At 36.7% G+C, this 144,179-nt stretch overlaps 7 protein-coding genes, 1 long non-coding RNA gene and 1 pseudogene across 13 annotated transcripts; 5 read left to right on the top strand and 4 right to left on the bottom strand.

Annotated features, from left to right (window-relative positions):
- Positions 1 to 24,681: 24,681 nt before the first annotated feature.
- Positions 24,682 to 25,158, bottom strand: LOC147502143 (uncharacterized). The gene has a single exon (XM_086604453.1). The coding sequence runs from the start codon at positions 25,156 to 25,158 to the stop codon at positions 24,682 to 24,684; it is 477 nt and encodes a 158-aa protein (XP_086460579.1).
- A 2,513-nt stretch (positions 25,159 to 27,671) lies between these two features.
- On the bottom strand, positions 27,672 to 31,858 carry TBL12 (trichome birefringence-like protein (DUF828)). Of its 2 annotated transcripts, none has more exons than XM_086607096.1 (4): positions 31,054 to 31,858; positions 29,080 to 29,220; positions 28,524 to 28,773; positions 27,672 to 28,423 (listed from the first exon to the last, which is right to left on the bottom strand). In XM_086607096.1, the coding sequence occupies exons 1-4, from the start codon at positions 31,581 to 31,583 to the stop codon at positions 28,142 to 28,144; spliced, it is 1,203 nt and encodes a 400-aa protein (XP_086463222.1). In that variant the 5' UTR covers positions 31,584 to 31,858; the 3' UTR covers positions 27,672 to 28,141. The 2 variants fall into 2 exon arrangements, with proteins under 2 accessions (XP_086463222.1, XP_086463223.1); XM_086607097.1 differs by lacking the exon at positions 31,054 to 31,858 and adding an exon at positions 30,033 to 30,315 and having other exon boundaries at positions 29,080 to 29,213.
- A 3,619-nt stretch (positions 31,859 to 35,477) lies between these two features.
- On the bottom strand, positions 35,478 to 40,633 carry IAA9 (indole-3-acetic acid inducible 9). 4 transcript variants are annotated; one of them, XM_086607094.1, is made up of 7 exons: positions 40,528 to 40,633; positions 40,178 to 40,251; positions 39,321 to 40,006; positions 39,005 to 39,231; positions 38,727 to 38,868; positions 36,399 to 36,460; positions 35,478 to 35,873 (listed from the first exon to the last, which is right to left on the bottom strand). In XM_086607094.1, the coding sequence occupies exons 3-7, from the start codon at positions 39,983 to 39,985 to the stop codon at positions 35,836 to 35,838; spliced, it is 1,134 nt and encodes a 377-aa protein (XP_086463220.1). In that variant the 5' UTR covers positions 39,986 to 40,006; positions 40,178 to 40,251; positions 40,528 to 40,633; the 3' UTR covers positions 35,478 to 35,835. The 4 variants fall into 4 exon arrangements, with proteins under 4 accessions (XP_086463220.1, XP_086463218.1, XP_086463217.1 ...); XM_086607092.1 differs by lacking the exons at positions 40,178 to 40,251; positions 40,528 to 40,633 and adding an exon at positions 40,252 to 40,493; XM_086607091.1 differs by lacking the exon at positions 40,528 to 40,633 and having other exon boundaries at positions 40,200 to 40,402.
- A 29,669-nt stretch (positions 40,634 to 70,302) lies between these two features.
- LOC147502140 (hydroxyproline-rich glycoprotein family protein) lies at positions 70,303 to 71,195 on the top strand. The gene is made up of 2 exons (XM_086607090.1): positions 70,303 to 70,668; positions 70,792 to 71,195. The coding sequence occupies exons 1-2, from the start codon at positions 70,432 to 70,434 to the stop codon at positions 71,017 to 71,019; spliced, it is 465 nt and encodes a 154-aa protein (XP_086463216.1). The 5' UTR covers positions 70,303 to 70,431; the 3' UTR covers positions 71,020 to 71,195.
- A 15,597-nt stretch (positions 71,196 to 86,792) lies between these two features.
- On the bottom strand, positions 86,793 to 87,630 carry LOC147502139 (squamosa promoter-binding-like protein 17; annotated as a pseudogene).
- A 9,925-nt stretch (positions 87,631 to 97,555) lies between these two features.
- Positions 97,556 to 98,188, top strand: LOC147502138 (uncharacterized). Its single transcript, XM_086604452.1, has one exon. It carries the CDS (start codon positions 97,556 to 97,558, stop codon positions 98,186 to 98,188), a length of 633 nt encoding a protein of 210 aa, XP_086460578.1.
- Positions 98,189 to 99,702: 1,514 nt separating this feature from the next.
- Positions 99,703 to 100,218, top strand: LOC147502137 (uncharacterized). Its single transcript, XM_086604451.1, has one exon. It carries the CDS (start codon positions 99,703 to 99,705, stop codon positions 100,216 to 100,218), a length of 516 nt encoding a protein of 171 aa, XP_086460577.1.
- Positions 100,219 to 130,722: 30,504 nt separating this feature from the next.
- On the top strand, positions 130,723 to 133,744 carry LOC147502136 (uncharacterized). Of its 2 annotated transcripts, XR_015221607.1 has the most exons (3): positions 130,727 to 131,399; positions 132,969 to 133,020; positions 133,304 to 133,744. It is a non-coding gene; the product is annotated as an uncharacterized LOC147502136 (long non-coding RNA). The 2 variants fall into 2 exon arrangements; XR_015221606.1 differs by lacking the exon at positions 133,304 to 133,744 and having other exon boundaries at positions 130,723 to 131,399; positions 132,969 to 133,108.
- Positions 133,745 to 138,904: 5,160 nt separating this feature from the next.
- Positions 138,905 to 139,957, top strand: LOC147502135 (uncharacterized). The gene has a single exon (XM_086604450.1). It carries the CDS (start codon positions 138,905 to 138,907, stop codon positions 139,955 to 139,957), a length of 1,053 nt encoding a protein of 350 aa, XP_086460576.1.
- The last annotated feature ends 4,222 nt before the right edge of the window (positions 139,958 to 144,179 follow it).

The raw sequence follows: 144,179 nt of genomic DNA, 5'->3' as shown, positions 1-144,179 counted from the left end.
TTTGAACCAACTTCCCTTGTAGTGAAATAGATGACATGCACCCACACTATTTTTTCATTATATGCCAGTTCTGTGGTGTTGCGCTTTTTGGCCCTGCGTTGCCTGTATTCCATGAATGCTCTAGAGTACTTGCCTGAATACTCATAAGAACCGACCCAGTTCTACATTAACGTAGGTGAATTTCCATTAGGTGTACACTACACCAGAAAAGACGTTTACTAACGGTTATATCCGTTACTTATATTTTTACTAACGGTTATATCCGTTAGCTCTGGGGCGTCACTCTCACTTAGGCCAAAATTAGTAACGGATATAACCGTTACTGATAATAATTTTAGTAACGGTTATATCCGTTACTAAAATTCTTTGTAACGGATAACTAACGGTTGATGACCCGATTAAATTTGTCATTTCTAACGGATATATCCGTTAGTAATGGATGTGCTGCTATTTACTAACAATTGTTTGTAATGGATATATCCATTAGTAAATTGTAGCCACTAAAATAAAATAAAAAAAAAAATCCTAGGTCAAATAATATTATTTAGCCCATTTTGTTTTGGGCTACTGTTGGCTGAACTTTGCACTAGCACACCATAATAAAAAAAAAATGAACTCCACATTTAAACTGACTGATCTGCCATTTCAAACAAATAGTGCACCACTCAATCATTCAAGTCACAAAACACACGAATGTCATTGATTATAAATATCAAGCAGTCTTGACCAAAAAAAAAAAATACCGACAAAATCAACCACATATACATATCTAATTCACTACAATTACATCTAATATGTCGAATCCAAAACTTCATCTTTTTCTCTTATATGTTTCTACATGCGAGGCTTGCTTCACAACACCTGCAAATTAGCAAATGGTATCAAAAGAAAGAGAAAGTTATTACAATTGACACTACCACTATATATTAAAAATAAGTTTAGTTATACTAGAAAAAGAAAAAACCAATAAAAATAAGTCGATCTGCTAGAAAAAGAAAAACCAAAATAGAAACGGTGTGTATATAGGGTAGCAACTACATTCCTACATGCAATATATATAATATGCAAAGTATACCTAAAAAAACAGGTCGATCTCCTAACTCAAGTACAAAGCTTTGATTTGTAGATAATAGCTTCTTGTAGTTTTGTAATGGAAGTAGGTCGCAGAAGTGACAATCGAAGAAACCCTTTATCGATAAACAAAATGCACAATAAAACTTACATATTATATGAAAATCTAAAGCTATTCAGTTCAACTTGATTAATTTTATAATATTAGAGGTACCACACCAGAGGTACCACACCATGGCGGAACATTTCTAACATATTTTTAGTGTAAGGTGCGTAAAATCTAAAAAGTGTATCAAAGAAATGTATAAAGTCTATATGTATATTGTATCTTATGCCATGCAAGCCCACTTGTCTCATTAAACTCACATACTATGTATGAACGTTCACACATAAAGAATACGATTCACATACCTGTGTTAGGCCTAGCTCCTTGCTGAACCACTTTGGTTAATCTACATCGATTGGAATCGGGTTAGCATTTGATGGAATTGACAATGAAGGACATAGAAAAAGTTCAAAAACTTAGCACAAGGACACTACCATCAGCTAAAAATCTACCTCGGCATTGATGCACAACCATACAAATCTGAAACTTATGGACAACAAAACTATAGATACATGGCTTTTACTGAACCCACAAAAGTCCAACCAGATATATATAACCTAGCTTGCAAGCACTTCAAACCTACCTAATCCAACAAAACATACTAAGAAAATTGAGGAGTATGACAAATTTTTGTTGTAGTAAGTTTTAAATGAGTTTTAACTAACCAGATAGTTTAGGCTAATAGGGCATCTGTTTTCCAGTTGCGAAATTTGCCTTCACTTTTCCCTTTCTTTCACCAATTATCTGGCTAGTAAGAACTATATCTCAATTTTTCACTTCAATGTCCAACCACGTATCCCAAGCTAAAGTTAGCAAACACAATTAAATTTGTCTGTTTGCATTGAAGTTATGTTTGTAGCACTAGGAAGCAAAATAATTTATCATATGATGATGCATGGTATTCAGGGATTTTAATACGCTATAACTAATAAAAGAAAACCAAGATAAGCATTTAAAATGAATCTCTGCTTCATATTAAGTAAGCATGCCTGTTTTGCAACGAACTCCATGACTTGAGCTGCACTTAGATTGCTACCAAGTTTTCTCACAACAAATGCCATGGGAATCTACCCTACTTCTTCATCAGGGTACCTGTCATAGTGATGCAAAAGAGTGAATCAGAAAATTATGAACAGCCTTCAGGTCAACAACACGGAAAATCAATTAGCACGAACGCACGACTGCAACTCGTAATTAGTAAATTTTACAATGGCAAATTTTTCTGGAAAAGGACCATGAGGTTAGATTTAGATCTTGCAGTACACTAGAGTTCCAAGCTTCTTTTTAAATCAAAGAAATCGAGTGAAATTATTCATATAAAGTTAACCATTAATAGGGGACTACTGGTGACAAGATATTAGATTCTCCACCAGACTAAAATAGAATTCTATTCAATATTAGGTTTTCTATGTCATATTTATTAATCTGTATCGAAAGACAACAAAAACAAAATACAAAATTGTTTGATAGTCCAAAATCTTCAGATTTTCTACAGAGCTAGTTTCCACGTGTACACTATTAAGGAAAATGTAGTGTGATCATCAAATTCATTTACTTATAGGTATATTTTGTCTTCTGTGCATGTTAACTGTTATTTTCTTACAAGGTTGTCCAACATTTTAACATATGTAAGAAGAAGAAGTATAGCAAAGTTAAATTTGTCAAACACATACAGGATTAGAGCAACATCAGCAATTTCTGGGTGGGACTGAAGCAAATGTTCCAACTCAGCTGGAGGGACCTGTAAATTGTCTCACAATATTGGTTATGATGTGATAAACCAATAGATACTAACTTAATGTGATCAATCTAAACAGTTAAATGGTTTTGGTATGCCTTATATTTTATTAATTCCTTTAGTCTATCAACAATGTAGAGGAAGCTATCGGAATCTATATAGCACAAGTCACCGTCTTTAACCATCCATCTGAATCCATCGTAGAAGTAGTTGCCCTTATCATCTCCAACATAACCTGCAAATACAAGCATTATGTTAATGAAACAAGATGAACAAAGATTTTTTTTTTTAAGTGCAGTAACTTTGAAAACACATCCTCATGACCCCAAATAATCAATAACATGTATCTAAAATTTTGTGTGTGTGTGTGTGTGTGTATGTGTATGTGTGTGTGCTGCCAGATTGAATATAATTTAAGAGTCAAGTAAAGATCTGTTCAAGTAGTTCACGATTCGGTGACAACATATTATCGGAGATATTGATAAGTGGATACTTCTCGGTATTTGAAGACTCGTCTTCTCCTCAACCTCGGCTAGCTCACCCTTTGATCTGCGTAAAGATTGTGTTACCCGAACAATAGCGGACTCAATTTCCTGCTTGGAGACATAGCTAGTCCGAGACAGGGGAAAGCTTGTACCTCACTCTCTTTCACATTTTCAAGTTCCTTTAGAAGAAATTCTAATCCTTCCAATTCGGTTTCCAGCTCGATATTCTATTAGTCTTCTTTAATTTTGCCAAATCACGCGGCCGTTGACCTGTTTTTCCTTTATAGCTGCCTTCCTTGCAATTTCTTCTTCGGAAGGTCGCTCTTCCGTGGGAGGTGGGATCCATAGGAGATGCAAAGCACCTAGCCTTTTGTTTAACCGTTTCCCCTCTCTATAATAACTATTGTATTACTTGTACATTATTTCTCATTTCAGTGCTCTTGAATTGAGGTAGATGGAATAACTGCAAATCCAAACAAAGAAAACATCAAACACTGGGCTACATATAAACAAAATAATATTGCAATCAAGTTAAATAAAAACATCAAAAACCAACGCGTCTTAAAGCGTCTTAGATTGACGCATAACCAAACAAACTTTCCCACTTTCCTTGTGCTAAAGTAGCTTGACAGTTCCCAGACCTCTTTCCTTCCTTTGATTTCCTTCTTTATTGAACCGATAAAGTTTTACTGTCCTACAAAATATAAATATGACAATCGAGCTATAAAAAGATCAACTTTTTTTTTTCTATTACAGCACAAACAATTAACAACAAGAGACATGGACAATTAACAACACGTATATATATATATGTATATAGAAGAAGTTGTAAAGTGGCTTACAGATCTAGAAGAACATTTTTGTGTTCTTCACCAGTAGTGACAGCTACTTCTTCGAGCTTGATAATAGGAGTGATCTGGGCACCAGTGTCTTCTTCCTCATTCGTTGTTGTTGTTTCTTCCTCTTTCTCAATTCTTTGGATATGTTGTTCCCCGAACTTGCCATATTTTATTATTTTGGAGATCGCATCTTGTGTACCTTTGTTCTTTAGAAAAGACGAGCCTTTCTTCTTCTTCGAGTGATAGATCAGGATGGTAAACATGGTTCGGCCTCATTAAACCTAGGTTTCATATTCGAGATTGAGAGAAGCTTTTGGGTTTTGTTTTATTTTCTTTTTTTCTCGGTAAAACATGTTAAAAGCTGAGTCAAAAAAATAAATTGGGATATATACTAACGAAAAACTTGATAAGTAACGGATATATTCGTAAGAAAGTTGGTAACAGATATATCCGTTAGAAATGAAAAAAGTGGTATGTTAGGAATTGACCATTTTGGTGTAGTGATACATTGCAATTTAAATACACCACCTCATTAAAATATGGGTTATGGAATCCAATAAGAGTTAAAGAACCTATCTTTACTCACTGCAATTCTAGTTATACAAAGTATACTATAGTACCATCTCGTCATAGGGTGGGACGTCTCATAAAACTAAGACAATAGTATTGCAAGACGACAAAGTGACTTATTTTTCCCTTTGAACCTACTTCATGGGATCTCCAATCACATAGGTAAGGTTGCCATCAGTGTCGCCCTATATACGGGCATAAGTCCCATCCCCCTCGATGTATAACCACTTGCCTCCAAATAAGTGGTGTGGTCACACATGTGGCCAAACTAAGTCTGACCTAATATAATCTCTAGCAGCTTGATTAATTAAGTTATATCTCAAACTTATATGTATACATTTCTCATTGCACATATTTCTTTATGTCTAAACTATATTGCAATGAGACAGTTGCAAAACATATACACATAAGGAGACTATTTAGAGCCAATTGGAAGATTTGCCAAGAGGTTGCTAACCCACCCAGCATCATCACATGCCTTTTCTAAGGCAATTAGCTTGGATGATATCCAAGATACTTAATTTTCACCAAAGGTAAACACATAAACATTACTGGATCCAGTTTATAATATATTACCCTTCCAACAATGATGGAAATCAACTAAATATAAGTCCATAATCAATGGCTCCGCTATAGTACTTGGATAATCTGACAATATACATCAATGTTCCTTATAAGGACAATGGGTTATCAGCTCAGTATGCCATTAATGTAGACATTATATATATATATATATATATATATATATATATATATATATATATATATATATATATATATATATATATGTCATATCTCACATATATAATCCATCAAGTACAATAAGCTACCAATGATATTGACATATTTTAGTATAAAAAACATAAGTAGATTACTTTTCATAAGATGGATATCTGCCACAAGAAGTGTTGACACAGACTTACTAACGTAATACCCATACTTTTCAATGAAAATATTTCTAAATAACATAATGAGACCAACATGAGTTATAATTCCTATATTCACCAGTTATGCAAGTCTGTAGTGCCCGAAATTCTCCTATACCATCCGGCTGGTCTGGTTTAAGGTATGTTGTGGGCTTCAACCATATTCAAACGTCAACATCTTGACAACTAAATATAGCAGTTACAAAAATGAGTTTAACAACATAATGAACTATATCATTTCCGATGACGGTCTATTATGTGTTTCAAATAGAAATTTTTCTGTCTCATACACATTCTCAATGCTAGCACTCATGATATTAAATCATCTAGACAAAGAGAGATTAACACATATGTTTTGCTTTATTCTAAATAAAGTACACATCTTTATCAACAACGGTACTTTGACATCCATACGACACCAATATGTTGTTGAATTGCTCATGCCATTTGTAGGCGCTTGAATCAACTCATACAAATATTTAACTAAATTGTATACCTTAAGCTCATCACCTGGTACTACTTGGTATTGTAGTTCCTCACAACTACTCAACTAGAGTCTTTAGAATTCTGAAGAAGAAATTCTAGTTTTATGAGCAAGGTTCCAAAATAGTATAAATCTTTTCTCTGAGTGAAACCCCTTGGCTATTATTATTAGCCTTGTATTTTGCAATACAACTATCATGTTTTAGTTTTCTCTTGAAGATCCAATTCAATCTATAGATCCCCCAATAGGTAGATTAACTACCTCCCCTTAATGATTTGTGTAAATCAAGAGTCCAGTTTAGAGGAGTTGTATCCTTAAAAAATAACACTTTTCATAGACAGACAACTTCCTTATAGGTTAATAAATCTGCCTCAAGAAACATATAAACGTTATCACCGTGAATGGTGAATATACTCACTGATAGTCTTCCAAATTTCTTGTTCAGAAATTATGGGATTTTCTTATGTAGTTCATTATGAACATTCAACAACTCTATGCCAATTTCACAAAAACACAACCTCAAATAAAATTAGCATATAAGATATTCAATAATAGTGTGGTATCTACAAGATTGTTATCACTCATGACAACTAAAAACAAGCATAACTATTATGAATTCAACCAATGAACATCTACTAGATAGTTCTAGGTCTCAAAAATATTTCTTTTAGATTCATTCACAATAGCTTTGGCAAGACACCCCCCACATTTTGAAGCATTTTTGGATAGGCCCAAGACATTTCCATACTTTGTAGTTCAGTGTCTTTCTAATTATTTTGTGAGGTAAACTATAGTAAAATAGTGTCATGCATATGGGTCACAACCCCCCACAGTTTAATGGTTATCCAACCTAATCAAACTTACATGCAAAACACATTATACCGCTACAAACACTAAAAGAAACAACAACAATAATATGCACTCTTATCACAAGAATATACTTTACTCAAGTCTATGATTATAGATCATATTAAACATAGTTATATTATGTTCATGCTATCTATATGAAAGGAAATCGACAAATGATTCTAATGAATTTTAGAGAATAGAAGAATTAGATGAAATAAGTTTTACCCAAGATAATATCGATCATTTTCATTCTTCTTTTCATCATTCAACATTGCAACTTACATAGTGAGACAATTTATGCACTTGTACATCATCTTGGCTATTTATTCATAGTCATAGGAGGATAATGTCTAATAAGACAATTTACAAGCGTTACATCTCTTTGTCTAAAATAGTCACTGAAAGATATTGTCTAAGAAGACAATTCATAACATTATATCTCCTTGACTAAATTAGGTTTAGGAGGATATTGATTGTTTCCCATATTATTTCCTCTCATAGACAATGACATTCATTACTTAATAATATATGACATTGTTAAACTTCATGCTAATGTAAAATAATGCATTCATGTCAAACATGGTTAATATCATATCATAGGTTCAGGAAAAGTAAATTTTAATTGTACCCCTCACAACAAAAGGTATATGATATTAAGCAAATCTACCTACTGAATATGCAAAACAACTAAGGACTCCACCTCCTCTTCTTACATAAGCTCAAGTAAGATAGAATACCCTATCAACAAGACCTCAAGTACAACCACAACATCTAATGACTTAACTCTTTAGTGTTTTCAACTAGAAAAATAAATTACTAATAAACTATCATCAAGTTTAAAGTAAATCTACGGTGATTAATATCCAAAGCTAGCATGCATGCTATAAAACCTTAACATATGTTGTGTTAAATTAGTTGTATGAAAACAGAATGATAATAGCAAATTTACATTAACTAACTATCTATGCGTAAACATAAATAATCAATTAACTAAATAAGTGTTTATCTCAATATTTCTACTATCAATTCATTATACAATATAGAGAGTCAAGATTCGTTCCACTCTTAATCTATTAAGACTAAACGAATTCAATTAATCAAACACAAGGAAACAATGGTGAGAACAATGAGAGTAGTGTTGTAATTTATTTAAACTAAAACTAATTATAAATTTAACTAAGCAATTAAAAAGTGAATTTAATGAATAGGAAGAACATAGAGGAAGGATTAATCCATCTATGTGAAGCTATGATTATTCTAACTAGTTTATCTTGTTTTAATCTTAACTTTTATTAATCTACACAAGGTAAAACAACAAAAGTCACAATTTATTATTGATCCCTAACTAATCCTAGCAATCTCTGTACTAATATATGATTAGCATAAGAGAAATTCTCCTCCACAAATCTCTTTGTGGAGTTTCCTTTCTCTAGTTCAACTTCTATAATCTATATCTTTAGACAACTATAAAACTTGAACTTGAAGCACATAAGACAATAAAAAAAAACTAAAGAAGAACAATCATAACCCTCACATAGACTTCATAAAACTCCTCTAATGGAGTTTTTAGCCTAGTTTCATTGGGTTCATTAATAATAAATAATAATAGTAATAAGACATAATTAAATTAAACTAAACTTTATTAAAATAACTTGAATTTGAATTTGAAGATTAAAATATAAACTAAGTATTTTATTCTAAGATTCAAAACTTATTCTAACAACTAATAGAATTGACAACTAACTAAATTAATATATATAAACTAATTTAATGAATTAAAACTAACTATTTTATCTAGACTAAGTATTTTATTCTAAGATTCAAAACTTATTCTAACAACTAATAGAATTGACAACTAACTAGATTAATCTATATAAACTAATTTAATGAATTAAAACTAACTATTTGATCTAGACTAAGTAAAGCTAAGTAAAAGCAAACTATTCCATTATTGACTAACTAAAAACTAAGTATATAATTAACTTTTTTTTTATCTAGATCTAGCTATCCTTAAGAGCTAAGTTTTTGTTTGTTAAATGGAGGAGACTAGATCCACAAAATCGTATATGGGCTGAGGAGCCTGTTTTGGGCCGAAAAATCGAGCCCGAAACCTCAATACTTCAGTCCAGAAAGGACTTTTCAGTTGGATTTGACTTCAACAGCCTTTTGTCCACTTCTGCTCCTCTGATTGGATCAAGGCTAGGACCATTGGAAATCTCTTACCAAGCCGGTGTTGTTTTTTTGACACTTTAAGGTAAAAAGGCCCAATTCAACCAACAACTCCTTTATATGGAAGTCCAAAGAAATACATAAGAACGATCTCGATTAGTTTAACTCGACTTTTTCACATGTGTGATATTTTTGGGTTAAAACTACAGTTTTGCTCTTATCAAAGAACACATGATTCGTAAAATGGTTAGATGAGCGGGTTTTGCAACTAATCTTAAGAAAAGACTTCCTTATAAAGAAAAAATGTTGTCTTCTCCTCACATGATTCAATGGTTACAAAAGGCAGGTTTTGCACTAATCAGACTTCCTTATAAAATGGTGTAATAACTCTCTCTGGCAGCTGATAGTAAGAAGAGAAGGAGAAGTTTGGGTTTTGTTTGTGCGAGATCTATTTCTGTCAGTATATTTGATTTAGACGCACAATCCTGGTTATATAGAAAGTCATAGTCGGTTTCCAGAAATAGAATAGGAAACCTACTGGAAACATAAATCCGAAACATGCTCCAAAAGCAAAACAAGTTTAGGCAATAGCCAAGCCACTATCCACTAACAAGGTTAGTGGTGGCTAGACAATTCAAGTGAGTGGATTGTCTCACTATGTAAGCTGGAATGTTGAATGATGAAGAGAAGAATGATAATGATATTATCTTGGGTAAAACCCTTTTCATCTAATTCTTCTATTATTTAAAATTCATTAAAATCATTTATGGATTTTCTTTTATATAGATAGCATGAACATAATATAACTATGTTTAATATGATCTATAATCGTAGACTTGAGTAAAATATATTCTTGTCATAAGAGTACATATTATTGTTGTTGTTTCTTTTAATGTTTGTAGTGGTATAATGTATTTTGCATGTAAGTTTACTTAGGTTGAGTAACCATTGAACTGTGGGGGGTTGTGACCCATATGCCTGACACTGTTTTACCATAGTTTATCTCACAAGATAACTGGAAAGACACTGAACTACAAAGTATGGAAATGTCTTGGGCCTATCCAAAAATGTTTCAAAATGTAGGGGTGTCTTGCCAAGGCTATTGTGAATGAATTTAAAAGAAGTTTTTTTGAGACTTAGAACTATCTAGTAGATGTTCATTGGTGAAACTCATAATAGTGATGTTTGTTTTCAGTTGCCATGAGTGATAACAATCTTATAAATACCACACTATTATTGAATGTCTTATATGTTAATTTTATTTTAGGTTTTGCTTTCTATGAAATTAGCATAGAGTGGTTGGATGTTCATAATGAACTACATAAAAGAATCCCATAATTTTTAACAAGAAATTTGGAAGACTTTCAGTGAGTATATCTACCATTCATGGTGATGACATTCATATATTTCTAGAGAAATATTCATTAACCTATAAGGAAGTTGTCTGTCTATGAGAAGTGTCCTTTTTGAAGGATACAACTCCTTTAAAATGGACTCTTGATTTAAACAAATAATTAAGGGGAGGTAATTAATCTACTTATTGGGGGAATATATAGGTTGAATTGGATATTCAAGAGAAAACTAAAACGTGATAGTTGTATTGTAAAATACAAGACTAATAATAATAGCTAAGGGGTTTCACTCAAAGAAAAGATTTATACTATTTTGGACCCTTGCTCATGTAACTAGAATTTCTTCTAGTTTAGTAGTTGTAAGGAACTACATCAGTTTTAAAACTCATTTATATTACAAAATGTACCAAGTATGTACAAGTCCCGGTGATGAGCTTTAAAACCTCACTAAAATTATACAATTTAGTTAAATATTTTGTATGAGTTAGATTAAAGAAGAAACATAATAGTTTTGGTTAAATGGTTAAACTATTTGAGATTCAAACAATTCAATTCAACATATTGGTGTCAAGTGATGGATGTCAAAGTATTTTTTTAGACAAAGGGGTTTTTTGGTTTCTATGTTACAAATGTCCGCTCAGATTTTGCCTTAATGGTGTGGAAGGGTAGATAAAAATGTATGGACTTTCTATTTAGAATAAAGTCTTATTTTTATTAAAGCTCAAAACACAAGTTTTTGTTAATAAAACTCTTTATTTATATGATTTTAATGAAAATATTTCATGAGTGCTAGTATTGAAAATGTGTATGAAAGAGGGCTTGGTTAGGGAGAAATTCCTATGTTTTGAAAAACACATAATAGACCTTCATTGAAAATGATAGTTCATTATGTGGTTAAACTCATTTCAATTTAGTTAAATCGCTATATTCAATTCAACAACATATTGTTGTCAAGATGTTGACGTTTGAATATGGTTAAAAGCAAAACATGTGTTAATCTATCTTTATTTATATGATTTAATATCATGAGTGCTAGTATTGAAAACTTTAAACCTATTTGAAAACACGACCTTCGGATGGTATAGGGGAATTTCGGGTACTACAAAATTGAATGATTGGTGAATATAGGAATTATAACTCATGTTGGTCTCACCATGTTGTTTTAACACTTAGTAGAAATATTTTCATTGAAAAGTTTGAGTATTACGTTAGTAAGACTGTGTCAACACTTCTTGTGGCAGATATCCATCTTATGAAAAATAATCTACTTGCGTTTTCTCATACTGAATATGTCAATATCATTGGTAGCCTATTGTACTTTATGGATTATATATGTGAGACATGAGATTGCCTACATTAATGGCTTACTGAGTTGATAACCCATTGTTCTTATAAGGATCATTGGATGTATATTGTCAGATTATCCAAGTACTATAATGGAGCCATTGATTATAGACTTATGTTTAGTAGATTTCCATCATTGGGTTATAAACTGGATCCAGTAGTGTTTATGTGTTTATCCTTGGTGAAAATTGAGTGCCTTGGATATCATTCAAGCTAATCGCCTTAAAGCAAGTCCAATGGAGAGTTGCTAAATTGGGCTGTTAAAAGGTGCCACATTGGCTTTTTAGATTGCCCAGCCAAATTTGGCACCCCAAAATAAAAAAACCAATCCAATCGCGTTTTCTGTTTTAAAGTGCTAAATGATACGGACGACATAATTTTTGCCGTCTGTCCATTATTTTGTAACTTACGTTGAATTTTTTTTGAACGGACAACACAGTTTCTGCCGTCCATGAAATTTAACACACAGACGGCAGAAACTATGTCATCCGTCTCCCGAACTTATTATACAGTTGCTAGTGAAGGTCTTAACTTTGGCTGGGTTTTGGACTCTTTCCAAATTTAAGACCCTTTTAGCAACCCCATTGGAATGACATTTTTGTGGTTGGAGTGCTATATTTGCCTTTAACAGCCCATATAACCCCCCATTGGACTTGCTCTTAGAAAAGGCATGTGATGATGCTAAGAAAGTTAGCAACCTCTTGGCAAATCTTCCCTTTGGCTCTAAACAGCTTCCTGATATGTATATGTTTTCCAACTGTCTCATCGCAATAGCTAAAACATAAAGAAATATGTGTATTGGGAAAAGTATTCATATAAGTTTGAGATATAACTTACTAGAGATTATGTTAGGTCGGACTTAGTTTGGCCACATGTCGTCTGACCGCACAACTTGTTTTGAGGCAAGTGGTTATACGTCGAGGGGGTTAGGACTTATGCCTATATATAGGGAGACACTGACGGCAACCCTACCTATGTAATTGGAGATCCCATGAAATAGGTTCAAAGGGAAAAAAAAATCACTTCGTCGTCTTGCAGTACTATTGTCTTATTTATTTATAAGACGTCCTACCCTATAGCTAGATGGTACTATAGTATACATTGTATAACAAGAATTGCAGTGAGTAAGGATGAGTTCTTTAACTCTTATTGGATTCCATAGCCCATATTTTAATGAGGTGGTGTATTTAAATTGCAATGTACACCTGATGGAAATCCATCTACATAAATGTAGAACTGGGTCGGTTCTTATGAGTATTCGGGCAACTACTCTAGAGCATTCATGGAACATAGGCAGCGCAGGGCCAAAAAGCGTAACACCGCAGAACTGGCATATAATGGAAAAGCAATGTGGGTGCATGTCATCTATTTCACTATAAGGGAAGTTGGTTCAAAGATTTTTTAATCTACCACTTTCACGCGAGAAAAGACATGTTACCCTATGACTGGTTCAAGCTTGAAAGATACCAGTATCTTAGGCATTGCAATTTCGTTTCTCTCTAGCATTTCATAAACCCTTTCTTTTGTAATATCCTATTCCAAAATAGTAAGGAACTATAAGAATTTTGAAATAGTGGGGGATTGTTTGAATCTCTTTGTTGTATTTCAATCTACTTAAGAGTAAGCAAAGTGGAGGCGGAGAACATTGAGTGTTCTCTCCACTTTTATGCTTGGAAGATAGTCCCATATTGCCTAAACTTGTTTTGCTTTCGGAGCAAGTTTCGGATTTCTGTTTCCAGTAGGTTTCCTATTCTATTTTTGGAAACCGACTGTGACTCTCTCTATAATCAGGACTATGTTAACCACATCACATATACTTACATAAACAGATCTCGCACAAACCAAACCTTAGCTTCTCCTTCTCTTCTTATTGTCAGCCGCCAAAGAGAGTTATTTTACCGTTCTATAGAGCAGTCTGATTAGTGCAGAACAAGCCTTCTGTAACCATTGAATCTTGTGAGGAGAAGACGTCATTGTAGCCTTTCTGCACCAGTGGAAGGGGCGAAATCTTTCCTTAAGGACAGCTTATTATCGCCTTGGTTGTTCACTGTTTGTCTACTGTTCCTTCTGTTATACTCTAGTTAATGTTATCATATAAATATTCTAACAATCTTAAGGTCACTGGAGGATATTGTCTAAGAAGACGATCCATAACCTTACATCTCCTTGACTAAATTAGGTTTATGAGGATATTGATTGTTTTCTATATTGTTTCGTCTCGTAGACAACGATGCTCATTACTTAATAATATATGACATGGTTAAGCTTTATGTCAATGTTAAATAATGCATTCATGCCAAACATGGTTAATATCATATCATAGGTTCAGGAAAAATAAACTTTAACTTAACCCCTCACAACAAAAGATATATGATATTAAGCAAATCTTGCGACTGAATATGCAACACAACTAAGGACTCCATCTCCTCTTCTTACATAAGCTCAAGTAAGATAGAATACCCTATCAACAAGACCTCAATACAACCACAACATCTAATGGCTCAACCCATTAATATCTTCAACTAGAAAAAAAATTTAAAAATAAACTATCATCAAGTTCAAAGTAATATCCAAAGCTAGCATGCTACAAAACCTTTACATATGCTAGATTAGATATAAGCTATAAGTTACTTCATCTAACATGTATTTTCACAACATTACAATTATAACCATCGTCTAACAACACGTACACTCAATTGAGATAAGCAATTATGCATTGAATACATTATAATTACTACCCAAGATTTGAGTGTGGTTGATATTAACTATCTTAAGGTCTCTCTTAGACCATCTACATATATCTACATATGTACAAAGAAAATTAATATCAAACTACTTCTAGTCAAACTAATTAATATTTTAGTGATAAACACGTATAATTTGTGGACTAGGTTATTAAATAAGTTTTAGCTTAGGGATTTTCCTCCTAAGAATAAAAACTAGCATGCAACTGAAGGCTAGAATATCATCACATACTCAAACCAAAAGAATTGCAAAGAGTAAAAGAATACAATACCTAACCGATTGAAAAACCGGATTACCATATTTTCTTCCTTCTATAAAAACAGTTCAAAAGAACTGTAATACTAAAATAGCTCAAGATGAATTGGGTATCAAGCCTTATACCACTTAAAAGCTCTTTGAATCAGCTATTCAACACAAGAAGTGGATTGCAAAACTGAGCTCTGAGCTAAACGTTATAGCAATTTCCGTAACGAGTGATGGAGCTATAAAAAAGACGAACTTTGACATTTTTCTTGATAGAAATCTTAGATTTAATTCCCACAAACGTAGGAGAAAGGTCCAACCCATATAGGGTTTGATAAACCACAAAAGATCAATAAAGATTTAATCTTTAATTGGTTTCCCTAACAAAAATGAAATTGTTAGAAAATTTCTAAAGACATAACCTAATAACACAAACAATAACTCAAAGTAAAAGACTTATCTTTTGATTGTCGTATTAAAGCACTCTCCTTTGTTCTACTAAGAAATTCTTTCCTTAAGATTGTTAAAATATTTGTATGATAACAGCAATTAGAGTAGAACAAAAAGAACAGTAGATGAATAGTGAACAACCAAGGCATCGATAAGACTGTCCTTAAGAAAAGATTTCGCCCCTTCCACTGGTGCAAAAATGTTACAATGGCATCTTCTCCTCACAGGATTCAATGGTTACAGAAGGCTAGTTTTGCACTAATTAGACTTCTCTCTTGAACGGTGTAATAACTCTCTCTGGCGGCTTATAGTAAGAAGAGAAGAAAAGCTTGGGTTTTGTTTGTGCGAGATTTGTTTCTGTCAGTATATTTAATCTAGACGCACAGTCTTAGTTATATAGAGAGTCACAGTCGGATTCCAGAAATATAATAGGAAACCTACTGGAAATAAAAATCCAAAACTTGCTCCAAAAGCAAAACAAGTTTAGGCAATAGCCAAACCACTACCCACTAACCTTCCCACTAACAAGGTTAGTGGTGGCTAGGCAATGTGGGACTATCTTCCAAGCACAAAAGTGGAGAGAACACTCAAAGTTATCCACCTCTACTTTGCTCACTCTTATGTAGATTGAAATACAACAAAGAGATTCCAACAAGTTGTGATATCAAAGGAGCAATATTCAGCCTCGTCACTAGAACGAGACACGATAGATTGCTTCATGGAAAACAAATAAATTTGAAGAAATGTGGAGAAAGGAGCAATATTCAGCCTCGACACTAGAACGAGACACAATAGATTGCTTCATAGAAAACAAACAAATTTGAAGAAATGTGGAGAAAATAATGGCAAAAAAATAAATCCACCTAGTGATTTTTGCTTGTGTTAAAATCAAGTTTCAATGATGAGTTTTCATATTTTCGTTGATTAGACTTATACATATCTATGGTAAGTCTTACCAGTGTTCATTATTTCGGACGAAATATCGAAATTTTGTCTAATATTTTGGTTTTTCAAAAAATCAGAAAAAACAATTAATATAGAGTCGAAATATTAATAATTCTGATATTTATTGAAATTCCGATTATAGCATGGGTCGAAATATTGTAAATTTCAATTTTTAGATTTGTTGGAATTTTGAAATCCCGAACTATGAGTCTTACATATCAATGCCAAGATTCAAACTTTAATTTGATCTCTAACCAACCTTACATATCTCTATGACAAGTCTAACTAGCAAGAGAAAATACTATAATTAATCATACTAATTCCTAGATCAATTATAGTATTTTATATTTTTATATCTATACTAAAATTAAACTTGTAACCCTTGGAAATGAAAAACATGATAAAACAACAAGTTTTCTTCACTTAGGCTTCATTATCACTCCACCAAAGGAGTGATTTAGCCCTTGATAATTAGACTACTTAATATAAAAAGAAATAAAGCAGAATTTGAATTTTTTATTAATGGTGACTAGCCTTAAATTATAATCCTAGATCTAAAACATAAGGATAGATTGTGAGTGAAGAATCTATACATATCTTTTATATGTATGATATTTATAAAAATACCCCTAATGACTTTACCTAATCATTAATGAACAATTTGTGGGCCAAAACCCTAACAGTTTGGGCTTTTGAGTTTTTTTTTCTTGATTCACTTTTTTCCTTTGACTTTTTGACTTTGAAAGGGCTATTATTGGACACACATATCATGATATCCATCGATATTTCAGCAAGAGATACATAAATATCGCGATATGTTTATAGATATATAAGACTGTAAATATCGATGATATTTATATGATATTGGCGATATTATGAGATATATGACAATATTTAGAGATATTTGATAATATTTTGTGTAGATAACAATTTTATTTAATATTTATCATTATATTTTAAGTAAATTTAAATGATATATCAAAAAATATCCATAATATTTGTCGATATTTTAGACATATCCACAATATGTGTATATTAAACAATGAAAAATATCTCTAATGAGAGAAATGTCAACTGAAAAAAAAAAAAAAAAAAAAAAAAAAAAATTGCCATTTCTCGATTGAGAATAATTTTGTGGACATACAACTATTTGTTGTCCACAAAACCTCATGTGATTGGTGGAAAGACTATCCAGAAAAACTATTTAGCTGTTGAAAAACTGTTTATCTAGCCCAGAAAGTGTTCGGAACAATCAGAAGCTGGTGTTTGTGGATGCCGTGAAGAATTGAACCCAAACCCAATTAATTTGACACTCCCAATTAATTTGACACTCTAAAACTATTGGAGTAGGTATACCTCCTCACGTGCTATCAAATTACTTTGTTAGGGAAAAATCAACCTTAGGTTTCAACGCCTTCTTATGTTTAGCAGAACTTGTAAATTAAGCTAAGTTTGCCTGCTAAACTTATAGCTGACCTTTCACAGTTTTAGACTTTAAGCTAGCTAGCTAAACGTGGGACCTACAATTGCTCCGTTCAAAATAGTACCTTCCCGAAAAAAACATCACGGAAGGGTGGTGATTTTGACAGTAATCAACTGAGAGTCAATTAATTCCGACACTCACGTGCAGTCTTTCTCTAGGCCTAATCTGTAACGCCCCCGCGTTAACAATATTTGCTTACGTCCTTTTTTTTCGTAAACTGTGAGTGATCAGTGATGTGATGCTGTCAAATCTTTTTGTAATTATCATAATTGTTATATAATAATCGGCTAAGGCATCACCAACTCGTTATTATATCCTATTTCTGATATGAGAAATGAAAATGATTTTGGCAATTTAGACCGCAAAAACACAATTTGTATAACAATTGTTAAATTCCAAACTAAATTTGTGAAAAAAATATAAATGAGCAGCATGAGACAAATTGTCCTGTCCTACATTGGGGCAGAATTTTTTTATTTTTTGTAATTAAAAAATTAAAACGGCTCTATTTTGGATTTGGGGCCCAAGAAATTGGAATAGAACAAATTTTGCCGTCTAGAACTTTTTTAATTTTTTGTTTAATAAAAAATTAAAACAACTATATTTTTGGGCTCAAACGACTGGAACTGAATAACTATTCTCGTCTGAAATAGAAATCCCAAATTTTGTCCAAATGCGTTGGTACTTGACATATTTTTAGCAATTTGGATCGACAAAAAACACTGATGTGTTACAAATTTTTTTAGTAGTAGGTTGATGATGCTCTAATAAATACATTTAAAAAACATTTTTGTTTGGAATGAGGTTTTTCTTTTTTGAAATAATGATATTTTTATGCATTTCAATTTTCGAAAACAAAATTTCTTACGAAAACATAAGCCTATGTCCAGCCAGTGTTCATGATTCCGAACGAAATCTTAGAATTCCACCCAATATTTTGGTTTTTCAAAAAATTGAAATTTGAAATATAGAGTTGAAATATTGATTATTCTGAAATCAATTGAAATTCCAAATATAATAAAAATCGAAATTTAATGAATTTCAGTTTTTGAATTTATCGGAATTCTGAGAATTCAAAAATCCCAAACTATGTGTCCAGCTAAGCTAATAGAAGCCTACTAGATTACCCATGTTCCTCTTCTAAAACAGTGTTTGTGTTGGATGCTAGTGCAAATGAGCAACTCTAATGGAATGAAAAAGACGGTAGTAACAGTACAGTGATTTTAGCTTTTCCAGAACCTTCTAAATAAACAAATTCAAAGATGAAATGGAAATAATTTAATTATTAAATGATTCGGTCTTGGGTCTGAAACCTGACAATCATACACGAGATTCCATAATGCAGCGAATTCAAACATTTTAGAGTGGGAGCTACTTGATAAAACCTAGTGATTGGCTTCCTGGGCCCAAAGATACCACAAATAGGACCACTCAACAGTCAAGTGTTTGTGGACATCAGAACCCTTTAATCTCGAGAAAATGTATAACTTAGCCAAATTCTATGAACGGCTGTTCAAAGTGGTTAATAAGCCCAAAAGATCGGATTGTATATATATTTGTATGTAGTTTCATCATAAGAGGTCTTTATGTGACCAAAACCCTACCACCCCTTTGACCCGAAGAGAATAGAAAATTGTCATGGCATATATTATACTTAAAGCACTTGGGAGATATCCCAATAAACGTGAGTTAGACTTCATAAGTGCCCACACAGCACATGACATAATTGGACACACCATATGGAAGATCCGTATGATTTATTTTTCAAAACCAACTTGAGTATCATTACTTAGGCAAATTGATTCACGAACAAATTGTACAAAAGAAACCATGTGTGGACTGTACTGTGAGAAGCTCCATAAAAGGAGGAAGCACGTTTCCTCCATGTAGAACTCCTGGAGGTTTGCTTAGATTAGTGCAAGAGGTTAATAATTTATTTAAAAATCAGAGGTTTCTTTCATAGAGAATCCGAATCATTAGATTGCTTAGGTGATGGTTGTATATTTGATTACTGAGATTTGGTAATATTCGCTTTAGAATAAAGACATTCCCTCCTTCTAACGACCTGGTGATGAGAGTGATAGTAAGTGACAATTATATCTTCGTTGCAATTCCGAAAAAGGATTCCGCAAGGTAATCTTCGTGAAGCTGGTGTCACCGGAGTTTAAAGTCGTGAAAGATGACTTTTTGCGAAAATTATATAACGGTAACACATAAACTAACTTGTCTCGTTTTTCCTTTCACGACTTAAAATCACGCCTATTTCACGAGGATATACATCCTTGCGGGTTAGAAATATATCTCAAAAGATTTTATTATAATACTAAATTGAGCTCATCAATGTGTGACTAATTGAAAATTAAGTTGTTATCAACGGTTCAGCAGTCATCAGTAGGTGAAGTCACATGGGCAAGTAGAGAGAACGAGTTACTCTCATACCCTTTAAACAGGAAGCATTATCAATGTATTAGAAAATGAAAGCTCCACATTAGTATAGTGGTTGAGATGTTGACATTATTGATGCTGCATGCCATAAACCAATAACTGCTTGATATCAATAGAGAAAGGAGGAGATATCGTTTATATGAAAATGAAAAATGATCATCATTGTCCTACCAGCTAATTGAATATTCATCAGCATTAATGTACATTACTGTTATTGTCACACCACATGTATTTGATTAAGGAAAATAGTTTGTACCATCCCCATATGGGCAGTAGTGAGATATGCTGTTAATAATGGAAGCCTATGCTACAGCCTACAGTGTTAGCACTAGGGTTTTCAATGGATCGGTTTGGGTTGGATTTTGAAAAATTCAAATCTGAAACGGAACCGATAAGATAATTAGGTACCCAAAATTGAGATAATTAGGTACCCAAAATCAAACCAACTAATAATATTATATTTTATCTGAAAACAAATCGAACTTAACCGATATATTACAAATTAAAACTGAATCGATCCGAACCAAAAACTATAAAATCAATTAAATTCTAAATCAAATCAATTAATTTTAGATACAAATTTAATAAAATTTAATAAAATTAATCATAAATATTACTAAAATACCATCTTATCGGTTTGGTAGAGGACAAATCCAAAACTAAACCAATATCTTATCAGTTCGGTTGAAGCCAAACTAAATTTCCAAAACTCAAACCGTTTTTTATTGGTTTAGTTCGGGTCGGTTATCGGGTTATCAAAACCCATTGATATCCGTAAGTGTTAGACCATCTTTATTAGCTAATAACTAAGATGAGCTTGTGTAAGGGTGGAATTCAAGCTAATCAAGCCGAACTTCACTATGCTCAAGCTCGACCTGTTTATTAAGCGAGCTTTGAAAAAAGCTCAAGCTTGGTTCATATAATATATGAACGAGCCCGAGTTGAGCCCTAATAGCTCGATTATTTTACACTATGGTGTTGCTAGCTATTTGAGCTTATCGAGCCGAGCTTCATCAAACTCGTTTATTACACGAACTATAATATAAGCTCAAGCTCGGCTCATTTATTAAATGAACAAATTCAATCCCGAGCCTAAGTCGCTTGGCTCAAATTCCACCCTTAATTTTATAGTTGGTACAAGGGATCCAAGTTTAATTTCTACTTAAGAATTGAGGTAAGTCACCAATGAAGTTTGTTTCATACTTCGTAGTTCTCATGAGGACAAAATCAATAACCAAGATCCGTTACGCAGTTTCTAAGCTCTTTCAAAAAAAAAAAAAAAAAGGCAATGAGAATTCTAGGTCCCACAAATCAATAATCCAACACAAATATCTTAGTCAATAATCACTAAACTTGCCAACAAATGTGATTAGTCACTACAAGAAATTGGTCCCAAGGCCCATTTGTGAGTTAAAATCACTCGCATAACCAGTGTTTTTTTTAAATCACTCTTAAAGACAAATTTTGGGTGTAAATAACCCTGAAAACCAATTTTCGAGTGAAAATAACTCGTAAGGAGAAATAGCCCAGATTTGAAATAAATATTTTCCAATTTTACCCTTTCAGTCGTTTTGCTATAAACAATAACTGTTCATACATTATGTTGATGTATGAACATTGATTGTTCATACCCAAATAGGTTAACGTATCTCATGCAATATGTTGAGATATGAACAATGATTATTCATAACTCATGTTGAGGTATAAACAATGATTGTTCATACTCCAATACGTGTTTTTACTAATCATACATTATGTTGATGTATAAACATTGATTGTTCATACCCCAAATAAGTATGAACAATGATTGTTCATAGTTCATGTTAGTATGAACAGTGATTGTTCATACCCCAAAAAAGTATGAACAATGATTGTCCATATTCCAATAGGTGTTTTTACTGATCATACATTACGTTGAAGTGTGAACAGTGATTGTTCATACTCCAATAAGTGTTCTTACTGATCATGCATTATGTTAATGTATAAAGAGTATGAACAATGATTGTTCATTGTTCATACTCTAATAAATATTCTTACTGATCATACATTATATTGAAGTATGAACATTAATTGTTCATACCCCAAATAGGTATGAACAATGAGTGTTCATAGCTCATATTGAGGTATGAATAGTGATTGTTCATACCCCAAATAGATATGAACAATGAGTGTTCATATTCATATGAACAATGAATGCTCATGTTAAAATATTAACAATAGGTATGAATAATTAATTATACTCTAATAAGTGTTTTAATGATCATATATTATCTTGAGGCATGAACATTGATTGTTCAAACCCCAAATAGATATGAACATTGTTCATATGATTGTTAATAGCTCATGATGAGGTATGAACAATGATTATTCATACATTAAATAGGTACAAACAATCATTGTTCATACTATATACATTGGGTTATTTTGGTTGGGCCGAGCCGCTTATTATTTTGCATTAGGGGTATACTTGACATTTCATCTATCTGAACCGTTTTTAATTTCACGTAAAATATACTTGACTTTTCATTTACCCGGCATTTGTGAGTGATTAAAAAACAAAAATGTCCTTACGAGTTATTTTTTCTCCCAATCTGTCCCGGAGAGTTTCTTCCTGTTATTCACTAACCATAGTACCTAAAAGTTGACGTCTTTATTAGTGGGAACTGGTCTCATTCAATGTTTCAAACTTTCATATTGTAATCATAGTAACAAAGTTCGGATTCGGTATTAATGCGGAAGTAAATTCGGATAATTTTGTTTAAGAAAAAAAAAATGAGTTGTAAAAAATGTATAGAAATATCACAAAATGTGTTATAAACATGTTAAATGTCGGTTATTTTGTTAGTGACGCTAATTGGTGAGTAAATTCGGCACACAGCCACACCTAATTCACGTTGGTGACTTTTTAAAAAAATCGGAGAATTTTGTCACTATGATTGTAAGAGCTTTCCAGTGACTCCAGAAAAATGGTAGGATCATTTTCTGTGCCAACAATTTATACTAGTGGGGCGAGGCGAATTTCTCTCATAAACTCATATTCTCTAGTACTTGGGATTAAATTTTAGTAGGACGGATTTAGGTCCCATGACCAACTGGAATCATAAATCAAGAGTGTGACTCTGCACTTGTTAGATTTTTCGAAATTATCAATCACAAGAGGTCTGTATAAATATACGTGGAACAACATAAGGAAGACAATCAATAGATCAATGAGTTCAATCAAAACCTGAATAATTTGATGTCCTTGGTCCTACTGAGTAACGAAGGTACGTTATAGAATCCAGAAGCATTTTGATCCAAGCAAACATGCCAAATGATAGCGTAAGCCGTTGCGAAAACGCCACTGTTATGCCATATATTTCCAAGTTTAACTTGAGATGCTTTCGTATGTACCAACTTCATATCAATGTCGACCTGTTCTGTACTAGTGAGTACAGTGCTCAACTTATTTCCCGCTGTATGAATGCGACTCTTCAAGACGCTTCCAAGAAAATGAGCAGCATTGTACGTTGAGAAGAGTAATCAATTGTTATACTGCGTGAAATACTGAAATCAACGTGGTTATTGGGCAGTGCTGTGCTAGTTGTTGGCAAACCATGCCAAAGTCAATTGAGTTGTATGATTGTATCCCATAGATATCCCTGACGCTACTGAGGTAGTTGTCTTTGATTTCTATGAAGGAGGTGCTTTTCAATTCTGCCCTCCCTCGAGAAGAATAGTTTTTACATGAGCTTTTCTCTGACTAAATAATACACATATATATCAAGTTTAGTCATTACAAGATCAAACCTAGTTTCACTTGAGAACAACTTATTCTAACTATGTTCTTCTTTCCTTCTGCTTATTATTCTGACATTACCATGCACATTTCAGTTGGCAGTGCTCAACATCACTTTGAGGTGAGCGTCAGCTACACGGCCACAATCCAAATGAACTATGGTGTTAGTAACGTGTTAGTGTTAGACAGACTAGGGAAGTTGACAAAGTAGGAGGGTGAACCTAAATTCCCTCTCCCTCCCCTCCAATGTCCAAACTAACCAACCACCCATTAGATGCCATCATAAACTAAACTAGTATTAGCAAAACTTAACTGAGCCAATAATTCATTCTCAATTATTGGCTCACAACCTAGTATTTTAGCACAATGAGTACAAAGTCTTGCAATAGTAAACCTTTTCACAGGAATCATTCTCAATTATTGTTAGATTGAGTAGCTACCAAATACCAATGCATGAATGCAAAGATCCTTGCTGAAAAACAGCACCACATTTCCACTTCCAGATATACCAATCTTCATTATTATTATACCAGGTTTAGTGAAGTCAAGAAATTTGCATAGAACAAAAGTAAAAAAAAACCAAACATTCTATAATGAAATATAACACCACTAAACTAATCCAGCATTATCTTTAAAATAACAACATTAACACAATCAAACTATTCCCAAAACCCAATCATCTTCTTTATACTATCAAGATTAAAAGAAGTAGAAGAAACAGTAGATGGGTCTTCTTTTTCTTCAACTAAACATTCATCCACCATTTCTAAAACAGACTTTGAAGACAAAGGATGAAAAGCTTCACCCCAGTCATTAACAAAACCTTTAGCCCAAACCATTTTCTCAATGCCATCCATTTTCCCCCACTTGTCTTTCACAACCTCTGTTTCTAGCCCAAGATACTTGCAAAACTCATTTAATAAAATCTCTTTACTCTTTTTCATGGCTTCTTCTTTTTGGACTAGTTGGGTTTTTATTTTTGCCATTTCTGCTGCTAATTCTGCATCACTTATGCTGTTGTCATTTTTGCAAGATAGCTTGAAATTGAAATTTACTGAAAAGGGTCTGGAGGGGAAAGAGTGGGTTTGAGATTTTGGGATGAAATTAGGTGAAAATAAAGGTGCCCTTAATGCCATTTTGGATTTTGAGATTTTTGTATTCAAGAAAGGAAACGTTAGGGTTTCATGTCAGGACTCAGGAGGAGTTGAACATATACCGCGAAGAAAGTTTAACATATATCGACATGCCGACATTAAAGTTCCTACATATTTCGATATTTGTATAGATTTATATTATTAAAATTTTAAAATAAAAAACCTATGTCTAGAATTATGTACCACTTCCTTTGGTTGGGATTGGGGATGATTTTCCCTTGCATGGATTACACGGAAGAAACGTGAGTAAATCTATAACAGTAGCACTAGCACTGGAGAGAAAAAAACAACCCACTGGGACTGGTGCCATAATTGCGTACAGTTAACCAAAAAGGATCTGCCCGAGGCATTAGTGCCTCACCCAAGCAAAAACAAGGAGATGCCTGATTCTCCCGTACCTACATCTACTAATTGGGAGGGGGTGGGGGTGGGGTGTCGGTCGTACTCTGTTTACTGAAGGTTTCCGGACCCCTTTTGTTAGAGCACAGAACGAGACATTTCTTGTGATCCAAAGTCACAAGAAAGAATATAACCTGGCATCCTTTTGGTAATTAGCCTGGCCACTCTTCCAAATCTTATCCTTCCCTATAAACCCCTCAAGGTCTCTGTCCTTCCCCACTTATCGTTTGGAAGGTTGGCATAGTCTTAAAGACTTGAACCAATGAAGCTATGAATTGGATCAAAGGTAAATGCCTTAACCTAACTAGTAGTGATTATGTGTATGCGCTATCATTTAGGAGTTAGGACCCTGTCAACTTACTGAAAGCAATAAGACTAGGAATTAAAATGGACCACCGAGATAGCACCAGATCTGGTTTTGCATTAGCTGAAGGACCATACGGGGTTAACATCATCAACACCACTATCAAGCACAGGCGACCTTCCAAGAGTACCAGGCTTCCTGTATCTAGCTTTCCAAGTAGCCTGAAACCATGTCATTTTCGATATCAAGAAGCTCTTTGCTGCTGAAAACAGACTGCTGGGACTGTCTGTTTACACATAATTGTAGGCAGAGAATACATTGGAAACAGAAAACCACTCCTACCAGATTTCATGGTCCAGTCCTAAAATGGCAGAATCGCTTTACATTAAAATCTTGGTATTAACTTGGTTGTCAGCCTAGACTCTAGATTGGTTGCACCTATGTTCTAGTAGGAGCAACTTAGTGGACCCAGTTTTGTGGTACACTGAGTTAAATCCACTCCACGTTTCTTGAGACACCATATATTCTTGTAAGGTCCAGCCACCTTCTAGCTATTAAACTTTTGCCACAGTAGGGATTGAGAGAATTTTAGATAGGAGCAACAAGTACTATTGATACCTAATAGTCTAATACTAAATGTAAGTGTGAAGAAGATAAACTGCAACCATAATAACCAAGTAATTAAGGCTTCACCCACAAAGTTTTAGAACCCTGTAGCGATTAACGATTGATCACAAGCTACTCGTGCTAAAAATTTAGTGAACTCATTCCAAGAGCTGGCTTGGGAAAAATCTGATGGTCGTGTCTTGAGAGTTCAGACGTGGCTTGATTGGATTTTCAAAGATCGGTTTGTTAGTAAGCAAAGATACGTGGACAGTTGGAACAAGTCAACAGACATCATGCAATTTGATCTTATATTGACTTTAATCACTTACCAGTTACCACATTCAAATGTAGGTATTGATATCAACGACACCACCAGAAACAGTAACTCCCTAGGGGTGTCACATCTGCTCCACAAAGAGGGGTGTTTGGAACAAAAGGTGATCCCTTGATAGAGACAAACGCCAACATCCCAAGTTCCTAACTTTATAAGATTAAACCCAAAGGACCAAAGCACTATGGATGATAAAGTTTACACAAATAATCAAATTGGGCCATTAACAGTTGCATCAAGAATTTAATTGGAATTATCTAGTCAATTGATCATGATGAAGCAGGCACTGAATAATGCAACGAACACTAAGATAACATAATATAAGACCAACAACATTTCAAAGGGAAAAACATCAGCCAGCCCGAAACTCTGAAAGTAGTCAAAAGGTGCAATCATGAATTGTATAGATATATGGTAGCACTCAAATCCAACAAATATATAAGGAATGAAGTGAGGAACCTAGGTGGAATGCTGTAGAACTGCCCCATGTTGGGTGGTATGTAATTCAGTGGTCAAGATAGTACATAAGTGAATTGAGCAGGTACAGTGGGTCATGCTTATCCGAGTGAAGAAAGTGGAATGGAAACTCATCAACTAAGAATCCACTTTAGATGAGAAACCTAAAGTATTTTATGCAGTGTTAAAAAAATATTTGAACAGCAGTGAAACATGAACATACCAACTTAATGTGCAATCCAAAGCGTCCTCACGGTTCAGGAAGCTGATGTGTAATGTTTTCACCTGGAAAGAAAAAAAAGGGACAGAAAAACAGAGGATTTTGCTTCTCAATCTAGTTAGCCACTTAGCCCTCTTTCCATGCAGCAATAAGCTAGTATACTGACTGACAACAAGCCCTCAACAAATGTGTTCCATGAATGTATATATATATCTAGAAATATGGTTCATTCCAACAAATAAAAAACAATGTAGTAGCTTCTAGAAAAGAAAAAAAGGAGGCTGTATAGATCGGAATTCGCGTTCATATAATTAATCAGTAAAAAAAGAATGTAAAAATTAATCAGTACAAACTTGGTCCATACTCCATACGATCCTGGATTCTCCACAAGTAAGGAAGGCCTTATCCCACCTCCCACACTAGAGATAAACGCAAATACGGAAACAGCTAACGAGCAGATGGTTTCCCTGATGTACCCCTTCTTTATACTCGTGCCAAAATAAACAAAGTTTGCTCATGCAGATCTGTCTATAGCAAGCATGGCTCAACAGCTCATTCTCTTGATGTCGTCTGCACCTGAGAAGAACCAACTTTGCAAGTCGCCTTAATCTGGGAGTTTCAAAGCAATCCCACAACCTTTGACCTTTTATTACCCACTTTCCAAGTTATACTGGATTGAAGCTGACAAGATGTCTACCCATGTGTCTGGAACCCCAGGGAGGCACCAGTGCAGGCAGTCCTGGCCCCAGATTGCAACTGCATCTTTCTTTCCTAACCAAATTGCTGGATGGGCATCTGCTCTGAACTCACTCAAATGAGTTAGATCTAGCAACTGAATATCTGTGTCTCGTAATGCTTCTTTAATAAGACCATTAACTTGTCTTGCATCTTTGTTTACACCTCCATTGCTGGGATCAAACCATGTGTCAAGCTGTCCAGTTATCAGTTTAGACTCATCTTACTAACACAAAATGATAATGAAAATACACTCATAGAGCTAAAAGAGGCATTAGGTCTATGATCAGTTCTACCTGTCCTTCTGCAAGAGGTTCATTGTACATGCAACTTCCGTTTCGATTCCATTCCCCACCATAAAAATGTCTAGGTGATTGCATTCGCCAAAACTTGAGAGTCTCATGAGGAACTTTCCTTTCAATATAGGAAATCATGTTCTCAAGAACAACTTTAAGACCGTCTAACAATCCGGGCGGGGGAAGTATTGGTTGTCCTTTCTTATAGAAGACAAGTGGTTTCTCCTTGGGAAACTTATCAATGCCCCACCTAATTCAAACAAAAAAATGGAATGTTACTTCTTAACTTCATTTGTTACCATGTAACTGAAACAGAACAAATGCTAGTACCAAAAACAAAAATGCCAAAATCAAAAGATGATCACTATCAGATTAAGCTGCGCAGATTCATTCCAAGACTATAGTATACACAATAACAAACATGATCTCCAAATGTCTAGTAATAAGTGCAGAGATGGGTTACAGAACACACAAGATCTTCAACATATAGAAGAAGGTAACAAGACAGGAGTATTTGGATTAATGGTTTTTACAAACAGATAAGAAAATTCATTACCAGTGCCCAGTATTAAACACAAGGACATTGTAGAATTTGGCAGCCTCAACCCAATCATCTGCTGGAATATCAACATCTACGCGGTACACTCCCTTCAGTTCATCGTTGCCTGAGAGGTTTAAAGCTTTTGCAGGCTGCCACCTTTTCATAATCAGTAAGAGTAGGTAAGATATTGCATATATACTTAAGATAGAACTAGTAGTAAATCAAATGACATCTGGAACTAATCATTTGCTATAGAATGGCAAAATTAAAACTTAGTAAAAACTAACACCACTCAACCACATTAACAGAGTAAGCTCCGATGTTAAAAAGATGTACAGACATCAAGTTATAATTCGTAAAGATTTACATTGTCACTAGCAGATGCATGGATATTTCATTCTTGAATGAAAAATTACGCCCGGCACATAAAGATTCTTTTAGCAAATAAAATGAAGTACAAGGAACTAACAAAAGTGCTTATTTCATATTTTACAGTCACCTTAAACTATATTCCTTCTAGAATGGTCTGACAACCAAAAATTCTTGTAATAGTTTGCAAAAGATCAACCTATTTTGAACAGAAGCCACATAATGAATGGAATTGAAAACTCTAGCATAGATACATAAAAAGTATGATTCTGGCTCTTAGACATCAGTCCGGACTGAGAAAATTCTTCTAATTTTCCTTGCTTTTCTTAACGCTTATGTAGATATTTGTTATAACATGACAATTTTCTATTAATATGTTGACTTTCCATTCGTACAAACAAATAAAGGAAGCAGTATCCTAGTGCTTTAATTTCTGTTGGGAGTTACTCAATTAAAAAGAATTAGTCTATTAGGCAGTGTTATGTCTCTTCAATCTGTTCCATTTGGTAGCTCTTTCTCAATAGATTGCTTCGATCTAAATAAATACAAGTTTATATAACAAAACAGAATGGGTTTCTGGGAAAAAAACAAAATCTTACTTGAAGCTTAATCAATGGCTTGGAGGGGGTTGAGGCATTCTCGATTTCAATTATTACTTCATGATGTTGCCAGATTGCGTTAAGATGTATCACCTGGTGAAGACCATGACAAAAGAGGTAAAGGAGTACAGTGCTCATGTGTAGGAGGGAAAAGGTGACATAATGGAGTTAGAATTTTTTTCAAACATATTGAATTTTGACATTCGTAATGTCACAATATTTAATGTGCAAGCCAGTTTTCGACAAAACTTAATTTTTGAATGCACTCAACGAGGCATTGTAAAAGACAGGCGATGAACACCAAATTACAAAAAAGAAATCACTTTTTGTGCTTCATGGGCGTCCTGAAGGAATCACCCTAGTGAGAGTGCCAAAGGCCTGCCACATTGTCATGAGTCTTCACAGACGTGCCTGCTAAATCAGTAAAATCACGAGCGGTCCAAGTTCCAAAAAAAAAACCTATCTTTCCCTTCCGACCAATAATCCAGATAGGCTGGCTCTCAAACATTTTCCACATCTTTCCCAAATGTTACTAACCAATTTGGCCCGAAAGCTATATCACACGTAACCTATTCAGAACATTAAACAATAATAACTTTCTTTTAAAAAGTGTAGTTCTTCATCACCAGAAGAAGACATTTCTTCAAGTTTGTAGGCATTGCATGCCTAAAAGTGTTTAAAAATAGCTATATCACTCGATGTGCTTTCGATTTCATACCATTTTAATCATATTCCTACTCAAATGTATCTACGCTACAATTTCAATCATCGTTCACTGTCCAACAACTCAACAACAACACACAAATTTCACCCCCTCATTCAAAACGGAATCACATTACGAATTCCTTAAGCATTTCCAGTAATCCCATACCTTAAACTCAATGCCAAAGTAGGTCCTATACCGCCACGCAAACTTCACATTCTATTCAGTAACACTACAACGACTAATATAAAACTACAAATACATTTCACATTCATCAAACTTAAACAATGTACTATAACTCAAAGACAATACACTTACTCGTATTTCGCAAGCAAAACCGCCCGATGATACGCAACGGTAACATTAAACTTAGGAAAATATCCACCTCTCCAAGCACCCTTTCTCTTCCACTTCTTCCCACTCCCATCCGCCAAATGAAGTACACATAAAAAAGAAACCAAGAAATTCTCATTCAAAGAATCACCAACAAACCCAATACTCTTATCCCTCATAAACTCCAAAAACTTAACAGGATCCACTTGTTCTAACCCACAATCATTTTCAGGCATCCATTTCCATGAATTAATATTTACCATGTTTTCTCTTTGGTTTTTAATACAGTTCCATGAGTTTCTATGAAATGGGCATGCTTCATTATAAAGGGGCTTTTTTTTAAAGTCTAGAATCCAATGTCCTTTGAAGAAGTTGCAGTGTTTGGGTTTGAAAGAGAGATTTGAAGGTTTGGGTGTTGGAGTGTATAAGGGAAGAATTGAGGAGTACAAGTAGACAAGTAAACACGTTAGTAATATGAGCCATATCAAAATTGTTGAAGACAGCTTTGACGCCATTGTTTTCTCTTTCGTGGAAAAATGGTTTTGTGCAGTGCAAAGTTTCGTGAAATGTCACGATATTTTTGGTGACGATAATTTGAGAATAAACACTGGAATATAAAATACCAGAATCCAAATCTACCATAGTGATGCGCGGTGACCATATAATTCAACTTCGACCTTTGATTTTTATTTTCGTAAGAATGACATTTGTTTGTTGGTTTGCATATTCTGATTATTGGACAGTGAATTAAACTAGTATAACACTTAGCAGTGGGGAATGAGCGGAGAGGAAGACTATGACAGTCACCAACAGAAACCAACGAAATAACATTTTGAGCCACATACTCCTCTTAGTTCGATCCGTTCACTTGATTAGCAACATCTATTTACATTTGGATAGTTGTTTTGCTAATAAGAGCAAGTCTAATGGAGAGCTGCTAAATTAGGCTGTTAAAAGTGTCATAAGAGAGACTGATGACAGACAGAAACCAACAAACAATATTTTTGACTATATACCCCCTCTTAGAAATAAAATTAGTGGTCCACTATGGAATAGAATGGAATGGAAAAAAAATAATCATATTTTTGACTATATACCCCTTCTTAGTATGTGTTTGGTAAAGTGGTGAAAGAAAAGTAAAAACTGGATAAAGGAATAATCATATTTGTTTGCAAAAACTATGAAAATAAATAATTGTATTGTTGGGTCATGGGTATATTAGTAGAAGTGCCTATCAATCTATTTCCTTTCCTTTCCACAAAATTTTAAAGGACACAAAACTTTTTCCATTTCCATGATTTTGTTTCCATATGGAAAAACTCATTTTCTTCCATAGGTAAACAAACGCCTTAAAAACTATAGAAAAGGTGGACCATTCTTATTTTTATTTCCTTTCCATAGTGTTTCCATCATAACAAACACACCCTTAGTTCGCTCTACTCACTTGATTAACAACATCTATTTACTTTGGGGAGTTGTTTTGCTAAGGAATTGTTGGACTGCAATGGAGTCTTTATATCTCTACACTATATGATAGCCGGGTCATTCGGAAGCCTCCTTAACTCTCGAGTAGGCAAATTTAAATCTCTTTATTTAATTAATTTAGAAATACCTCCCTCACTAAATTTAGAATAAATCATATTTTTATTAATATAATTTGAATAAGGTCTATTTTTATTTATTAATAATTTAGAAACACTTCTCTAATGTCACTTAAATTAAATAATTACCCCATTTTCCACATTGAAATTAAACACAAGCTCTATTTTATTATTGATAATTTAAAATAATCTTCCTAATCTCACTCAAATAACATAATTATCTCTCATTTTGTTTAAAAAAATAAAATAAATGAGTCTCTCCTATATAATTACAATTACTATTTACAATTAGAATCCAAATAAACCATGCTAACTATTGATCTCGACGGACAGGTTTCAAGACTTAAAAAAACCAATGCGTAGTAAGGTTTGCATACTTGTGTCCTATATATGCAAATGCCAAACTTTTTACGCTAAACAAAACAATCTTCACTATGAACGACATAACGAGTAAAACACAATAACAATAGAAACACAGTGAAGTCCCCACGACGAGTTTTCCATCGATAACAAATTTGTTAAGCTATGGGGCAAAGTCAAACAGCACATAGCTTAATATTCCAACACAGGCTGACAGCGAGCAAACACAACAACATACATTCTTACGTGCCCAAAAAATTTATGGGTAATTTTGACTTAAAATTTAAAGCGGTTTGACTAAACCCCCATTTTAAAATCATTTGAGTTTGCCCCCACTCCGTCAATTTAGAGGGCGTTGGTATTTTAGCTATTGACCATTTTACCCTTATGAAATATTGCCCCCACATTAAATTAAACCTAATTTTGCGAAAACCCCCAAACATTGCCATTATTTACCCCTTGTATATAGAAAATTTACCCCTACCACTAACACGTAAATTTTTATTTTGTCGTTTATCGCCTTCTATGTGAACAACAACAAACTTTCTTCTAGCATTGGTCACTTTAATATATTTAAATTTTTACCCCGTCTTTACCGTGTATGAACTACTTTCTTCTAGCATTGGGTTACGCCATCTTCTTCTCCAACCATGGTAGATTAAGGAACTTTGCAATTTAGATAAAAGCATCCCTATTAGAACTCTAAAAGTTCTTAATAAACCAAACAAATAATCTTGTACATAGTGGTATCATCTTAACATTCATTCATGAAAGACATATGATGAATTCTATGATGCTAGTTCTTACTTGTATATAATATAATGAACAATTAAAATGAGAAAACAATTACAAGATTGCATCCATACATCAATATCAATCTTTTATCACCAATCAATTTATCTCAAATGATGTTTAACACAAAGTTTTTCCAGTTCACACAATAAGCATGCCTATTGACAATTATTTCCCCAAGATTCACACTTTGAAATAATACACGAAAATCACATTGTGGTGAAATTGTTTTCAACAACAACCTTGCTGTTCCTTCTTGCCCAACCATTGCTCCTTCCTTCTCCACCAAAACCCCAGCCACAATTTTAAAAAACCTCCACCAATGCTATATATATAGCCACCAAGCTTGTTTGGACCTAAACTAGGATTATAGCCGACTTGTGTACAATCCTTTTATACCTTATGAATCCAAATGCCAAACATCCACGCTAAACAAAATCCCAATATCATTTCATTACAATAAATACCATTTGAACATTGTTGATTCAACTAGTCCATTATCATGTGGTTCCAAAACATTCTTTTCAAGAAGATCATCCGGACCAAAATAGGAAAAACATATTGGTTTAAATTCTCCACTTCTTCTTCACATAATCGATAATAATGGCAACGCTTTGGGGGGTTTTCAAAAAGCTAGGTTTAACGTGTTAATGTGGGGGCAATATTTCATAAGGGTAAAATGGTCAATAGCTAAAATTCCAACGTCAGGCTGACACAAAAGCGAGTGGGGGCAAACTCAAACAAAATGGGGGTTTTCAAACCGTGCCCTGTGGGGGTTAAAAAATTACCCAAAATTTATTGGTTTTTTTAGCAAGGTACGGAATGTATCATCAAAATGTGATAGATAGTGCTCTATCTTGATTCCACGCCCCTTTGAGACCTCCAAAAATGGGCAAAATAAGTGGATTCTCCACTTTTTTATGAATTGCATCTCTGGATGAAACACGCTAGTACGAGTGTACGACACACAGCTATCCTCATAGGAATCTCTAGAATATTTTCACTAACAGATTCAACAAGAAGTTACAAATAAAAGAAAACAACAAAGTAAATCCAAACATATTCAATCTGACACTAGTTGGCTGCTAGTTTGCCTGTCCTCTAACATTGGAGCACCAAATGCATAGCACAATCAAGCAGTGTAAGCGAGAAATAATGAATTGATAGGGAACAGCATATGATACATTAAGAAGCGAAAAAACGAAGACAATGTCCCAGTCATCGGACCCAACCTACCACCAATAATATACATGCTGAACAATTTGTCAAACATTTTTGCCGGCAATACTTTATTTAGAAAGGGAAATATTGCATAATACAAAATAGAATCCAGCAAAGATAATGAAATCAACAAGAAGAGACACCAAGTTGAACGTTTTTTTTCTCCCATTACAATTTTCATCCTAGAAAAGTATTTCAATAGCATTAGCTATGACATTGTTAGTTTATCTCATATTTCTCTGCAGATTAAAACTTTAAGGGCACTTTCTCCCATTACAATTTTCATCCTAGAAAAGTATTTCAATAGCATTAGCTCTGACATTGTTAGTTTATCTCATATTTCTCTGCAGATTAAAACTTTAAGGGCACAAGTATTACGAGGGAATAAAACAGTGCCTAATTTCCTAATCACACAACCACAAAGATTGCTGCCAATAAAGAAGAAAACATATTTTTTAAGCTCATATATGTCAAACAGACACGTCCATCATACCTAACACAACACACTTCACAGGCTATAGAGTCCCTGTAGGAAACAAGGACTTGCCAAACAGTAATAATAAGATAACTTGCGAAGAACTTCCAAATATTTGTTCTTAGAAGTACATGATAAAAACATACTCACGATAAATCAAAACACAAGCTTCTAACAAATCTGATATGAGAGACGCTACCCATGGTCTGCATTCTGACCAGCCCATCTCACTGCAGACTATATAAACCTTTGCATGCTTTCCACATGGTCTTCCTTTTGACTGCCGGCCAGAAAGCAATTACCATGTCCAGACACTAGCTAGTTCCTGTTCCGAGATTTTTCCATGGCCCTTGGAGCTGCAAAGAAAACAAATGCTCCCATGAGGAGTAAAACTACGAGATTCTCACTTAAATTTGTCGTTGTACTTATAGAGTATTCATTTACCATTTGGTTGACACTTCAACTTGGCTTATACCCCTATGGACGTGAAGGAAACAGTGAACATGTTTGCAAAAATGTGAAAGACAAAGTAAAGAATCTGGACAAATGCAGGTTGCTAAACCCAAGTAGAACTTTTGGGTGTGAATAATGGCCCCTACACTACACAAATTATGACCTTCTGCGGATTTATTCTCCGACCAATTCAATAAAATCATATAATTGCTCGGAAGTCAAGATCATCAGATAAGATAATAATGTATCCCCCCCATCTTTGGCCCGAAGTTTATATGATTAAATATTAAATTAGTTATATGTACAACAACTGGTGGAGTGGATGTAATTATCAAGTTTGCTATGACATGATACTAGAACCAAGGTAATGCGCATCTAAGCATATAAATGCTTGGCCCACATGATCAGTAAATGGAAAAGAAACGAACCTAGTCCAATGGCATCAGAGCCCTTCATGATCCTCATCCTTTTGCAGGAATCAATAAACATTCTGCCACAGTTAAAAAACAAAGTTTATTCAGAGAATTAGGGTGAGCAATAAGATATTCTAAACTTCATTTACTTCAACAAAGAAAGTATAGAAGAATAACTCAACAAGATACCACCATTGTAAGACTGTCGCAGTTCAGTAGTAATCTATATGCATGTAGGTGGGTAGATCCATTGTGCTACCCAACTAAAAAATTCTAGAGGAAAGTCATGAATACATGCGCTACTTAAATTATGGTCATCTTGGCTCAGACTCATAGTTATAGATTGCCAACAATAAAGCCATCATGTTATGACAGAAATCAAACTCGGGTTCCTTTTGATAGACAACTGAAATAGCATACAAACACATTCTACCTATTGTGAGAGTAGGGTTTTTATTTTTATTTTATTTTTCCAATAAATCTGTCATCACTTATCAGCCTGTCCTATGAGAGTCTAAGATTTGTTCACTCCCCGTTACTTCTCAATTATCCCCAATTTATGATGTAAAAATAATCTCTTAGACATAAGAGGATCCTACATCACTGCATCTAGATTATGGCCTCTCAAACTTACTGAACTGAATAAGCAATTATGTGACAAACTCCCTCCCCAACTCTATCTGATTCTACTAACACTAATTATCCACACGGGAAGAAAAAAAATCTTATGCTAGGGATCCTATCAACACATCCCCCCCCTGCGCTTTCCCTCTCCCTCTGCTTCTTATCCCTCTGCACAGCTCATCAGGTTAGCCTCTCAAACTTACTGAACTGAATAAGCAATTATGTGACAAACTCCCTCCCCAACTCTATCTAATTCTACTAACACTAATTATCCACACGGAAAGAAAAAAAAAAATCTTACGCTATGGATCCTATCAACACCCCCCTGCGCTTTCCCTCTCCCTCTGCTTCTTATCCCTCGGCACAGCTCATCAGGTTAGCCTCCTATGCAATATCCATTTTATAAGAGCAGGATGCCTGTTCTGAGCCTATTCTATTGGATTCTCAGATCTGGCCATCCTTCCCTGATCTATATTATGGTGGAGAATTAAACTGAATCACCAAATTACACCACACATCATTAAAGTCCCTCCACATCTCTTTTCAAGGACAAGTTGCGCAAGACCCCTTTTCATCAGAGCATGAATGCAATTTAATTATTTGATTTGCAATTTATTTTACATTCTAAGTTATTTTTTTTCTTTCTTTTCCCTTTTAGTATTTGGAACTTTTGTATTTTCGTTTCAAGTTTATATTAATAGTGATTATCAAAGTGCAAAAGACCACAACTAAGTTGTTCAGTATGATCATGTTGCCACTTGTAAGTGAAGGATTTCTCCAAATTGAAACTACTTCTTTGACCTCATGCACAGAAGTGTGTGTTTGACTATACTACAAGGGCTCTTCAAGTATGGTGGACACCTGTGTTGTATACATGTCAAACTACAAGGCAGAGACTCTACAATGACGCTTCTTTTTTTCCCCATTTCAAAATGGCAAGATAACGGATGACTTTAAAATAATCCCTTCTTTCCAAAAAGTGTCCATACTACACGTTTGACAAACGTTAGTGTGCGTCTTGATGCATCTTTTTGACAAGATGTTTAATAGCAGTATTGAACCCCTCATGTAATCTCCAAAGTACAAGCTAATATAAGAATGTCTTATATGATATCATTAACTTTTCCTGAATCGCTTTTATCAACGCTTCTAATGACATCTTGACTATAGAATTTTTGACAAGATGTTTAATAGCAGTATAGAACCCCTCATGTAATCTCCTAAGTACAAGCTAATATAAGAATGTCTTATATGATATCATTAACTTTTCCTGAATCGCTTTTATCAATGCTTCTAATGACATCTTGACTATAGATTTTTTGACAAGATGTTTAATAGCAGTATTGGACCCCTCATGTAATCTCCTAAGTACAAGCTAATATAAGAATGTCTTATATGATATCATTAACTTTTCCTAAATCACTTTTATCAATGCTTCTAATGACATCTTGACTATAGATTTTTTGACAAGATGTTTAACAGCAGTATTGGACCCCTCATGTAATCTCCTAAGTACAAGCTAATATAAGAATGTCTTATATGATATCATTAACTTTTCCTAAATCACTTTTTTGCTTCTAATGACATCTTGACTATAGATTTTTTGACAAAAACAGGTAAGACATGTAAAATACAAGCTTATAAGAATGTCTTTGTAAAATATCTTTTCTATTGTTAAAAAGCATAAATGGAAACAAAAGGTAGGAGTTTGAAGCTTACTCCCATGGAACATCTCCCACAAGCATCCAGTCACCATCCTTATCCTCATAGGTAAGAACATATTCAGATCCATGCAAAAGATCCCTCAATTTGCTCTCACTCAGGACTTCCCTCCCAGGAGCTCCATGGGACCCACACTGACCTGAAATGGAACAAAAAGAGCAATAATCCTTGCTAGAAAAAGTGTTTCCTTCAAATGCATCAACCCAGCATAAATACAAATAATAGGAGTATAAATGCAAACTCTAGCAACTTCTGTATACTCTAAAACAGCTCACCTATCGTAAAACAGCTGAACATTTTCTCAAGGGCCGAAGAAAGATCCTGATAGGCAGAATAAGTTTTAAGGTCCACCTTGCGTAAGTAAGGAGCACCATCCATGCTAACCTTCACGAACAGGGCACCCGGACCAGGCTTGCCATCCACTTCCTCATTGTTCTTCGAATTGGTAGACAATGTGTTCTTCCTAAATGATCTTATTGGTGGCCAACCAACAACCTGCGCCCTGCCACAAGAGGAAGATCATGAGTGTAAAATTTCTGAACACATCCAATTAACAAAATCTCTCTTTGACAATGTGTAAATCCAACTTACTTAGCAGCAGGAGGAATGCTTGAGTTAGTAGGAACAGTCATCTGGTTTTGGTTCTTCTCGTTAGCACCACGAGGCTTTTCATGCGATCCTTTTGAAGGTAAAGTGTCTTTCAGTGTGGATGATTCAACACCAGACTGGTCTTTCAAATTGTGAGACGTAACACCCAAATTCAGAGAAGATCGTGATGAGATCATTGTGTTCACAGATTGAGCAGTTTCTAACTTAGAAGGAGGAAACATCCAATTTCCTTCAGCGAACGCATTGGTTTTCACATCTGAGAATCCATTCATCGCGTCCGAAAAACCTCGTTTGTTGCCTGATGATGTGACAGTCTTTTCCTTTGGTGCGAATATAGCATCCTTTGAAGGAAGCAATGGAAAAAGGGGCTTTTCGTCGAGATTCCCAGAGCTAATAAGGCATAGCTCTGCATTCCTTTCAGGTGATTGGGAACCAGGTAGCCCGAGTCTCAATTCCGTTGCTTTCATATTCAAACAGCTCTTCTTCTCCTCAGACAAGCTCGAGATAGAAGAGCTGTCGGCGGAAGAAGAATCAGATAAGCCCATGTAATTACGCTCTCTCAGCCCCGCATTATTCTGACAGACACTTTCAAGAGAGGTCGACGAACCCACTATGGACACACCGCTTTGTCCCTCCGGAGGACTCATCAGTATTCACAATTGATTATCCTGCTTACAATAATCAAAACAACCAAATTCATTCAGAACAAACATAAAACCCATCAGAACCAAAATGTTAGTACCCTTTCTTTAAATTTCATATAAAATTTCACCTGAAGAACAACATACATACACTAAACAAACATGGACTTCAAAATTACTTCAAATTCTAAACCAAACCATGATATGAAAGAAGCCCCACCAAGAAACCAAACAAAACCAGCTCAAATAACCTCGAGATTCTTGTAACGTACCTGTAATAAGTGAGAAGATGAAGAAAATGTATGAAAGAAAGTTTTAGGAGATGAAGAAATTCAAGTTTTAAGGTCCCTCCATTTCAGTACACAAACCAACTAACTTTTTTTTTTTTTTTTTTTTTCCTTTTCTTTCTTTGCTGTGAAGTGTGAAGTGAAACTCTCTTGATTAATATATATATATTTTATATTTTTAATGAAAAATAAAATTTTATTTCTACAATAATAATAAGGTGTTGTCTGAATAGTATTGGACAGCTTTGCTTTTATACTTACTCCGATCAATACGATGTTTGGATGTAATCTGTTCAACTAAATCTGACCGTTGGTTTTATCATTGTATCATTGTAATGTCTTATCTACCTACCTATCAGCCAATCACAGTATATCAAATGGGGTCGTTTAACTTTAATATATATAACAATGTAACGTTTGAGTTGCTGCATTACTATTTGAAGTACCCTGTTGACATTGTACATATATAATCTTTGATCCACAATTATTTATTATTAAGCTTTTGCTCTCCTAATAATAAACTAATGGATGTTTAGTGTAATCCATTGAATCCAATGTTCTATAGTCCCTGTATAGCCAACCGTATTATGCACTCCATAAACTACAAACTAGGTGTGGGAATTTGGCCCTAATGACCCTAACACGGCTTCTGACCGACCCGACCCTAAGCTTTATAAAGCCCTCACAGAGTTTTAAGCGGGCCGACCAAACCCTAAGTGCTTCTGGGTAATTTGAAATTAAGGTCAAACATGGCCCAACCCTAATTCAACCTTAACCAAACCCTAGTTATAGTTCACATTTTCACTATAAATACTGGCGTCTTATAATTGTCAACTATTTGTTAAATATTTTAAATTAAAATAACATTGTCCTTTGTAATTTATCACTTACACCCAAGAATATTTTCAATGACTTGTCTTATATAACAAAAACTTGTCAATCTATCTAAAGAACCATAAAAACAATGAAGCACTAAATTTAATAAAAAAATAAGACTTTATCCCTTTGATCATCAAATCAAAGTCTATAACTTATTATTCTCAATTTATTTTCCCACTTAATTTTTTATAAATTATATTTTTATTCACATCCAAATCAAGTCTATAACTAAAGGTTTTCGTCCACACCATTAAAGCGAAATACAGAGCAGAAATTTGTAACACAAAAACAAAAAAAAACAACCTTTGTCTGAAAAATGGCATTTGTAAAACAAATAAAATATATAGGCCCGGCCCTAAAGCCTTTAAATAGGGCTTAAGGTAGAGTCAGGGCTTGAGATTTAGACTTGTGACCCGGCCCGATCCAATCCTATGCTGACTTTAGGGCCGGGCTTACCCGACCTTAATATCTGAAGGGCTTTTAAATGTTTAGGGTCGGGCTAGCCCGACCCGGCCCATTGCCCACCCCTACTACAAACACAAATGGATTTGTTAAATGGAATAGAATTCGTCTACCTCGAGGATATCCGAGACTTTGGATGTGTGATCCAATGGTACAAAATCAAAACAAAATTTATTTTTATATTTGTTTTGATTTTTCAGACGGTTGGATCAGATCCAACGGTCTCGAAACCCATTTCTATCTATGAAGATATTCTTGTGGTAGCCCAAACCAATGGAATAATATTTGGTCAAATACTCAAGTAGAATTACTGACCTTCTTATTATGTAAGACGTGACATAATACATGGTCATATAGACCAAATTAAAGACCGGAATAGGGATGACATTTAAGTTAAGGGCACGAAATGGGGGGCATTAATGGGGATGGAGAAAATGAGGCTAGGGGTGGGGGACAGAAGAAAACAGGGAAGAGAAATAAAGGGGGACAAGAAAGCGGCAGTTGGAGTTGGATTGCCGGGTGGGGAACGGGACACCTTACCTTCCTCCCTCTCTCATTTCCATCATTATGCCTCTATTCATTTATTTTCTTTTTTCTATTTAACTTTTTTTTTTTTTTATTAAAGTTTAATAATCATTAGCTTACTTGTTAATTTTAAATTATGCTAACCAATTAACCATCATTGACTAATACCCACATCGTCATCACTCATACAATACCATACATCATACATCATACATGACAAATGTACATCCTCGTTTCCATTCTACAAAACGTAATCCCTACAAAGTGAGGCAAGGTTGTAAAATATACCGAGCCCCTCAGGCTGGAGTTGGGTTCAACTTGTTTTTAGCAGCATGTGTTCTGCTCTGGTGGCGGTGCCATGAACTTTATTTCAAAGTGAGCAAAGTTATAGACAACTATCAAACTATGTCAAATATTACATCAAATAAAAATGAATTATTAACTCGTTTATTAATAGTTTAACACGAATCAAACAAATTACATTAATTTTTTTTTTTTTTTTATCAATAATTGTGAACTTAAGATTTAAGAATATATATAAGGATAACATATGGAGTTTTATTTTTTTCACTTTGAAAAAATTATACGATACTTCCAATTTACTAACCACCATATAGTCTTTAATCCCAAACCAATCTAAAGTAAGAAAAACAATATATATTCTTTTACTTAAGAAGGAAGTAGCAAAACTTTACTCAGTATGCTTCATTTCAAATATCTCTATTATTCTTAACTGATTTTGTTAGGAATATACAATTTAAATGTACTTACTCTTTACCAATCACTAAATAATACAAATATTTTGTCTTGTAAGTGTCTTGAATTTCTTTGCTAAATCCGAACCTAGTGTAGAAATATTATATCTTTAAGACAGATTTTTGTGTTTGAAGGTTGATGGAAATTGTCTCTCAAGATAGAACGGATTTTTTTCTATAAAAAGCTAGCACTTCAATTCCAAAGAATCAGCGAAGGCAACGTTGTGTTTTGACTAAGAACAAAGAGGAGAAGAGAGATTTTTCCAGAAAGCTTTCTTCATGAAAAAACGTCCGATATTTATATGTGAGTGATGCATTTTCGAAACAACACAGTGATTATTTGAACCATCACAGTGTATTTTTGAACCAACATAGTGTATTTTCGAAACAACATAGTGTCTTTTCGAAATAACGTGCCTTTTGGCATAAAACAACGTTTCAAACCATTGTCTCTTTTCAAAGGTCACACATTTTCAGCATAATGCAATTTTTTGAACCGTTACACTATTTCAAAAATATTTTTATCTCTTTACGTATTGGTTTCAATTGAAACTCATTTAATCTCAAGTGAGATAATTTGGGTGACAAATTATTCATTCATATCTTAATAGATTTGTACAAAATCTATTTTTCTAACAGATTTCTCAAAAGTTGATGTGCAGCTGAAAACCTTTGCATGCCCTAGGCTCCGTCCATGCGGAGCTGAAGAAATTTCGAGCTAGCATAAAATTTAGAGAATGTGAGCCTGAAAATATTTAAGCTCGACCGAAATTGACTAGAGTAAACCTTTGCACTGGTATACTAACAAGACTACTTGAACTGGCCTCGTTTAATTTTGCTTGTTTGAGACTGCGTGAGTCTGAGTCTAGGGAACAAACAAACGAAAAGGCTAGTTTAACTTCGTTGGGACGTGACTCAGTACAAGTTCTTCAAGGAGCCAAAAGTCAATTCAATTGTCAAGTTGTCCTTCGAAAGGCCATTCGACTGCTAAGGTCAATCAGGAATTTAGGCGCGGATACACCTTAATTAATTAACATTAGGAATTTTCTCATAAACCAGCTACTCCTAGTGCATTCTACCATGTACTTTAAGCTTCCCAGCCCTTTTCTTTGATAATTTTAGCTTCCCTAGCGGCCTAGCCTGGTTATTACATAGTTGTGTTTTGTTAATCCCGCTATTGAAATTTCATATGATTATCAAAAAAAAAAAAAAAACTATTGAAATTTCATATACTCTAGTGTTGGTGATATGGGCTACATGGTGTTTTTTTTAAGGTTGGTTTTTAACCGATTGCACAAGGGGAAAATAGAATGGTCACAGACTCACAGGATGGTTATATTGCTAAAGCGTGCATCCATCCAAGAGAAGATATGGTAATCTTGGTTTAACTTAAACATAATAGGGCTCTACTTTTTAAGTAATTTAGCTGCTGATTTGCGGGATACTGCCAGGACAAAAAGGGTCCCTTGGCCGAAAATGACTCCTGCTTTTGTCGCTCACACAAGAGGGTATTCTGTACTCAAAGAGCTAAAGTATGATAGTTTACTGCCACGTCGTACGGTCCCCAGTTATTTGGTTATGGGTTCTGACTTCTGACTTCCGACTTCCGACTTCCGACTTCCGATTTCTGCAATGTGAGTGCACTGTGCAAGCATGGCCTAAACTCTCTATATATCGCGGTACTCAGGCCTTCAAAACAAAATTGAGATATAGGTGTTGGACAATATTGATATTGTGCTCCAAATTTACATTTGTATTGTATGAAGACTATGAACCCATTTCATACCATTAATCTTGTATGTCATTCTTAATGAATAATGATTAGCTCAAGTGTGTGAAAATCATTGAAAAATTAAATTGGTTTATTCTCTTTGGTTTTAGATGGAGAAATAGATCATTTGAATTGATTAGCTAAATCTATTTGGATTGTTTGTGTACCCTCTTGTCAGGGAATCAAGTCGCGTTGTAGTTTTCCCTCTTCTTCTCTCTCTCTCACTATCTCTTATGATCGCTGCTATTAGAGCAACTTCTTCTCTTTTTTTTTTCCTCCTCTCCCCTCTTTCTATCCTAATTTTTTTTATCGGTTTTAATGTTTTATACTCTTGTTTTTTCTTAGCCCAGTGGTCATAAATATAGCTACTATATGCATAATTTGAAATTAATACCAATAAACTTAAAGAAGACGGAGAAACTAAATCTGATTAAGAGAATAAAAAAATTAAACAAATATAGTTTGGCGATTTTGCCTATTGAGGACTATAATTTGGTTGTATACAGTGATCAAAAGCATGCATGTAACTAAATCCGCAATTTCGACATGACCCAAAGTTATGTAGTAACTGGGCTGCCTACGCGCAGAACATGAATCTCTGTGGATTCAATCTTCTTCAAACTTTTCCTATTTTCTCGAGATCATGCATATTCCAGGAAAAATTTCTTGGATCCAGGATTCATTCCCAATAGAATGACCGATTAGCCAAGACGATAATTTAGCAACTCCAAATCGAGTCAAACCGATGGTACTACCTTGATAAGTTACCTTATAAAACTCAACTTGGAACAAACCAACGCATTGACTAGAGGTTTTACGGTTTTACCAAACAACTCTGAAGTCTGAACCCAAGTGTACTCCAGCACTCCCTCTCTCGGTTAAACTTGTCCTCTGATAACCAGACACGTCAGTGACTCAGTCTTTGCAGGGCCAGGGCACGTCGTCTCTTGAAATGGACATCGCGTGGTGGACAAAGTCAACTTCGGTTGGGCCACATTCGCACGCGCACGTGTGACAATAACATAGGTGGATTCAATTAGTTTTTGGTATGATGTGTGTCAAGAATCAAGAAGTGAAGAATGCAATATCTGGACAATACACGGGTCCCAAATTCTCCCAATCCCAAGATCAGAGGGTTGAGGTTCTTGGTTCGATGATAAATCAAAGCAACTGGAGTGTGAAAACAGTGTTAGCATCAAGTTTGGAGTTTGATAACAAAGTTTTACAAGACTATTCCAAGTAATGTTTCTCAGAGTCTCACTGCAAAAACAGGTTGAAAGAGTCATGGTTTGCAAATTGTAACATCTTAATCTGCGTGTATAATTGCTCACAAAAAAAAATGCGTGTATAACATGTTTGTATCATTGTATGTCTCCAAAGATGACAGGAACCGGTCCAACATGGTATATCTAGGAGGCAGAACACTTTTCTGATGGAGTTCCATAAATCCCGCTTCATTCACTAAAGCTAAAATATTTGTGGTTCGATTTGGTGAGATGACTTGTATGCAATTCACAAATGGATTCCCTGCCATCTTCATTTTACTGAGCGGTCTCTCTATCTCCTATTGTATCCTACCCCCGTGCCCTTAACCATAACCACAAACATTGGTGTAAGGGAGTAATATTCCCATTAAGGAATATTAAGCATGCGTTAAGTATAAGCAGAGCCACAAACATTGGTGTAAGGGAGTAATATTCCCATTAAGGAATATTAAGCATGCGTTAAGTATAAGCAGAGATCATAACGAACTCGTGTCATCAACTTTCAAAATCGAGTCCTAAACAGCTCGCTTCATATAGGTGGTACACTTCAGCTCGCTCAAAAATACATTAAGACGAACAAACGACCTAAAAGGAGAATGCTTCGAATAAAGACATCATCGCTAATCTAGATGTAATCATCATCAGAGCCTTACCTGTACTTCCAAATACCGTGAAATATGAGCTACTGCACCCACTCTCAATCATCACACAATTCCTACCAAAACCAACCTAACACACATTCATAATCTCCACCCTACATATGTACAAGAGAGTACACGTGTCTTGAAGATCAATACTCTCTTGTGCCTATAAATATCACCTACATGAACTATGTGAGACCTGATTCTTCTCTGCCCCCCAGAATCAAGAGAAGATACGTAGGCAGCTCGCTCCTTAGCGAACTCGGTCTTTCCTAAATCCAAACCCCTTCCTCTTCCTCACTTGTATGTAAAGGAAAAACACGTCTTTACATTGGCACCGTCTGTGGTCTCGATTACTTGAGAAACCACTTTCACACAAATCAAAAACCAAAAACCAAAAATCTCAAGCCCACGAAACATAGCAAGCCTCGAAGCTCAAGTTCAAAGCCTCGCAAACCAGCTAAGTTTAACGAATGAGAGCATTTCCTTGCTCCGGTAGGAAAATGCTGCTCTTCGCGCACAAGTTGATGCACAACACCAACCAGCTGGGAACGTCGCTGAGAATGACATCAACGAAGTTAATCAACAAATTAACGAACTGTCGCAAATGATCGGCCAAAATGCAGTAAGAAAAGACACAACCCAGATCATTTAGAAAATGCTCAAGACGTACCGCGCATCGCCATTCACTACCGAAGTACTCAGTAAACCCTCTCCTCAAGATTTCGTTCAACCATGTTTTCCGATGTACGATGGTAGCACATGCCCTGGTCAGCACGTAGCTCGCTACATTCAAAGCCTTGCACTCTATAGTTCACCAGAGTTCGATCACCTCCACCGTCGTTTGTTTCCTGCCAGTCTCAAAGATGGCGCACTCGATTGGTTTTTCTCACTCAAGCCAGACTCGGTAAAGACCTTCGAGAAGCTCACCGATTCATTTGCTAGTCAATACGTCCATAACAGCGAAGAAAGTCGATCTTGATTCATTTGTTCCACCTCACCGGGCTTAAGATGAAACAATTCGTGAATTTCTAGGTCGGTTCAAAGTCGAACTACTGTGCATGGAAACAGGTCTGAAAGAGTCCTTCGCTACTCTAGCATTCTCCAACGCTTGCAAGAACGCCCGAGACTTTATCTGAACTGTACTCTCGAGTCGACAAGTATATAAAATTGCAGGAAGGCCTGAAACGCCAAGGCCTACCAGAAGAAGAAGAGGTCGTAGCAATATCAGATGACCCCCCAGCTTCCAAAAAGCGTCCCCGACAGTAAGAATGGAAGCCGGGAAACATAATGAACAATGACCGAGAATTCGCTATCCTGACACGCTCTCCCAGTTTCATCTTGGAAAAGATCAAGTGAGCTTCATATTTCCGACCTGATGTGTGGCAACCAGCGGACCGACCTGACAAAGCCGTATTGCACGTTTCACCGAGCCAAGTGTCACGAGACCGATGCATGCTGGGGGCTAAAGCACTACCTCCAAGATCTCATCGAAGCAGGGCATATCAAACAGTACACCAACATTGCCGACGGTGATTTATGTCATAAGCTCATGGCTCGCAGAGTGCGCAGTAGATCCCCACCTCGCCATGACCACCACAATGTTCAAGCTCGCTCCCGCAGCAGAGGACGTCCCAGAGACCGTGACCGTTCTCACCATGAACGCCGACAACACTTGTCAGATCGCGACAACGCCAGAACTATTCATATGATCACTTTCCCAGATGATTCCGTAACATCTTCCAGAGATAAACGAAAGCGTGTTGGCGCCCTTTAAGAAGTTTATCATTTTTCTTCGCAAGCAAAGCACACGCCCCGCGCAGTTCAGGTCGCAACGCAGGGGATATCACTATCACGAAGGCCGACCTCAACGAGATCTGCCTTCCTCACAACGATGCACTTGTCATCCATGTCAAGATTAGCAACTGGACAGTCAAGCGCCCCCTGATAGACCCTGGGAGTTCGTGCGACATTTTGTTCTACCATACCATCCAAGAGATGAACTTACCCAAGTCAGTCTTTATAGATCCGATTGCTCCTCTTTACGGGTTCAATGGCTCCAAGGCCGACCCAATCGGCGACATCATACTCCCAGTTTTGGTGGGATCTAGAGAAGACAAAGTCAGCTTCAACACACGCTTCAGCGTTCTAGACATCAAGTCATCCTACAATGCTATTCTAGGACGGTGTTGGATTCATCAAATGCAAGTTGTATCATCCACGTTGCATCAAGTTCTCTGCTTCCCAGGCCCAAGAGGCATGATGGAGCTTCGAAGCAATTAGCTCGAAGCTTATCATTGTAATCAAATCCTCTCAGCGAACAAGATCGCTGACCTACATACCCACACAAGGAATGAGCCCACCAACTACACAATGGCCAAATACCTGGTCGCCGAGGTCAGAGCCAAGGCATCAACACAGCACGCTGGGGGCTCCAGCAAGAAGGTCCATTCGTCTGTTCTAACCCCAGAAGTCAATCAAACCATTGTTGCTCCACCAGTCAGGATCCCAGAGGTCGCATCAGTTGTTGTTGCTCCACCAGTCAGCACCCCAGATGTCATACCATCATGTTTCGCACAACTAATACCAATTCCAAAGGTCACTCCAGTCCCTGTTGTCATGACCACAGTGGCCACCCCAGCCCCTGTTGTCGTCGCCATAGAGATCGCTCCAGACCATGCTGCCAGTTCCACTCTCCCTCAGATCGACAAAGTATCTCCAGAGATTAATCCAACTGAGGAAGCATCCGCGTTAAAGACAACATCCCAACATGCAGACAGAGAGCGAGTGAACCTAGGAACTGAAGATGATCCTAAGTTCGTATATGTAGGGGCTAACCTTGATCCCACACTCGAGGCCCAGCTTGTAAACTTTTTGGCCATTAATAAATATGTTTTCGCTTGGTCGTATGTCGATGTGCCTAGAATAAATCCTAATATTGCATGTCATAGACTAAATGTGAACCTTAATGCTAGACCAGTTTGTCAACGACCTCGTCGACTATCCCTGCGATTCCAGAAAGCCATCAATGATGAGGTTGACAAACTTAAGCAAGTCAGTTTCATCAGAAAAATAGACTATTCAGACTGGATCGCCAACATCGTCGCAGTTCCAAAAAAGAACGTCACAGTTTGCCTTTGCGTCAACTTCACCAACGACAATAAAGAAATGCCAAAGGATAGCTTCCCTCTACCTCGCATCGACCGACTCGTGGACCAGACCTGTGGCCATGAGCTCATCTATTTCATGGATGCGTACAATGGATACAACCAAATCCCACTCACTGAAGAAGATCAAGAGAAAATATCATTCATCACAGAACAAAGAATCTATTGTTACAACGTTCTCCCTTCGACCTTAAGAACGTTGGCGCAACTTATCAGCGTCTCGTCACTGACATGTTCCAGGACATGTTAGGTGACACCATGGAAGTCTATATCGACGACATTGTCGTCAAAAGCAAGAAAGCGGAAGACCATCTCACTCATCTAGAGAAAGCGTTCTCCAGGTTGCGCCGAACTCGAATGAAACTTAATCCCGAAAAGTGCCTCTTTGGAGCGTCCTCTGGGAAGTTCCTTGGATACCAAGTATCACAAAGAGGGATCGAAGCTAATCTAGACCAAATCTGAGCGTTCTTGGACATGCCCGATCCCCAGACAAAGAAGTAAATTCAGAAGTTGTCAGGAATGGTCGCATCACTCAACCGATTCATATCAAAGGCATCAGATAAGTGCCGACCTTTCTTGCAACTTCTTAAAAAGGGTGAGCAGTTCTCGTAAAACGATCAATACCACTAAGCGTTCTCCACCCTCAAAGAGTACCTGACTACACCCCCCGTCCTGGCCAAGCCTAAGGATGGCGAAATGTTGGGGCTATATTTAGCAATACCAGACTTTGCCATTAACTCGGTTCTTTTCAAAGAGGAAAACAATTCAGAGAAACTGACCTATTTTACAAGTAAGACGCTCACTCCAGCTGAAAAGAATTATTCGTACATTGAAAGAGCAGTACTCGCATTGTTATATTCGGTAAGAAAATTCAGGCCTTACTTTCAAGCACATCCAATCAAAGTACTCACCGACCTTCCTTTGAAGAAAATTCTTCACAAGGAAAACAAGACAACTCGCATTGCAGTATGGGCCGAAGAACTCGGCGAACACCACATGGAGTTCGTCCCTCACACTTCCTAGAAAGGTCAGGTCGTAGCAGATTTCCTAGCAGATTTCCCTGTCGATGACCCAAATTGGGAACCAAAAATAGAGATCGCACCTACAAAGGAAACTATCAAGTCAGTATGGTCTCTCTTTGTCGACAGTTCTAGTAACCCTAGAGGAAGTGGAATCGGCGTCGTCTTAGTGTCCCCAGATGGAGCCATGGTTGAAAAATCAGTTCGCATCGACTTTGCGACCTCCAACAACGAAACGGAGTACAAGGCGTTAATTATGGGGCTTCGTATGGCGCTGCAACTTGGTGTAAAGGAACTCCAGGTCTTTAGTGACTCACAACTGGTTGTTCGCCAGATTGCAAAAGAGTACACTACCCACGAAGGTAACTTCTCTAAATACCTTCAAGTCGTTAATCAATTACTTTATTCTTTCAAGAAAGCCACTATACACCACTTCTTGCATGACGAGAACCGTCACACAGACAGTTTAGCTTATTTGGCTACTCAAACACCGAACTGCACCCCTAGACAATTACTCATTGAGGTAGTTGACCGACCTGCTTACCAAGTGGACCATGTATTAGAAATCAGTGACCTGTGCCCACTCTCTGAAAATCAGATGAGTCAAACATGGATGCAGCCCATCATTGAGTACATCAACCGCGACGCCCCGTAAGAGCGCATCAAGGCCGTGCAAATCCCATATCGGCGCCGCCATCGCATGCTTAATAACAAGTTGTTTAGAAAGTCTGCTGGCGGCCCTCAATTGAGGTGCATAAGCCCAGAACAAGACCTATTGATTTTTGCTGAGATTTATGAGGGAGAGTGTGGAAACCATGCGGGAGGTTGCTCTTTGGCTCACAAAGCAATCTCCCAGGGATACTTTTGGCCTCACATGTAGATCGATGCCAAAGCATATGTACTCAAGTGCGTCAAATGCCAGACCTTTAGCCACAACATCATACAACCAGCTCGTAAGTTGATTAACATCGCGAGCCCTTGGCCATTTCACATGTGGGGAATGGACATCTTGGGACCATTCATTCCACATAAAAGCACCGATTTCTGCTTCGTCTTAGCTACAATCGATTATTTTACTAAGTGGGTCGAAGCTATTCCACTAGCACATGTCAAAGAGTCACATGTCAGAAACTTCATCTGGACTCATATCATCACCAGATTTGGTTTACCACACACACTGGTGATGGACAACGGCTCCCAGTTCAAGGGCAAAACAATCAAAGAATTTATGGCCAAGTGGAAGATCGTTCATGCATTTTTCACTCCCCAGTACGCCCAGAGTAATGGCTAAGCTGAAGCCAGGAACAAAGCAATCTTAGAAAATTTGAAGAAAAAGATTGAAAAGAACAAAAGCCAATGGCAAAATCAGTTAGAGAACATTTTGTGGGCTCATCGCACCATAACTCGCTCAAGTACAGGCGAATCTCCATTCTCCTTGTGTTATGGCACATAAGCCGTTATTCCCACCGAATTGACAGTCACTACTACTTGGTCAGAACTTGTCGAGTCTGGACGCAACGACTCCGTCCTAGCACGGGAGGTCGATTTGCTAGAAGAACGGCGCGACCTAGCCGCCATCAGAGTAGCAGCTTATCAACAAATTCTGAATAAGTCCTACAACAAGCGAGTGCATTCTCGATCTTTTCAACCCAGCGATCTAGTTCTGAAAAAGACTCAAGATGACTCCAAACTAGCACCGACATGGGAAGGCCCATATATAGTAGAACATGTTGTAGGCAATTGAGCATACTGGATCAAAACCCAAGAGGAGAAATTATTGCAACGCTTTTGGAACACTTACTTGTTGAAGAAGTTTTATCAATAAAATTACATCGTTGTATATTCCATGTTTTCTTTTGCTATAAACTCAAGGTTAATTTACTTATATTTATTATTACAATCTACTCCATTTACTTGCATTACAATCTACTCCATTTACTTTCGATGACAAGTCACGCAATTCTCACCGCAAGCACGACCAGTACACTTGCACTATTGACACTTTCCGAAGTTTCAATGTTCTTAGTGAGCAATACACTTTCATAAGCCAACACGCTCTCCGTGAGCAGACCGCTCTCTTAAGCTTACAGGTTCCACAGCCTCTTCGAGTCTCGCTAGTCGAAAACCTATACTTCTAGGATCAACTCAGCGAGAACCTTCTCAGTGAGCAATACACTTTCATAAGCCACCACACTCTCCGTGAGAAGAACGCTCTCTTAAGCTTACAGGCTCCACAGTCTCTCCGAGTCTCGCTTAGTCGAGGGCCTATACTTATAAGATCGACTAACCGAGAGCGCTCTCAGTGAGCAATACACTTTTATAAGCCAACACGCTCTCCGTGAGCAGACCGCTCTCTTGAGCTTACAAGCTCCACAGCCTCTCCGAGTCTCGCTAGTCGAAGACCTATACTTCTAGGATCGACTTAGCGAGAACGCTCTCAGTGAGCAATACGCTGTCATAGGCCACCACGCTCTTCGTGAGCAGAACGCTCTCTTGAGCTTACAAGCTCCACAGCCTCTCCGAGTCTCGCTAGTCAAGGACCTATACTTCTAGGATTGATTCAGCGAGAACGCGCACAGCGGGCAATACGCTTTCTTAAGCTACTACGCTCTCCGTGAGTAGCACGATTTCTTACGCGCACAGGCTCCAGCGCCTTCCCAATCTGCCTAGTTGAAAACCCTTAATTTTAGGGTCACATCAACGAGAATGTTCTCAGCGAGTCTTACACCATAATGCAATGCCCACAAAAGAGAGCGATAATTATGAGTGAAACGCTTCTTTAAGCTAAGTCTCAAGCTCCTTAGCCATTTCACACCATACGCATTATAAACAGGGTACTAGCTATAAGCATTCAAGTAGAAACGTGCATTCCATACACATTCAATAGAAATACTCAGCCAACGCCAAGAAACTAGTTCCATCGATCTGCTAGGTTTACCCAGAAAATCCAGATCGGTACTTCTTACAATTTAATAAAATATCGAACTGCCACTTTCGTGGAAACCAGTTCTCTGTATCAAAATAGTGAACTGCTCGGGCAAGCCTGAAAACACAGCTCTATTGTTAACTCTTATATAAGAGAGGAGAACAGACAAAACACTCACAAATTTTCAACAACTGACAAAGACAAGAGTCGAATTCACCATCAAGCATCAGCCACAACATGCTTATCTTCTGGGGCAGCACTAGTCGAGGGAGTGTATGCTTGGCAGATCTCAACACCACACGCATACCTGGACCGCTCCCCGCCATCACTCACCTTTTTCAGCTGGTGATATTTCTCATCCAGTTCGGCATATTGGGCACAGGACATGGTATACGCATCCTGCATTTTGCACGCCACCCCCTGACATTGTTTGGCATACTCAGTCACTTTAGCTAGCTTCCCCTGCAGATCAGTCATAGCGTTAACTAGCACATCATTCTCGTCAGCAGCATCCCGATACTTCTTGGTCATCACCTCTAGTTTCTTCTTGTCAACTCCCCACGCAGCTCGCATACATCCTAGCTCGACGCGCGGGTTAGCATCACTATCAGCGTGCTACACAGTGTTTTTCAATTTGTCATACCCTGTAAGAAACTGCAAGTATAATACTAAAGTTAAAATTGCCCAACAAATAGAAAGAAAAACATAACGCATGAAAAGCTTACCAAACAAGTAGCCATGTCCATGGTCCCCAATAGCGTCTCCATATCTTCGTCCTCAACCTCAGCCTTATCACCATCCAACACGATCCATTTCAGAAGACTGGTTGCTGTGGGTGCCGAGTGGAAGCTGCAGTCAGAACGTTTCACAACACGCTTCTTCCCTGTCTTCCCCATATAGTAGAATTCACTCCCCACATCCCTGAGGCACTGGGGCAAACTCTCACTAGCGACGTTGTGGCCTCGACCCGGGTCCCTACATTCCTCAGCGGCCCGATCGATCTCATCCATCTGCCGAGGAGACTTGAATACAATGCCACCAGTCGAGCGACCTGAGCTCCTGGGTCGCTTCTTCCCCTTAACTTCTACAGCAACATCCTTTCTCTTACCTCGATCACCATGCACATGCGGGTGGAACTCCATTTCCTCCATTATAAGAGGGGAGGTTTCCCTTAAACTCCCCTCCCCCTTAGTGTATTTACGACACCTGGCCATAGTGAAATCTACAAGCAAAACTGACATTAAGCGAGTTAGCAACCAAACCACAGTTTCCCGATCAAAAGCTATAGCTAAAAATGGAAACAAACATATTTGGGTAAGCAGCGAATGAAATGGCGCACAATGGTTTGGAGAAGAAGAGATACAACAGCAAGACAAGCAAATGCCTTTGGTATTCTAGGAACAGTTCTACTTATTCTCAAATAACGTATCTTCCCTAGGCATGTCATAATTACACTGAGACGCCAAACGTCAGGCCACCTGGCAGCCATCATTGCACATCTCTAACCGCTCATTTGCTTACACGTGTCACGCACGTGCAGAAATGCTTCAGCTCTCCAGAACAAAGAACTCTCCAGTCACCAACCCTCGTTAGATGCGACCTACAACGCTAAATGACCAATTAAGAACAGGACGCTCATTCAAGACCACAAGTTACTTAAACTCATCTACTTTTACAAGTAATCGTATATGCAACTACACAAATATAGCAACATCGCCACTAATACATTCAACCATGCAAGAGTTACGCAAAGTAGAGAAGCAAGCGGCAAACATAGCATATAAGCAAAAGTTGAACTGGTTGGACAAACCCAGACCACAATTCACATTTTAGCCAAGCTGCTGAGTCTACTCAAGAAATCCAGCTTGACTAACCACCATTCATCATCATATTGGCACCCCAGACCAATATGGAGTACCAAGTCGTTCAACATGTCAAACAACAGAAACAAGAAAAACGAACTGCGCTCTATCATATCTTAACTTACAAACTTTAAAATCAACAAATCACTTTCACAGATCGCCAGCTTCGGGTAGGACAACCAAATCTCTAGCCACCAGCGAGTCTTCAACTTTAGCATCCCTCCCTTCGACCACAATTGACACACCATCTACATCTAGACTCACAAGTACATCAGACAAATCAGCTTCAGTTCGAGGCACAACAACCTCTTGGGCAACGACCGCAAAACTAGGAGCCTCACTCACACCTCCCTGTAACTGCACCACTGAGGTACAAGGCGCCCTGCGTTCATGTTCTTCTTTCAAGGCATTATAAGTGACCTCTAGATCAACAAACTCAGCATCGAGCGCCATAAGCCGCCCGTGGCGTCTGCGCGAACTCTCTTGCGCAGTAGGGCGTACTCATTCAATTCCTACCAATTTTCCACGATTAACGCGTTCTCTTTCAAGACTTTGTAGTTTCAAACTTCGGTTCATCGCCTCAGTATCCTTCAACATCTTCGCCAAACTAAGAGCTTGATGCATTTTCTTCAGCTCCTCAAGCTCCTCGCGTTCCATACCAGCGGCGTCCTGAACATTCTTCAATTCGTCAGTTAACTTCTCCACAATCTCTCTATCTGACTCAGCGAACTGGGTAATCTCCTTCAACTTCTGAAATCTACTCACAAGCTGCAACCGCACACATATATTGACAATCAGTTCGTAGCAATTTTTATAAACGAACAAATAAACCAAAGCGGGACAATTTCACGTACCAGACATTACGTGACCTCCATTCGCCTCAGGTTATCAGCCAACCCTTTGGCATCCAACTCCTTACGGTTGCCATCCAGAGCTATATGTTCAAGAAAACAAGCCGATATCTTACTCGACCTGAAGCTACAATCGGTCCGCCTAACAGTACATTGTACCCCCTGGTCATCCAAGTACACCATTTGCGACTCCAAGTCATCAGGAGCCATAACTGACTTCCCAATAACCTTACTTGGACCTTTCGCCTTCGCCAGTGGGGTAGGCTCTCGCAGCACAGGGGACGAGCTCGGTCTACCTCCAAATGTTGCCAAGTCCATAACCTGCTCCGGTCTCGACCGAGTACTATGAGTGGTGGTACTGCAAACTCGACCACCACCAGAACCTCCCCCGGTGCTGGAACTCTCCCCAAGCGCATGGTTCGCAGCTTTAGCAGCCTTTGCAGCGTCCTGCTCTGACGCGTCTGCTTTCCTCTTCAACGAACTACTTCGCACGTGAGGATTGAAGATCACCTTCTCCAACTCTACAGGCGCGACACTTGACCCCCCTTCAGGTCGCCAGCCAGACCTACCAACCCCAGAGGCACCAGCACCTCCCTAGTTACCAAGTCACTTGTACGTTTCTCCATTACTCCTCCCCTTGTTTGACCTTGAGCTCGGTCCTTTTGAACTCTTTTTTTTTCTCTGATTGCTGGACCCCCCTTTTCTACAAAGAAATGAGCTACTTCAGGCATCTTCGCTTGTTTCTGCGCTCGAGTAAACCGCGCGAACCTTTCTATCTCCTGCCGATTAGTTCATGTCTTTAACTGAGAAATCTGCAAACAGAATAAAAGCATAGGTCAGCAAAAATAACAACAGCCTACGCATTAAAGCAACACGAGCAAGACACTCCTACCCACCGGAGATATTGCAACTCCTAGTTTGCAACCTACATCCGCTAGCACAGTAATTGCCAATTAGCAGCAACGACCTATTTTTCCAAGCTTTGTTGCTTACACCGTCCATCACATTGGAACGCTTCGCCATAGTTTGCAAGCTGAAATTGAAATTACCAGATCGCCTTACAACGAAGTGCTCAGTAATGTCAGATACCCCTATGTGGTATTCACCACTCACATTCAGTAGGTCGAACACCTTGAACAGTCACCAAGTGTTACCGACAAACTGACAAGGGGATTTCCAACATTCAACTAAAAAATCACAAACTAGCTTCGAGAACGGTATTTGCATATGCGCTCTCAGCTGACCCTCACAGATTATAATCCCACCATTTGGAGGGTTATATTCTTCACTCCGCACATTCTCACGCGGCTTTGGTTCGTATATCTCCAGGTCGGGTACATCTATTCCGTAAGCTGCCCTAAGTTCGGGGAACGCACTCGCTGCGAGCCGATCCACCGTCCTAGGGGGCAACCCACTTGAAGACGACCCCTCATCACGACCTGACGTGCTAGCCACATCACCAACAAAGCCAGATTGTATACTACCTTCATCCTCCCTAACTTCAACCTCACCATGCTTAGACTGACTGTCAAGACTCACTGACTCTTTCTTATCTTCCTCATACTCACCACAACTTAAAGAGACCTCTCGAACCTCTTCAGATCGAGTATCGTCAGTCAGATATTTTTACGTTTTCTTCTTATCAAACACCTAAGCTTAAACAACAAAACCTAACACCGACCTACTTAATAGACACACTGCACTTGAACAAGAAGAAAGAAAACTGGAAATGGAAAAGCAGCGGCAGTAGAAACACTCACCTGAGAAATCCTAGCTTGCAGTTTTGCTAAAGAAGAAAATAGGAAATAACTTTTCAGTTGTCCCAAATTTGATTTTGTGCAACCGCCCGTTCAGTTACCAAAAAGTTATGATAACAGCCTACGCCCTAGCCCACACACGTGTCTCAAGGACCTGTTTTTTCAAGAATCCGAAAAATGCGACAACACGTTTCTTTAGCAACTGCTATGATTCTGTCACGTACAAACCGCGTGCCATTTTTTATTTCCTGTCAAGAAGTCATATAGTACGACTCGAGCTCTACGGTGTGCCAGTCTAGTCCGTTCACACCAGCTCACCATTCCACTCATGCAAAACACGCACTGTCGATTTTCTCTCAGTCAGATCGCTTCAATGTACAACACAATCTACTGAGAGGGGGCTGTGTAAAGGAGTAATATTCCCATTAAGGAATATTAAGCACGCGTTAAGCATAAGCAGAGATCATAACGAACTCGTGTCATCGACCTCCAAGATCGAGTCTTGAGCAGCTCGCTTCATGTAGGTGGTACACTTCAGCTCGCTCAAGAATACCTCAAGACGAATGAACGACCTAAAGGAGAACGTTTGAATAAAGACACCATCCCTAATCCAGATGTAATCATCATCAGAGCCTTACCTATACTTCCAATCACCGTGAAATATGAGCTACTACACCCACTCTCAATTATCACACAATTTCTACCAAAACTAACCTAACACACATTCATAATTTCCACCCTACATATGTACAAGAGAGTACACGTGTCTCGAAAATCAACACTCTCTTGTGCCTATAAATACCACCTACATGAACTACGTGAGATCTGATCTTTCTCTCCCCTAAGAATTAAGAGAAGATACGTAGACAGGCAGCTCGTTCCTTAGCGAATTCGGTCTTTTCTAAATCCAAATCCCTTTTCTTTCTCACTTGTATGTAAAAGAAAAACACGCCTTTACAATTGGCCAGTTTTAAACGCCGACGTGAAACTTTATTTTACCACTCTGATGACTAATGACTTGGAGTGCTTAAATATATATATATATACAAAGTTGCCGGGTGCTCCATTCAGAAGTACACAATCCCGGATGCCCTGCATATAACTGCTTGTTTGCTCGGCGATGATTTGTAGTTTGGCGATATGTTCAACGCAAACTCGCAAAGTATAGCATGCCACACGCCGACACTAGCTAGCTTTGTGTCAAAAAATTTAGTTGAAGAGACATGACATGTTGAAAACATAAAAAGAAAACAGAGTAATTTTAAATGAGAAGAGTATTAGAGGACACCTCACACCACAAATCAATGTATAATATCGTTTTCCCCCAAGAACAAAATAGATAAATTTTATCATGTGAACGAAGTATTTGACAGTAGCTGTCAATAAAAAAAAAGCAACTTGTTCTAGAACAAGACGATCCCTAGATCTCTGACTGTGAGAAAGTGTGTGTCTCTTTTGGTCTTTAGTAGACTGTAGACAAGAAAAACTATTGCTGCATTGTCCTCGCAATTTGAAGATGTACGAAAGGTGGTGAATAGCTAGAATGTCACTCACATTCATGAAGGTATCAGAAATTAAGAACAACACATGATGATGGTGAAAGCCAACGTACGAGAGAGTCCACAGGGGTAATAAATCCATGCTTCAAGTCTTCAATCCGTCCAATTTGAATACCGGTCAGACTTGTACCATTGTACCAGCCCATGGAGCTGCTAATTTACGTACACAAGTATTAAGTATACCGTATAAATTCACAATTACGAATTGTGACTTGTAACTTATGACAGTGAAATACTGAAATGATTAAAAACTTAAAACATAAAAGACTTCAACATCGACTCATCGAGTACTGTCTCCGAAATGATTCAAAGACCACGACGACATGCACTGTCGTATTGGCGTTCATTTCTATTCTACTTTTCCTCCAATTTGGTTTATTTAGAAACCTGTGATGATTCGAGGAAATGAAATGGAGGGACAGTGTCATAACTCATAACTCATTTAGCACAGAAGTGACATAACGATATATGGTCTTTTGATTCAGGGTCCATTTCTTTAAGTGAATGGGAGATTACTAATAGCTATTGACTACTTGAAAGTAGAATTATATATTTTTAGTCGTTTAGTACTGATGATGCTAAGTTTGGAAGGAAAAGAAAAAAAAGAATGCAAAATTATTGCTTAATGCTCTTATACTATTCTGCAATTTTTAGAGCAAATGTGCAATATGTATGGATTGACCTTTTTCTTTTTTTCGTTTGCATTGTCCTTTAAGTTTTTATGATGCATATACGATTGATAATGTTTAGATATTGCAAGAGGTAAATCAAATGAATTTTAGGTTATAAACCCACAATTAACAAAACTTGATTAAGGCCATCAGAAGAGCTAATTTGAGTGCTAGCACAAATATCCTTCAAATATCTGAAATGTCCAAAGTTTTCTAAGCAATGAACAACATTAGTGTGACTCATTTACTCGAGTGCACTCTGGGTGACCAGCATTTGCTGCACTCTCTCTGTCTGAGTGTTTCCCACTGTTTCTGTCCCTCAAGGCCTCAACAAGTTGGGCTTCCTGGTAAAAGCAAATTATGAATCGTGAACTTACATTTGTACAACATTTGCTTATATGTTGGAGAGGATTCTGTCCCACAATTAGAAAGTTGAAACCAATGTAAAAGTAGGAGACTCAACAGGTGAGTTGATTTTGTTTTTTTTGGTAAAGAACAGGTGAGTTGATCACTTTGTGTGAAACTGTAAATCCGAATAATTCCAGTGCTATGGGCAAAAGGAAGGCAGAGGAAGGGTAAAACAAAACTTATATTTTCCCCTTTTTCAATAATTTGATTGTACTACAATCATATGCAGTTGACCATCAAGCAAATATTTGATAGATTTGACCGATTGATTTGATTCAGTACCTAGAATAATAACATTAAGTACTAAGATACATGGTATTCTTTGTAGAGCCCTTTACGGCTTTGCCTTACGATATAAGGAGTTATTTTCCTATCAGATCATGTTTGTGCAAATTATATCAAGTATATTATGAAACAAATAGAGATGGTCTAACTTGCTACCACAATTTTTTAATTACTATTCCAATAGAAAAATAGGCCCAACCCAATTAATTTTCCATAATAAACCTTTTCCAATTTTATCTGACCATTACACTGGACAAGAGTCTTGCAATTTACATTATTATCGAAAAAAACAAAAAAAAGGTCTTGCAATTTACGTATATGTGAGCTGAGTGGCCACTGACCATATAATAGATCGAGCATGTCGTTGGAAGATGGAGTTATGGCAGCTTATGGTGAAAACAACATTTTTGTTCAAATTTGATATTAGGTCATTGAAACTTTGAAACTTTGAAAGTAAATGTAATTTGACGGTTGATATGAACATTGCATATGCTTGGGGTCAACCTGGGTGAGACAATTTCTCTATTGTTCTCTTACTATCACGGAAGCTATAAGTTCGATCTTCACGTGGTTAGTCTGGTTCAGTTTTGGAAAATGATAATGACTTGGTTTGGATCTCACACCCTGTCTGGTTAAATATGGAGTTTACCTAATTCACTTTTTATGGATGTGAATAAATGTTGGGTTTGATCCTTTCTAGTCTTGAAGGTGCCGACTAGCATAGTCGGTAAAAAAATATTTGGGCAATGATATTATAGGTCTGGGACCAACATTAAAAAATTACTGATCTCATTTAAAATAGACTTGCCATAAAAAAAAATGTTGGCCGGGTTATCTTTGTAAAATAGAAATGGAGTTAGGTGTATCTTAACAAGCATATAATCTGACATCCATAACTTTAACAAATTGCTAATGCTTGTTGAGGTGTTTCAAATGACCAACATTTTTTTTTTCTAAGTTAGCAATTTGTATTCATATGAAAAAGGCATTACAATTAAGAGGGTGGCTTAATTAGGAGCATATTTTCTAATTAACCTGTTTCAAATCTATAATAAGTGACATCACGAGATTCCCATTTGAAGATCTAATTGGGTTTGCCTATATATATATACCACTTGATTCAATGTTGTTAGGGCATCTCTAATGAGAGTGTATATATACACCTTCACATAAGTGTCATATAGGTGCCACTAGGATTTTATGACCCCTCTTACACACTAATAGTTTTCACACCCAAAATGGTATCCAATGCAACAAAACTTAAAAGTTTGTAAAATTAAAAAATTGAGAAAAAACGACGGTCAAAATCCGTCGCAAGTGGTTTAACTAAAAAATAAATAAAACGCATGTCACTTTGAGTAACGCCCGTGGTTTACTTAAAACTGGCCCAACCAATAAATGACGGTCTTTGCCCGTTGCAAACATTACAATTAAAAAAAAAAAAAAAAACATACTTGAGTTTAATTGTCGTATGAATTTCTTTTTAATTGGGACGTTATTTCAAGTGACGCCCGAGATGTTTATTAACTAATAGTTGGATGGGGAATTCCCCACCTCCTCTATTAACTATTAGCTTATCACCTGGGATTTACACCCCCCATTGGAAACATGTTTTTGACATTTATAGTGTAAATTTTACACTTTAAACAATTTACACCCCCCATTGGAAATGTCCTTAGGCTAAACTAGACTATGCCTTGCAGCTTGATCAGCGGCAAAGTTGACTTTACTCCAAGCACTTGATACCATCACATAGCTTAGTCTTGACTTACACTTTTTCCACTTTGGTCGTACTTCCCATGGTAGTTCTAAGGTGCCAAAAGCCATAACACCCTTTGGGGGGGGGGGGGGGAGGTTGTAAGTTGCAACTACATGAATATTTTGATATATATATCTTACCCATTATATAAACTCTACTTAACTTATATGAACTCCAAAAAAAACTCCACCATGTAAAATAATAAATTAGAAAGTATTTTTGGTGGAGATGTTCTTCCCACAATACAGATTATCCTTAGAAAAAATAAGCACATTTGAAGATGTCTAGACGTATCAAAATTTGATTACAATGTTATAATATTATCCAACGGTCCTGAATTTTCAAATTTCAAAACAACTTTTGACATGGTTAAACATTTTTGGTTGAGCTGATTTTTTTAGGGAGATTCTCCATTATGAGAAGACTCTCTTCACCAAAAATCAGTCCTCAATTCATATTATAAATCTACTTTTGGTGGTGGAGTTCATATAAGGTAGAGTTTATATATATAGCTCTAAATGATTAAATCCAATCGGGTTTCCAGAAGACCAGAAAAAGGGGTTGTCCAAAAGTGAAGGGCATATTCTCTCTCTTAGAGTAAGGACTACAAAAGAATGCCTTTTTCATGAACTGTTGGGAAGGGTGGAATTTGAACCGAGCGGCTCGAGCTTAGCTCGTTTAAACTCCGTTCGAGCTCACTCGTTTAACTATATTAGCCAAACTCGAGCTCAAATTAAAGCTCGCGATAATAAATGAGTTTGATAAAGCTTGGCTCGTTTATAAGCTTAAATAACATTTTTGTAGTGTAAAATAACTGAGCTACTCGGGCTCGGCTCGTTTAAGTTCAGTATGTTTAACTATATGAGCTGAGCTTGAGCTCAGTTTAAGGCTCATGTAATAAACGAGCCGAGCTAATTAAACATAGTAAAACTCGGCTCGTTTAGCTCGAATTCCATCCTAAATTGTTGGGTTATACTATAGTTGTTTCAAAATAATGTAAAACCTTTGCTGACTGAAGAAAACATACATTAGTCTCATGGGCCTAACGGATAGTGAAAATAGGTATTCAATTGTATTCAGCCCACCTCATCGGCTAAATGGCCCAATAGGCCACACACGATCAATTGGGATCTACGATACGAGTCCAATAGACCATAGGATTAAGACAACGGCTTTTAAAGTACATGTTGCAAGTTGCAACTTAACAATAACATGATATAGTTTGTGATTTCAAACGGAATCTCATAATTTCATTGAATATTGCAGTTTTTGAATCAAACCCGCATTGAAATAAAAGTATAGGGTTGAAAAAAACAAATTTTGATTGGTTGGAAATCTGGTTTTTGGATCTATAGAAATTCTAACAATTTCAAAATCTGGAACTATGGGTCACTCTATTGTATAGTAATAAACTAATAGAATTTCACATATTGACATGCATTCTTTTGGTTTACGGTTAGGAAAATCTAGTGAATAATTGTCATATTAACAAATTAAAGTTCAATTTAACTTTTTTCTGTGTCATAGGAGACCCAAAATAACATTGAATCCAGAAATTTTGACTTGTGTGTGTGTTGTCGATATACATGAATGGGCATGGAAAGTTTTGAGAGAATGGAGATAAATGAATCTGTGGCTTATAATGTAAATACGTTATTTCTAATTGAATTCCTATAACTCTATAAATATCAGAAATGTCTTGTCAATATATTTAAGGCTAATACCAATGGTGCGGGAAAACACCAAATATGTTGTTGTAAGTTGCAACTACATGAATATTTTGATATATATATCTTACCCATTATATAAACTCTACTTAACTTATATGAACTCCAAAAAAAACTCCACCATGTAAAATAATAAATTAGAAAGTATTTTTGGTGGAGATGTTCTTCCCACAATACAGATTATCCTTAGAAAAAATAAGCACATTTGAAGATGTCTAGACGTATCAAAATTTGATTACAATGTTATAATATTATCCAACGGTCCTGAATTTTCAAATTTCAAAACAACTTTTGACATGGTTAAACATTTTTTTGAGCTGATTTTTTTTAGGAGATTCTCCATTATGAGAAGACTCTCTTCACCAAAAATTAGTCCTCAATTCATATTATAAATCTACTTTTGGTGGTGGAGTTCATATCAGAAGTTTATATATATAGCTATAAATGATTAAATCCAATCGGTTGGATTTTCAACCAAAAAGGGGTTGTGGTTAAGGGCATATTCTCTCTCTCTTATTTTTTAAGGACTACAAAAGAATGCCTTTTCATGAACCAAAAATTAGTCCAATAGGCCAATTTCAATTGGGATCTCATCTCAATTTGAAAGTGGATGGTTTTCATATAAGGAGCTTAGCTCGCAGTTTTTAAAATGATCCGTCGATCGGGTTTCACGAAAAAATCTGGTTTTCGTCCCAAAAACTGAAGGGAATAAACTTCGAGCTCAAACAAAAAAGCTTTCATGTAATAAATGATTTTGATAACTTTTTTGGCTCGTTTATAAGCTTAAATAACATTTTTGTAGTGTAAAATAACCGAGCTAAACTTTGAGAGAATGGTTTAAGTGAAGGTTGTTTAACTATATGACTTGAGCTTCGCTTTATAAGTTTAAATCATTTTGTAAAATAAAATAATTAAATATATTTAAAACTAATACCAAAACTCGGGAAAATTTGTTTAAATTGTTGGGTTTACTATGAAGTTGTTTCAAAATAATATTAGTTGAACTTTTAAACATATATTAACTCATGAAAAATAATAAATTTGGGTTTCTTTTTTATCCACCCTAAGTTGGATAATGTTAAAAAATAGAAAACATACATTAGTCTCATGGGCCTAACGGATAGTGAAAATAGGTATTCAATTGTATTCAGCCCACCTCATCGGCTAAATGGCCCAATAGGCCATACACGATCAATTGGGATCTACGATATGAGTCCAATAGACCATAGGATTAAGACATCGGCTTTTAAAGTACATGTTGCAAGTTGCAACTTAACAATAACATGATATAGTTTGTGATTTCAAACGGAATCTCATAATTTCATTGAATATTGCAGTTTTTGAATCAAACCCGCATTGAAATAAAAGTATAGGGTTGAAAAAAACAAATTTTGATTGGTTGGAAATCTGGTTTTTGGATCTATAGAAATTCTAACAATTTCAAAATCTTGAACTATGGGTCACTCTATTGTATAGTAATAAACTAATAGAATTTCACATATTGACATGCATTCTTTTGGTTTACGGTTAGGAAAATCTAGTGAATAATTGTCATATTAACAAATTAAAGTTCAATTTAACTTTTTTACGTGTCATAGGAGACCCAAAATAACATTGAATCCAGAAATTTTGACTTGTGTGTGTGTTGTCGATATACATGAATGGGCATGGAAAGTTTTGAGAGAATGGAGATAAATGAATCTGTGACTTATAATGTAAATACGTTATTTCTAATTGAATTCCTATAACTCTATAAATATCAGAAATGTCTTGTCAATATATTTAAGGCTAATACCAATAATTGCATTTTTGAACCAATGGTACGCCAAAATATCAACATGTTTATAAGGCAAATAGCGGAATGATTTTAGGCCCTACAAAATTGATTTTCAAAAAATTATTTTTCTATCCTTGAGGAGGGGAGAAGGTGAGATTGTGAGAAAGAGAGAAAGGTGAGAGAAAAGAGCAAAATGGGGAGTTGGGAAGTGAAAATATATGGTAAACGACCACTTGCATTGGGGCGCCCAACAATTTCAATTAATTTTTCTCCTCATGTTCTAAAAAAATTAGAGTATTCCATTTTATTGTTTTGATTATGTTTGAATAAGTTGTTTAGGACTTAGGGTACGGTATAACTTTTATGGATTAGGGTTTAGGACTGATTTAGTTAGGACTAGTGAGTTTTAAATGTGGGGAGCAAAAGTGGGGGAAGAAGGGCTATGAGAGGTTGCCAACAAATTTACTTGATGTATTTGGGGTAGGGGTGCAGAAGACAAATAGGTTTGGATTTGGATATGGTTGTACTCAAATTCGAAATTGTGCCCTCACATCCGAGTCCGACTTTGACGGATATACGAGTACGACAATAGTATCCAAATCCGGTGTCCAAATCGGATATCGGATAATATTCGATCAGAACACAAAATCACAAAATCAGAACTCCCTAATATTTCCAACACTCAATGTTTTCACAAAATCGTAAACAAATTCTCCAAGTCGAAATCCTACAGATCTAACTCATACCCAACACCAGAATCTCATTTAAACAAAACCCAAATAAAAAAAATAAGAATTAATAACTGAGGTTCGCTTGTGCTGAAGTTTGAGCGTGTGTAATATACTAATATCTTAATTAAGGCCATCCACAGTGTTTTTGGAGCTTTGATTCTTGCTTCCTGCCTTCCAATGTGTTTTGATGTGAAGTAGATTTGATTGTAATTGGAAGATTTGTCATCATATGATTGGAAATTCATATTTGTTGGAGTATAACCTTGGAGTTTCCCAAAAATAAAAGAAGATGATGATGAACAGAGCAAATACGAAAATGGAAAATGGAGAAGATACTGATCTAAGCCTTGGGTTTTGTATTTCATTGATTAGACTTTGATTTAGATTGCCAAATTGTCATGTATCCAGCCGTTCCCTGTTCTTGACTTCATATTTTAGACACGAAAAAACGAAAGTCTTGTCTATTTACTTTATATATACTAGCATTTTGGGCAAATTGAGAGTTGTCCAATTAATCAAACCAAACCACAAAAGCAAGCCCAACAAAAGCCCGGTTGATTTTTTAAAAAATTGCAACCGAACCCTACTCAAAATAAGCCCAACCAAATTGCAACTGAAGCCCAGTAACAAAAAGCCCATTAAATTCCAACATAAGCCCAGCCACAATTGTTGGACCAATACAATTAGAGTTGAATATTATATTTACACATTTATCTTTATTAAATATAATAAATTACAAATAACCTTGTGAATATAAAATATGAGTGAGGGCAAATTTGAAAAACAAAAAATCCAGTTGACCCAAAAAAACACTGTTGCTCGGAGAGTTTTCTTTATAAAGTAAAGATTTAATTAATAATATAATAATATAGTTGTATTAATTAATTCGGATCGGATATTATCCGACAGATATGACTAGAATCCAAATCCGTATCCCAAACCCTTTTAGATAGCAAAATTTATTCGAATATGATATTCAAAATTTTTAGATGATATCCAATTTTTTGAATACAACAATCGGATATGGTTCGGATTTTTGGATAGGCTTCTGCACCCTCATTTGGGGGTGTCCAATACAAAATATATTTTTTAGGTCAATAATAAATTTGTAATAAATATTTTTTTTTGTTTGCCCAACATGAAATGAAAGGTGCCGGAAAGCCTATTATTTTTTTGTTCAAAGCCCTCCCATTGAAGTGTTGTAGAATCTAGAATGTGGGTGACCCATTGGATGCATGTTTCTAACCCTCTCATCAAATCACTGTTTTTTTTAGGCTTTGAGGATTAAAACCTTAAAACGATTGGATTGGACTTAGCCTAAAGACCATCCTGGATCGGCAAGCTCTTGGCGACAGAATCTCTTGCATTTGCCCATACTAAAATTTGAGAATCTCAATTTCTGACAACCAGAAAATCCAAATTTTCCCAGCTCTGTTATACTTTAGGCCTTTTTGGCGGATTCTAAGTGTACTGTGCCAAATTCTAGAAAACCTAAAGTTTCTACTGAAATTTTGGTTTCCAACAATATATCATGTCTATGGTATTCACAGCAGCAGCCACCCAGATCCGTGAAGCTTGTACGTCTAGATTTTAAATTGTGGAGAAGTACAAGAACCCAAGATAGGGTAATAGTAGGACCTTCTTAAAGAATGGAACGAAAATGACAAGTATTTGGCGAATAGCCACCTAACCTTGAAGTTCAACAAACTTGGAACTCTTATGGACTTAATTTTTCTAAATGAAGAAGAAGAAGCAGATGTTCTAATCAAAAGAGACATCCCAAGTAGTTTCAAGAAAGTGTAACAATTTGACTAGTGCAACACCATTGCATGTAGATGAAACCTTTGACATACGTTGTCTCCATTTTTTTCAAATTCAAATTCTACACGACTTCTCTAGCAGTGATAACAAGTGACAACACTTGGTTATGTGTCATGGTTCCATACATTAGCATCACCGGCATATACCATTTTGTGGAAACTAACTGTCAGATAGTTTTGGAGATTTCTGAGTCTCTGGCCAAAATTTGAAATTATTTTTCAAAGGAATGGGCTGAGATAATGAAATGTTGATTTTGATGGATAGCTAAACTAAATACTGCCAGGTTTAAATGAATATATATGGAGGATCATTTTATTTCATTTGCACTTATTTCCGGTTGCAGACATCGATCGAGTTGGGCTTCCAGGCATTTACACCACATTTTGGGTCCTCAAATTCTTGTACTTCCACCGTCCTGCTCCCTCTCACCGTGAAAAAGGACCACAAATTAGCAATTGCCTTGGGACTATCTGAGTCAAATTTATATCGATTTGTTAACCTGTGGGAAGTTGACCACCGTATGTATTAAATCTCAAAATTGGATCTAATTCTGTTTAGTCAAACGATTTTCAAACACATTACACACGTACAGTACGGGCGAGTGTCTCATTCTATTTTTCTTATTGATAAAATATATGCGTACATATAATTGATACTGGCATTTTTACGTAATTGTTCTGAATCATAATTTGACTCCCTAAATTCAAAAGCAGAACAAATGACTACTTGTTCGAAAGCAGTGTACCATCAGCCAAGTTCCTTATGTACTTATGTAGTTAAATGCCAGTATTTTTTGAAGTTTACCTATTGATCACGCACGTACTCTACGCTTAGTTCCTCCCAGAGCTTGCTCCATCCTGTAACTTTGATCAAATCACTAAATTTCTTCAAGCATTAATTCCCAAGCAAAGCAAATGAAGATGTAAAGAAAAAGCCAAGGGTGAGTGCCTGAGTGGTGATATATATTTTATTTGCCAGCTAAAGAGCATTCAGATAACACAAATACCTTTTTTCTTTTTCATTTCATATGATTCTTCTTTCCTTCGTTCATTCTAACTTTTCTCGTAGACAGTTTCTATCGTCTCAACCTTTAGCTCATCACCAAAATCAAACATTTCACACTCCATGAAGTATGATCAACTTACAGTCCAACAACTTGACAAGGACGACAATAATCTACCATTTTAAAATTTTACCTCTTTATTTTAATGTTTTTTGCAAGCTTTGTTGAAATAACTTTGATTATGATGCACGCAATGCGCATTCAAAGGTGATTAAGTACGCCCCATCTAACCTCCGTACAATACCCACATGGGCCCACCCTTCTCAAGGACAACTTTAACAGGACACAAGTGCAGCCTTTACACGTATGCAGCCCCAAAATGCACCTTAAATACACACCACCACCATTCCATAATCCATACACACTCTACTATACAACAAATAAAGCTCATTTCTCTTTTTCTCCATTGCGGATCTTTGGTACTATTGTATGCCCCAACTTATGAGAGAAGGAGGAGGAGAAGAAGACATCAATAGAAGAAGAAATGGAGAGTCAAGATCTTTCACCAGTACATCACACGGATTCATCGCGACCGTCCCTTGGTTTTCCTCTTGGTACAGCGCTCCTTTTGATAATCATTTTTAGTCTTAGTGGTTTCTTTTCTTGCTGTTACCATTGGGAAAAACTCCGGTCCCTTCGTCGTTCTTTTTCGGGTGATGAGGAACCTGATTCGGATCCCGACTCTATTCCTTCGCCCTCTAAACCCTCCTCCCCTTACCCTGTAAGTAAATTTTGCTCTTGTCCATTTTTTACAACACTTATTTTATTTTTTTCATTGTATGTAGCATTTAATTTGATTGAAAATATTCGTACTAACATTGATATCTTATTTTATATGAAACAGAATTTGAAGGGGAAGCAAGTAGAAAGCTTACCAGTTTTAATGCCAGGTGACAACATTCCAAAGTTTATGGCGCTACCATGTCCTTGTGAACCTCCACGGCTTGACAAAATTACTATAGAGCTGCAAACACCACCAATGCAGCTGCCACAACAACCGCCTCCACCTCCACCTCCCTCACAATTTGTTTATAATTACATAGCTCGATTTGGCGTATACTATGATGGTTGAATTTGCCTTTTATGATTGATTTTTTTAACCTTATTGGCTTAGTACATGTAAATATTATGTTCCATATTTTTTTCGTAGTCACATGTACGCTTTCTGAAAGAAGAGGACACTTTAGAGGAAAATGTTCAAATTTAAGTCTTGTATTAATTTAATAAGAACAAGATAAGTTGAGATTATTTAAATTATCATAAACTATTTAAGTTTGTTTAGCCAACCCCATATATTTGAGATGAGCATTACAAGTAAATTTAGGAAAATGATTATTGTAACAAAATTTAAGAAAATTGGAATTGATATATGATATATCAATTGCAATAGGCTTTCATAATGTCACTTGGATCAATACGTACAGAGAGGGAAAAGCTCGATCTTTGGCTCTTCACTTGGAACTTTGGATTTTTGGAAGTACATGCATATATATATATATATGTGTGTGTCAAAAGTTAGGTCTGTTTGCACTTTTTCTTTTTCCAGCTTGAAGAGAATTTAACTCAAACAAATTAAACTACTTTCACTACTTCCTCTATTTGGATACAAGCATTTGCTGGTCACGATCATGGAGTTGATAAGAAACTCTTGCAGCCGCGTCATCACAATGATAAATGTGCGATGACGCCCATTTTTTCCCATCTTTCCGTGCAAATTGTATGTTACACATTTTTGGTTTGTATGTTGTGAAAATATCTTAAATACAATGTTCATATATGGAGAAAAAAAACTGTGTACTCTGCACTGAGTGTCCATGGTCTGAAACCGGCCTTGAGGAAAAGGAAGTTTCACTCTGAATGAATTAGGAATTTAGGATATAACTTCTATAACACAATCGAGTGTAATGAAGTTCTACCCTTTAATCATGTGTTATCACGTTCCAATATTAATTAATAGGTTGAATACATGACAAGAAAAAACCAAGAATAAAAAGGTAATCGATCACTTCCATCAAAATGAATCAATCACCGACAAAAGTGGGATCCATGTTGCTGGAGATCAGTAAGCCGATTTTACATTATAATGTCGATCATTTAATTTTCTTTAATTAATAGGAAAAGTAGTTCTAATCTGCTTTATCATGTGATTGAAATTTCTCTTGAGAATGATATATACATTAGCAAGAATAAAACCCGGCCTCAGTGTATTCATTAGTTGTAGTTGGAATCTATTCTCCTTTCGTAAACTTATCAAAGACTGGAATAATTATAAAGTCTAGAGACTCTGTCAAACACTAAAGACATCTCCAATAATAAGGGTGTAAATCGTAGTTTACACTTTACACTTCCCAAATTCACAAAACTCTTTTCAATGGAGGTAAATGGACGCACTAACACGTTTGCCTCTGCCTCAATACCATTATAGTATCCATTATAGTGTTGAGAACGCGAATAGAGTTTTAGCAGAGGATAAAGAACTGGAATATACATCGTTGAAATCTGACTTCTTTTTCAAAAGTCCCTCAGTCTCCCTAGTCTCAAGTCTCAACTAGGTTGCCTTATTAACAACGATTTTTGTCCTAATTATGATTGTACGCTTACATAGTTCCACCCACCCAGACCATTAGAAAGTGGGACTGTACCTCATTCCGTGATGTTATCAGTACACTTGCCTCCACTCACTCTTTGTTTAACCATTCTTGCTTAGTTTCTTTTTGTATTTCTAACATGGAGTCCACTTAAACTAAGTACCTAACTTGCCATTTCAATCAACTTTATCTTTAATCCACTTGCTCCAATTAAAGAACTAATGCGAGATAATAGAATTTGGTTCACTTGCAATTATTAGAGATCCTATGATATCTTTTAGGACAAGGAATCATCTAAAGTGAGATTTTGTATATGTAAAAAGTTGATCAGAGCGTCTTTAAGTATACTGTTAATCCTGTCAAATTAATGCATCTAGACGCGTAATTTTCAGGAAGATATAAATTTTAAATTATACTCCTTGACATGAACTGTCAAATTCATCTAGGAGCGTAGTCAAGAATTTCGAAATTTGCAAAATTGTAACAAGTCAAAAAAATCCTGTTAAGAAAGTGTCCGTACTACTGTCTTTTTACGTTTTTAGTGCCGAGAATTTTAGTGGAAACGAAAATTCTGACAAATTGATGTCTACTTCGAGCTATGACACTTGAGCGTATGCCACCTCCCCTCTGTAAATACGGAGATTATTCCTATTTGGTTATCCTTTTCCTTTGTAATCGACCATGAGAACAAACTACAGGCAGATGGCAGATCTGTATTCCTACAAAAAAGCACCTGAAACAACACAAAACTAGACTAGTAAACAAGAAAAGTAAAGCTACATTATGCGCATCTCCCAGCTCAAAACACAGTCTCTTCTAATATCAGACCAACGGAGTGATTGGTCAAATTTTGTACCCATGGTTTTATTATATCATATATATATATATACTGATAACTAAGTAACTAACTGATTGGCCAATTTTAGCAACCTTATTATCATTAGTATGGTCGATCTCGAGGTGTCCATAAAGCTTCGTTATCAAACCTGCAAAAACTACAACAAATTACAGATCTATTTAACAAAATAACTGACTATCGAAGGAAAAAAGAAAAAGAAGGAAACTTGTATTCATAGTTTGTGATTCCGAATGAAACTTTGAAATTTCGTTTGAAATTATAGGTTTTCAAAAAATCAGAATTCTTAATATAGAGTTGAAATATTTGAAATTCCGAAATTCTAAATGTAATAGGGGTTGAAATTTAATGAATTTCGGTTTTTAAATTTATCGGAATTCCAAATTTTTTGAAATTCCGAACTAAATATAATTTATATTTAGGCGCATTTTCCGTTCTCACTTATGTACATTTCGGCATAATAAAAACTTTAAGATATATCTTGGGAAAAGATTCAATTAAATTGTCGTTATTTCACTGTATTTTATTTTTATTTTTTACCAAAAAAAATTATAAAGAGAAAGTGGTGAGTTGAAGTGTGCAACGTACGGTTGATAAGCACGCAAAAGGAAAGACCCTCTGGTCACAAAATTTCAGGTGCCAACTAAATTGAGGACAATATATAGTGGGTTCGTTTAGTGGGCTTATCTTAACAGTACTTTGATGTTACATTTTGTTTTTGCTCCCAAAGACGTCTTCATCTTTCGATTTGATTATTAAGCTTAACACATATTTATTGGGTGAATAATTCACAAATTACGTTTTTGGAGCTCAATTACTATTTTCTACATCAAGATACAGAACCCCGAATAATCAAGAATCACATCGAATCATAGATGTTCGAAGAAAATATAGTTTTGTAATTCATTCATTCATTGAATTGGTAGATGAGGTGCAAAATCAAGTGATTAAGGCTATAAGATATTAGATCAACACGAAAACTCAAATAGATTCACATAGATACAATGAAGAAAATATCCCCAACATTACTTACAATTATAGTACAAAATATCAGGATATAGGCATTTAGTCGATATGTATCGTGGATATATCTATTTCTTTGGAGATATTTGATATTGTTTCACATGCAAATATTATTAATATATTTAAAATATCAACAAATATTATGAATATTTATTGTATATCATGATATATTATTTATATATTTTTTAAATATAATGATAAACATTAAATAAAATTGTTACATACATAAAATATCACCAAATATCGCCAAATATTATTGAAATATCACCAATATTTGCAGTTGTATATATCTCTAAATATATCGTGATATTTATATATTTTTTTATGAAATCTCAATATATATTGCAATATATTGGGATATTTTGTACTATGTTTGGAACTGTTTTATACTACAGAATGTCCGAGGATATGGTTTTATTCGTAAGCCTGATTGCTTAGCAGTATCTAAACCATAGTACAAAATATCATAATATGGCAAAATATCAATTTCTGATTTATGGATATGTATCGTGGATATATCTAAAATATCATAGATATTGTGGATATTTTTTAATATATAATTTATATTTATTTGAAATATAATAATAAATATTAAATAAAATTGTTATATACACAAAATATCACTAAATATCTTCAAATACCACAATATATTATAAAATATCAATAATATCATCAATATTTGTAATTATATATATCTCTAAGCATATCACGATATTTATATATCTTTTGTTGAAATCTCAATATTTATTGCGATATATTATAATATTTTGAAGTATGATCTAAATTACTTTAAAAATCGCACCCTTGGGTTACAGTCCCACAATAGTTATTTAGTATCATTTTTATTTAGTATCATTTCTAGCATGCACTTGCTGTACGAGTACGTAGGATTAGAAAAACTTAGATCCATTATCCTGCCATGCAATACACTTTCACCTTTTACTGGTGGAGGGCCTGCAGGCCCAGATGGCATGTGTACCATAAGCAGGCGTATTTTAGATTTTGTCTTCTTTTATATAATTCTTCAACCATTTTTTAACAGTTTTGCCCCTCCTTTCTATCTTAAATTTCAATGACTGTTTTTGTTAAATATTATAACATTTGTGGTATTGTAGGGTATAAAGGGAATTAAACTATCTGATTACGTAATTGAGTTTAGTACTCAACAATCAACATGTGGTAGGTCCATCTTCATCATTGCTCTCTGTCACCACCTGGAACGAACACCCATTGCGTGTGCATATTGACTAGTAAAGTACAGAGAATCCATGACAACTAGATTACAGAGAACAAAGATAATGTCCTCAGTAAAGAAATAGGTCGATCTGTAGGCATGCAATAGTGCCCTAGTGATGGTTAGTCCTATAACTAGCGAACAAAGAGTTACAAAATAAGAGCATGTAAGACTTGTTTAGTGGCAAACGTCAGGGGGAAAATATTAGACTTGTTCAGCTTGTTTCAAAGCTTAGTGGGTGTGTTGTTTAGTGGCAAATTTATAGGGTGAAAATATTAGATTTGCCAGTATTTTTCCATTAGAGTTTTGTTAGACTAATTTGTAGTGGAAAAATTTCAATCTGCCAGTATTTGTTTGTAAAAATTTATAGTGAAAAAATATGGATTTGTCAGTTTTGCCAGTGTTTGTTTACATTGTTTTTTTTCCATGGCAAATAATTTTCAACTTTTTAGAAATATATATTTTTTTGTTTTCAAATTCAATAGTCTAAAAAAAAACTAAAAATAAAATACAAAATAAAGATAATTAAAAACAATACAACTCAACATTAATAGTAATAGTGTCTTTTGAAACAACCATAAAATAAAGTCAAAGTGCATTACACTTTAACAACTATTGTTATCCAAACACATATAAAATATTACTGTGCCTTGGATAAATTTTATTTCTATACTTTTCCATACTCGGATCACGTGCTATGGCTTGACCCCAAACCTCATTTTTAGCTATGATCTTCTGTTCTTCATAACTCCATTCAAACCACTCTTGTATAGTTACACGTACTAGCAATATCGCGTGTTATCCATCTTAAGGTCTTAACTCATTGAGTTATATGACTAATAGTCAAGTCGATACCAAATATAAATGTGTTTTGGAGTGTTTCTCTTGCACGCTCTTTTGATATTGGAAGAAATCCATTCTCATTCGTATGACCTAGAAGTAGCTCGTCATGGAATATATCGATAAGAACATTGTCCATCTCAATTGTCCATCGCATTGCCATATTTAATTAATAAGCATACAAATTTAGTTAATATACTTAAAACAATGACAAGTTAAGAAAGTGCATTAGGATAATTAGTAAAACAAACTTGGTCCAAATGTCGATTCTGACCACATAAACATAAATTTAATTAGAAGACTCTACAGGACATATCAAACTAGTATAACTACAAGACTTAATAGTAATTTGATCATTACAAAGAATTAAAATAACTAAAAACACCATGACCAAGTAGCGGACGTAGACCCAATCGTCGCGTTGCTCAGCTACATGACCTCTCATATTTTCTATGTGAGATGCATATGGAACTTCTATGTGAGGTGCATACGGAACGTGAGAAGCTAGCTAGCACTTGGGGAGGTTGTGAATTTGGTCTCTTGGATGGGTGCATATGAAACTTCTATGTGAGGTGCATGTGGAACATGAGAAGCTAGCACTTGGGGAGGTCGTGTGCACCTACGAATAATGGATTTCGAAGACATCTTACGCTGAAGGTGAGTGGCCAATCTATGTTCAACTTCTTTTACGGACTTACATCCATAGTAATCTGCGTTACTATAACCATTCACCTGGGCTTTATAGTCATCCCAATTTGTGTACACTCCGCGATTCTTTCCCTCGAGTACTACGTAACACACATGTTTTCCCATTCCTATACGTGATCATATTAGAAAATGGCCATAGAACATACAATTATTTTTACAACATACAAAAGGCTATAGAAAACAATTATATATATAAAATAATGGAGGCCACATGCATAAAATAAATGAAAACACAACTAATTATGATATTAGTGATCACTTGCTAGATATGCTAAATATGATTTCAGTGGTCACTTGCTAAATATGCTAAATATGATTTTTACTAACAACATATATGATACATCCACAATTTACTAAATATGATATGTCAGCCACTTGCTGTTCATTTACTACTATATATATTTTTTGTACTAACTTAGCAACATCACAATCAAATCAAATGACCCAAAAGAGTACTTTGTATCCTAGAACTCAAAGTGGAGGAATCTTTAGTTGTCTAATATCTTCAATCATTTTATTTTGAACTCAGAGGGATACGGTGTAAAATGGGCAGCACACACATTTTCCACCAACACTCCAAAGTTTCTCCATATAAGGGTAAAGAAAATGCACCAAGGGATAGGTGATGAAGCAAGTGCTGCGACCAATGCACAGTTCGAAGTGGCCGGGTATTCTTCTTTGGATTGGAGAAAGAGATGGCTTTGAAGAGAGCAGAGGAAGCTGTTTCCGCATCCATAGAAATAAAGAAGACGAGTGGAGGAGCTAACTCTGCCAGAAATTTAAATTACTTCTATCAGCTTGGATGGTTGGGTAACTCAATTTCGGAATGGACCAGATTTGGAACCAAATGACCGAGTGATCTTTGAGTGTGTCTGTGGACCAAGCTGCTAGTGCCAAGACTAGTTCTCTTGGATCAAATAACTCCTGACTGGAGGAATCCTTCTCAACCCTTCAACAACATCCAAATTTATCCATTTGGATCTCCACTACATGTATTTGACATATAATTAATTACCCTTATTCTTACACAAAAGCAAATTAAGAGAAGTTCATATTTACTCAGAATTGGTAAATTGCAATCATTCTCACTTGGACAAAACCAGAGAGACAAACCAACAAACCAAGTTCACACTCTCTACATTCAGCACACTCTCAGCACTTAGCACACTCCCAACACTCAAAGCACACTCAGCACACTTTGCACTCTCAGCACACTCAGCACACAGCACACTCAGCACACAACACACTCTGTACCACTCAGCACTCATCTACAACTCAGCACTCATTCTAACTCTGACAAACTCAAAACTACCAGAAAATCTATTGTTGCTGATCTAGAACTCTGACAAAATTTGTGTGTGGCATGTTCCAAAGCAGCAGCCACCACCGCCCGACCCGGCGAAGAATTGACAACTACTAAACTACACCACACACCACCACCAGCAGTAGCACACCACACACCACTACACCACACACTTCACACCACCACACACCATCAGTAACAGTAGTAGGAATAACAGCCACCACCAGCACACACTACACCACTCAGCACTCAACACTTACCACCACCACACTACATTACACCACACACTACACACACACACACACACACACACACACACACACACACACACACACACACACACACACACACACACACTTCACCACTCAGCAGCAGCAACGCACACACACACACTTCACCACTCACCACACACTACACCACTCAGCAGTAGCAACGCACACACACACACTTCACCACTCCTCTACACTTCATACCACCACACACACACTTAACAATAATATATCATAGTAATAGTAATACCCAAAATATAGTTGCAAAAGGCCTATATAGTTAACAACAAGTCCACTTAAAATATAGTTGCAAAATATAGTTAACAACAAGTCCACTTAACATAAATCCAAAAAAAACAAAGTAATAGCCAAAATATAGTTGCAACTTGCCAACATAAAACCTTTTTAACAAGGTCGGCTCAAAGACCTACTTGGTGTAGCTTCCTAAACAACCAAGCAGCCTTGATATCCTCTTCAAGGCCCAAGAAGACCTCCATTAGTGGAAAATCAACTGCCAGCAAGTCAAGTGACCGTAGGTAAAGTTCCGGATTCATATCCGGAAGAGAATGCAAAACATCCTTCAACAATTCTATTGGCTTTGGGGCAACTACTACTGGTACAGGTTCTGCTAGTTTCAAGGCCTTGGCTAATTCAACTACCGTAACAGTGAACACCTTAAACGAAGGGGGTTTGGGTATATCCTCAAAGAACCGAGACTTCCTAGATTTCTTGGCAGTAGGTGTATTGGTATTCTGAACACTCTTAATTTGAGAAGTAGCAACACCATCAGCTTCGCTCTCATTAACTTCAGGTGCATCACCCCCACTTCCTTGGGTTTCCTCAATATTATCTAAACAAGTTATAGAAACAAAAAGTTAATTTCATAACAAGTTAGATGTACAAAAATCAACTCTATTTACTTCAAAATCAACTAACCTCCCGAATCTGTTTCCATATCATCGAACCCAGTATTACCCCCTTCTCTAGTTGCATGGTCATTCCCAAAAAGAATACAACATTCATCATAGAAGGGAAACATCTTCTGCTTAAGACTACTTGCCCCAGGATGAGCCTATATCCCACAATATATCAATTAATATGACACCCCAAAAATTTACAAAGAAAATATATAGAATATTTTATTACCTTTATGTAACTCTCCCATGCATTATCATCCACATCAATTCTCTTGGTTTCTTTGTTGAAAGCTAAACCAAACCCACTAGCATCGACTACATGTTTGGTAACTACCCAAGCAGCCTTCATTGTTTTCAACCTTGATCTTACATTGTCAGACACAAGATTCATGCCAAGTCGTGAATTGATTTCATCAGCAGTACGCTTCAAGCTTTCTTTCCTCCACCCATTATCAGCCCTCCTGCCCCCATTAGCTAACTCCTCTAACAATACCTCTACCAAAATGGTTTCCATGTTGGGAAACCATCTAATTTGGGCTGATCTCTTCCATTTTCTATTGTCAACACCATTCAAAGGAGTACTTACACCACCTACCATACCTAGTTTGAAGCAATGAACCAACGATGAACATAGCAAACAAACATATCAAATAGCAAACAAACATAATCAATAAACAATATTACATATCAATAAAAGTACAAAGCTGTAGAAGAAGGTCGAGACAATAAAATATTATAAGTAGTAAAACCATTATCCAACAAAACAAGAACACCATAATAAAGTCATAATGTATATTACAAAAACATCCTACTAAAATCATAATGTTTATTACACAATCTTAACAACGATTACTCCACATCGTTATCTTCCCACATTGCAATTGATAACTTATCCTGAAAATTAGTCCACCCAGTGGCTGGTTGCATATCAATATTCATATTTGGAGCATTAAGAGTGTTGTCATCCTCTTCTTCCTCATCACTCAAAGTACTGCTAGGATCTTCTTCTCACAAAAAATTGTGCAATGCACAACATGCAAGGATTACCTTTGTGTGTGTCGTGGGGTCGTGGAAAGCTGGATGCCTTAGATAAGCAAATCGCTTCTTCAAGATACCGATTGTCCTTTCAACGACAGTTTGCAAGGACGAATGGCAAAAGTTATATTGTTCTTTATGATTTTCAGGTTGAACTTCACCTATCCCTCTAAGATGATACTACACACCACGGTAAGGCGTGAGAAACCCTGGCGGTAAAGCGAACCCAGCATCAGCAAGATAGTACTTACCATTTGGAATAGTAAGTTTATGCCCTGGATGAGACACTGCACTCCTCAATAACCTTCCATCGTGGCGGGATCCCTCTCACCTTGCAAGCACGTATGTGAATCTCATGTCAAATATGCAAGCTACCAACACATTTTGGGTGACTTGACCTTTCATATTACGATACCTAGCCTGTTGCGCCAATGGTAAATTAATTTGAAAGTGTGTACCATCAACCGCACCCACCGCATCCTAACATAAAAAAACTTGATTAAGATTGACTAAACTACCAAACCTTGTAATCAAAATGATCCTAACAAATTTTCCAAAAGCTGACTCACCTTAAAATAGCAATGCCAATGATGTGTGTTGGAACACTTGCGAGGAGAGTTCTCAGCGGTAACATTTCTTACTAACTCTCTGAATAGACGAGGGATTGCAGCCAACACAACATGGAAATAGCGGTGTACTATTTCTCTCGAACGGAAGAATTGAAATGTTTCATTCCAATTACGCATATATATCAAGCCCAACTGTGTTGAGAAATAGGGTCACTTGCTCTTCCACCGTAACATGTCTGCTATCGGCTTGGCCATGACCACGCAAATGATTGCATAATCGACAAAACACTGACCGTCTCATCCTCAACTGCTCATGGCAGAATCGGTCAGTGGTTGTATACATCTTACGCAAAACAATTCTCCGCACTTGATCACAATTCGTACGAGGAGCTCTAGTAAGAGTTGGTGGAGCCCTACGCCTAGGCCTATACCTCTCCATATACCACCATGTAGAAATATCTTCTCTTATACCATGTAGAAATACCACCATATACCTCCCCATATACCTTCTCTTATACCACCATGTCATCATCATATGGGCACCCATAATTATAAGTAGAAATGCCACTAACCTACGCTCACGTTCGGTCATCATTCTACAATATCTCAAAAAATAAAAAATTAATAAGGTATACAAATTATTAATTGTGTGTCCAATATCCACATATACAAAATCATATATCAACGTTCTTAAAGTTATATAGATTTCACAATATGATCTATGAAAATATTTGGCATGATTATTAACAATTAAAGACATATTAATTTCAGCACACTCAGCACCTCCACTAGCACACACAAACAAGTTCAAAATAATTTCAAAAGAGACAGAAGTAACGAGTTCATAATGAACACAGTCCCAAAACACAAGAGACAGAGTTCATAAGTTCATAAATTCATAGCACAGTACCATCAACTGCACCCAAGATAGTAATATCTAAAATAAATTAGCACTCCAAATACAAACAAGTTTTATTTTCAAAACATGACCACCCCAAGATAGACCAAAGCCTCACAACCCTGCTTGGTCAAGTGTCCCATCTTTCTTCATTATTTTTAACTTTGATCGGACATTGTCAGATACAAGAGTCATATTTAGTCGTCGATTTATTTCATTAGCAATTCGCTTCAAGCTCGCTGTCGTCCACCAATTAATGGCAATATAAGTGTTCCTTCCCCCACTAGAAGTCTCTTCCAACAACACCTCAATCAAGATCGCTTCCATATTGGTATTCCATGTAACTCGGGAATTACCACTCATTGGATTAACACCACCACTTGCCATACCTAGTTTGAAACAAAAAATAAAGAAAATAATCGACTTCCAAAGAAAATAATTGTTTGGATTCACAAATAATAAAGAAAACACCGACATCTGTATGGAAAAAAGCACCCAATAAAGCAACATGCCAATCGACTTTACCGCTTAACATTAACCAAAGTACCAAACAATTAAAAAAAATAAAAAATGAATATTTAGTACGTTAAGTACGCAATAACACTTCATCTAAAGTCTCAATCTCACATCACTTCCATCTAACCATCCCTTATTTGAAGTACTTCTCTAATCTTTGATTGTAGTTTCTATAGCATGCTTAAAGCAACCTAATATTCGAGGCATTTATGCGGTGAACACTATACCAAAACAGGACATTCCTAACGGCCAGAAACCGTTACTAAAAATATTAGTAACGGTTTTTTTTGTCACAATTTTGGCGTTTCTAATTAGTTATTTATTAATATTAAGTAGCGGTTTTAAACCGTTACATAATTATTTATTGTAACGGTTTTTTCCATAACTAAAAATATTTGCTAACGGTTTTCTTTGCTTAATTGTGTTACTCTTTTCTAACAATAGTAACGGTTTTTATAGAGTTAGTAACGCTTTTTGACCGTTACGTTTTTCTAACAACAGTAACGGTTTTATAAAATTAGTAACACTTTTTTGTGTTACTCTTTTCTAACAACAGTAACGATTTTATAAAGTTAGTAACGTTTTTTTGTGTTACTAATTTATAGAATTTGTAACGTTTTGGTAACGGTTTTGTTGCTTTGTAAGTGTTACATATTACAAAGCTTAGTTACGGTTTTCCACCGTTACAAAACTATTTCATATGTAAAAAAAAATAATTTCCCCCAAAACCACCCTTTCTGGGAGACTACTGAGCCTGCATGAAGATGCCCCCACTTATTAGGTATTCTACAATCGTCCATAACATAAACAAGAAATCTCACAAATACATCCAATCACATAATCTTTTATTAAAATAATATCACAAAAATGTCTTTTCATAAATAAGACTTGCTACGAATGAAATACACATTGTTTTCCAAATCAATGGGACTTGTCTTTAAACTCAAGCTCTCACGTCATTTGTACAGAACTCCTACCTTCAATAGTTGCAAGCATCAGGGGATGACTTTGGGATGGTATCATCAAAAAAGTCCCTTTCATCGTATACACCAATAGAAATAAATAAAAGAGAGTCAGGCAGTAGAAAACAAATATGTATAGATATATACTTATATATTTATATATATCTTATTCTTAAGTAGTAGCTCCTTATACTCAAACTTCATAATTCAAAAAAGAGAGTGGTAGCAGACTAGTAGCAATAGAAGCATAGTATAGACACGAAAGTTTATGTACCGCCCCAAAACCCTATAACTTTGTTAGACACCTTGATGAAAAACATAAAATTTTCGCAAAATCTCCTCTGTATTTTCAACATTTCATAGACATAAATCCTGTTATAACTTGAAAATCAAATAATATACTTTCATAACATATATTAAAACCTCATACTTCGGTCGTAAACCCAACTACTCAAATATTTATTGATTCGTAGAACCAGCTACTTAACCATCTCGACCAATGCCAGTTAAGTCAAATAACCAATCCTCGAATCATAAGGACACTATAAATTATATACCAAAATTAAAATGAAAACAACATATACATCACTTCCACTTATATCATTGTTATACACCTCTATTAGTTCCAACCATAGATACCACACTTCGAATATATATACACCATACATTCACACTACTCATATGTAAGAACTCATCTTCCAAAACAAAACTCATGAATATTCTAACACCCATACACTTGTGACATATGAAACGAAAGAAAACCACACGAGGACCTTACCTTTCATTAACTGCTAGGTCTCCTGTTGCTGCTCTCCATTTACGTTCCAATACATCACCAAACAGAGATGCATCCGTTCAAATATACAACGAGACCCTTGAATAGATCTATTCTTGGACCAAAGTGAATAAAAGAAAAAGATACAAAAACAAACATTGTATAATATTACCAGATATAAGCCTTCTGTACTCGAAAATGAAAAGAAATTTCGCACGAGGGGCTAAAGGCTTGTCAGAATTTATCCCTAATAGATATTTCAACAACTAGGTTAAGAAAATTCAAGTACAAAACTCAAAAACACAATGCTAATTTGCTAATAAAGATTGAGAAAACCCCATTAAAGGAACATCACTATATCTGTAACTATCACTATTTGTAGGATCAACACCCTACTTGTCCTAAAACTGATTATGTCTCTCTTTTGAACTGAAACATTTCTATATATTGTTATAGTTGTTGAGAAGAAGATAACTCATTAAATCTACCACACCGCGAGCCCATCCAATCTTGTTAAGCATCACCAAATAAAGAGAAGCCAACCAAATGATATGGATGAGCTTGAACAGCCATGTAAAAGCAATAAGAATAATATTTACCTTTATCCGAAAGTGCCGCCAAAGAAGCCAATTGACTACAAGTTTGGACTGCATGTTAGCTATTATGCTACTAGTCAAATTTTGCACAAGCTTCTAAAAAGTCTAGAAGGTAGGAAAAATAACAAAAATGGATGTAAACTATAAACTTGATTACAAATGGATGTATGTATTCACCTCTGCTGAAAGCAAGTTATTGCAAGACAGCTTACTCCGCTTCTCCTCATAGGAAGCTTCCTCTAAAGCTTTTCATCAGACCATATATTTTTTATCTCTTGCCCATAGCCTAAGACTGGTCAGAGGCTCAGAGCCCATAGCTAGTATAATGAGCTTGTGAGAAATTATCACATTACCTGTAGAATATAGTCCATTCAGGACAAACATCGTATAGTTTATTACCCTATTTCAAATAAGTAAATAGAATTTAATTCGCACAAAAGAGATATTACTTGAAAAGAAACGTGGACTTGGAGTCTTAGGCTAGTGTTTAAATTACTGCTCAGTTGTATCAAGGGTCGATTAATGGTGTGAGATCTTTATCACCAACTGACTCCTGCATCCTGACATAGTTTAAGTCCATTTCAAAGTGAGACAACCTAATGATACTTTAAATTTCAAACGCCCAAAACAAAAACATAACGAGCCGTAAATGGTTCAACAATATGAAAATATTAAAGGATTAGACTCAAAGAAAATATCCAACAATAAACTAGATTCCTATAATTCTTCCATAATGTACCTTTGTATTCTGCATCACGCATAATAACTGTTACAAATCAGAAAATGTGCGCGTTACAAATATCCAATTTTGGTGTAGTGCATATATACGTTTCTTTGATGGCCATCTCAAAACTAGTCTTTATGAGACACCAACTACTTTATGGCATGCTACGCTGAAATACATCTTACATAGAATTTGCAATGTTAACTTCAATAATAGGTATATCGAACCTAATCCACGGGTGAGATCATGATGATACCTGGTGCACAAAACCTTCCAAACTGGAAAGCTTGCCTAGAGAAAGAGCCATCTAACCCATATAATCGTTTACCCAGATTGTTATAGGAATAGAAACTTGAGTATCAACCTATAAGGTGTCAATGCACGGATAGGTTATTAGGAGGAAAACCAAAATTGGTTATCATCAAGACATGGCTCATTAAATAGACCATGTTACCAGCAATACATAATTCATACAAAGAAAAAAATGCATACTTAAAAGTTTAGATTAATAACCAGATGCATAAGGATTTTGGTCCTGACACTACACATGCACTTTTCAGTTTTCAACAGAAAACAACTATTTAAACACCTAAATGCAAGTTATCTTTGTCCAAAAGGCAAGGCTAGCTGCTTAATTATCGATCTAAGCAACTATAAACAACCCACAAATTAGGAGTTCACACCGAAGTTCAAAAGATAATGGGTAATGCCAAGTTAAGTAGAAAATAAACTACGATAGAGTTCAAATTAATGCATGGAAGACGCCACCCTTAGGATCGAGGAGATATATATCCCGGCCCAAGAGCCTTTAAAGAGACCGGTCTTTGACGAAAGTGGAAGACCCATAGCCCCGGAGTTTCCAAGTTCCCGTGATGCCTTATCACCTCACCTGAGCTATCTCAAGCTCACCAGAGAAATGATTGTTCATGGATTGTGAAAACCCGACCCGGACCAAAGTCATGTGGCATTTCACCGAACCGCCACCAACTTCATTGCCCTTAAAGCTCCACCGAATTGCTTTCGTGAAATTGGTCACCGCAAAGACCTTGAGTTGTCAGATTGAGCCATGGATATCCCTTCACCGTTCACCAAATTATTGACAACAAGATTGGATGTGGCTTCGAGGTCCCCATGGTTGATTTGATGAAAGAGAGAGAGTGGAGTCGAGACCCCCGCAAAACACTCACCGGAAGGTATTCTAGTAATTTGGAGAAGACTGTCCCACCCTCGCACCTTGCGGATATGGTCGGGACGACCGAGAGTAGACAATAGCTGGAGGATTTTCTGGGCGCCCCTGCCATTGGTGTGGAAGAAGCTTTCCGGTAGATGGGTTTGGTTGCCATCCGCCCAATTGCCGGTTTTTGACGATTGGCCAATCATCCCTTCGGGTGTCTTGTAAAGTCCATCAGAAAGCCTCCACCTCTGCTGCTATTTTCCTGGAAAGATGGCGACAGTCTACCATAGCGCGAAGTAAATAAAGATCCAGGTTGTGACTTCCTTCGACGCTCATTGTGACCAGCTAGACGTCTACGACAGCTCCGCTTTCCTTGGTCAAATTCAGTGAGTAGATGAAATCTGCTACACTGCTGGCAAAACCTTTGTTCCAAACCATTAACAATAACTCTAGGAGTCTTGGAATGCATACCACAGACTTTATGCCTTGAGTAATAAGCCTTAACATCACTCAGTCTAGTTTACACCCTTCAACTTGACATCTAGGTGGTTGCCCTCCTTGCAAAACCCCTCTCCTTTCTTCGATATCACGGTGCCCCACCTCCACTTTCAATAGCCAAAGCGGCGGATGAGCCACCACCGGGCTTATTAGTGAAACTCCAATACCAACATTTTCAAAGTAATTTTTTTCCCACATACTTCATACTTGTAAACAAACACACGCTTAGCAATAAGAATAACTCAATTCGAATATTATAAATAATAGTAAATAAATAGATAAATAAGTTGATATACAAAATATGAAAGTTGACCAATTAAAATAAGTGCACCAATATAGGAACACATGATACCAACAAATTCTCCAAATATCTCCATGTCTCATGGCTAGGGTATTGTAATCAATTGAATGCACTTATCCAAAAGTAAAGGTTTCTTTTTAGTGAAAAAGGGTACAAAAAGTCAACTGAAAACTTAAGGGAACAAATGCATACTAGCGGGAAAGATAATTTTAGAGAAGAAAAGGGAAAGTAATTAACATAGACATCCAAAACTTTGTAGACTATACCATTTATTATTGCATGTGTGAAAATTCTGAATTCAAGAAAGGTAATACAAACTCCAAATGACAGGAAAATATAAACTAAGTAGTACTTTGCATCGAGATTGAAAGCATCTATAGAACATGCAAAAACAAAGCGGTTTAGGTGATTAGACAAAACAAATAGCCACTTGATTTGCTATTTTCGATTGAGGAGCTTAAGAACAAAAAAACACCAGCTAATTTAAAGTCCGAATTCATAGTTCGGTGTAGCATTATGTTCCTTAAACTATGATTAAGAGTAAATCTGTGATTATTAAGAATGCAATTTGCGATTAAGTATCATTGCAGATAACAACATATTAAGTACAGCTGTGATTAAGAGTAAATCTGTGATTTGTGAAGGTTTATTGTAAGAGCATATTCATTGAGTAAGATTATTAGTCTAATGAATGAGGGTGTGAATTGGGGCTTTCAAACATCAAGATTTCCTAATCAGATTAGCGCAAAAAATGATAAACAACACATCCATGCTGATTGGGTTCAATGATTCCTTGAAGATCAAAGATCCATTACAATTTACAAGCAAGAGCAAACATGCCGAGTAAGTCATAAGAAAAGGAACACTACATATCGAAATGGAAATAGAAGTCAGCCAAAGAAAAAATGGATATATAAACTTGGTGTACCAAAAAACACTATGACACCCAAGAAACAAAGTGCTTGACAGAAAATTAAAACATATCGCTAAAATACAAATGAAAAGCTATAGAACCAATCCAAAGAGTAAGATATTCACCTTCACTTTCCAAGGTATAGAACCAGTCCAAAGAGTAAGATATTCACCTTCAGTTTCGAACCTGTTGATTATGGATCTGTAATCGAAATCCAATAAAATAATCACACTAAAAAAACTAGTTGTATACCTTATAGAACTTATACACATTAAGAATATTAAGACCCTTAAAAGAAAAAACACATTCAGAAAACAATTCTTGCAATCGTATTCCTGTTTGATATATTTTATGTGGGTTATATATAAAATTTTAAGACTACATCTCGGTTCATTCAAATTGACATATATCATACCAAACTATTGAAGGCTTTTATCCCTAGTGTACTCAACATTCTAACAAGCCTACAATTAATAAACCGTGTATATGAATATATTAGAGTAACCACTTACCTTCCCCTTGTACACCCGTTCAAAGCAAGTAACTTGCTCGACACAAGTGAAGATTGTGCGTATAGCACTTGTTTGCTTGTTACAGGCCATATTTCATAAAACATAACTTCTCACACAGATGTCTAAATACAATGAAACTTGGTGCATTAGAAAACAGACACATTGAACTATCTTTTCTGCATACGTAGAGGATACCTAAATTTGACTCTAACTATGTCTAAATTTAACTCAAAATCAGTCCAGTACACTGAAATTTCAGTTGGAACAGTCCACCTTTCGATAACTGTAACTCCCAGCTCAGAAATCCAAATACCATGAAATTAGAGCCGTTAGAAAGTAGATACAAAGCACTAACTTTATTGACAAGATCACTAAAACACAAATCTAACTCTAACTACTACAAAATCGAGCGCTGAATCCGGCCCGGTAGCGGCTTTTCGGGCAGGCTAGAATGCCATCTTTGGACATGCGTAACTCCTGACTCGGATATCCAAATACTATGAAACTGGAACCTTTAGAAAATAGATTCAGAGAACTAACTTTTCATTCTACGTCACTATATCCCAAAACCCACTCTAACTAAGACAAATTCTAGCTAAAGTTAGACCCGGCAAGAAGTCCGCTTTGAAAGACCTGCAACACAAGTCTTGTATATTTCGGTTTAATAACACACCTCCTTAATTCAATGTCAAACTTTAGGAGACAAAGAAGAACTGGTTTAATGGTGATTCTAACTGAAATGAATCAGTAATAACTTGCAATCTAGATTATATAACCTACCAGATTACAAATTTGAAAGATAATATTAATCAAGCTCTTGTACATTCTTACCTTTGGCTCGATTCCTTGTTGTCTTACCTTTTGGAACAAGTCCATGCATGCCTTAAAAGCATTGAGTCTGAAGATTAAAAGTCGTGGGTGTTTAACTCTGCATGATGAGACCCTCACATAAGTCCCCAATTTTATTTAATATATATTAAACCAGCAAAAATAATCAAGGATATAGAGAAAAATGAATAAAATACATACACATCCCTTTCTAAGGATATTATTTCTCTTTACCAGCTTTAATAAATTATTGTCCAGCTTTAAATAATGAAAGCAATGTATGAACAGAGAAAGTCTAAGTATGAAAGCAATCTTACCTTTTTGTCAATATATGTCCCTCTAGTTTAAGGACTAACAGTTGATCTTCTCGAAAACATCAACAACAACCCAGCTATTATCTATCAGTCTTACGAGGGATATCCTCTTTCCCCTCAGAAAAGTGAGAGATGCTGAAGCAAAAAGTACCACAAAACATGGACATATTCTAAGTTGGACATGTACATACAACACAACATCTTTTTCGACACAAACACGTGGCTCAAGTAACAATAAACAATGATAAAAGAAAATCAACACTAACAAACCACTAGAATGTACGAATAAGATGCAAATCTAACAGTTTCCTAGTATGTATTCTAGTCAAGGTCCTGATAGCATACTATAAAAATAGTAAATATCTTTCTTCCAAAATAACTAAGTATTTGTGAAAGTATAAGCAATTTTGGAGAAAAACTTCACCCACAGATAAAACAAAACTACATAATACAAGAAACAACTGAAAAATCCAAACCTGAAGTAGTGATTTATATTAAGTGATATACTTAATCTCTTCCAAACCCCAAACCCTCAGATAAGTTTTCATTGGTCTATACCTGACTGCCTTCCCATTTTGGGTGCACATTATCTTATCAAATACCAACAACAAGCAACACTCCACAAACATTTCGCACCCCAACTTCTGGATAAGTACGGGCTCAAACAACTTCACTGGAAAAAATCAATCAGAGAAACAACCAAATAGGAACATTATACACTAAACGGAAAACACTTGATGTGTCAATTAATAGTTGCAAATTTAGAGTGAATTCCTGGCTAAGCAACATTCGATTACCATGGAAGAAAGGATGGATACTTTGATACACACAAACAGAAAACCCACAATGGCATACTCTAACAGTTGATTGAATTTATAACTGAATTAAAAGACTCAAGCCCACACAAAATTCAGGAATGGGGATCACACGAATACCATACTGAATATCATAATCTAAAAATTAAAATTAAAATAAAAGATAAAATTACAAAATAAAGAAAGAGCACAACTACATTTTGGAAATCTACCCATTCATAAGAAAAGACCACCAAATTTACTAGATTTAATTGAAAAATATGATAAAGGGAAAAAAATCATACCTTTAAAACAAATCGTAGTGTAAACACGAAACCAAGACCCGTAAAGTGGGATTACTTGCACAATAGTGGAGTAAAGAATTTAGTTTACTAAGAAAAAAAACAAAATTCGTTAGTTTTAACTTTTAAATGACAGCAGTGAGACAAACGAGCAGTGAAACCCTAGATTATTAGAGATTTCAGAGATGGTTGAGAGAGAGTTCGAGAGGAGCTTTTTTGTTGTTCCCAGAATTTCCCTCGTTCCCAAATTTATAATTTTCAGTTAATTTTTAATTTTTTTTACACTGTTAACGTTTGCCTAACGATAAAATTTCGCGACCAAATAACATAAAACCGTTAGAAATTAATTCAAATCTCATTGGCAATTAAACTAACGCTTTACCATCATTCTTCACGGCAAAAAGGCAGAAGAAATACACTAACGGTAAAAAACTGTTACAAATTAAAAAATGTGTGCGTTACAAATATCCTGTTTTGGTGTAGTGGAATGACACATAAAACCCTCTAAAACACCCAATTCGAGGCATTTCCACTATGAAGGAAAAGATCCTATGAATGAGTCTTGAAACGAACTTATATTAATGCTAAAGCCAGTAACATATCATAGTCTTAATGGTTGCCCTTACAAACGATTTGTGCCGGCGATGCCATGATTTTGTTTTATCTGTAGTCATTTTAATTATTGATCAAAACTGCACTTATCTTTCTATTTAAACAAATACCTAACTATATGTCAAAGGAGTCTGATGCTTCAGCATCAAGGCTTAAACAATAGTACAATACTAATCACTAGACAATTAATATGATCATCTTTATTATTTTGTCCACTTTACATCAGTATTGAAGTCTACTAATAAAATATGTTACCGTCGTTTCTGAAATGCCCAACACGCAAAATGGCAAGGTTTCCAAAACTTTCGGACATAACAATTTGTGGTTTATGTTTTTTAATCCAAATGCGTGAGTGTGAATTTGATGAAAAGTATTAGAAGAACAGATGGAAAATCCAATGGTCATGTCTTTAAATTAATCTTAAAATCCTATTCATTCATAGTAAGATAAAGAGACTCTATTGCCAGAACACAATAACAACGCATAGTTCTAAACAAACCCTAGCAAGAGTTCTAAACAAATCTAGCAACAATACCATCCTTAATTAAAAAAATAGTCCAAAACCGAATTTATACTTGATGCAAAGAACTAGCAACCTTCTTCAATTTCTGAAAGTAACCAACAAAAAAAAAAAAAATAGATGCTATTAATTAGAGAGAGAGAGACAAAAAATTAATGAAGGAGAGATAGAGAACGACCGAGAGAAGTGAGAGAGGAGAGCAAATGAAGAGAGATAGATGAGAGGAGAGCGAGAGAGAGAGGAGATGAGAGCGAGCGATTACCTCTTGAGAGCTAGGGCTTGAGAGAGTTGTGGCTGTGAAAGAGAGTGTGAAAGGTGGTGGCAAATTATTGTTGCCTTAGTGGGAAAATAAGGGGTGGCAAAAGAGTTTAGGGGGGAGCTGGATTCTATTTTCCCACTTCTAGTGGGAAAATATCATTTGCTGGCAAACATAGAATAGTGTTTGCCAGTGTCCTTAAATACACCCAAACACTAGCAAATGGTGCATCTAGTGGAAAAATTTTATTTGCAACCCCCATTTGCCACTAAACAAACACAGCCTTAATGTTTAGCAACAATTCCAACAAAGATGTATGTGCATATAATTTGAGTCCTATATTGGGCGCCACATGAATTGGATTAGGCAGAGGCTCCAGCCCAAGCCCAAACAACAAAGTCCAAAACAAGCCCAATACATCCCCCACCTAAATCGCGCATAATCGGGAACAACTTTTTCAACCAGTATCATCTCTCTCGCGCACACTCACCAAAAAAAAAAAAATCAAAAATCAAAAAAAAAAAAAACTTGATTTTGTGCATTCTAACCACCATTGTTAACACTCATTGTAGACATTGAGTTTGGCCGACGTTGTGGAGTTGAGTTTGAGAGTTGGAGTTGGAGTTGGAGTTTGGAGATTTTGACCTTGTTGATTCAATTAGGTTGTTGTGGAGTGCAGACAAGGATAATTTTGTTGGTGTAAACAAGGATTCTTAAGTTTTGAATATTAATTTTTGTGAGTGTATTTTTTTTTAATTCAACTCTAGTTTATCAATTTGTGGTTTCTATTGTCGAATAATTAGTATGGTTGTTATTGTTGAATAATTTGTGGTTTATATTATTGATTATTATACAATGCAAGTTGTTTGGACTCCAAAATGAAGTATTGTTTGAAAAACATTAAAACAACCCAGTGAGGTCGTTTTGAAGATGCCCCAAACGAATGAGGGAGGTCATTTTGGAAATGGCCCAAACAACCCAGTGAGGTCGTTTGAATGATTTTTTTTTTTAATATTCTTGAATATTCTTTGTATGAGTTGTATGAGTTAATACAAGATTTAGAGTTAGAAATAAAGTTGAGTGTTTGTAGTGTTTAAGTGTTTGTGTATTTCAATTATCCGTTTTAAAGTGTTTGTATTTTGTGGCACTTGTAATGTCGAAAGAATTGTAATTTAGCTCGAAATATAGAAAACATTGTTATTTAGCTGGAAATGTAGAAAGAATTGTATCCTGTATACTTTTGCCAATTTACGGGCAATGTACCTTGTCGAATACGCTGAAATGGTGAATATATGGAAACTTAATTTGAGTAGTAATGCAATGTCTAGTTTAATACTAGAGTTTGTTGGTTAGTTTTAGAATCTTCAGTTATTTGATTTGTCGATAAATGAGTTTTATGGAATTATGCCTGGTGCATTGTTGAAGCATTGTTTTAAGATTGGGTTCATTTATATTGAACATAGCAATTTATCTGGTTCGATTGCATTATCTATTGGAAATGAATTTAATGGTATTTGATTTTTTTTTAATAATCTTAGTGGTATACCAATTATGGCATTTGTTTCGTTGCAAAATAATTCTTGTTGAATTTTTAGAAGTTTGAAAGTTTTGGAATTGTAATAGTAGTGTTAAAAATCAGAATATGATTTAGATTTGATTAAATTTATTATAGTTACTAATACTTGTTTTATTTTTCTTTGTAGCAATGGGTCCTTGATCAAAGAATGTGAAGAATGTAATGAAAACTACATTCAAGGGTGTGAAGAAGTTGTTTGGCGGTGCCCTAGTGATGACGCGCCTGAAAGAAAGAGAAGAAGGGGAGAGGGCACCACGACATCAGTGCGTAGAGGGGACCCCAAAGAAAAAGAGGTTCCTAAGATTTCTGAAATTCCTAAAGTTTCAAGTGAAGATAGTGTAGATAGCGATAACAATTAATGTAGGTTTAGATGTAAATATTGGTGGTGGGAAGAGTATAGTGGAAGAGGAGGGTGAGGAGGGGGAAGAGGAGAGTGATAAGGAGGATGAAAATGGGGATGAGGAGGAGGAGGAGGAGCAGGATGATGATGTGGAAGAAAATATGGTAGAAGTCGTACCACCAGTGGAAGAAGCACCAGTGGGGACCAAGGGTTGGGCGAGTGGGTGCGATATAACATAAGTCATGTTTATGATCCTGTGCTCAAAAACTTTGCCGCTTTTAGTTAAAAAGTTCTTAGGTAAAGCTTTCTTATCTTCTACATCCTATTTCCCTTTCCTATTCAGGTAAAATCCATCACTGCCTAACAGTGAAAGTTCTGGATAGTGCAAGGAAGTAGGTTCATTTTCTCATTTCTATTTCCCTCTTGTAGTTGGGTAAAATCCCTCACTGACCAACAGTGAGTGTTCCGTTTTCTATCAGGAAAGTTGGCATCTTTTGCTTATCCTTGCTTTCAGGTATATTCCTGCACTGAGATACAGTGCGAGATCGGAAAAGGGAACTACACTCTCTCCTTTTAGGGTGGTTAAGCTTTTTTCACTTCAGGTTAAATCCTTTACTGTACACAGTTGAGTTCTGAAGTTGGAATCTCTTTCCTGGATAGTTTCATGCCTTCTTCCTGTTTGGGTAAAATCCTACATTGAGTACAGTGTTAGTTCTGAAATAGGGAGAGTTCAAGTATGGATCTATCGGAGTTCGAATTGCCAAGGGAGCTGGCACCGATGAACGCTGGTTCACGGGAGACTCTTGTAGTGAATACTACAAGGGATAAAGAATCGGGGGTTGGGTTAATAGGTAGACAACTCCTATCTTATGCAGAGGCGACAAAAAAAGCCATACCCCAGCAAGATGATTTGGAAAATCTTCCGGAACCTGAGAAGATGGGGGATTATCCTGCGATAACCATCCCAGAGAGAGCACTTGAAAAGGGTCTGCTCTTTTGTAAACATTGCCTCGTTGGTAGGATTGACTTACAAAAAATATCCATTGACAAAGTGCGTACCCTCGCAAAACAACTCTGGCAGCCCACAGGGGATTGGCTAATCACGCCCATTGGTAAAGGGTATCTTTTTCTTCGATTCTCCAATGCTGAGGACCTTAAGCGAGTGTGGGCAAAAAGTTCATGGGAGTTTGATCACATTCCGATGAGGTTAAATCAATGGACTCCAAATTTCTGTCCGGATACTCAAAGACAGACTCATGCTTTGGTATGGATTAGATTTCCTGGTCTTGGGCAGGAATATTGGGATCCCGAGGTGCTAAGGTCAATTGCTAGGGGGGTGGGATACCCTATGCAGATTGACAACAAAACTCTTAACAGAGAGTATGGATATTAAGCAAATATTTTGGTGGATGTGGATCTTTCAGAACCAATCCCTGACCAAATTTATGTTCGGACAAAGAATTTTCAGTTCTGGCAAACGGTTGAGGTTGGGAAACTGCCAAAATTCTGCAATCATTGCAAAATTGTTGGACATGTTGTCACATAATGTAGAAAGCTAAAGGGGGATTTGCAAAGTAATATTGGAAATGAGAAACGAGATAAGGAGGTTGTGAGGGATCAAGCAGGCCGAGGTGATAAGGCTGGCCATAGAACTAGGAAGAATAAGGGGAAGTCTCATTATCAGGCAGATATGAACAAACAAGGAGAATGGAGGGCTAAGCCTTCAGAGACACCAAAAGAGCTCATGGTACAGAACAGATTCGAGGGCTTGGATGTCGAAGAGGTACTTAACATTGTCGATGATAATGTCATAACACCATCTGTGGAGAATGGGGTATATGAGGATGGACATGAGGCTCTACCAATGCAAGCTGGGGAAACAGCAGCGGAGAGAGCTAGTGGACCTCAACAACAACATGAGGTTGGATAAGAATACTACGGAGGGCAATGCACAGTTAGAGGCAGCAACAGTGGAAACCAACTCTGAAATGAATGTGCAACAGGTAAATCCAGTAGAGAGGAACACTGAAAGTAACATTTGGCTGACTACAACTCTGAGCACTTCAGTAGGTGGTGGCAGTCCTTGTTCCAATAGCTCAGGAAATCTCCCCTGGAAAAAGACTAGCGGATTTTGAGGCAGATAAGGTCTTCAATATGTTAAAAGGAACAAACAAGGATTCCAATTTTGAGGAGAGACCTCCGGATCCTAATACTACTCCACCACTCAGGTGGGCTGACGAGAATGATGACCCAGAATTGGATGGAGATACCTTCATGGATGTGAACCAAGAGACTTCTCATGATGATCAAGCACATCCTAGCAGAGGTGTTTATAAGCCATAATGGCAGATTCAGCAGACAACTACCCCCTCCACCAGATCTAGATCACGAACTAGGTCTGACAGAAGGGATTCTTAATCGGTTTCCGACTTTTCAACAATAAATCTCCAATATTCACAATGAGATGCATATATTGGAATATACGAGGTATCATGAAATGATAAGTCACAAAATCGACTTTCTAAGTTGATTCGCAAATGGGATCCGGATATAATAGGTATTCTTTGAACCTATGATAAAGGCGAGAGGACATGTCTAAAACCTTTCTTCAGTCTCTGGGGCTGAACACATCTTTCCTCTGTAATTCAAGACATCTTCAGGTACCCAATCTTTGGCTATTTTGGAAAGTCTCTCTTGCTACTCCTACTATCTTTCACTGCTCTCAGTAACAGCTCACAGTAGAGGTAGAAGGGACTCTTATTACAATAGTACATGCCCATTGTATATATGTACAAAGGAGACATCTATGGGCTGAATTGCAACTCATCAGCTCCTCCAACCTACCATGGATGGTTATGGGGGATTTCAATGCCTATCTAAGCTACGGGGATAAAAAAGGTGGTAACAGACCCTCATCAGCGGCCATGAATGACTTCCGAGAGTGTATCAGCTACTCTATTCTGATGGAAGTACCGTACCAAGGTTTTCACCACACCTGGTGGAATAAACAAGTGGGAAACTTCAAAATCTTGGGTAAATTGGATAGGATTTTCTGCAACGTCCTTTGGGGATCTAAATATCCAGGCTGGCAGTACAAAGTGGCTAACAGACTATGTTCCGACCATTATCCTCTGGTGGGGAGAAGTATAGACATCCCCAAACTGAAGAATATCCCTTTCAAGTTCTTTAATATGTGGTGTGATCATCCCTCCTTCAAAGAACTGGTGCAACAAAGCTGGGAAACTCCCATCATGGGACACTCGATATATATTCTTACTCAAAAGTTGAAGAGATTGAAAAGGGCTCTGAAAACATGGAACAGGGAAGTCTTTGGCAATATTAAGGTGAAGGTTGAGGAAGAAACCAAAATCCTTGAACAGATGCATGAGCAGTTTGACCAAGGATACATGTCGGAGGGACTCACTGCTCTCATGGTGGACCAAGAAAATAAGGTGGAGATGTTATTGGAGCAAGAACAGAAATTCTAGAGACAGAAAGCTCGAGCAAAATGGGATAATGACAACGACAGAAGCACCAAATTCTTTCATGCCCAAGCAAATCTGAATAGATGCAGAACTACGATCACTGATATGAAGAATTATGTGGGGGTCGCTATGGACTCTCAAGAAGAAATTGGTTCTTTCCTAGTGGCGCATTACTCAGAGAAATTTAAAAAGGTGGAGCATGATATCGATTGGGATCTTATTGGCTTCATGCCTCAGATTATCACGGAGGCTAACAACACTTCTCTCTCCACCCAACCTTCAGCAAAAGAAGTAAAATCCTACTGTTTTTCCAAGGAAGGATAGCTCTCGAGGGACTGATGGTTTCGGGTGGGTGCTTCTACCATCATCTGTTGGGACATTGTGCAACATGACCTTGTCAGAGCTATACAATACTTCTTCATCAAAGTGTGACTGCCCATGGGTTTTAACGCTAACTTCATAGTGCTAATCCCGAAAGAGAAAAATGCAAACCAGGTGAACAAATTCAGACCTATCTGCCTCTCTAATTTCATTTATAAAGTGATAACTAAGATTCTTGCCATGAGATTATCTCCGTTTGCAGAAAGGATCATCAGCAAGGAGCAATATGGGTTCATCCCAACCAGGAATTCCCAGCAGGCCATTGGACTAGCTTCCGAATTGATTAATGAGCTTCAAACTCCTAGATATGGAGGTAACATCGCCATAAAGATAGATATCTCGCAGACTTTCGACACTATGGATTGGAACTTTCTTTGGGCGGTGCTACAACAGGTGGGATTCGGTGACAAATGGATTCAATGGTTGAAGGGAGCATTCGCAAGCAATACGTTATCTATTTTGCTCAATGGGGGTCCATAAGGTCACTTTAATGCAGAAAGAGGTCTTAAACAGGGCGACTCTCTCTCTCCCATGCTCTTTGCCCTGGCGGAGGATTGTTTAAGCAGGTTTATCAGCAAACTGATTCAGAATAAAGAGCTCTCACATATGGTGGTCAATACAAAGTACTGTAGCCCCTCACACTTGATGTTTGCCGATGATGTGTTTCTATTCAGCAATGCTAGTATGAAAGGTATCAAGAATCTGGTGAAACTTCTGAATCAATACCAGGACTCCTCAGGGTAGATTATCAATAAGGAAAAATGCAAGATATTTCTTAGCCCTATGCCCAATAGAAGAAAGGCCCGTATACAGGGGGTGCTGAACATCAATGAGGGTCTTCTGCCGGAGAACTACCTGGGTGTTCCTCTTATCATGGGAAAAGTTACCAAAGCGGCTCTTGCTCCTTTAATGGATAAGATCAGAAAGAGAGCGGTAGGTTGGGCGGGCAAAATGTTATCCTTCTAAGGAAGGGTGGTGCTAGCAAAGCATGTCCTCAATAGTATCCCGGTTCACAATATGGCTATCTACAAATGGCCAAAATCGGTGATAAAGGAATGTGAAAACATCATCAGGAACTTTATCTGGAGTGGCAACCCAGCGGAAAGGAAAGCTATAACGGTTTCTTGGGAGAAATCATGCAAACCAACACAGGAGGGAGGGTTAGGAATAAGGAGGCTTATAAAGATATTAATCTTGCGATGTTAATGAAACAAGCTTGGACATTGCTGTCCGGAGATGGAGACTGGGCATATTTCATGAAGGGGAAATATATCAACAGAGTTGGTGGATGGTCAAACTACAAAACCTCAACAGTTTGGCTTGACATCAAATGGGCTCTTAATGAAATGGCATCTTTACATGGTTGGAACGTCAGTAATGGTGAGGCGATTAACATTTGGAGGGGAGAATTCATTGCGAGAGGCCCATATCGAATTTTTCGTGAGGAGGAAAGGAAAGAAATTATTAAATTCCAAGTTAGACTCAGTGATTACATACACAAGGATAGATGGTCCTTCTCCAACGAGATGACGCAAGTACTCCATCAGCTGGGCATCGACATCTCTAAGCTACCTCAACCAGACAGTTCCAAAGAAGATTCAAGAGTGTGGATCGCTTCTACAAATGGGCACTTTACGATTGGCGGCATTTGAAGGTATCGGGAAAAAGCTCGAAATCAGCATGGAGTAAGTTCATTTTGGCGCCAAAATTCTGCCGAGAACACAGGGTATTGCTTGGAAACTAGCACACGGTGCTGCTAGAACGGATGATCAGCTATAAAAAGGAAGTTTCACCTTGCATCTAGATGTTGTATTTGTCAAAATCAGGAGGAAACTCTAGAGCACGTCCTATTCCATTGCACCTTTGCTAGGAAGATTTGGAAGTTTGCACAGCAAATCTTTCAAATTCAGCGAGAACTGGAGTCCTTCTCTGATGTGAGGCAGCAGAGCAAGCATTACAGCTCACTCATCTTGAATATGTGGAAAGCTTGCTCCTTGACGATCATGGTCAGTCTTTGGAAAACCAGGAACAAAGCCCTCTATGACGACAAAGTTCCAAGCTACACACAAGTTTGCTTATTGGTCAGGAGAGTGATTACAAGAGCGTACCATAAGTCCTTGGGGATTATGGAAAACTCGATGCATGACCTCAAGATTCTAAAGCATTTCCAGCTACAGCTCAAAATTCGCAGGTCCCCAAAAATCTTTGAGTGCTTTTGGGTACCTCCTCCTCCGGGTATACTCAAGATAAACACTGACGGATGTTCTAAAGGAAATCCGGGAAGATCAGGGTGGGGATATGTCTTCAGAAACTACAGAGGAGATTTCTTGGGAGCGGCTGCTGGTGGGATGGGTATATCCACTAACTACATGGCAGAAACAATGACTATTATGCAGGCCATTAAATAGGCGATTGATTTGGGTTGGCGCTATATCTAGGTGGAATGCGATTCTACTTCAGTTGTCCAGGCTTTCCATAACAACACAACGCATTGGAGAGTCAAAGAAATCTGGCAATCTTTGAAAGAAAAAGCGGCATGGATTAATCTCACTCCATCTTGGAGAGAGACTAATCGGGAGTGGACAGCTGTGCCAGACAGGGGGCTGCGTTAACACAGGGAGATAGTATATGGTGGATTTCTCGACCTTCATTCATGATTCATCTGGAGAACCATCATACGACTTATTATCGTTTTGTTCACTAGATTTTCATTTCTAGTACAGGCTTGTATTTTATTTTTTTCTCTATTCTGCTACCTTTGATATCATGTAAGCCTTATTCTTTATAATTAATCAATTACCTTTAAAAAAAAAAAACACCTATAGTATTAGATTTTGTGAGAAAATCCAATGATGATTTGGAGTTCAAAAGAGGTGAGTATGGGGGTGTCCCGTATGAGTCACAGCTGTTATATGACTATGCGGTGCATGTTGCTCGCGATGTTTGGGAGAAGAGAGTAATATTTTGATTTTCTTTAGTACTTTGATTTTCTTTTACAAAATCTTTTGTTTTGCTCATTGAGTCTAATGCTTGCTTGGTTGTTTCAAGAGGATTGCGGAGCGTTGAAGTATGTTTCGCACTTAGTGAAGTTGTGCCAATGGGATTTCATAAACGAATTTAGAAAGTCTTCGAGATTTGAGCACGAGCTGAGAAGGACTGGGTTGTATGATCTCCTATTAAGTTATCATGAGCACATGGATCCACCATTGGTCTCTGTGTTTGTAAAGAGATGGCATCCGGAGACCAACACCTTCCATATGCCATTTGGGGAGATGACTATGACTGGACGATGTTGTGCAAATATGTGGAGTCACAGTTAAAGGAAGAGCGGTGCAAGGAGACAGTGAGTTGAACTTACAACAATCGGTAAATCTCCTACACCGTGCTCTGGGTCTCCTCATTTCTTTGATTAAGGCGGAGATAGAAGTTAGCAAGTTCATTTCAAAAGTAAGACTATAATTTCTCCGGAAGTATTTTGCTAACAGGGTTCATGATAGTCCATATATAACGCTGCTGGGAAGGTGGTGGAGAAGTCCAATGGGATGTCAGAGCTATTATCCTATTTTTTTTTGGATGTGCCATTTTTACTGACAAGCCTGGGACTGGAGTGCTTCTATGTTATTTAAGGCCATTGTTGAAATTTAGTGAGATAGGAGAGTATGCATGGGGTGCAGCAATTTTGGCATTTTTGTATAGAGGTCTTGGGGCTGCCACATGTGCGAAGGTGAAAAGGGTTACAAGCTATATGACTTTTCTACGGGTAAAACTTTAGTATTTTAGAGATTATTTTTAATGTTAATGTTATTACTCTATCAATATATTAACTATTTGTGTATATATATATCTAGGCGTGGATCTATGAGTACTTTCCGGTATTCATCAGACCAATCCCAACCATTAACTATAACTTGTCTGAGGCGCGTGTTCATAGACACACAATAGTCGCTCTGCACTATAACGATACAAAGCATGCATTGCAGTATTATCGAGCGATACTTGATGATATGAATTGTTTCAATGTAAGTATTTAAGTTTGTTTTTATATATATATATATATATATATATATATATATATATATATATATATATATATATATATATATATATATATATATATATATATTTATTTATTTAGAGTAATTGGTCATTGGAGTTGTTAATGACACATTTGATTTTGTTTTAGGTTGATTGACATCCCTACAATAATGTCAGAGGTACAAACCCGATCGATAACATTGTATTTTTTGAGAGATTGATATGTTTTTTCAACATTGTCGAGCTTTACGCTGTCGCAAGGGTTGTGCATCGGTTAGGTCACGTGCAGCTTATACCCGTAGTTCCTCCAATACCAAATAAATTAGACAATAAGAATTGTAACAGGATACGGGTATGAGGTGAGATAAACCAATATTGGGCCAACTGATAAACGTTAAATGAATAGTTTACCTACGAAATGAACGATGAACTCAAAACGTAAGTAAACTAAAATTGTTTACGTGTCTATATTTATCAAAGTTTCTACTCTCAATTCTATCGAAATAGAGTGGAGTAACAAATTTGTTCCACTCCTAGTTCTCTAGCATGGAATGTTTTCTAGTCTAATTAATCGGTCTTAAGTCTAATGAGAGCTTTACGAAGGGTGTTATACTACGATACAATATGAATTTGATTATGTTGAATTTAAACTACGAATGCTATGGAAATATGATTGTTTTTGAATCTAGATAAAGGATTAGAAGGGAATTGAATCCACCTCGAATCCAACTTAATAACCTAGCATAGATTCTTGTATCTCGATTCTCACGTTCTTACGGCAAGAATTTCGAGTTCTAATCCCTAGTGTTCATGGCATTTCTACTAAATACTAACTAGCATGTGAGGTCGTCCACCCATTCTCATGGCGAATCACGACCTTCTAGAGTGGAATAGATTCTACAATGCTTCTACACTATACCACTAAGTTTTCATCAAAGCTTCATCAACCCTTCTAATGGAGGTTTTAGCCTTGAGTCATTAACCCATAATTTCCCATTGAATTATAACTACACATCATATTAAAATTCTAACTTAACTAATTTAACTAACAATGTTTCAATCTACTTAAACTCTTAAAATGATAATCAACAAGAATTAAAATTAGATCTATAAATTGAAATGACAAAAATCAAAATTGATAAAAATAACTATTTTATTTATCTAATCAATCAAGAACAATGATTCAAGACTTAATCTAAAACAAGAATTGAAATTAGAACTTAAACTTAATTACTTTACTGAAAACTAGATCTAGAATTATATATATTTTTTAGGTCTAACTAGCTACCATTAACAAAGAGTTAAGCTTTAGTTTTTATACTTTCAGATCGAAAAATCGTGCATGGGCTTGGAGCCATGTTTTGGGCCAGAGAATCAGGCCCAAAACCCAATTCTTTCATTCCAAAAAGGCCTCTTCAGCTGCAGTTGGCTTCAACAGACTTTTTGTCCACTTCTGCTCCTCTGATTAGATCAAGGCTTAGACCATTGGAAAGCTCTTTCCGATCCGGTCGTTTTGACATAAGGTAGGCCCCATTCCAAGGTCTGAGTCCAAAGATATGGCCTTTGGAAGTTAGGCTGACTTGTGTCTTTATTTTACGCCCAGCGTCGACTTTTCAGCTTTTGACCGGGGTTTAGAAAGGCTTTGTCTTCTTGAATCTTGGCCTTTAATCACGGAACTCCTTAGTAACCGACCTTTGCTCATTTATCTCGCTAAAGTGGCACATTTCTGCACATAATAGACTTTGAAACCTGAAATGCATAAAAACACGTGTCGGTGTTAACTCTTAATTATTACTCACATAATTGGTTTAAAAGTATGACTGTTATAGGGTTAAAACTACAGTTTTGGGCTCTTATCAAACCACCCCAAACAGCATTTTGCTTGTCCTCAAGCAAAGATGAGAAATTAGAATAAGTGACCAAAAATGGAGTTCTAACTACTCGTTTATTTGAGTCGCGATTGCATTGACCATATGCAACAAGGCCTTAAACCACTAGAAATTCCCTAGTGGGCCGAGTTATAGCCTCATGAGAGTTTTCGATTGAAGGTACTCACAAACTTCAACTATACTCCAACGACTAAGAAATAAAATTATTGTTTCCTCATTCATGTCCCAACTATCTATACATCTCACTATCAAATGAATAAGAATAACCAAGTCAAAACCTAAGCTAATATATGCATAATAATCAATCATCTATGATACAAATATAAATACTATGAGTAATACTATGAAATGCCTAGCAGGTTCGTTTCTGAAAACTCGAAATAGCGTCCTTAAGTAGGTCCTCACATAAATGTCAAGGCAAAAACCACTCTGATTTTTCCGCTCAAGTTTTGCTACTCGATTGTGCGGTGGGCACACTTTACCTTACAATCTCAATGACAACAAGGAAGCCGAGTCGATCAAACACATCGCCACTTACTATCACACTAACCTATTCCTAATTGAGCTAGAGTTCTTTATTAGGTGTTCATGGGGATTAGGAGATGGTTTAAGAAGGAAGGAAATGGATATTCAAAGGACAAGTCGAGATAGTAGAGTCTTCATATTATGTAACTTAGAGAAAACCTTGTTATTTACTTTTGCTTCTACACTTTGTTTCCATCCTTAGCCATATTTTTTTCTTTTTTTCTTTGGTTTTAACTCCTTTTTATTCTATTTTCCGGAGTTTTTATTTTATTTCTATTTCTATTTTTCTTTGCTTTGGATGGAAACTTTTTTCTTTATTTTTGAAGCAATTAACTAACTTTTGGTTACACCGGTTTTTTCTCTTCTTCTTTCTTCCTCATTCTATTCTCAGACTTATTCTAGATTGGGTAGGTTGATTTTTTTTTATTTTTTTTTATTTTGTTTTGTTTTTTAAAACGGGGTAAATGATTTGTGGGTTATGAAAGGCTAAAGAAAGGCTCGAGGGGCTTAATTAGGAAAATAATTCATAGGTTTGAATTTACGCTATATCGATCCAAAGAGGGCCTAAATTCTCGCTTAGGATATGGCATAGTGATCAAGCAAGTGGGCGTGTGATTTCTCTATCTGGATTTTACTTCTCCCTTGTGTCATTTCTCAAATATTTCGCTCCTATAAGGCTTTAGGCTATATTCTCACAGGATTTGTAGAATAAGTACTCTAGCCTAGCTTTCAGAAACTTACTGCTAACAATCATAGATACTCATGTAATATATTTATAGATAGATGCAAAGATTATTACCTATATATTAACCTAAGTTTTCTAACAATTATTACGATGCAAAAGCTCATTTGAGACTTTCTAGATTGTTAAGAGCATAGAGAAAGAAAACAATACCAATATTCCTAAGTGTATAGCATAAACTTATTTATTTATATTTTTGAAATTTTTTAACTTGAAAACAAATGCATATTATACATTTCTATATCCTAACGGATGTTTTAATTACCGTGTTTCTATGCCCCAAAACAAGAAGCATGCTTTGTCCTCAAAGCATTTAAATAAAGAGGGTAGAAAAATACCATGGAAACGCGTGAAATGCGGGACATCCGCAAAACAAGGTTAGAACATACTAATATAGGAAATAAAAATCGACGCAACTCTATAAGAGTTCCACCCATTATGGGGTTAACAAAATTAAATTGCTTGGGACATAAGCGGACAATAACAAAACTAAAACTTACCTTATCTCCGCAAGCATCCTCCTCCTCATTAAAGAGATGAGGTTCCTTCAAGATCCCGCCCGTCCATTATAACTTGCCAAGCTTGCCGCCATTTATCATCTACTAATGCTAACTTTGTTAAGTGTTATTATGTCCGATGGGATGTGCAGGCGACCAATTGAGGTCGCGACCGCCATCCCCGGCCAAGTCATTATTCGCGAATGGCGAACTACCTAATTGGTGGGTCTCATGACTTCAACCCTTTTCCAATCTATGAATTGTGCACATAATATAGGTAAACAACTACGCATGATGCGGCTTACCAACACGGGCATAAGAAGATACTTACGCCTCATGGTTTGGGCTCTCTTAAGACTAGCGACTAAAACTTCGGGGGAATGTCATATCGGCGACGTCCCTCGCCTAAAGCGAGGAAAATGTCACGATAGATCTTGTTTTGCAGAAATGAACTCGCCATTCCCCAAAATATTCATCGGGATGAATAATATGGTGGTGCCTACGTTTAGGGAAAGGCTACCAAGGGCAATGCTATATCGCCCCTGGTCTATTACTCGAAATACCCCTCCTCCATAATACTCATGGAAATATGTATAATCATAAAGATATGTATTATCGGTCATATATGCCCATGTGTGACAGGTCGGTATTGGTAATCCTGAAACTAAAGCGACCACATTTTTATTGAATTTATGTGTCGGGTCATCGACTATGACGGAGAATTCTTGTTCTCCATCCCCGATTAAAATAGAATTTAACTTGGTCGTAGAAATAAGATAAAAAGCGTGGTGAATATGAATCGTCATCACTTACCAGTAGATGACGCCATCCTAACTGTAGGATCCTGTGTCGAAATCAATGTCCATAGGTCTCGGTTCCCAACACGTCTTCGAAAGACTGTTCAGGTATGACTATAGGAGATGTCATCTCAACGACTCCTTGAGCAGTTCAAAAATCACGGAATGACCCTCAAAAAATTGGAACTTCCGTGTTCACAGATGGCGGGCGGTGGTCACTTCGTGGGGTTTTAAATTACAGAGTTTGGGCGGTCGCTCTAACTAAACTTTTTGTGAAAGTGTATGCTCTCGACGGCGAAGCGGCGGCGCTTCGTAAAGAATCTTTGAAGGAGTTTTAGAGGAAAAAGAAGGAAAAGCTTGGAGTGAAAGGTGCGGGATGATGTTGGGGTGTAGTGTGTTTTGTTAGTGTAGAATGAAGGAAGTTTAAATAGGTTATGAGCTTCCAAAACGAATCGTCAAGTTCCCAAATTGTTTTAAGGCAATTTCCGAAAATAGAAAAATTCCAAACCCGAAAACGGAAACAAACCATTTTCGTGATTTTCTAAAAATCCTAGTATCTTTCATAATGGATTTAGAATAGTAACTTCTAAACTCTCCTACATTTCATGCTACCACCACACAATTCATAGATATGCCGATATCGGCCAAATTCTCAACCTTTCCTCCAAGACAACTTTACAGCAGATGATCATATAACGAATTATATTAAAACTTAAATTTAAAACCAAACAACATAAAACAAACACCTTAATATTTAAATTTAACAACTGAATTAAAATCCAACTAATAAAACAAAATCATGAAATAACAGCGAACACAAACTGATGGTGAACACCTAGTTATGTGATGAAGATGGACCACAGGATGGAGAATGGGGATGGAGAATGGCTTGAACCATCGTCGCTTCGGCGACGACGCTCATACATGTCGGACTTCGGCTGAAACAGAGTCCTCCACGGGTGGCATCGCGTCGTAGCATCTCTATTCGAACAAAGCGTTGTGCTTCCATCTCGATCTCCGAGTTTTGCATCTTTGGGCTTGTTGATCTTTGGTGGATAGTTTCCATGTTAGACAAGATATCGTCCCCGAACCCTTTCGAGCATTTCAAGTCTCGTCGAAGGTTCGTTTGCTTATTTCGAACTACAATCTGTCTATCTCGATATCTTCACAAATACCATAAACTAAAGCTAAAGGTTTGCAACACTTGCATGCGTTCTAAATTAGAACTACAAGTATTTAATGCATCGTCATCCGGACATGTCATATCCTCCCTTTCATCCCTCGACTCAACCACCTTTCCTTCGATTAATGCCACGTCTCTTGGATGCAATCCAGATAGATACTTGCATTAGAATGCAATTTGATCTTAATAGGAGCAGATTTTTGCGGCGGCTAAAAGAGAGCATGATCTTAGTGATCAATACGGGAAGAGGCGCCAAGCTCTTTCCCACTCCTCTAATCACATTAAGCATTAAATCGGGGATGCAGAAATTATACTTATTTGTTTGCAAAATCTAGAGAACGTCGCAGACATTGCGGCCGATATCATCGACTTTGTCTTTCCCAGGGGCGTTCCTACCAATCCACCGAGCTTCTGACCGGTTGATTGGTTCGAGGGTCGATGGCGGGACTTGAATGAGATGTTGGATTGTATTCACCCTCCACGACAAAGTATCCTTTCATCAAAGCGGGAACTCCGGTATCTTTGGGATTCCTGAATTGTCATTACTAGGTTACTTTCAAAGCGTAATTCCTATTCAGATTCCCAACAACCGTCTCGTTACTTCCTCCTCGTTCTGCTACCTTTATGAAAATCCTATCCCCCTCGATTCTCGCTTCTTATAAAAGCTGTTCTACCAAATCATAGTGATAGAACTCCTCGACGAAAGTACCACACCGTCCGTTCAATCCCTCCTAATCATCTCCGCGTCGTAAAATGGCGCGAAGCTGTCGGAAGCAAACGCGTGCTCCGGCAAAATTCTTCGTCGTAGCGCCATTGAAGTTTCTGAGACAACTAATGGTTTTGTAGACTGTGGGGGAGGCGAGTTTGAAGAAAAACAACTAAAACAACGGTGGTGGCGGTGGTTACTTGAATTGGTGGCTGTTTTCGGAGTTGGGGTGGTGGTGGTAATGGTTTGGAGAAGATTTTAGTTGGATTGAATTTTCTTGGCGTGGGTGTAGTTAGGTTTCCTTTTCTCTTTTTATTTTTTTTATTATTTATTATTATTATTATTATTTTTTATTTTTAATTTTGTTGTTTAAGGTTTGTTTTAAACCTTGGTAACCGGCGGGATTGAAAAGGAAAGAACTATGCATTTTTGGGAAGGAAGGAGACGATACGATCGCGTCGCGGTTTGGGCCCAAGCCCAATTTGAATTCCGAGTTTTCTGTTTTTTCGCGCAATTTCAAATTCAATTTGGCGCTTCGTTACTGGTCCGATTTTGGCGAATGAGTTATGGAAATGATCAGTAGAGAATTTCCAATTCAATGATCCATAAAACACTCAATTCCAACCATGGGTGACGTATAAGAAGGTGGAAAACGCCTCGAAATGCGTGTGTGACGTAAGTTATGCGAACGAAGGAAATCTAAGTTTAAGATAACGTCAACCCTATTGAACTACAAGTAATGGGCCTAAGCAACATAAATGGAAAGTTCGGGAAATCCAAATGGAAAGACCGATTGCCCACCCCCAAACAAATTTTTAAACACAAAATTTGTTCTAACGTGGGTCGTTTAAAGTCAGATTCCCCAAGACTTGTTGGATTGCTATTTCTATTATTAAGAATTTATTATTATTATTATTATTATTATTATTATTTTTTAGTTTATTATAAGAAAAATAAAAAACAATAAATACATAATTCACCCCATAGAGGAACATGACTCCAAAACCGAGAAAACATGCAAAAGTGGAAAACGTGAATTATGTTAACCGTGGACTTAGGTTAGGTACTTACAGACCACACACTCCCTAAGGAGGGCCCGTTACTGAATGGTGCATTTTACCACTATATGGAAGTGAAAGGAAGTACACCAATGGCAAAGGTCAATCCTCATAGACAAGGTCCTGTAAAAGGACTTCCTTTACATCAGGGGACAGAAGTTCGTGAAAATGTTTTAACCGTTAACCATTAACTTGAAAGGTACTGTTATCATTGGGATTTACCAAGGTGATTGCCCCGTAAGGGGTGACTTCAGTAACCAGAAAAGGACCAGACCAACGGATTTTTAGTTTCCCTAGGAAAATATGTAGACGGGAGTTGTAAAGCAAGACCTTTTGACCGACCACAAACTCTTTGCGCAAGATTTGCTTATCATGAACACGTTTCATGTTAGCTTTATAATCCTTCGCGAGATCGTAAGAATCACTACGGATTTCTTCAAGCTCATTCAATTGCAATTTGCGTTTGACACCTGCCTCATCAATATTGAAGTTAAGGCTTTTTATAGCCCACAGAGCACGGTGCTCTAATTCAACGGGCAAATGACATAGTTTCCCAAATACAAGTCTAAAGGGAGACATACCTATAGGAGTTTTGAAAGCAGTTCTATATCGCCCATAAGGCATCCGAGACGCTTGACCGATTCTTTCCTATCGGGGTTTCACAGTTGTTTCTAAAATCTTTTTGATTTTCCTATTAGAAACTTCTACTTGTCCGCTAGTTTGTGGATGATAAGGAGTTGCTACTTTGTGTGTAACTCCATACTTTTTCACTAAGGATGCAACAACTCACATTTGCAAATATGTGTTCCACCATCACTAATGATGGCTTTAGGAATGCCAAACCGACGAAAATATATTCTTTAATAAAAATACAACGGTCTTATGGTCATTGCTATGGCAAGCTAGGGCCTCTATCCATTTAGACATGTAGTCCACGGCAACTAGAATATAAATGAAACCGTGGAAACTGGGAAGGACCCATGAAATCAATGCCCCAAACGCGTCAAAATTTCTACTATCAAGATTGGATTTAATGGCATCATATTACGTTTAAGTGATTAAGCCCAAGTTGTTGGCAGCGAATACACGTCTTGCAATGCACTTGGGCATCCTTAAAAGGGTAGGCCAATAAAATCCACATTGAAGAACTTTAGCGGCTGTTTTCATCCCACTAAAATGGCCACCACACTCTTTGTCATGGCGAACGATAGAACTTCATTATATTCCCTTTGGGGAATACAACGACGAATAATCGATCCAAGACAATACTTAAAAGGTATGGCTCATCCCAAAGAGTATAACTTAACTCTAGCCAAGAACTTCTTACGTTCATTTCTTGACCAATTATAAGGTATAACATCAGCCGCTAAATAATTTATAATGAAAGATACCATGGTCTTTGAAAAATCGCGATATCTGGATGCTCATCGGGAAAAGAGTCCGGTATGGACTCGGAATCACTCGATCGTCGTTTGTAAGTCTAGATAAGTGGTCGGCAACCACGTTTTCGACCCTTCTTTTGTCCTTTATTTCTAATGTGAACTCTTGCGGAGAAGGATCCATCGATTAATCTGCTTAGCATCCTTCTTTGCAAGAAGGTACTTAAAGGTTGCATGGTCCGTGTAAACTAAAGTTTTAGAACTAACCAAATAAGGGCCGAAACTTATCTAAAACATAAATGACACTAAGAATTCTTTTCGGTAGTTGAATAATTCCGTTGAGCATCGTTTAAGGTTTTAATAGCATAATAAATAATGATGGACTTATTATCTAGTTTTTGTCCCAAGATCGCACCAACTGCATAGTCACTAGCATCACACATGAGTTCGAAGGTTTAGACCAATCGGGGAGGCTGTATAGTTGGTGCAGAGGTTAAGGCGGCTTTTAAAGTTTCAAAAGCCTCAGCGTCTGACAGTTAAAATTAAAATCAAAGATTGCATCTTTCAAAAGCAGATTAGTTAAAGGCCTAGCTATTTTCGAGAAATCTTTAATAAACCGCCTATAAAACCCTGCATGGCCTAGAAAGGCTCTAATATCACGGACGGTCAGTGGTTTAGGTAAAGTCGCTATCTTATCTAGTTTGGCCTTATCTGCCCGATGCCATCACTAGATACGATGTGACCTAGTACTATGCCCCTTTTCACCATGAAATGACACTTTTCAGTTTAAAAGCGAGGCTCTTTTTTTCACCGTGTCAAAACCTTAGACAAGTTAGACAAACGATGCGTGAAGGAGTCTCCATAGATAGAAAAATCATCCATGAAAACTTCCATAAAGTGCTCTACCATGTCACTAAATATATGAAGCATACACCGCTGGAAGGTACCAGGAGCATTACAAAGGCCAAAAGGCATTCATTTATAGGCATACGTTCCAAAGGGACATGTGAAGGTAGTCTTTCTTGGTCATCAATATCAATAATAATCTGAAAATAACCTGAGTAGCCATCCAGAAAACAATAAAAAGCATGACCAGCTAGGCGTTCGAGTATTTGATCTATAAAAGGTAAAGTAAAGTGATCCTTTCGTGTCATAGCATTTAAACGTCTGTAATCAATACAGATCCTCCATTTCATAGGACCTTATGTGACAACATAGTCACCCCTTCCCGTTACGTACCATGGTAACTCCCCGATTTCTTAGGAACTACATGAATGGGGGTTTACCCATTCGCTATCGAGATTGGGTATATGATACCCGCATCGAAAGTAATCGTCGTAAGACTTCTTCCCTAACCACCTCTTTCATGGCAGGGTTCAAGTGACGCTGAGGTTCGCGAGAAGTCTTCGCGTTATCCTCCAAATGGATACGATGAGTGCAAACATTAGGGTCAATTCCCTTAATGTCGGCTAGGGACCAACCAATTGCCGACCGATGTTCCCTAATCACCCGGATTAAACGTGTCTCTTCATTCTTAGATAACAGAGAATAATCATCCGGATCAAGTTGAATATATTTTAACTCCGGGGGAAGAGGTTTAAGCACTGGGGTGGAAGGAAAATCAATAGATGTTTCGTCGGGGTCCTCATTTTGCATAATGAATACTTGCTTAGGTAGCAAGTCTTCATACTTAATATATGGAGCAACCGGGCGGTCTACAATTGGTGTGGACTCAAGGATGGTGTTGACTTCCTCTAAGTAGGAGTCATTTACAAAATCTGAAATTCCAAAAGAAAGGAATTTGTACATATTGTTTTCGGGAAACGTGTTGTTAAAATAATCTTGAGCTAAGCTCTCGATCATGCTAACCTCCCCATCTATAGACAAATCTAGTAACTATTTCATCATTTTAAAACATTTACCTCAACCGTAAGATGGCCAAAAGATAAGGACATCTTACCATCGCGCAATTTATAAGTGCGTTGACGATTTGCCAAGAAGCGGGCCTCTAAGATGATCGATACAGTGAGTCGTTAGCGACTTCGTATCGAGGATAACAAAATCGATGGGATAGTAAAAATCCCGAACCTTAACAAGCACATTTTCCACTACACCTTTAGGATACTTAATTGACGTCCGCTAATTGCAACGTTATTTTTGTAGGTTGCATTTCTTTGTAGACCTATTTGTTTATACAAGTAATACGGGAGTAAGTTAACACTCGCCCCTAGGTTTAATAAAGCGGTCGTCGTGTGGGAATCTCCTAAGGTGCATTTTACAGTAGGACGACCAGGGTCCTTGTACTTAACAATTCCATTATTTTCGGATAAAGTTGGGAACTATTTAGTTAGAAAGGCATCTTTAGGCATGTTGGTCTTACGCCTAGTAGTGCACAACTCTTTAAGAAACTTAGCTTGGTTAGGTAGCTTTTTAATATCTTCGAGAAAAGGAAGGTTTATCGTTAGATTTTTGAAAACGTTCCTAATCTCCTCAAAGTTAGTATCCCTGGTTAGCATGGCTAATTTCTGAGGGAACGGTGGTTTCGCTCTATATTTAGCGTATGGCTCGACTTGATATGTAACCTTGGTTTTCTGTTTCTTTGTTTGTTGTTTAAGTGGTACCTCTACAGTGGTAGGCTCTTCAGTTTCTACTTCGGTATCTAGTTCGATATCCGGTGTAGGGAGTTACTTTGTTATCAACCACTCTTCCAGAGCGGAGAGTGGTGATGGCATTAAGGTCACCTACGATTGTAGTTTCCGTACTAGTATTACCGTTTACCTCAAAGGTTGTGGTTTGCTGTTTTAGGGTTTGGTATCGCTTTGTCCCGAAACACGCCTTTTGGTTGGGCTTTCTCTTGGGCTAACTGTTGTATGCCCCGATTTATGGATTGTAAAATCTGTTGGTTTGATTGAGTCATTGATTGGAAAAGTTGTTGGGTAACCCGTATAAAGGCGTATAACGATCCGGATGTGATGGTGTAGTAGTCACGTGGTGGTGCGAATCGAACTATCTCACGTTGATTATTTATGGGTGGGTTGTGATAGTTACTATTGTTAACCTGAACGATACCTCTATTGGTATTATAACTATTATAATTACCCGACCTTGTGCTAAACCTTGTCGTGGTCAAGGCTTTGGTTGTTATAATTATTATAATTTCCCCGACTTTGTCCCCTGTCCTTGCCTAGTGGTGGAGCTTGATTATAGTTGTTTGCTTGCCTAACATTTTGGTTATTAAACCACGGAGGTGAAACTTGTTGATTGTTTCGCCAACTAAAGTTGGGATGTTGTCTCCATGGGGCATTAGGAATAGGATAGCTATTAATGGAGCAAACATTGTCTTGCTCTAATTGTTGTTGTTCATAATAGAGAGGACAATAGGATTCAGGGTGCATGGGACTCAAACGGACATTACATGGGTTGGAGTTGACATTCATGATTGGGGATAGGCTTTTGTTGTCAGAGAAATAGCCTCAACCTTTTTAGTTAGAGATTCGATTAAAATTTTAAGTTCTAGATCGGGTTTCATCTCAAACATACCGGCGGCCTTAACTGTTGAAGAAGAACTAACAGAGCGTGGGATATCATCACTACCCCCAATTGTTATTACGTTTAGTTTGATCTTCTAAAATTTGTAAGCCTCCAGGGCTCCTTTACTTAGGAAACTACCCCATTCATTATGTCAAGGACTTCTTTATGGTGATGTTGAAGTCCTTTGAAAAGGCACGAACTAACGTGTCTTTTGCTAGGTTATGGTGTGGACACTCTATAAGCGATCGGTGAAACGATTCCAAGCCTCGAGAAAATGATTCATGAGGATTTTGTCGGAAAAATGAATCTTGGAAAGCATCTCATCCGTCTTTAGGGGTGGGTAAAAATGTTCCATAAACAAGTGAACAAGTTTAGCCCACGAGTCCACGAGTTAGGCTTTGGGCGATTAACCAAGACGTTGCCTTATCGGCTAAGGTGAAGGAAATACCCTCAGTTTAATCTGTTCGCACCAACCGTAGGATGATGGAATGTTGTAAGGACTTGTTCAATTCTACGCATGTGTTGATAAGGTTTTTCATGGTCTAAACCATGGAAAACGGGTAACAAATTAAATATGTTTGGGGGAATTCGAAAATCCCCCACTGGGTCTGCTAGAACGATGCAAAATTTAGGGATATCGCTCAAGGCTTTGTAAAAATCGGAGAGAGGAGTCTCTCTTTCTTCAGCCATTATGTCAGGTGTGGTTGGTGGAATAGTAACTAGAGGTGTAGTGATTGGTATACTCGATAGATTTGTTTGTTGACACTGACGGTTAATTACGTTCGGTGTTTTTCTCCGACCAGACCTTAATCACATGCAAGTCTAAGTCTAAACACGACAACACTCCAAACAATCTTGATATTTTAGTATAAACCTCTAACTGGAGATGCGAGGTATGGAAGAAAGGAATACGATAGCGTCCTTGCTTCGCTTTATGAATAGCATCTTGTTTTCGTGTTCGATTGTAAATAACAAGTTAGAACACTGAAAAACTTAAAAAATCGAAGTTCGAAACAAACCTGTAGAAATCCGGAAAATTTAGCTTAGGGCGCGGGTGCGCTCACTTAGGGCGCGGTCGCGCTCCGTGTAACTTGAAGTTCTAGTGTTTTATGGGGTCGCTCAAAGATCCAGCTTTTTGTTCTCAAGGTTCGTGCTTTCGGTTAGCGCTTCGGTTAGGTCGCGTGCACTCCGTATATTTTTGCGGAACTTTTCAACACTGAAACTTACAACCACAGTATGAATCAAACATGGGTGGGTAGGTTTAATGGGACTTAAAAATGACTAATTATACTATGAAAACAATGCTAAAGTGAAACTAAGATGGCAGCGGCGCCATTTGATAAACGTTAAATAAATAGTTTACCTACGAAATGAACGATGAACTCAAAACGTAAGTAAACTAAAACTGTTTACGTGTCTATATTTATCAAAGTTTCTACTCTCAATTCTATCGAAATAGAGTGGAGTAACAAATTCGTTCCACTCCTAGTTCTCTAGCATGGAATGTTTTCTAGTCTAATTAATCGGTCTTAAGTCTAATGAGAGCTTTACGAAGGGTGTTATAGATACAATATGAATTTGATTATGTTGAATTTAAACTACGAATGCTATAGAAATATGATTGTTTTTGAATCTAGATAAAGGATTAGAGGGGAGTTGAATCTACCTCGAATCCAACTTAATAACCTAGCATAGATTCTTGTATCTCGATTCTCACGTTCTTACGGCAAGAATTTCGAGTTCTAATCCCTAGTGTTCATGACATTTCTACCAAATACTAACTAGCATGTGAGGTCGTCCACCCATTCTCATGGCGAATCACGACCTTCTAGAGTGGAATATATTCTACAATGCTTCTACACTATACCACTAAGTTTTCATCAAAGCTTCATCAACCCCTCTAATGGAGTTTTTAACCTTGAGTCATCAACCCATAATTTCCCATTGAATTATAACTACACATCATATTAAAATTCTAACTTAACTAATTTAACTAACAATGTTTCAATCTACTTAAACTACGAAATGATAATCAACAAGAATTAAAATTAGATCTATAAATTGAAATGACAAAAATCGAAATTGATAAAAATAACTATTTTATTTATCTAATCAATCAAGAACAATGATTCAAGACTTAATCTAAAACAAGAATTAAAATTGGAACTTAAACTTAATTACTCTTACCGAAAAACTAGATCTAGAATTATATATATATATTTTTAGGTCTAACTAGCTACCATTAACAAAGAGTTAAGCTTTGGTTTTATAATTTTAGATCGAAAAATCGTGCATGGGCTTGGAGCCATGTTTTGGGCAAGAATCGGGCCCAAAACCCAATTCTTTCATTTCAAAAGGCCTCTTCAGCTGCAGTTGGATTCAATAGATTTTTCATCCACTTCTGCTCGTCTGATTGGATCAAGGCTTAGACCATTGGAAAGCTCTTTCCGAGCGGTCGTTTTTGACATAAGGTAGGCCCCATTCGAGGTCCGAGTCCAAAGATACGGCCTTCGAAAGTTCTGCTGACTTGTGTGCTGTTTCTGCCCGCGTCGACTTTTCAGCTTTTGACCGGACTTTAGAAAGGCTTTGTCTTCTTGAATCTTGGCCTTTAATCACGGAAGTCCTTAGTAACCGACCTTTGCTCCTTTATCTCGCTAAAGTAGTACATTTATGCACATAATAGACTTTGAAACCTGAAATGCATAAAAACACGTAATCAGTGTTAACTCTTAATTATTACTCACATAATTGGTCTAAAAGTATGACTGTTATAGGGTTAAAACTACAGTTTTGGGCTCTTATCACCAACTTAATGGGAGTCATGGCAGAATCACGTGATCCAACTCTACAATTGAGGACCTATCTCGTCTTATCCATGCGAGTATCATCCAGACTACATGATTTGGTATGCGAGGAATTCTCACATTCGATTAGTAAACCTTGAGCGTCCTCCTATTCATTTCTCCCTAAAGACACTTCCTAACTATACACCGACTGTGAGCATTGTGATTTTTAATTGAGTTTCTCTAATTGTGATTTTTTGAATTCGATTGGTAATTTATCTTGATTTTCCTTTTTTTGACAAAATGACATTATCGATGAAACTAGTCGCATGCTAGAGAGAGGTCTGCAATTGGCTGGGAATAATATTCCAGAGGAAGCAAGGTCCTCCTTCGAACAGACGTACAACTTGATTAGGTGCAAGTACAGTGGTGGACGTTATAGTTCATGATTTGTTTTAGTTTAGGGTTTGTAACTTTGTTAACTTTATAATTTGTAACTTTGGAAGGAATGGATAGATTAAATTAATGAATTTTGATTGGAATGAATGAATTTTGATTTTGGAATGAATGGATGTTAAGTAGAATTTGTTGTTATTTGAGTTTACAATGAATGAATTTTGGAAAGAATGAATGTTTGTGTGGTTGTATGGATATGAAAGTGTTGTAAAAACAAAATAAAATTCTAAATTGTTTTTGTCCAAACGACCAAGCCATGTCGTCTCTTGACTGCTGAAATGACCCAGCCACATCATTCCTTTGAATTCCCAAACAACCAGCTCAGATCGTTTCATGAAAAAACAGAGAACTCTTATCAAACGACTAGTTCAGACCGTTTGGTTCAAAGGTCAAACGACCAGTTTAGATCGTTTGGTTCAAAGGTCAAACGACCAGTTCAGATCGTTTCATGAAAAAACAGAAAACTTTTCTCAAATGACCAGCTCAGATCGTTTGGTTCAAAGGTCAAACGACCAGTTCAGATCGTTTGGTTCAAAGGTCAAACGACTTCACCATGTCGTTTGGAGTATAATAAAATAAAATAAAATAAAATAATACTTATTCCAAATTACATCAAAATATCAAATTGACAACATTGTATAACTTAGTCGATCACTCAATTTCCAAATCAAATCAAATAAAAGCCCAAACATTAATTATTTTCAAATAAATAAAAAATAAAGTCAAATTACACTTGTTCCAAATTACATCAAAATAACATGTCAAAATGAATTTACAAATTACATCAAAATTTCATATCGACAACATACAAACAACTTAGTCGATAACATGTACTGTTGGGTCTTCAACAGGCTCGTCTTCCCATATTAGATTAGGAATGTTCAATGCCATAAATTGCAATTGCCTTGCTGTAAATGCCAAATTTCAACTTTCATCAATATCATATCGAGCTCTAAGACATTGGCACATTACTGGAGGAATCGGACAATCTTCAACAAGTTCAACATTGACAAAATGATTTCCACCAATATGTGCGCTACCCAACACTTTTTTCACTCTCTCAAGATTTGCTTGGGTTCTCAGTGGCATGATAAGGAAACACTGACGACTTTCTAAATGCAGGAGGACAACATTTAATCTTGAAGCAAATAGGTATTCAACAAAGGGCATGCTCATCCACTTTTTTAAGGGTATGTAACCTTCTTCTTCATGTGGGATTGCTTTTTTCACATAGACAACCTCATTTTGAGTGTACAAAATATAATAAAGGGGGAGGTGGTCAATAAACTCTTGGTACAAGTCCTTTTTCATCTGCGGCCAATCTTTTTGACTTCTTCCTAATGTAATGCACAAAGCTCTATAACTGCAGTTGCCATTGCCAACATGGTCAATGACTCTAACAATGTATTTGTGCATTTCTTCAGGAATATCCAACCCGTAATTCTTAGGACCCTTTGTCTTTCCAAAGTCTACCCCATCTTTCACATTTCGTGGTGTGGTTGTTTTTGGAGAAGCCTTATTTCTTGGTGTGGCTGTTTTTTGTGTTTTTGGTGAAAACTTCTTTCTTGGTGTGGTGTGGGTATTTGGGGTGGTTGTTTTTGGAGAAAGCTTCTTTCTTGGTGTGGTGTGGGTGTTTTGAGTTGGTGTTTTTGGAGAAGGCTTATTTCTTGGTATGGTGTGGGTGTTTTGGGTGGGCGTAGTGTTTTGTTATGACGAGACTCACTCCTCATGGTCATGTTCAAAATGTTCAAAATGAGATGGATCTCGCTTTGAAGAGTTCTCATCTCCAGTTGGAAGCTTTCTCTTGCAGCTACATTTCGATCGACCTGTCACACCTCAAATTTCGACAGAATTCGAAAAAACAAAATTTGTTTCCGACTCTTCGATTTTCAAGGTTTGATGCACTCTCAACTCCCAAAAACCCATAATCAGTTTAAATACGCAGATAATTAAAAACCAATAAAAATTTTCAAATAAACAAAAGTTCTCTTCATTACAAAAATTCACAAATAAGATTAGGATTACAAATCTCCTTTCAACCCTCTTTAATTATAATTACAACTAAAAATACAAAACAACATTTGTCTCAACTAAAATCTATTACACCTTAAGGGAAAACAAAAACATATCTTGAATGCGACGCTAATGCAAACCACAAGTAGCAACCAACCTTCTTCAACACTAAATCTGTCAAGACTTATCAACTATGTTCATTTAATGAACACACCCGATAAGCAAACATGCAAATCGGGTCAGCATTATAAACAATGCTGGTGTGAGTAGCTCTAAAATACAACATATACTTATACATATATTTACACACTAAATAAGGCAGTTAATTTCTCCACCGAGGCGCCTTAACATCCACGAATAATACAACATCCTTAAGTACAATAATGAAGGCAGGTAGTTCCTCCACTGAGGCGCCTTAGCATCCCAACAATAATACAAAGGCATTTAGTTCCTCCACCGAGGCGCCTTAACATCCACGAATAATACAACATCCTTAAGTACAATAATGAAGGCAGGTAGTTCCTCCACTGAGGCGCCTTAGCTTCCCAACAATAATACAAAGGCATTTAGTTCCTCCACCGAGGCGCCTTAGGTTCTAACTAAACTACTAACCGGCCAAGCATATTCTATACTTACCGCATTTCATGCTCAATTACAGAGTGGGTTGTCTCTGCGCAAGTAATTAGTTTGACCCACCTTTTTGTAAAACCATATACAATCATATATTTAAAGATATATCATTAACCAACATATAACCATAATTAGATTATTTCAGGCTTTCTTTGCGTGTCCCTAAAATCACGTCGTATCTATGTCTTACCTAGTTTCCCTGGCTACCACAATCGCTACCCAACGCCGAACATGTACATCCACATGCCTCCCCTCACATAATAAACCACTTCGTGCATAGCTACCCTAAGCGGGATATCGCATACCAGGTAACCCTCACACGAAAGCCATTATGTGAGTACTGCCACTATTCGGCATAAATTTGCGAACGGAATAATTCAAGCCACTATTCGGCTACGCCAGGAGGGCCATTCAGATTCACTAAAATGCCAGAAGGGCCAATCAAATTACTTATGCCAGAAAGGCCATTCAGATTCACTGAAACGCCGGAAGGGCCAATCATATCACATATGCCCATCACAAGGGCCAAATCACATGAGTTGTGGTAGCTAGGTTTTAGGATTTTCGTTACGTAATTTATTCAAGTGTCATACATTTATATTTCAAAATAATTCTTATTCTATCTCATGCCAGTATACTTAATTGTACTGAAGCTCAACGTTTCTCGTTATAATACAATCTACATTATCACGTGCCAATACTATTTATTGCACGATATCCAAGTATCTCTATATCAAATCTCAAAACTTATTATTTCACGTGCCAATCATATATTGCACTACACCATATGGAATATCTCAAGCCTTCATAAATACTACAATTCATTTAAGTAGCAACTCATAATAGTAATCAATCATGTAATGTATTCGTTCAATATAGTTATGTGAACCCAACATTTATATGCTTTACACACTACTCGCGTTAAATCTTAATTAGATAGTGACAAACAAGGTTATACAATTTTCGACAACATTTTATTATTACATTTGTCCATAAAATTTACAACATAACACGTAGCACAATTTACACAGTCAAAAGTCCACAATCAATGCTCAAAACCAAAACCCAAAAGTCTAAATATTTAAAGACCTCATTTTTATCTATATTAAGTTATATGAACCGCCCCAAAACAAACTTAGAAACTGGCCCAAAGAAAACACTAGTTAGTTTTGGCCCAAGCCCAAAAGTCTAAAACCAACTTATTTATTCAACCTGACCCAATTGGGGACATAAGGACCAGTGACCAGCCTCTTTTTGTGTGTGTATGGATGGTGTGGATAGATGATGGTCGTTGAACAAAATAAAAGCGTATCAAAACCTAATTATCCCTCAATAAGTAAAGGATGAGTAGGGTATCGTTCCACTTTTAAGTGTATGTTATGTGAAGGACAGGACTGGAAATGGGGTTTTAGGGATTAAAAACTATGATTATAGAGATTTAGATTCTAATGCTAAACTAAACTAAATTAACTAAACTATTGGGAATTTATAAGAGAGAGAATTCAAGAGATTAGAATCCACCAATACTTTTAATCTATGACCTTCTGCTTCATGGTTGTTCTTACAAGTAGACTACAATTAGGTAATCGAGCAAGTGCCGATGCCCTCTTGGACAAAACATCGTTAACAATTAACTCTACTTAAGGTTGTTCCTATGTTTATGCTATTAATATCTTCTTTCCTTTTATGTACGCTCGGGCAGCCATTCAATGTATTACCAAGAGCAACATCAAGGAGTACTTCCTAATAGGTATGCCATTCAATGAATCACCACTTAAGGCAAACACAAAGAATACTTCCCCTAGGCAGCCACTCGAGCTACCCCTTCTAAGGCAACACAAAGAATACTTCCCTAACTTTAAAGAACTATACTACTAGAAGAAAAGTAAAGAACACTAGCATGATATTAATATTGTAAAACATAAACCCTATTCTATACTTCCATCCCCGGTGTGGGCAATGGAACTAATAACTAAAAACATAAAGAACTAACCTAATTGAAGAACACCATGAACCGTAAGAATCATTAAACCTTAAAGATCGGGCTTCATCTCCTCCCTTGAAGGAGAAGATTAGCCTTCCATAAAGAAGAAAAGAACACTAAGAACGAGAAAAAGAAGAGTCGAAGAACATAAGACTAGAAAGACTAATTTATTAAGACTCGCCTAGTTAAAACCGATCTTTTATTATTAATCTCTCTCGCCTCAAGTTCGGAGACAAGAATATAAGTGAATTGGCCCATTACATGAGGCACTTAGGTCCTCTATTTATAGGGGTTACAATGAGCTCTAGAAACATTCCAAACCGTCATTTGTTTCCTAATACAAATAGACTTCTTCCAGAGTCCAACTTCATCTCCAAAACTTAGAAGGAATTGGCTACAAGATTGTCGATTCATACGCGGGACGCACTATTCATGCATCCGGACTTAATCAATGCGTTTGGGCCTTTCGATCTATCGGCCCCAACGCATGGGTCTGGGCCTGGACGACGATAGTCGTGGTCTCAAACGCGAGACTCTATTTTTCCACCTTTGGTCTATTTTTCTTTCCTCTTTTGCAGGTTTTGGTCCAAGCAATGAATCCTTTGGCCTTGGGCTTCCAAATGGGCTTTAAAATAGGTCCAAGTCACATCTTTAATAACTTCAATTCCTTGGCCTTCTCCATGATTGTCCACGGGCTTCCCATGTGATCCTTAATGCTCCGAATTGCTCCATTTTATCTCTTTTTCTCTAATATTCTACAAAACTCTCTTTTTCACCTGTAGAATCTTAAAACATAACTTACAAACACTATTAGTCCACTAAGATGGCTAAACAAGAGGCATAATCGAGGGTTAAATTGCACTTTTTGAGCACTTATCAACCAGCTCACATGAAATTAGAAACCGGCCCAAAGAATACTAATAGGTTTCGGCCCAAGCCAACAAAAATGAAACTTATACTGGCCCAAAACTTTAATTAGTTCGGCCCACAACACTGAACCTAAACCGGCCCAAAGGAAACTAAGGTGGTCCGACCCAACAACAAACTAATAGAACTGGCCCAAACCAAACTGATTTAGCTCCGGCCCAACTAACAAAACAAAAGGTTTTGGCCCAAAACCCAAGCCTAACCGACCAACAGGTCATCTTCTCCATCAACTACCATCAGCTCCCTCCACCAGCCACCAAATCGGCCACCACAACCTCCACTCGTCCGCCCATTTCAACCCAGCGGTTTCCCTCCTCATCAAAACCAAACAACATTAATACACACAAAAACTCGATTCATTACCTCGATCCCCCTTCATCAAATCTAGATCTGGTTTTCGCGCCACCATTAACGCCAGACTCAAAGCTTCAATCCGCCCTACTATCCAGCCCCCAATCAACCCTCAACAACCAATAACCAACCAATAACCAACATCACAACTAAAAGAGTTCAAACAAATCAATAGGATTTTGTTCTTTTGGCTGGGCGACGGCATTAGCGCCCCTTCAGAGCTTCGCCAGCACCCATTCCACTACACAATCCAATTTTCATTCCCTAAACCTAAGTCAACAACAACACCACTTTCCCATACCCCCGACAGTTCAACCACCAATTTCAATCTCGACAGCCCCAACAAACCTCAACAACCAAACATCAAAACTATATACACAACTATATACAAGTTCAATCCATAATGTACAGGGGCTTTAGCCGCCATTAACGGGCCGAATAAGGTTCGACAGTTCAATATCAACTTGCAGAGTTTCGAGTTTTAACAACACGACAGATTTCAACAAAGTTTTAACAACACGACAGACAGGACGCCGAATAAAATAGGAGAATAATCATAAATAAAATGGAACCTTGGATAGACATAAATATCTCTGTATACACGTAAAACAACTGTAGGTTCAATGAAATAGCAAAAATAACTACTCACTTAATCAAAAGCTCCACGAATTCATCATAGTCCGAATTGTCGCGCTCCAACCCTCTAGCAAACGAGCCGCCTCCATTTTATTTTATTTTTATCTAAAAAAAAACCCTATTCTCTGGAAAAATATGAATATATACCTGGGTTTGAAACCTAAGCCCAACACAGACTCGGGCCCATAAATCAGGCCCACGTATCCCAAATTCAATCAAAAAATTAATTAATTAATAAATAAATAAATACGTATTTTAAATACGGGCATTACACGACTTTTGGTGTTTGCTTCCTCACGAGGCGGTACTAGCCATGTACTTTCTGGTACGGCAATCTCCATAAGCTTCCTAATCATAACACTTTGCTCTTCTTCAGAAACCATTGCAAACCTTTTCATGAACAAGTCGATCGAAGGTCTAACATTGGGACCAACACCCACTAACACATTGGGAGAAGCAGACAATGTTTTCCAAAAGGGGTTGATAGCAATCAAAGGGATGGACCGCTCTTGCTCTTCAAACTCAATTAATTCATGAGCACATGGCAGTCCATGGCTCGTGCACAAATAACACCAACACCTGATCTCTCCATCTTTAACACGTTTTACGTGGGTATCTATTTCTTCAAATAGCAAGTCCAAACATTTGTGTGAGACAAGGCCTCTGAGTTCACGAAACAAAGGAATCTGGTGGTGGTGCTGAGTTACAATCATACTTCTCTCGAAGGTAGCTCTAATCTCAAACATCTGGATCTCTAGAATCGGGTAGATTAAGCGAAACATACTCAAAAAATCATGATAGTTTGTATTTCCTAGTACACGCTTCACCTGAGCATGAAACCAACTCTATTGGTCATTGTACTCCCAAAGTGAATGTGTTGGTCAGTCCAACAACATATGAATCGATCCCTATGAGGAAACCAAGTCTCTCGCAAATAACTAACAAAATTGGAGTACTCAACCCTGTAATATTTTTTCAAAGCATCCCATCTACGCTGAAAAATAACCTCTGTATTCGATTTGACTACAGTGTTCCACGAGAACTGGGCATTCTCTACAAGTTTTGTGCTTGAAAAAATATCGTAATATTTTGAAAGGACGCACGTAGCGATATGTCATCTACATAGATGCTTATGTGCATTAAAGAAAACTTTATCAGCGACACTCATCAGGGCCAAGTTCTTGTCAGACACGATCACAGATGGGCTTATGTCACCAAACAAGCCACTAAACTGACATAGGGCCCACTCATAGTCAACTGTTGTTTCAGACTGAAGCAGCACCTGACACATAGTGAAAGACTTCCACGTTGAACTCACCCCAACAAACTATATGAAAGGCCACCAATACTTGTTAGTTTTGTAGGTAGCGTCTAACATGAAAACTATTGAAAAGTCCGAGCCAACTTAACACCTTCTAGATGGGCCCATAACAACCCCGTTATCTCCTTGGTATTCTCACCCTCTCTCAACTCCTCAAAATAATGTTATTTTAATTTGCTAACAACTCACGCAATATCTGCAATTGTGTGAGACCGTTCATATCCAATCTCCTCACCTTCTGCCTTGCAGTGTAGACTTGGGATATACTAGATATGTTTCCATGATACTTATTCTTGATAGAATCCAAAATTTGTTTAGGCTTTATTCCACACTTACTCATCTCTGACAAGTACTCGAACTCTGGAATGGTCAGACGAGTAGAAAATGCATGTCCTTCAAGGGTTTTCGCTAATACATGGTTGTGAATACCATTTCTAACTTCTATTTTCCAACTATCGGCAGTGCCGCGTTGGAAAACACCTTTTAACTTAAATGGACATCCCGATTTCTTGGTTCTCGATTTTCTTTTATTAGCCCTCCCTTCGCCTTCCTTCTTGTGTGACTGATATACACCTGAGCACTCGCAAGACAAATTCAATCTTGCCACTCTGTTTCCTTTAACATACTCCGACTTTTCAATTACCACACCACATTAACTTATTTTTTTCTAGCGGTTACCTAACCAATTGCCTAGCTACGTGTATGAAAGACCTAAACACATAAAAAACAACTATTATTAATACACTAATAAAATTACATTTAGAAAATTAAAAAAAAAAAAATGAAATCAATGCCTATTCCATCATACCTCTTCCGTAGTAAATATTTTTGTTGTATCACTTAAAATCGGTTGACAATCCATGTCATTTGAGTTTGCAGAGGATCGGTTCTCAGATCGCGGCAAAAGATCCTACATATAGAATAAAACAAGAGTCTAAAACAATTTGTGTAATGAGGAATTTCAAAGTCACAAAAAAAAATGAACTTCTCACTAAATTTAGTCCAAACGACCCAGCCACATCAGCTAATAGGGTTCCTAAATGACCCAGTCATGTAGTTCCATAGAGGGTCCAAACGACCCAGCCATGTTGGTTGCTAGAGTCCCCAAACGACCCAGAGGTGTCGTTTGGGCTCGGGTTCTAAATGTTGTTAATTCATTCATTCAAGTGTTTTGCATTCATTCATTCATTTATTCAATCAAGTGTTTTGCATTCATTCATTCATTCAATCAATCAAGTGTTTTGTATTTATTCTAATCAATGCTCTCTTGTAGATTCATTCATTCATTCAATCAATCAAGTATTTTGTATTCATTCTAATCAAGTATTACCTCATTATTTAGGTTTGGTTGTCTTTGTTGTCGACGATTTCTCGGCATCTCATTTGCTCGACTAGTCGCATCTTCTATTTCTTCAACTTCTTCACCTTCACCTTCAACATTTTTTGCCACTTCTTCACTTTTTGTTGGTTGTTCTTCACCTTCAATATTTATTCTATTTTCTCTTTCTCTAATTTGTTGTTGCACTTCAAACATTACTTCAAATGCTTTTTCTTCATCTTCGTGTTCCATTTAGAATTTTGATTGGGTTTTGATTGAGTATGGAAATAGTAAGGAGTAAATGAGAAACTTGAGTATTTGATTGAGTATGAAAAAAAGAGTAGAGTATTCTATGTAGAGATATTTGAAATTTTGATATATTTTGAATAATTGAGTGAAATATGTTTGTAAACCCTAAAACCCCAAACTCGTTTATTTTCAAAATTGAAAAAAAAAATGGAAAATAACAAGTTTAGATATAAAACAAATAATTATTTTAGATTTGGATAATTGAGTGAAATATGTTTGAAATTAAAATTTTTTTATGTCGGTACGAAATTTATAAACCCTAAACCTCAAACCCCAAACTAGTTTATGATTCACAATTTGAAAAAGAAAATGGAAAATAACAAATTTAGATTTAAAACAAATTATTATTTCGAATAATTAAATGAAATATGTTGGTACGAAATTTGTAAACCCTAAGCCCCAAACCCCCAAATTAGTTTATGATCCACAATTTGAAAAATAAAATAAAAAAATAACAAGTTTAGATATAAAACAAATTATTATTTCGAATAATTGAGTGAAATATGTTAGAACGAAATTTATAAACCCTAAACCTTAAACCCTAAACCCTAAACCCCAAACCCCAAACTAGTTTATGATTCACAATTGGAAAAAAAAAATGAAAAATAAAAAATTTAAATATAAAACAAATTATTATTTTAGATTTTGGCATGTTTTAACTTGGTTATATAGATACTATGTCATAACAGATAAAGAGTGTAGAGTGCATGTAATTGTGTTGTTCCTAACCTAATTTTTTAAATTGGATTTCAATTTTGCTAATTCAATTGGGATGTGTTGATAATTGATCATTACTAATTCAATTTTGCATATCATTGTTTAAATAAATTATTGTACAATTATGATTGATTAATGATTTGTATTATAATAAAAGTGTTCGGTGTTTATGTATAAAAAAAAGTGTAATTGATGTTTATGTAATCAATTTTTATTGGTTAATCGTGCTAATAATTAGTTAATCAGGAATTTCCTTGGTTTAGAACTTCTTAATTATTTTAGTCCAAACGACTCCCCCATGTCTCCCCATAGAAGCCCCAAACGACCCAGCCATACGGCTTGCATGTGATACCAAACGACATGTTCAGACCGTTCAATGGAAAAAACAGAGAACTCTGTCTCAAACGATATGGCTAAGACGTTTGAGTGTACACTCAAACGATATGGGCAAGCCGTTTGAGTGTACACTCAGACCGTTCCATGGAGTTCCAAATAGCCAATTCTCAAACGACAAGCTCAGACCGCGTGCATGTACACTAGAACAACATGGTGGTATCGTTTGATTATATACTCAAACGACACAGCGAGATCGTCGTACACTCAAATGATCGGAGGGTTTCGTTATGACAAGACCGGTTGAATTGGTTGTTGGGCTTGGACTTTGATGGCAAACTTATAATTTTTTTTTGGGTTGCCCAATCCAATTTGATGAGTGCTCAATTAAACTACCTATAATTTTCATAACCCATTAAGCTGTCTAGGAGACTAAGACAGAAAATGCACAAATATACATACATACCCGAATGCGCACTACAATGAATGAGAACACAATATATCAAATACACAAATGAACATACGAATGACATAATCTAACTTTAACATAGAAGATTTTTTTTATTATACTAAGCCCAATAAGCCGTACACATTTAGCCATAGATTGTGCAGAATATTCAATGCCGCCGCCCCCCCCTATATACACACACAACAAAAGAGAGTTAGCCCCTAAAAAGGGGCGACTCCTTAAGATTAGAAAATTACATACTCGATGACAACTCAATAGGACCGTGCTGAAATAGGGTCCAAACAAAATATGGAGGGGCCCGTCTACCTCTAAAAACTAAACTATAGGCGACAAAGTTCAGGACCCTACTAACATAATAAAGTTTACACTCAACTAATTTAAATAATAAAGAGTATATATCATGAGCTATAGACGCTGCTCCCCAAGAAAACATTGTTCCTCTACGCTCCAAAACAACAAAAAGGGTTTGGTAGTCTGACAATATTGCTACTTTATTGATGTGCAACCGCTGTGCTAACTTCAATCATTTAAGGATAGCTATGGCTTCAGCCTCTTCTGGGTCTCCAGCTCTATTCCTGTCATGTCTTGCACCAATGCATACACCAGCAGAGTTTCATAAAACAAAACCAAGGCCTACTTCGGTGTAATTGTCCACCTAGGATGCATCTGTAGATATATAAGACCAATCTGAGCATATACTGGGTCAATTGGTACTCCTGCTAATAAATGGTTTGTTGTTAAGTTTTTGGTGATGTAAGTGCTTGCTCTGAAAAGTATAACGGTGATCGGAGTTTGCTTGTTGTTGAAGGTAAGATCATTCCGATCGATCCATATAGAGTACATGGTTGTAACTACATAGCTAAGCATGTTTATGATATCATATTTATTATTGTGTCGATTGATAAGACTACTCAAGATGGAGCTGAGATTATCACTTGAGTTCCAATTTTCAGTTCTTAGGCCAAAACCAAAATCATACCAAATACGCTTGAGCATAGTACAATGGAAGAGAGTATGAGAGGTTAACTCCACCTGGTTATTACATCTCGGACAGGTAGATAACTATACTATATTCCGGTGATTCAAATTTTCTTTTGTCGGTAATGCATTTTTTACTACTTTCGATAAGAAGAGTTTTACCCGTTGAGCAGTGTCCAGGTGCCAGATGCAATTTAAAAAAAAAATGTGAATTTTCTTGATAATCACTGCTAAAATACTTGTATACTGACTTAACTGTGAGTTCACTATTTTTTATTTATTATATTTGTTAAAAATATCCTATAGGGGTCTGGCCTGCGGAGTTGACTTGGCCCCCAAAACCTCAAGGCCGCCCCGACAATACTAAGAGTGATGTCTATTGGATAACTATCAAACATTCCGAGAAAGACTTGACAACAATATTTTAGCATTTTAGGCTTCGTGCCTCAAAGTAATTGACAACAACAAGTGTATGTCTTAAAAAGTCATACCATAGAAAGAAAATGAAAAGGAAAAAGTTAGTTTGCTTCCTTCGAGTTATTATGATGCTTCGGATAAGAAAGCATATAGAATTATTGATTATCAGTGTACAAAATACTTATTGGAAACGATCGAGTTGTTGTGCATTCCCTACTATAAAGTTTGGGATTGAACAAAAAGAGTATACAAGTTGCTCTTCATTGGCTCCAAGCTGTGTGCTCTCTATATGGCATCTATTGTTCCAGAGAATAGCTTCAATGGAGTGGGGAATCGGGAATAGGATAGCATATAATGGAATTTAATTTCATTTCCAGATATCATTTTCATGTGAATATAAAACAATATCTAAACCTTGAATAGATATTTTATTGTGGGTAGAGAATCTTGTAGTTGGAGGTGGGATTCTTATTAGTGAGTAAGCAGATTGGATAAGCCAATGTTTTTGTATAGATAAACATCATAAACTAATACAGATTAGTCCGATAGCCTTAATATTATCAAGGATTTCTCCACTTCCAGTAGTTGGTTACTTTTTTTTTTTGATAAAACAGTAGTTAGTTACTTGGTTTCATATTGGGCCAAAAACTGAAAATTGAAAAACAGGCTCAAAAAGATAATCATATTGGGCCGCATAAACTTTTTGCAATGTTATTCCATGTATAAGAGGATTAATTGGGCAGCATATTTATGAAAGTCCATGCCGTTGCGTGGCAAAGGTTAAAATCCTTACCTATGTGCATCTCTAATTGCTTTCTATTTCATGCTGTGCGTATGTCCATCACAAAGGTAAGATGTGTGCTCGTATTTGGGTGCTAGGATGTTTTTCTTTTGTTTTGGTTTATTCCATTTTTTTTTGTCTATAACAGTTTATGGTGGTTTTCTGGATTTTCTTGTGCATTGTTTACGGGTGCATGAGGGTACCTATTTTTATCCTCATCTTCGGGTTCTTTAAACGGCTCCCGAACCTCACCCCCACCCCCACCCTCATCCATATGAGCTTCGGGGTCTCTCCCCAACCTCATCCATAAGGTTAGCTGACTGCATCGACCATACTGTAGAAATATCAACACCGTCGGGCTTGTCATAGAGGATGGGACGGACCGCCAGCGTCGTATCCTCTAGCAACATATGTCTAGGGATAGTTATCTTCAATGAGGCCAACTCTATAGCACCCTTCCATCGCCACTTCCCTTTTTCTTTTTGAAACAGTCTTTCTATTTGCAACCTTTAGTGGTATATTTTCCTTTTCGAACAGTAACTCTAGAAGGTAGGGCGAGCCATCAATGCTGAGTAAATCAAAAAAATTGAGGGGTGTTGGTTCCGATGTCCAAGTGCGAAATCTTTTGGTGTGATGCCAATCAAAACATTTAAAAAGGAAATGGTGAAGATATTTGATGATTGTAAGCGCTAGGGCAAAAAGGAGATAGAGGCCAAGGCTATACTATTGGGTAAGCTATACGTTACTTTGCTCATCTCCACTGTATTTCTTTGTCATCGCTAGGGTATCCTGGATGGTTAGTTTCGATGGTACAACGAAGCTAAAAAAATTAGCTTGGGATGAAGAAATAGCTAAGTGCCCACAGGATGGTCTCAATGAAGCACAAAAAAAGGAGAAGGAGAGTAGTGAAACAAGCATTGATGGCTGGGTACCTTCTGGAGCTACTGTTCGAAAAGGAAAATATACAACTAAAGGTTGCAAATAGAAAGACTATTGCAAAAAGAAAGAGGGAAGTGGGGAAGGAAGGGTGCTATAGAGTTGGCCCCACTGAAGATAACTATCCATAGTCACATGTTACTAGAGGTTGCGACGCTGGTGGTCCTTGGCATCCTCTATGGCAGCCCGACAATGTTGATATTTCTACAACATCGCCGATGCGGTCAGCGAACCTTGTGGATGAGGTTGGGGAGCAGTCTGAAGATCCTGAAGGTCATATGGAATTATGGATATGGATAAGGGTGAGGTTCGGGAGCTCTCTAAAGAGCCCAAAGATGAGGATGAGAATGGGGACCTCAACAATGCACAAGAAAATCCAGAGCGGTCTGAAGTCGAGAATGTGCCTTTGGGAAAGAAGAGAAACAATAAGGATAAATTTTCTCCCTCAACATGAATCTTATACCAATCAATCCAAAGAGGGTTAGTGTTCCGGTATTCCTGATCCACCGAAACCAAAGAACACAAAGAAACCAAAGAAAACGAATGGCTTGTTGTGATTAGGTTACTAGTTTTGTTGGATGTTTTAATAAACATTAGTGATTTAATCTCTTGTCATGGCCCATCTTTGATTAAGTAGTGGTGTTTTAAGTCTTGGATTTGTTGTTTATATGATACTTAGTTTGTTTTGATACTCTTGACAGGAAAATGCACCCTGGAAGTACTGTTCCCAAAGTATAACAGTAGTTTTTATCTGTAAGCGCACTATATTTTAACTAAGAGTACTTGGAATTACCATTTCAGAACACAACAGCACATGAAGTTCCTTTACTGATTATTTTTAGACACTGCGTATTTCTAGTTTGACCGAAGATGTCAAGTACTTTTACACTGTATAACTAAGCGTACTATCTTAACACTACGAGAACTCGTAGTGTTACTACCTACTTTATCAGTTTCTGTAGCCACTATTGAAATTGTGTCATGAATAAATTATTTTCTTTTGTGCTGCCACTTGTCTAACTTCTGGCATGGGAAGCATATAGAAGGAAGCCAATATAAAACTGGAGCTGGATTTCACTAGTTATAAGCAGCGGGACAGTGCTCTTGACCTCTCCTGCTTCTACCCTCGATCTTGTGTTGACTCTTCTATTGGAGGCAAAATCAGTGGATCATCTCAGGTTGCAGGGTACTGCATTTCTTTTTGGTTCCAGTCTAATGCTTCTGCACCGTTCACTTTGGAACAGAAGTGTCTTGATTGGAAGTTGTGGTATATTTATGCAATTTACAGTACAATAGCTATAAGTCAGAAATATATTAATTTGACCTTTGCTGGCTTGTCTGATATTCTTCTGATATTATCCTGTATGATGCAGCTAGAAAACTATTTTTGATATGTATATTCAATTTGTTTCTCATACATATAACATGTCCCATAATCCGGTAGTATTTAAGAAATTTATCCATCGAATCTCTAATGGTTTTTTGGCCTGATATATCTTGGAAATATGATATAGATACCTGACTATTGCTGAATTATTGTTTTGGATTATATGTTTAATTTATTATTTTCTGATATTTTTAATATATGTCTGATTCAGGGTATTTAATGATTAACTAGCTTGTAGGCCCGTGCATACGCGCCGGCTCTTTTGAAAATATTTATATTTTTTTTCTAATCCGTTGACTACTGTTTTAGTCGCTAACCCGTTTTAATTTTTTAACAAATTGTTTTAAATGAAGTTTTAATTAAGTTTTAAAACCAGCTTTTTTCAATTGAAAAAGAGATTTTGTTTTTAATAGGAAAAAGATTTCGCTTTTAATTAGAAGTGTTAGAATTTGTTTAATAGGATAGAAATCTCATTGATAATAGAAGAGGAATTTCCATTTTTCAAATAGGAGAGAAATTACCGTTTTAATAGGAGATGATGTGGAATTTTAATAGAGCTCGAAAAATACCCCTTGTGACTCTTTTAAAAACTTGTTCAACAATCATAACTATACATATATAAATTTTCTAACAAATCGTGATTCATGTTTTCGTCGTTAACTTGTTTTAATTTCTCAACAAATTATTTTAATTAAATTTTTAAAACTCATTTTTTAATTGAGGGAGGGATCCCGTTTTAATTCAGAAGTGTGATTCCCATTTTTAATAGGAAAATGATTCTCATTTTAATTAGAAGTGTTAGATTTTTCTTTTTCAATAGGAGAGAAATTTTCATTATAATAGGAGAAGGATTCCCGTTTTAATTAAAAGTGTTAGATTTTTTTTTTTTAATAGGAATGAATTCTCGTTTTAATAGAAGTTGATGATATGGAATTTTAAGAGAGCTAGAAAAATATCATTTGTGGGAGCTTTAATATTAAGAATATAAAGTAGACACGTGCATACGCACCGGTTCTTTTAAAAATTTGTTCAACAATCATAACAAATTGTGATTCCTATTTTCGTCGCTAACCTATTTTAATTTCATAACAAATTGTTTTAATCAAGTCTTAAAAACCCATTTTAATTTCTTAACAAATTATTTTAATTAAATTTTAAAAACCCGTGTTTTTTAATTGGAGGAGGGATTCCATTTTAATTTGGAAATAAAGAGTTTTTATGCTACTATTTGAGTTTTGGTTTTAAAAGGAAAAGAAAATTCCCATTTGAAGTTGGACTCTAAAAGGAAAAGAGTTTCCCGTTTTAAGTTAACTATTAAGTTGATGACGTGGAATTTTAATAGAGCTCGAAAAATACCCTTTGTGGGAGCTTGTAGGCCTGTGCATACGCACCGGCTCTTTTGAAAACATTTATACATTTTTTTAGAAAATTAGGACTACTTTTTTAGTCGCTAACCCGTTTTAATTTTCTAACAAATTATTTTAAATTAAGTTTTAAAAATTCATTTTTTCAATTGGGAGAGAGATTCTATTTTAATAGGAGAATGATTCCCATTTTAATTAGATACGCTAGATTTTCGCTTAATTTTCAATAGGGGAGGAATTCTCATTTTAATATGAGAAGGAAGGATTACCGCTTTAATTAAAAGTGCTAGAATTTGTTTTAATAGGAGAAGAATTCTCGTTATAATATAAGAGAAATTTCTGTTTTTCAAATATAAGAGAAATTCTCGTTTTAATAGGAGATAACGTAGAATTTTAATAGAGCTAGAAAAATACACTTGTGGGGGCTTTAATATTAAGATATAGAATTATAGATATAGTTATATAACATATATTTTCGATATTTCCAGTATGTATCGTATTAGAGTTTTTAGTGTTTTAGTATTCATATAAAAGAGGTTGTTTCCCTATTCATTCATTGATTTAAGCAGTTCCTGTAGTCTGCCAGTTGTTTTGGGTCCTGTATTGGGCACTCATCAAATTGGATTGGACAACGCCCAAAAAAAAAGAAATATTACAAATTTGCCATATTACAAGTTTGCCATCAAAGCCCAGGCCCACCAACCAATCCAACCGGTCTCGCCATAATGAACCCTTCGAGTCATTACGACTTCACCATGTAGTTTGAGTGCCCTCACCATGTAGTTTGAGTGTACTCTCAAGTGGTTTGCGCGTGTCGTTTGAGACAAAATTCTTGGTTTTTTGCTAGACGACATGGCGTGGTCATTTGGGCAGTCTCCAGGACGACATGGCGAGGTTGTTTGGGCAATCTCCAGGACGACATAGCGGGGTCGTTTGGACTAAAAAATTTAGTTTGTTTGTCACGATGTTCATTTTAAAAATCAACTTCCACTTAATCAACCCAAACTCGAATTCAAACTCGAAAACGACTTCATCAAATTTGGGCAAACTCGAACTCAAGTTTAATCAACCCAATCTTCCACCCAAACTCCAAAAAAACATCAAGTTTGAAATCATCAAGTTTAATCAACCCAATCTTCCACCCCAATCAAATTTAATCAACCCAATCTTTCACCCAATCAAATTTAATCAACCCAATCAAGTTTAATCAATCCAACCAAGTTTGAGTATATACTCAAACAGGACACAACTCCAATTGGGTGAAGTCGCCAACTTTAATTCCTATTGTTGTTTCACAACTCAACACTCGAAGTATGAACACGACAGAAAACTCGATTTTTTTTTTTTTTTTTTTTTTTTTTTTTTTGGGGTTGGGGGTTAGGTCAGAGAGATGATACCGGCTACAAAAGGTTTGAAAAAAAAGGGTAGCCGGTATGCTTTGAGGTGGGGGGTGTATTGGGCTATTGTTGTTGGACTTAGTTGTCTGGCTTGGGCCGGAGGCTGCCCAATGCAATTTGATGAATGCTCGATTAAATCAGCATTGTTTTCTCATTGGGAGTTGGTTGGTTGTTTGTATGAGCGTGTATGTGTATTGGTTCGGACTTTTACTACAAGGTATTAGGAAAATTGAATTTTTGAGGTTATAATACATTACATACCTAGTTGCAGCCTTGCAGGTACCTGGAATTATAAGCGTCTTCATAAGATGCATACAAACCTCTTTACTCCGTACGGCACAAACCACTTCCTTCGCCATTTTTGCCAAAAATGAAGTGCTGGACTCAAGATCAACAAGTAGACGAATCAGTGTACAGTGAAATGGGCCTTTTGCCCAAACTTAATTCTAGAATGCAATACCTTGAATGCGTATTGAAGATGCATGTTGTTCTCAAGAGTTCTGTGAGAGATTAGTGCAGTTTATAAGAGGCCTATTCTCAAGATTCTGGGGCATCAAACATCACTATCCCTCGTTCTAGGCGCAGGATAAGCTGATAACTCTGCTTACGGCCCTTGGAACCGAAAGAACTGTGGTAGCTACATAATGTTTTATATCTGAAGAGAATAGCTCAAAAGGCAACCGCAGAATATAATTCCTCTGTATAAGCAGTATTCAGCTGGGATGATACTGTATGACACTGTCTCTCTGGTGGCAGATTCCCACGAGTCCAGGTCGTGTCTTTTCTTAAAGAGGGGTTTGGTCAAAGGACCACATATGAGCAATATCAAAGGTGTAAGGGAGCGGGGAATGAATTTACTGTGATGTCTTTCCATCACGAAATCGTCGAAGGACTAAGCTGTTGAAGATGCCACAAACAATTTATATTCAAAACAGTTCGAAAAATTAGATTCTAGGGGATTTTTTACATTTGATGATCTTTGGGTCAGGGGGATGGCTACTCATAACCATTGTGTGCTATGTGGTCAAGATGACGAGGCGGTAATGCATATATTTTTGCACTGCGCCTTTGTTGTTCTCCTATGTCAAACTATATATGATGGAAGGTATCTGATGTAAAATATGAGTTCGTTTCTTTCAAAGTTCAGTGGTCAAGCCCATAGGCCCTAAGCCCACTAGTTTAGTTGCTGCTTTATTATTATTAGTATAAATAAGGGCTTATAGTTAGGGTTTCAGGGAGCTGTTTTAGCTGTGAGATTCAATAAAAGAGTCGTCTTTTAGGTTTCTTTGTTTTGTTTAATTCAACAGTAGATTTAATAAACTGAGGCTTTTGCCAGTTTAAATCTACATCAGTATCACTCCATTTCCTACAACAATCTTCTCTTCTAGCTATCTTCAGGACCTTCTCAAAGGTTGGGTAGACACCATAAGCGACAATGCATATGTCCTGGAAATGGAGAAACAACTAGATATTCATACATGGCCCTTGGGGGGTTTGACAAGCTGATTATAGCCATTAAGCCACTTTTTAATATTGGACTGCTCTGTGGTGTGGAGACAAGAACAATGGGAAAGTTTGAGATGATTTTCAACTGTCCCATCTAAACACTTTTAAAGAGGCGTGCTCAAGCTGTTAAGCCACGCTTAGCCGCCATAACATAGAGGCGTGGGCAAGCTAGCCTTCCACCGTTCTATTATCTAACAACGTTTTAACAGTTGTTCATTTTAGTCTTCTAAGCCTCTCGACTGTACGTCCGGCTTTTCATCCTATCCGAACTCTTCTTCTTAGTTGCTTAAGTATCCACGCCGTTTTTCTGCAATTTTCATTTTGGTTGTATGTTCTTATCTTCTGCATGCCTCTGGATGTGTATTTTGCATTTTTGTATTACCATCTTCGCTCCATTATAGACAAACACATATCGCAAGCTTCTATTTTTCCTTAAGCAATTGTTTTGTTTTGGTTCTACATCTCGTTTCTCCTTCTCTAAAAAATCCCCTCCTTTCATAATTGAAAAAGAGAGTTTGTGCTAAAGAAATCAATGAAGGGGCAAAGAAAGAAAATGGTGGGTTGTGTTGTGTGATATCTTAAGCCGATCTCCCTCTTTGGACTTCGAAATTGAAGCACATGGTTTAGCTACGTGGGGTTTTTATTAGAAGTTGTTCTTCATGACATAGTATAGAGCGCGCCCCGCACCTCGAGCATGACCAATGTCCAGTAGATATAGCGTGCCCCGCGCTCTTTTCCAACACAAACAGAGCGTGCCCCGCGCCTCGTGTTTCTCAAGTCACACCGACTATTTTGTTTCTATTTTAACTTGTAATCTCTATTTAGAACTTGTAATCTCTATATAAACAATTGTAACCTCCTTATAAATCAATCAAGTAAATACTCTCAAATCTCTTTCTCTATAATTTATCATGGTATCAACCTAATTTTGATCCAAACCCTAACCCTAACCTCTATCAGCTTCTGCCTCCTCTCAATTCTCAATGGCCGACGCCTCCACTCCCAACAATGACTCTCATCCAGATTCTGATGATCCTTTCTTTGTCCACCACTCAGATAGCCCCAAGGTTATCCTCGTATCTCCTCTGTTATCATGGGACAATTATCCGACTTGGTTACGGTCTATCTCTAGAGCCCTTCGAGCAAAGAATAAGTTTGGTTTTGTCGATGGCTCTGTAACACCTCCCAGCACTCCCAAAGAAAAATCCAAGTGGTCGCAATGTGATGACCTTGTTGCTTCATGGATTCTAAATTCTGTTACTCCAGATATCCATGGCAGCATCCTTTATGCCGACTCTACATCCGAAATATGGAAAGATCTTGGTGATCGTTTTTCACAAACTAATGCACCCAAGGTTTTTCAACTGAAGGATTCCGTCACTCTTCTCAAGCAAGACAATCATCCGGTATATGTTTATTTCATTTTGCTTAAATCTTTCTTGGATGAATTAAGTTCTTTATCTACTATGCCTGCTTGTACTTGTGGTCATGCATCTATTTTTGCCAAAGAGGTTGAAGACGGTCGTTCTATGAAATTCATGCAAGGCCTAGATGCTCGTTTTCAATCCATCCACAGTCAAATTCTCTTGATGGATCCTTTTCCTCGTATGTCCAAACTTTATTCTTTAATCCAACAAGAGGAGAAGCAACAAGAGATTCATGCACTCTCTCTTCTTTCTGCTCTAGATGCTGCTGCCCTGAGCACTCACTTTCAGAAGACCAACTGGGCTTCTTCTTCAAAATTAGGCCCGTCTAAACCTCCGCATCACAACAATGGTTCACCTCAGCCAAGAGCCCACGTGCCCTCCAATACAGGGCAACAAGAGCGCGCATGCGTTCGTCCTTTCTACAACCACTGTAACCGAGTTGGACATCATATTGATACATGTTACAAACTGCACGGCTATCCACCCAAGCCCGCTTTCAAGCCGGTCGGTTGCTACTGGGCTCCACTTCTACTGTTTTCTCCAAAGAACAATACCACCAACTTCTCAATTTGCTTAATTCAGGTAGTACCACTTCACAAGCAAATCTGACATGTATATCTCTCTCGTGTTTTTCTAATTCCATATGGATCATTGACTCTGGTGCTACCAATCATGTCTGTTCGTCATTACATCTGTTTTCTCATTATCATGCTTGTTTAACACATTCTACTCTTAAAATGTCGGATGGCACAGACCATTTAATTACTCATGTTGGTAGTGTTATTCTCTCTCCACTGTTGCGTCTTGACAATGTTTTGTTTGTTCCCACTTTCCATTTTAACTTGCTATCCATTAGTGAACTAGTCAAATCTCACCCTATCTCTGTCACGTTCACTAATGATTCTTGTCTTTTCCAAGACCAGTTATCGAAGAAGATGATTGGATTGGGACGGCTTAATGGGGGACTCTACCATCTCCAACTAGCTTCCGTTTGCTTATCCCACAACTCCACCACCAATCATTTATGGCGTTATCGCTTAGGACATCTCTCTTCCACGCCTTTGCAGATTTTAGCTAAGCAGTTTCCTTTCATTTCTAGTTCCAATAATGCTACTTGCAATATATGTCCACAAGCTAAGCAAACATGTTTATCTTTTCCTCATAGTTCAATAAAAACTATTAGACCTTCCCAAATGATTCATTGTGACATTTGGGGTCCTTTTCATTTACCATCTTATTCCAAAGCTCGTTTTTTCTTAACTATTGTCGATGATTTTAGTTGTGCTACATGGATTTACTTTATAACTGTCAAATCTGAAACTACCATGCATTTACAATCTTTTTTTGCCATGGTTAATACTCAATTTCACTCTACAATACATTCACTCATATCTGGCCATAGCAACATTGATGACCATTTTCATGAAATCCAAGTCCTTCGATCCGACAATGGATCCGAATTTATATCCCATAACATGCAATAATTTTTTTCAAAATATGGGGTAATCCACCAACGTAGTTGCGTTGCTACTCCTCAACAAAATGTTGTTGTTGAAAAAAACATCGTCACTTACCTTCAATTAATTAGTTAGAATAGCTTGTTTTAGATCTAGTTTTTACCTTCAATTAATTAGTGTTAGAACAAAGCAGATTATTATTTAGAATCACTATTAGTTTTATAATAAACTATTAGTTTTCATTTCAATTTAGTTATTGATTAAATTCTTATTTAGTTTTAGTTGTTTTAAATTCATAAATTAGTTTGTCTTCATTTTGATTCTTAGACTATTGTTTAAATTAGATTTATAAAGTTTAAATTAGTTATTAAATTATGACTTGTTATTATTGTTCTTGTGTTGGGAATGATAGTGTAGAAATTTCACATCACACATTACTCTCACCATTGTTCTTTGTGTTTGTTCAATTGAATTTGTTTAAGTCTTGAGAGTTAAGAGTGGAACGATTCCGTACTCTATATATTGCATGAATATATATGTGAGAGTAGAAAATAAAATAATTGATACCGTAAGAATGAAGTTAGAGTAATCTAGTTGAGTTTTTACGGTTATCAAATGGCGCCGCTGCCATCTTAATCTCGTTTAAGACAAGAATTCAATTGCTTGAATTCAAGGGGGAATCCCCCATTCTCTACCCACCCACATTTTTAATTTTTTATTCTTATTTCTTGAATTTTCGAAACTATTCACTATTTTAGGCATAGGGGCTGCGGATTCACAGAGAAAAACACTGCAGTTAAGGTATTTGTAAATTTCAAAAAATTCTGAAATTTTACAGGCATAATTCTTAAGGTGTTATTGATTTACAATAATTTTGTCAGATTTTTTTCTAGTTGTTTTACCTAGTGAACTAATACGATCTTTACAGTGCTGCATTTCAGTTTTCAAACCGTAAGTTTTTTAAAAACAGAAAAGTAAGGTTACTTAGGCAGCTCCAAAAATTCTAAATTTTTTACACGAATATCTATCCTAAGTTAGGAGTTTTCATTAAAAATTTGATGAGTTTTTGAATTGTTTTGACCTCCTAACTAGTGGAGTGTTTTCAGTGTGTTTCTGCAGTTTTGCAAACACTTAATTTCTGGAACAACAGATGATAAGTAGAGTTTGTAGAACTCCAATTACTCTAAAATTTTTACAAGAATACCCATGATCTGTCAGGAGTAGGGGTGCAAACGGATAGGTTCGGATGCGGATATGCCTGTATCCGAATCCGAATCCGAAAATTTATACCGATATCCGAATCCGACGGATATTAAAAAAATTATCCAAATCCGATTTCGGATATCCGAAACGGATATCGGATAATATCCGATCCGAAAATTAAAATTAATTAAAATTTTATTTGCTTTGAATAATTCATTTTACCACTATAAAAACTAGTATAGATATATATATTTGTCATTTATTATTATTATTATTTTGTTATTATAGTTTTATATTATTAGTTTATGATTTTATATAATATTTATACAATAAAAAATGAATAAATTAATTATATATAATAACTATTAATTTTTTAAATCGGATCGGATATTATCGGATGCGGATATGGCAGTATCCGAATCCGTATCCGAAACCAGTTCGGACATTAAAAAAAAATCCGAATCCGAATCCGAATCCGAAATTTTCGGATAATATCCGATTTTTCGAATACCAATTCAAATCGGATTCGAATATTTGGATATCCACTTGCACCCCTAGTCAGGAGTCTCCAGTAAAATTTTGGCGATTTTTGTCTTTGTTTTGATTGGTTAACCATTCGGTTGTTTGTATTGTGTCTGAAAATTGTTTCACAAACTTTGAAAGGTAGTAGAAGGACTTTCATAGCTCCGATTGATCTGAAATTTTACAGGCTACTTTATAGACGTCTTAGCAATCTACTATAAAAATTTCATATTTTTTGGAGAGTGCGACCCACGCCCATACAAGGCCAAACCTGAGCGCGACCCGCACCTAAAACACTGGACTTCTAAATTCCACCTGAGCGCAACCCGTGCCCTAGATAGCCTATTTCCAAAGCATGCGCTTAATGCTTAGCTGCTGGACAAAGCACGAGTGCGACCCACGCCCTAGGTAGCCTATTTCCAAGTTCACCCCACGCTCAACCACCTGGAATTTGAGTTAGACAGGGGTGCGGGTCGCGCCCTACCAAGGCCATTTCGTCGAGCGACCTACGCCCTTCGGAGGCGGACCGATTTTTGAGGTCAGTCCAAATTTTCATTTCTTCAAGTTATTCAGTGTTTCTAACATCATACAAACACTGAGATTGGCGCGTGATACAAGACGCTTATTCAAACGAGTAGCAAGGAGGCATTCGTGTACTCTTCTTTCTTCCACGCCTCTTACGTCCGAGGAGGAGTTTTAATTTAGTATAATCGGGCTTGTTTTTCGTAGACACAAATACCACACGCCTATCTAGAATTTCACACACTACACCTGCATCAATGGCTAAAGAACAAGAGACTCCTCTCTCTGATTTTTATAAAGCCCTAAACGATGGCCCTAAGTCATGTATCGTTCTTGCAGACCTAGTGGGGGATTTTCGAATTCCCCCTAATATATTTAACTTGTTACCAATTTTTCATGGTTTAGACCACGAGATGCCTTACCAGCATATGCGTAGGATAGACCAAGTTCTCACTAGATTCCATCATCCTAGCATAAGTCCGGATCAAGTTAAACTTAGGGTGTTTCCATTCACCCTAGCCAACAAGGCGGCATCTTGGTTAACTGCCCAAACGCCAAACTCTGTGGACTCATGGGCTAATCTTGTTCAATTGTTCATGGAATAGTTTTACCCACCACTGAAGACAGATGAAATGCTTCAAAAGATTCATTTTCCACCAGAATCCTCATGAATCCTTTCCAGAGGCCTGGAATCATTTCACTGATCTTTTCATTGAAAGCCCGCATCATAATCTTGCGAAGGACACGCTTGTTCGTGCCTTCTTCAAGGGGCTTTTACATCATCATAAGGAGGTTCTAGATATCATGACTGGGGGTAGTTTTCTTAGTAAAGGAGCCCGAGGAGGCTTATAAATTCTTAGAGGATCAATCTAAGAGGAACAACAATTGGGGATCGGAGGTAACTTAATCTTCCCGCTCTACTCCTTCTTCTTTTGAGGTTAAACCCGATTCGAGCTTAAAACTCTTATCAATGCCCTCACTAAAAGGTAGATGCCATCTCTATTAAATAACAATCCACTCCTGTCATGAACATTAAATCTACTCGTTGTAATGTCTATTTTAGTCTTGAGCATTCCGACTTCTATTGTCCTCTTGTCTATGCACAACCACCACCATAACCATCTACC

The sequence above is a fragment of the Coptis chinensis genome, chromosome 4 (genome assembly GCF_015680905.1).
Source record: "Coptis chinensis isolate HL-2020 chromosome 4, ASM1568090v1, whole genome shotgun sequence".
Classification (NCBI taxonomy): Eukaryota; Viridiplantae; Streptophyta; class Magnoliopsida; order Ranunculales; family Ranunculaceae; genus Coptis; species Coptis chinensis.
This window is presented reverse-complemented; position numbering and strand designations above follow the sequence as displayed.

Bases quoted from the DNA above. Each gene is read 5' to 3' on its own strand.
- LOC147502137 (XM_086604451.1), top strand. From the start codon at position 99,703: ATGCAAACCAACACAGGAGGGAGGGTTAGGAATAAGGAGGCTTATAAA.
- TBL12 (XM_086607096.1), bottom strand. From the start codon at position 31,583: ATGGCGTCAAAGCTGTCTTCAACAATTTTGATATGGCTCATATTACTA. The intron at 29,221-31,053 runs GTAAGTGTATTG...GATTATGAAAAG, and splicing joins GTTTTGCTTGCGAAATACGA to GTGGCAGCCTGCAAAAGCTT. The intron at 28,424-28,523 runs GTAGAACTGATC...ATAACTGGACAG, and splicing joins AACCTCTTGCAGAAGGACAG to CTTGACACATGGTTTGATCC.
- LOC147502135 (XM_086604450.1), top strand. From the start codon at position 138,905: ATGGCCGACGCCTCCACTCCCAACAATGACTCTCATCCAGATTCTGAT.
- LOC147502138 (XM_086604452.1), top strand. From the start codon at position 97,556: ATGGGGGATTTCAATGCCTATCTAAGCTACGGGGATAAAAAAGGTGGT.
- IAA9 (XM_086607094.1), bottom strand. From the start codon at position 39,985: ATGAGTCCTCCGGAGGGACAAAGCGGTGTGTCCATAGTGGGTTCGTCG. The intron at 36,461-38,726 runs GTAAGCTTCAAA...TAACTGTGGCAG, and splicing joins GTGGGAGATGTTCCATGGGA to AATGTTTATTGATTCCTGCA. The intron at 35,874-36,398 runs GTTCGTTTCTTT...TTTTCTTTGCAG, and splicing joins CTCTGATGCCATTGGACTAG to CTCCAAGGGCCATGGAAAAA.
- LOC147502143 (XM_086604453.1), bottom strand. From the start codon at position 25,158: ATGGCATTAAGGGCACCTTTATTTTCACCTAATTTCATCCCAAAATCT.
- LOC147502140 (XM_086607090.1), top strand. From the start codon at position 70,432: ATGGAGAGTCAAGATCTTTCACCAGTACATCACACGGATTCATCGCGA. The intron at 70,669-70,791 runs GTAAGTAAATTT...TATATGAAACAG, and splicing joins AACCCTCCTCCCCTTACCCT to AATTTGAAGGGGAAGCAAGT.